Here is a 144,179-nt window from a genome sequence, read left to right on the forward strand (position 1 = left end):
GGACGGCTCCAACAGCATAATCCGAAGCATCACACATAAGCTCAAAAGGTAAACTCCAATCAGGTGGTTGGATGATTGGAGCAGAAGTCAGTAAATGCTTCAACTTATCAAAAACTTGCCGACACTCATCATTAAGGACAAAAGCAACATCTTTAGCTAGTAAATTGCATAAGGGTCGAGAAATTTTGCTAAAATCCTTAATGAATCTCCTGTAGAATCCCGCATGCCCTAAGAATGATCTAATCTCCTTAACCGTTCTAGGTGGAGGAAGACTAGAAATTAAATCAATCTTGGCTTTATCAACTTCAATGCCTTTACTTGAAATAACATGCTTGAGTACAATCCCTTTTTGAACCATAAAATGACACTTTTCCCAATTCAATACCAGGTTCATTTTTTCACATCTTTTCAAGACAAGAGATAGATGGTATAAACATTCATCAAATGAAGATCCAAAAATTGAAAAATCATCCATGAAAATCTCAAGGAAATGCTCAACCATGTCTGAAAAAATACTCATCATGCATCGTTGGAAGGTTGCAGGCGCATTACACAACCCAAATGGCATACGCCGATAGGCATATGTGCCAAAGGGACATGTAAATGTGGTTTTCTCTTGATCCTCGGGAGCAATGGGAATCTGATTATACCCGGAATACCCATCTAGGAAACAATAATAGCTGTGCCCTGCCAATCTCTCAAGCATCTGGTCTATGAAAGGAAGAGGAAAGTGATCCTTCCTTGTGACCAGGTTCAGTTTACGGTAATCAATACAAACTCGCCAACCCGTAGTCATGCGAGTCGGCACTACCTCATTATCCTTATTCTTTTTCACCGTAATCCCAGACTTTTTAGGAACAACTTGAACTGAACTGACCCATGTGTTATCAGAAATGGAGTAAATGATACCAATATCTAATAATTTTAGCACCTCAGCTCAAACGACCTCTTTCATGTTAGGGTTAAGCCTCCTTTGCATTTCTCGCGATGTTTTTGCATTTTCTTCAAGATGAATACGATGCATACACACCGTGGGGCTTATTCCCTTTATGTCCGCTATTGTCCACCCAATAGCTGCCTTATGCTCTCTAAGAAATTAAGCAACTTACCCTCCTATTCTTTATCAAGGTTAGCAGCTATGATGACAGGCAGGGTTTCAGAAGATCCTAAAAATGCATACTTGAGAGTTTTAGGTAATTGTTTAAGGTCGACTTTGGGTAGTTTCTCAATAGACGAGACCAGTTTAGACTCAGAAGGTGGAAGAGGTTCCACTCTAGCTTTCCATTTTGTTGTATTCATTTCTCGATTAGAGTCAAGCAATGCATTGACTTCTTGGATGGAACTTTCTATGTCAAAATCTCTGCCAAAATGTACTAAGCAAGTCTCAAGAGCATTTTCGAAAACTTCAAGGAAAGAGTCATGCACTAGACTCTCAATCATGTTCACTTCAAATATATCATCCGAGTCTGACATTTGTTGTCCAGCATTGAAAACATTGAGTTTAATCTTCATGTTACCAAAAGATAGCTTCATAACTCCATTCCTGCAATTTATGATTGCATTGGATGTGGCCAAGAATGGACGTCCTAAGATAACTGGGATTTGACTTGTAGGATTCTGGACAAGCTGAGTATCTAGAACGATGAAATCCACTGGAAAATAAAACTTATCAATCTGGATTAGCACATCCTCAACAATACCACGGGGTACCTTGACAGATCTATCAGCTAGTTGGAGTGTTATTTTGGTTGATTTCAGCTCACCAAGTCCTAGCTGCTCATACACAGAATATGGTAACAAATTGACGCTCGCCCCTAAATCAAGCAATGTCTTCTCAATCTTATGATCTCCTATGACGCAAGAAATGGTAGGAGCTCCTGAATCCCTAAATTCAGGAGGGGTGTTGTGTTGAATCATGTAGCTGAGTTGCTCCGCAAGGAAGACCTTCTTATGAACATTCATCTTACGCTTTTGAGTGCATAAATCTTTAAGAAACTTAGCGTAAGTAGGAACTTGCTTGATAGCATCAAGTAACGGAATGTTGATTTGCACTTGCTTAAACATGTCCAATATCTCATTAAAGTTGTTTCCTTTCTTAACCAGTGCCAGACGTTGAGGAAAATGTGCTTTAGGCACATAAGATGGCACATGAGTGGTTCCTGGAGAGTCAGAGTGTTGTTAGACTTTGGATGCACTAGTATGTCTCTCCATTTCATTTTGATCTTCCGCATTGGACTTTGATTCTTCCCTAGGCATCTCTACTTTGTTCTCGATCTGTTTACCGGACCTAAGGGTAATGATTGATTTGGCTTGCTCATGATATTGTTCTTGGTTTGAATTAGAGCCAATCTCATACTGTCCTTTTGGATTTACCACAGGTTGACTAGAGAACTTGCCCTTCTCTCTCTCACTCAATGTGACAGCAAGTTGACCCAACTGTACTTCCAGCTTAGCAATGGATTGCACATTTGCATGTAAACTCTGCTGGTTAGCTAGTAAAGTATGTTGGGTGTCTTTTTGAAATTGAAGTGAACTCTACATAAAAATATTGAGTGTATCCTCAAGAGATGATTTCCTAGATTGTGGAGGTACTTGTTGATACTGTGAGAACTGCTGAGGTTGTTGACTGCCAACTTGGGAGTAAGGTTGCATAGGGGGATTTCCAGATGGTCCTCCTTGTTGTGGTCCTTTTGCCCAAGAGAAATTTGGATGTCTAGCCCATCCTGGATTGTAGGTGTTTGAGTAAGGATCATTCTCAGTTCTCCGAAAGGTGTTCATAGCATGTACTTGTTCAGAGAGAAATTCTGGAAATGCTGAACTAGATGGACACGACTGCGTAGGATGAGCGAGACTAGAACATATGGCACATGACTCGACTTGAGTTATTTGTGGAGGTCCATTGTTTAACATTAAAGCATCCACTTTCTTTGTCAGGCTATCAATTTTGGCAAAAAGATCTGGCGTGACTCCTACCTCATATATACCCCCTTTCTTCAGTGGTTGAGGACTTCTTTTACCTCTATTTGAATAGTCCTATTGCTGGGAGTTTTCACACAAGGTTTCAAAGAAATTCCAAGCTTCGACATCACTTTTGGTCATGAATGACCCTCCACTGGTGGCGTCAACCATGCGATGGTTTTGGGGTATCAGACCGTCATAGAAGTATTGAACCTGTTACCACTTTTCAAAACCATGGTGTGGACATTTAAGAAGTAAATCTTTCCCAACATTCATGAAAGTGGTCACCCTCTTTTTGTGTGAAATTCGTAATTTCTCTACGGAGACATTAGTTTTGTGAACCGGGAAGAACTTGTTTAAGAACTTCTTAGACAATTGGTCCCATGTAGTGATAGACCCAACTCCTAGGGAATTCAACCATGCTTTCGCCTTATCCTTCAAAGAAAAAGGAAAAAGGCGCAAACGGATCGAATCGTCTGAAAAGTTTTGGAACTTAAAGGTGGAGCAAATGTCTAAGAATTCTTTTACATGATGATATGGATCCTCCTTATCTAAACCATAAAAGGAGGGCAACAATTGTATGACCCCAGGCTTAAGTTCAAAGTGTGCTGCCGTGGTGGCAGGCAACACTATACATGAAGGCGCATTGAATTAGACAGGAGCTGAATAATCTCTAAGAGCTTTAGTTCCATTCTCTTCTGCCATTTCAAATAGGATGTTTCTAAATCTTCTACGAAAGGTTCTTTCTATTTCAGGATCGAAAGGTGCTAGTTCTATGTTCAGAGATCTACGTCCTAGCATAAACTATGTTATCAATATAAGAAAGAAAACTAAACTAAGATGCAACCTAAGATGAATAAAACTAAAAGAAAAAGTTATGAATTCCTAAAAACAAGAGAAAGCTATGTAAACGAGAATTGGAAGGAAGAACCCAGAAAAGGAGATGATGAATGTCTGAAGATTTGAGAGCTCCTCCTTTTGAAGACAATCTTATTTAGCAGCTTCCTTCCTCAATTCTTGTAGACATAACAGAAATAAATTGAATTTCCTAAAATAATGCTAGAAAAATCCTAAGCAACAGTTAATTTCTAAAAAAAAAAAAAGTTTCCAATCTTAGAAATAAAAAGCTAAGTTAGTTTCTAAAAAGGAAAAAAATTCTAAAACTAGAAAATAGAAAGTTACTTGAAAGAAGAATCAAAATCTAAAATTAGAAAATAGGAAATTTCTAAAAAAGAAAGCCTAGAAATAGAAAATTTCTAAAAAAAATAAAACCCAAATTCTAAAAATAGAAAATTTGGAAAGAGATTACCAAATTAGTAGTTTATGTCAGGTCCCTACAAAACAGGAAATAGGTTAGTTTCTAAAAAAAAAAATTAACCTAAAGTTAGTAAAAAACCTAAGACTATGAATTATGATAAGAGAGAATCCTAAATCCAATTGGACCGAAACAGTCCCCGGCAACGGCGCCAAAAACTTGATGTTTTATTTAAACCAACCTGATTTAAATGATTTTAAACTCGCAACTATACGAATCAGATGTAGATATGGTACGTATTACGAGATCGTTCCCACGAGGACTGATTGTCATAATTCAAAATTAAAGACTCTTCTTAACTAATCCAACAAATATTTGAGATAGTAATTGAGTCAACTAAACAAAAATCAATTGAAAAATAACCGAGAATAATGAGAAAAATTCAATCAAGGAGAAGACTATGACTTTCGAATCCACTTCTAATTATCATAAACCTTGTTCTACCTGTTGATTCTCCCTAATTCAGATTGATATCAAAAATAAATAAAGTGCACTCTATGTCCTTGGTCGGGCACACAGAATGTATAATTCCTTAAAGCATATGGATCACATCTTTCCATCCATGGTCAGGCATGGAGAGATGTAGATTTCTGTTGCTCTATAGGAACCTGTTCATGGTCAGACACAAGCACCTAGAATAATATTCCAAACAACATCCATAACTAGACTTTGGTTGAGCTCTTAGCATAGAGAAGTACGAAAATTCCAGTCAAGTACACTAGAGAAAGAAACAAATCAATCAAGTTAAGATTAAATCAACAAACAAGGATCATTCAAGTTGGAGGCTTCATCTCAGCCCTAACTAAGGAATTTAGCTATCCATATGATCAATTAGAAAGTAAGAAAAAATAACATTGATGAAATGAAAACATCTTTCTCTCTTTCTATTCTCTTTTTCTTCTCTTTTCTTCTCTTTTTCTTCTCTTTTCTTCTCTTTCTCTTCTCTGGATCTCTTCCCTGGCTCCCCTCCTCTCTTATCTACGTTTTGCATCTCTTTTTATAGCTACCGGAGTGGCTGGAATGGAGAAAATCGGATTTGGAAAGCTGTCGTATGCGCAGCGAAAGCCCTTTTCACAGCAAACTTCTGTACCTTCATAAGTCCCTTATTCTTTGTACTTTATCCGTAAAATCAACGTCTCCTGGGACGTTTTTGGCTGGTCTATATGATGGACGGATCAGATCTTCCATCTGATCAAAGATGGTGGGCTACAACCGCCCGGAAGTCTGCTTTTCGCGGACGTGCGTAAGCCTTCGCACGTCCGGCGCTGTGATGCTCGGTGGGCCCCACATAAGCGTTTTCGGGGAAATCCAAGCCATCCATTGGATGCACAATGAAATTTCAGTCAGATATGGATGGTTTTGAACATCCATTGACGCGACCCATAGAAGAAATTACAATAAAATCAATTTTGAACGTCACAGGACGGTCCACTTGTGGCCTTTGTATCTCACACGTGTGCACGTATGGGCACAAAATGTAAACATGGTTTTGTAGTTCTCGAATCCGTCTACACGATGAACGATTTGGATTAGACATACGTGCTATGGGTGGGGCCCACAGAGGTCCGTAAAAACGGTCTTTTCGTTCATCACGCGGCGCCAGAAATGAAAACTTCCGTTTTGAGAGGAAGAAGCGGGTCAGCGCCTGCTGACCCGCTTTAGTCGTCCGATGCTCATCGGGTCGTGTGTATACTATGTACACACGATGTATATATGGGGTCCACTGTGATGTTGTCGAGAAATCCAATCCGTCCATCCTATTGCTCATCTTATTTAAACTGTCTAAGTCAACTTTGAAGTATATCTAGATTGTAGGTGGGATTAAAATTGGAGATTAATGGGCTGATCTGTCCGTTGGCCCACTTCTCGAGATATCCAATGGTTGAAATTTAATATGTACGGTTTATTTATGGCCTCCAGGCCATGTATGAAGTTTCGAGTCAATCAGATGGCGAAAACCAAGTGATCTTGCATTTTGGACCATTTTCGGGCCTTTTTAACGTGAACGGCTTGATTTCCTCGAATCTCTGGCATGTAAATTCCTCAGTCTTAGTTCTCTGGAGTGCGTCCCTTGCTCTGGTGACTTTGGAGTGTCAAATTCATGCTTGTAGTACTCTTTTTCCATCAACGCTCCTGATTTTATCCTGCAACAAAAATATAATTAAAATACTCCGTTAAACATTATCATATACGTAAAATCAGGTAATAATTGGGGTCTGACATGTAATATTCGACCCTCATCAGTTACTAGATAAAGTGACGAGATTGCAGCATAAAGTGACGGGGTACAGTAGACAAAGTGACGAGATTGTAGCACAAAATAACAGGGTATAGTAGACAAAGTGACGATGTTGTAGTACAAAGTGATGGAGTTCAGTAGACAAAGTGGCAGGGTTGTAGTACAAAGTGACGGGGTTTAGTATGCAAAGCGACAGGGTTGCAGTACAAAGTAACGGGGTTCACTAGACAGTGACGAGGTTATAGTACAAAGTGACGAGGTTCAGTAGACAAAGTGATGGGGTTACAGTACAAAGTGACGGGGTTCAGTAGACAAAGTGACGAGGTTTGGATTGGATTCAATCGTAATAAATGGTGGGCGTGACTCTCTCCACTATTTTCTGTGGTGGGGTCCACTCGAGTTTTGGATCTGATTCATTCTTTGGCTCATGCCCTAAAATGATCTCTCTAAATGGTTGGACGGTATAGATACAAAACATACATAATAGTGGGACCCATATAAATAGGTGACATCACTTCAGTAGTGAGTCTCACTACTGAATATGGTGTTGAATCCTAAATGGAAACGAAAGTGGATTAGATACTCCCCCTACCACCAGCCCGGTGGTGGTGGTGGTGGGTGCTTTATGGGCCCCACCATGATGTATGTGTTTCATCCATTCCGTTAATCTATTTTTATATATAATTTTAGGGGTTGATCCCAAAAATGAGAGGGATATAAATCTCATATGGACCACACCACAGGAAAATAATGGTGATTGGATATCCATCATTAAAGTCCTCCTAAGGCCCACCATACAGTTTATTTGACATTCAATCTGTTGGTTTGGTCATAAAGACCTAAATGAAGGGGAAAAAATAAAGATCCGCTTGATCCAAAACTTTTATGGCCCCCAAAAAGTTTTTACTAGTCAACGTTCATTCAACACAACACTGTTTCATGTAATGCGGTCCACGTGAGATTGGGTTATACCTCATTTTTTGTCTCAGACCATAAAATGATCTAGAAAAATAGATGGACGGCATGGATGAAACACATACATCATGGTGGGCCCACATAGCACCGAGTGCCAGGGGAGTAGCCAATCCGTTTCCAATGGAAACCATGGACGCGAATTCACTGGGGAAAGCCTTTTGCATGAAGTTCCAGCGTTGGGATGTATGGTGGAGTCCACCGTGATGTTTATACGAATTCCAATCCATTCATCCATTTTTAGAGCTCATTTTAAGACATGTATCCAAAAATTAAGATGATCAAAAACTCAACTGGGCCATACAAGATGAAACAGTAGAGAAAGAAATTCCTACCGTTGAAACCTTCCTAGGCCTCTTGATGTTTATATGCCATCCAAACTATTTATAAGGTCATTTTTACTAGGATGAAGTGAAAACACCAAAATATTAGACCGATGCAAAACTTTCGTGGCCATATAAATATTTCAATGGTGGACACTAAATCCCCACTGTTTCCTCTCGTGTGGCCAATTTGAGTTTTGTATACACCTTAGTTTTGGTATGATGTCCTAAAATGATATCTAAAAATGGATGAACGGGTTAGATTTATCACAAATGTCGCATTGGGCCCATCCGGAATCCTTACGCAGGATCTTACTGAGTCTTATCGTACTGAGTAAACTCTGTTGGGCCCACTGTGAATTCATGTGGTTTATCCACGCCGTCCATCCATTTTTTCAGATCATTTTAGGAGTTGAGCCCAAAACTGAAGTATATCAAAAGCTCAAGTAGACCATACGAAAGGAAACGATGGAAGTATTGATTTTCACCATTGAAATGTTTCTAAGCCCTCAATGACGTTTATTTTTCATCTAAACTGTTCATAAGATCACAAAGACATGGATGAATAGAAAAAAACAAATATCCTCTTGATATAAAACTTCTGTGACCCCCAAAAACTTTTCAACGGTAGAATTCAATTCACACTGTTTCAGGTGGTGTGGTCCACTTGATCTTTGGATATGATTAATTTTTGTTGTAAAACCCTAAAATTAGATGATAAAAGAGATGGATGGAGTTGATACAATGCACGAATGATGGTGGGCTCCACAGACTTTACTCAACACGCTTACCATACTGAGTTACTCAGCACGCAAACCGCTTTCGTTTAACGTCTCCGTTATACTTTTTTTGAAATATAATTTTTTTAGTACATTTAAAAAATCTGATGATGTGGCACTTACAGTGGCATTGACCAATGAAAACGCTGGAGTCAGGGAGTTCCTGCCTCTGGGAAACAGTGGATCCGCACTCATTATTTACCTTCCCAATAACAGAGAAACACTTTTCTTTGTTTAAGGAAGCGGATTGCGTCCTTCCCGGCCCGGAGGATAATCCGTCTATGTAGGGCTTTGTGGGTCCCAGAGGATCCGCACTCATTATTTACCTTCCCAATAACAGAGAAACACTTTTCTTTGTTTAAGGAAGCAGATTGTGTCCTTCCCAGCCCGAAGGATAATCCGTCCATGTAGGGCTTTGTAGGGCCCACCATGATATATGCGTTTTATCTATGCCGTCCATCCTTTCTTCCATACCATTTTAGGATAAGAACTAAAAAATGAGGTAGATCCAAGGATCAACTAAACCACACAATTAGGATTGAAATCCCACCATTAAAAACTTCTTGTGAGTGGCAAAAGTTTTGAATCAAGCTGATATTTGTGTTTTTCCTTCATCCAGTTCTATGTAACCTTATAAACAGGTTGGATGGTAAATAAATATTACAATGGCTTTTTATGAAGTTTTCAACAATGAGTTTTATTATTCATGTTGTTTCATGTTTTGCGGTCCACCCAAAAATAAGACCTGCTTATCTATATATATATATATATATATATATATATATATATATATATATATATATATATATATATATATATATATATATATATATAGTTTTAAGACTTGGACTAGTTTCTTATGACTCATTCAAGTCAACTCAAACTTGGCTAGACCCAATCCGATTTGATATTGCGTTCCCTTTCTTCTCTTTCTCTACCCGCTGTCAGCAGCCCGCCCGCTTGGACCAGCACCACCAGTTTTCATTTCAACTCTGCAATAGTATGATTTCAATCTCTTGAGATCTATTTCTTGAGCGAGAAATCCAAGAAATCCAAGATAGGTTCATCTCAGATTTGTTAGAGCTTCAAGGAAATCCAATGATCTGATTGGCTAGAGCTCTTTACTTGGATTTCTGATCTATGTTCTGCTCTGTTTCTTTTTTAGTACTTGATTTCTGATGGTGGAAGAAGATCAAGAACAGATCGCTTCTTACAGGTTTCCTCATCCGATTCGAAGCTTTGTTTGGTTTTTTCATCGGGTTTTGCTTTGACTCTCTTAAGATTTTTGAATTTTTCATCAATGGAGGAGGATCAAGAACAGAATCCATTACTCTCTCACCCAACAAGCTCGAACTCGACTCGAGGTAAACTTAACTCGACTCGAACCACTAGCTCGACTCGAACTCGACTCGACAGCTTTGACAAACAAGCCAAGCTTTAATGTTAAGCTCGAGGCCGAGCTCGAGCTCGAACTCGAGTACAACATGGACAAGCCGAGCCAAGCTTGGCCCACCTCGACTCGACTTGGCTCGATGTCCACCTCTAAGTTTTAGACTTGTGTCCTGAAATATTATTATAAAATGGATGAACGGCGTGGTTAAATCCGCACGCCAAGTTGGGCTCCACATAACTCTTGTCTGAACGCATTAAGCATTGAATGTGCGGGGGTAAAGGGAGGCGGATTTCGTACTGAGTACCCTTGATATGCTGAGTAAACTATATGAAGTTCATCATAATTTATGTATTTTATCCACTCGGTCCATCAATTCTAACTTATAATTTTAGAGCTTGATCCCAAAGGTAAAGCATATCTAACACTCAAATGGACCATTGAAAAAGTGTGAAATGAGCTTTTACTATTGAAAATTTCTTGGGGACCATGAAAGTTGTTGAGTATAAAAATAGTTCAAGTCAGATAGGTTGACTTATGGAATGGACCAACTCTACATATCAGCACGAGCGATTCCTGGGTGATTCCTGAGCAATTTCTCTGACATTTTTTCAAGCGGTTCTTCTGGCATCTGACGCTTATTTTATCATGAATCCTTCATGGTGGACCAGAAAAGAGACAGTGTCATGCCCCAAACTCGGAAACCGGGCTCACAAAATTTTCGATCGCCGGATCTAGTGCCGACAGCCTCCGTAGTACCCCATTCTCGGCTCCCGGCACTTATACACCAGGTTCCGATCCTGGGATGCTATAAGGAGGATTTCAAATCATAAGTTTAATTGTAATGAGCATAACCAAAAGCATAACCCACGAACAATAAACACAAGAACACCACCACAAAATCCACTATGATAAAAAACTTTTGAGTAAAATGTGTCTGAAAGGGAAAAATACAAGATAGAGCGAATAACAAAACTCCAAAGGCTCGACCGTACACTCCTGCTGCTGCTATGCTACGGCTGAGACTTGGCGTCACCTGCACGCATCAATCGTGCATAAGCTTATAGAAAGCTTAGGGGGTGGTGTAAGTGTGTGCGCAATATAAGCGTGCTCAGGATGCAAGGTCAGAGAAATACGAGATCATGCTGATGATCACATGTATGCAATCAGCCATACCAAGGCCATGTTGTGCAAAACATGAATGCGATCGGCCACATCAAGGCCATGCGATGCAGAATGCAAGTCAAGCATGTCAATCCTCATCCACATATCAATGCAGCTCCTCACTAGAGCATCAAATCAGTGCGGTTCTCAGTATGGATAATCACCGGGGTCAAGTACACTCCACGCCAGCTTGCCGCCCCTATCCAAACGCACAACTAGGAGGGGGGAAGAAACCTCACTATCCGTCTGCCAATATCGGGCCCGGCTCGTCGATAGCGGACCGATTCCTCAAGCTGGTCAAACTCAACCTAGAAATTGTCCCCTCACTCAGGCGGGTAAGGTCACACCCCTTTCCAACCGACCACGACATAGTGGGAGACGCGGCCTACTGGTATACGGCCCTCGTGCGCTCGTGTATCCACTCGGTCTCGACGTTGGAGTCATCCTCTGGTACCATCGGATTTAGAAATTTTCATTCAGGGACATCTATGGCGCCCGTATGCTAGAACCAAATATTTCTGGTATCCAATCCTGCCATCCACGATGTGTCTGTGGAGGCTATGGCCCTGATGTCGCTAGGGCATACAGTAACTACAATCACACAAATGTAAGTACATGAGTCATACTATCAGTCATGCAACAGTCCTGCGTGTACCATGCACTTTATATGGGGCAACTCCGCCTATCAGGGAGCCCACAAACAGTCCACCCGAGGGCATATGCTATGATCGGTCACTCCTCATATCAGGCATACATATGATGCGTATGATTATGAATCATGGATCTATACTAAACATGTATAAAGAGATGGGCTCTGTGTATAACGGAGATGGGCCTAGATGGCCTACTTACCGCAAATATGGGCCTATCCGTGGGCCTTAGGGAGAGTTATAATGCAGACATTTAACCAACATTATCCATTCAATGTGGACGTCAAACCATCATTGCTCCCAAGGTATAGCCCACTACAAAACCAACTCATATACCATGGTGGAATTACACTACAATAGGCCTTATGTTTGTCCTATTGGGCCTTGACCCATGGGCCTCCGGTACATCAAATGGGCCTCATACATGGGTCTCGTATGTACATATCAAGGTGGGCCTCAATGACGGGCCACAAATGCATCAACATGGGCCTTGCATACATCACAGTGGGCCTCATAATATGGGCCCTATACAAATCAAGGTGGGCCTCAACAAGGACCACCAATACATCAAGATGGGCCTCAACAATGGGCCTTAAATTATATCCAAAATGGTTGGATAGTTAGATGAAACACATGCATCATGATGGAGCCCACTCTAATGGAGGGTATGGTTTACAATACATACATAAGTGGGTCCCATGTGGGGTCTACCATAATGTTTATTTCCCATCCAACCCATTGATAAGGTCATTCGGACCGGGGCCCACAGTAATGTTTATTTTCCAAGCAACCTAGGGCCCAACATAATGTTTATTTTCTAACCAATTGTTCATAAGGTCATGTGGACCAGGGTAGGGCCCACTGAAATGTTTATTTGCCACCAAACTGTTGGCTGGTCACGTGGGCAGGAGCCCACCGTGATATTCATATGTCGTCCAACCTGTTTATAAGGTCACTTGGTCCTGACGGTGGGTGTGGGGCCCACCGAAACGTGGTTCACAAATCCAACCCACCCATTATGTGGGTTCCATCTGGCTAACGGTCCAGACCAAGTTTCAGCAACATCCAAAACTCAGGTAGGCCCCACAAAATGATTTTATGTGTTTTAGGCATGTCTTCTCATGATTTTAGATGGTATGGCCCGCCTGAGTTCCGTTTACGGCTGATTTTTGGGGTGGACGGCTGGTCCGTGGGGACCCACCAAATGCATGGTTTTGATGTTCGAAACGCATCACGTGGGGCCCACAGCTGGGGCCGTGAGCCCCAGCCCGTCCGCCCGCTCGTCAGCCGCAGGCAGCGCCTGCTGCATACTGACAGCGGCAGCGCTGCTGCGTTGTTTTTTTTTTTGAAAAATGAAAATCCATGGTTTTTGGTAGGTGGGGCCCACCTCGGACGAATCCAACCCAACCAATGGTCCCTGTGGCTCGATACAATCCCATCGAGTCCAATATTGGGTGGTTTTTGATGTACAGGAGCATCAGGGAGTATATCAATGGTAGGGATACTGTTTCCTATACCATGGCCCGCCAGGAAACCAGATCAGTCTCATTTTTCGGCTCAACGCCTAAAATGATCTGAGGAAGAGGATGGACGGCTTGGATTAAATGTATACATCAAGGTGGGGCCTGCATGCGTGGCCCATCCCAAAAGCCCCTTTTTTTGGTTAGCTTGAAAGTACACACCCTGTAAGTACACACAATCCGTGTTAGCCACCCCAGCCCAGCGTCCAGAGACGCTGGGTCCCACATACACGTGGCCCACCTGCATGTATATACATATATATATATATATATATATATATATATAATATTATATATCATATATATCATATATAATATATAGAAGTAATGGTATATTGGGTCCATCTAAATAATGGATGGTGTGGATCATCACCTGTAATAGGGTGGGTCATACCGTCTGATGTTGGTGGACGGAGTAGATATAACACATTTTGGTGGGGTCCACACCATCACAATGGAAAGAGAGAAAGAGAGAGAGAGATAAGAGAGATGGCGATGGAGAGGAGGGACCTCACCATTATGGGCCCTCCATTGATACAACACATACATCAAGTGGGTCCCACAACAAGTGGCCCTTAAATTAAAAAGAACGGTAGATCACCCACCTTATCTTCCTTCTTCTTGGTCCCTTAGACTCCAATGCTCCTTAGCTTGCCTTTTGATGGAGGTTGATGGGAGATTGATGGTGTGGATGAGAGATGAGAGGGTTTAGATGGAAGATGAGAAGGTGGACCACACTTGTGGTTTGGGAGAGAGGGGTTGGACGTGTGAGGCTTGAGTTGCTTGGGAGATTTGAGAAATGAGAGAGTGAGAGGATGGGAGTGATATGGATGGGTGAGTGTGATGGGTGATGGGTTGGGTTGAAAATTTGTAAAAGTGGTATGGTTGTGGTTGAAATTTGGAAAAAGAGGAGTGGTGAGGTGGAAAGAGAGTAGACTTTTAAAAAAGTAAGGATGGGTTGATGTACTTGAGGTAAGGCTTGTACTTGACATTGATTGATGGGACATATCGTAAAGATTCCCTCGAGATTCGCAACATGCAGCATTTCTTCTGAATGAATGCAGGTCCACATCTCCTAACCTGGGTATCAGTTCGGTGCACAAGTCGCGGCATTGGAATCGCGGCGACAGTGCGGTCGCCAAGATAGAGGTTTCGGATTGAACCGACGTCAGTGTGCGGGACCTGGCTTAGGATCGTGCATAAATGTCAGTTATGGTGCGAAGGTTACCGGAATTCGACCGAAAGGACCGCGGAAGCTAACGGAAGGGTACGGACTAGGACACGGGTCTTATGGCTCTCCCTTCCAAATAAAAAATTTTGTCCTCAAAATTTACACAATCATTGCAACCAGACTTAACTCATGATAGAAGAGGAAACAATGCATCATCAATAAAATCGAAGACAACATACAGGATACAATACACAATCAATCATCAAAGAGATGGGGATAACGCTCTCGAATCTCAGCCTCATGCTCCCATGACTCCTCATCGACAGAATGGTGACCCCACTGAACCTTCATCAAGGGAATGACCTTGGTTCGGAGGACCTGCTCTTTCCGATCAAGGATACGTACTGGCTGCTCAATATAAGAAACGTTATCACGAACCTCCAACGGCTGCCAATCGATAATAGGAACTATGTCTGACCCACACTTCCTCAACATAAAGACGCGAAAAACATTGTGGATGCCAGACAACTGAGATGGTAAGGCAATCCTATAGGCCACAGCGCCAATGCGCTCAGTGATCTCGAAAGGTCCTATAAATCTCGGGGTAAGCTTGCCCTTTGCTCCAAATCGAACTACGCCCTTCATGGGCGAGACCTTGAGATACACGTGGTCCCCTATATCAAACTCCAAGGGACGATGCCGTCGATCAGCAAAACTCTTCTACCAGCTCTGAGCTATGCGCATCCTTTGCCTGATGATATCGATAACCTCTGACATCTCCTACACAAGCTCGGGACCTAGAAGACGCCACTCTCCAACCTCGGTCCAACAACTCGGAGATCTGCACAGTCAGCCATACAATGCCTCAAAAGGAGCCATGCCATTGGTTGCTTGATAGCTGTTGTTATATGCGAACTCAGCCAATCGCAGATGCTCATCCCAGCTACCCATGAAATCAATCACGCAGGCCCGAAGCATATCCTCAAGGATCTGGTTGACCCTCTCGGTCTGGCCATCGGTCTGCGGATGATACGCGGTGCTGAGCTGCAAATCAGTGCCCATAGCTCTCTAAAAGCTCCTCCAGAACTGAGATGTGAACCTTGGGTCTCGGTCAGAAACGATCGAGACTGGAACGCCGTGCAGTCTCACAATTTCCTCAATGAATAGCTTCGCAAGCCGGTCCAAAAGCCAAGTCGCATGAATTGCAAGAAAATGTGCCAACTTCGTCAGACGGTCCACGACAACTCAGATGACGTCATGACCGCGCTGAGTCCTCGGCAAACCCATAATAAAATCTGTAGATACGTGCTCTCACTTCCACATCGGGACACTCAACGGCTGTAATAGACCAGGGGGTCTCTGATGATCGGCCTTGACACGCTGGCATGTGTCATACTTGGCCATAAAACTGGCTATCTGGAGCTTCATCCCCACCCAAAAATATTGTCTCCTCATATTAGGGTACATCTTCGTCGAGCCAGGGTGGACAGAAAACACGATCGATGCGCCTCGGTCATAAGATCTCTGCGCAACTCAAGAATATCCAGGACACACAATCAGCCTCTGAAGCGAAGTCCACCATCAGAACCAATCTACTAATCTGTCTGACTCTCAGATGCTGCCTCTGCTCAATAATCCTGTAACGACTTATCTGTCTGCTGAGCCTTGATTACCTTTGCGACGAGAGAAGGTTGAATCGACAGGCTCGATAGCTGAACGATAGAAGACTGCAGACCAAAATCAAAGTCATACTCTGTTATATCTTCAAGCATCTTCCACTCCTGAATCATCAGATGTGCCACCAGGCCTCGTGGCTGACAGCTAAGGGCATCCGCCACCACGTTCACTTTGCCTGAGTGGTACTAAAGGTCAAAATCATAGTCTTTCAGAAGCTCCATCCAGCGTCTCTGTCTCATGTTCAGCTCGGACTGAGAAAATAGATACTTCAAGCTCTTGTGGTCAGAGAAGAGCTCGAACCTGACCCCATAGAGATAGTGTCTCCACACCTTCAGTGCGAAGACGACTGCTGCCAGCTTCAAATCGTGCGTGGGGTAGTTCAGCTCATGAACCTTGAGCTGATGAGACATAAATGCTACAAGTCTGCCGTGCTGCATCAGGACAACACCCAATCCAATACGCGAAGCATCAGTAAATACCACAAATCCATCACTCTCAGAGGGAAGAGTGAGGACAGGAGCGGACGTCAGACGGTCCTTCAACTCCATAAATGCTCGCTCACAGGCGTCACTCCAAATAAACTCTGCGCCCTTCCGAGTCAACATGGTCAACGGGGCTGTAATACGGGAGAAGCCCTCAATGAAACGCCGATAATATCTCGTTAAACCAAGGAAACTGCGGATCTCGGACGCAGTCGTGGGCTAACCCCACTGACGCACTGCCTCAACCTTCGAGGGGTCCACTGCGACACCCTCCCTCGTCACCACGTGACCGAGGAATCTCACCTCCTCCTGCCAGAACTCACACTTCTCCAGCTTCGCATATAGCTGGTGGGCACGAAGGGTCTGCAAGGCGATCTCCAGATGTTGCATATGGTCCTCACGGGTCCTCGAATATATCAGAATGTCGTCGATGAAAACTACAACAAACTGATCGTGATATGGACGAAAGACCTCGTTCATCAACTGCATCAAGACCGCAGGTGCATTGGTCAGTCCAAAGGACATGACCTGAAACTCAAAATGACCATAACGCATCCTAAAAGCCGTCTTCGAGACGTCCTCCTCTTGGACACAAATCTGATGATAACCAGAACGTAAGCCAATCTTCGAAAAGAACTGTGCACCCTGCAGCTGATTAAACAAATCGTCTATCCTCAGGAGCGGGTACTTGTTCTTAATTGTGACCCGGTTGAGCTCATGGTAATCCACACAGAGCCTCAACGAGCCATCCTTCTTCCTAATGAAGAGTACCAGCACTCCCCACGGAGAACTGCTCGGACGAATAAATCCCAACTCACACAACTCGTCCAACTGTCGCTCCAGCCCACGCAACTCCATCGGTGTCATACAGTACGGGGCCTTCGAGATAGGCGCGGTACCGGGCACAAGATCGATCTGAAACTCAATATGTCGGCGCAGCGGCAACCCCGGTATCTCCTAGAACACGTCGGGAAAGTCACAGACAACCGGCCACTGATCAATACAAATGACAACAGGCTCCTCAACGGCACAGGACATCAAGCAAGATAACGGCTCTCCTCGGGGCTCTGCAACGAATTGAAACTGCGGCAAGCCTGGTATGCAGAACATGACTGTCCTCGCAGAACAGTCCAAAATAGTGTGGTACTAGGCAAGCCAATTCATGCCCAAAATAACATCAAAATCTGTCATCGGCAACACAAATAAGTCAGCGGGTAAAAAGATATCACTGACCAGAATAGGGCAAAATGAACAGAAACGGCCCAATACTGTGGTCCTCCCCAAGGGCATCGATACAGTCAATTCCTCGCGAGCAGACTCTATCGGCAATCCAGTCGATCGGCAGAAATCTTCAGACATGAATGAGTGAGAAGCACCAAAATCAAATAATACTCAGGCGATGCATGAAGAGACAGGAAGTATACCCTCGATGACTCCTCCGGATGACTGCGAGTCCTACTGAGCCGCGTAGAATCTAGCCTGAGCTGGCTGGGGAGGCATCTGTCCCCTCGGAGGATGCTGCTGCTGCTGATGTCGCTGAGGCGCTTGAAACTGCTGCCTCTGCTGCTGGGGTCTCGGAGGCTAGTGTTGTTGCTGAGGGGGCCTCGGTGGTGGAATCTGCTGTCGCTGCTGTGGTACTCTCGGCTGCTGCTGTGGAGGCTGCTGCTGTGCTCTCGGTTGCTGCTGCTGAGGTTGGGGACACTCCCACCTATGGTGTCCTATCCCACCGCATCCATAGCAAGTGTCAGAAAGCTGTCTCTGCGGTGGTGTCGCTGGGGGTGCCGACGATGCCACTGGTGCTCTGGCAGGTGGGTGGCTCCTATACCTTTGCGGTCGTCGCTGCTGCTGCGCTACTGGAGGGGGCCTGCCTCTTCTGACCCCTCCTCTGATCTCTGTCGGCCTGCGTGCCGTCCCACTCTGTCTCATAAATCTGGGCCCTCCGCACTACCGCCTGAAATGTCAGGAGTTCATGCCCCAATCACATGACCTCGAAGACCGTAACGTAAACCGTTCTTGAAACGGCAGGCCTTCCACCCCTCATCATCAACCATATATGGCGCGAACCTCGATAGCGCCACGAAACGGGCCGCGTACTGTGCCACGGTCATGTCCCCCTGCACCAAAGTCTTGAACTCCAGTGCTCTCTGACGTCGAATATGGTCAGGGAAGTACTGCTCCTCGAATCGGTCGATAAAGTCCTCCCATGTCCAGACATAATCAGGTCCTGCGACGCAGGTAACGGAGGTCCATCAGTGCTCGGCCTCGCCCTGGAAAAGAAATACTGCTAACCGGACTCGCTACTCGGTCGTACATGACATGGTATCAAAAATCTTCTCCACATCGGAGCGCCATCTCTCAGCTGCTGTCGGATCTGGCTCACCCTGGAAACGCGGAGGATCAAGCTGTCTGAACTCACGAAGAAGGGCGCTCGCACGCTCTTGCTCGGCCTAGGCTGGAGAAACAACTGGGCGCCTGCCCTGCCCCTGAAGTGCAGCCGTCACAGCCTACAACATCTGTTGTAGCTGCGAGGCACTCACAGGCACGGTCGGGTCCACACCGGCCTCGGGTGGAGGAACGACATCCTCAGGCAGGAGAGCAAGGATCTCTGGTGGTGGAACGGGAGGTGCAGGTGGTAAAGCTGGAGTCTCGGGTGGTGGAGCGGGGTGCGCTCGGGTCACTCTCCTAGGCGGCGTGTCCTATAGGAAAGAACAATGACGCCAATCACCCTTAAGAATTGCACTCGGAACCTAATCGCCCTAAGCTCATAGCAAACATGTGATGTTGTTCTCGGTTATTCCCAAGTTATGCTCTGATATCAACTTCTTTCACGCCCCAAACTCGAAAACTGGGCTCACAAAATTCCTGATCGCCGGATCTGGCACCGACAGCCTCCATAGTACCCCATTCTCGGCTCCCGGCACTTATACACCAGGTTCCGATCCTAGGATACTACAAGGAGGATTTTAAATCATAAGTTTAATTGTAATGAGCATAACCAAAAGCATAACCCATGAACAATAAACACAAGAACACCACCACAAAATCCATTATGATCAAAAACTTTTAAGTATAATGCGTCTGAAATGGAAAAATACAAGATAGAGTGAATAACAAAACTCCAAAGGCTCGACCGTACACTCCTACTGCTGCTATGCTACGACTACGACCTGGCGTCACCTGCACGCATCAATCGTGCATAAGCTTATAGAAAGCTTAGGGGGTGGTGTAAGTGTGTGTGCAATATAAGCGTGCTCAGGATGCAAGGTCAGAGAAATGCGGGATCATGCTGATGATCACATGTATGCAATCAGCCATACCAAGGCCATGCAGTGCAAAACATGAATGCGATCGGCCACATCAAGGCCATGCAATGCAGAATGCAAGTCAAGCATGTCAATTCTCATCCACATCAATGCAGCTCCTCACTAGAGCATCAAATCAGTGCGGTTCTCAGTATGGATAATCACCGGGATCAAGTACACTCCACGCCAGCTTGTCGCCCCAATCCGGACGCACAACTGGAAGGGGGGAAGAGACCTTACTATCCGCCTGCCAATATCGGGCCTGGCTCGTCGATAGCGGACCAATTCCTCAAGCTGGTCAAACTCAACCTAGAAATTATCCCCTCACTCAGGCGAGTAAGGTCACACCCCTTTCCAACCGACCATGACATAGTGGGAGACGCGGCATACTGGTATACGGCCCTCGCGCGCTCGTGTATCCACTCGGTCTCGACGTTGGAGTCATCCTCTGGTACCATCGAGTTTAGAAATTTTTACCCAGGGACATCCATGGCGCCCATATGCTAGAACCAAATATTTCTGGTATCCAATCCTACCATCCACGATGTGTCTGTGGAGGCTATGGCCCTGATGTCGATAGGGCATACAGTAACTACAATCACACAAATGCAAGTACATGAGTCATACTACCAGTCATGCAAAAGTCCTACGTGTACCATGCACTTTATATGGGGCAACTCCGCTTATCAAGGAGCTCACAAACAGTCCGCTCGAGGGCATATGCTATGATCGGTCACTTCTCATATCAGGCATACATATGATGCGTATGATTATGAATCATGGATCTACACTAAACATGTATAAAGAGATGGGCTCTGTGTATAACGGAGATGGGCCTAGACGGCCTACTTACCGCAAATATGGGCCTATCCGTGGGCCTTAGGGAGAGTTATAATGCGGATATTTAACCAACATTATCCATTCAATGTGGACGTCAAACCATCATTGCTCCCAAGGTATAGCCTACTACAAAACCAACTCATATACCATGGTGGAATTACACTACAATAGGCCTTATGTTTGTCATATTGGGCCTTGACCCATGGGCCTCCGGTACATCAAATGGGCCTCATACATGGGTCTCGTATGTACATATCAAGGTGGGCCTCAATGATGGGCCACAAATGCATCAACATGGGCCTAGTCACATGGGCCTTGCATACATCACAGTGGGCCTCATAATATGGGCCCTATACAAATCAAGGTGGGCCTCAACAAGGACCACCAATACATCAAGATGGGCCTCAACAATGGGCCTTAAATTATCTCCAAAATGGTTGGACAGTTGGATGAAACACATGCATCATGATGGAGCCCACTCTAATGGAGGGTATGGTTTACAATACATACATAAGTGGATCCCATGTGGGGTCTACCATAATGTTTATTTCCCATCCAACCCATTGATAAGGTCATTCGGACCGGGGCCCACAATAATATTTATTTTCCAAGCAACCTAGGGCCCAACATAATGTTTATTTTCCAACCAACTGTTCATAAGGTCATGTGGACCAGGGTAGGGCCCACTGAAATGTTTATTTGCCACCAAACTGTTGGCTGGTCATGTGGGCAAGAGCCCACCATGATATTCATATGCCGTCCAACCTGTTTATAAGGTCACTTGGTCCTGGCGGTGGGTGTGGGGCCCACCGAAACGTGGTTCACAAATCCAGCCCACCCATTATGTGGGTCCCATCTGGCTGACGGTCCAAACCAAGTTTCAGCAACATCCAAAACTCAGGTAGGCCTCACAAAATGATTTTATGTGTTTTAGGCATGTCTTCTCATGATTTTAGATGGTATGGCCCGCCTGAGTTCCGTTTACGGCTGATTTTTGGGGTGGACGGCTGGTCCGTGGGGACCCACCAAATGCATGGTTTTGATGTTCGAAACGCATCACGTGGGGCCCACAGCTGGGGCCGTGAGCCCCAGCCCGTCTGCCCGCTCATCAGCCGCAGGCAGCGCCTGCTGCATACTGACAGCGGCAGCGCTTCTACGTTATTTTTTTTAAATGAAAATCCATGGTTTTTGGTAGGTGGGGCCCACCTCGGATGAATCCAACCCAGCCAATGGTCCCTGTGGCTCGATACAATCCCATCGAGTCCAATATTGGGTGGTTTTTAATGTACAGGAGCATCAGGGAGTATATCAATGGTAGGAATACTGTTTCCTATACCATGGCCCGCCAGGAAACCAGATCAGTCTCATTTTCGGCTCAACGCCTAAAATGATCTAAGGATGGACGGATTGGATTAAATGTATACATCAAGGTGGGGCCTGCATGCTTGGCCCATCCCAAAAGTCCCTTTTTTTGTTAGCTTGAAAGTACACACCCTGTAAGTACACACAATCCGTGTTAGCCACCCCAGCCCAGCGTCCAGAGACGCTAGACGCCTACAGCTTCATGGTGGGTCCCACATACACGTGGCCCACCTGCATGTATGTACATATATATATTATATATCATATATATCATATATAATATATAGAAGTAATGGTATATTGGGTCCATCTAAATAATGGATAGTGTGGATCATCACCTGTAATAGGGTGGGTCATACTGTCTGATGTTGGTGGACGGAGTAGATATAACACATTTTGGTGGGGTCCACACCATCACAATGGAAAGAGAGAAAGAGAGAGAGAGAGAGAGAGAGAGAGAGAGAGACAAGAGAGATGGCGATGGAGAGGAGGGACCCCGCCACTATGGGCCCTCCATTGATACAACACATACATCAAGTGGGTCCCACAACAAGTGGCCCTTAAATTAAAAAGAACGGTAGATCACCCACCTTATCTTCCTTCTTCTTGGTCCCTTAGACTCCAATGCTCCTTAGCTTGCCTTTTGATGGAGGTTGATGGGAGATTGATGGTGTGGATGAGAGATGAGAGGGTTTAGATGGAAGATGAGAAGGTGGACCACACTTGTGGTTTGGGAGAGAGGGGTTGGACGTGTGAGGCTTGAGTTGCTTGGGAGATTTGAGAAATGAGAGAGAGAATGAGAGGATGGGAGTGATATGGATGGGTGAGGTGTGATGGGTGATGGGTTGGGTTGAAAATTTGTAAAAGTGGTATGGTTGTGGTTGAAATTTGGAAAAAGAGGAGTGGTGAGGTGGAAAGAGAGTGGACTTTTAAAAAAGTAGGGATGGGTTGATGTACTTGAGGTAAGGCTTGTACTTGACATTGATTGATGGGACATATCGTAGAGATTTCCTCGAGATTCGTAACACGCGGCGTTTCTTCAGAATGAATGCAGGTCCACATCTCCTAGCCTGGGTATCGGTTCGGTGCGCAAGTCGCGGCGTTAGAACCGCGGCGACAGCGCGGTCGCCAAGATATAAGTTTTGGATTGAGTCGACGTCGGTGTGTAGGACCTGGCTTAGGATCGCGCGCAAACGTCGGTTATGGTGCAAAGATTGCCAGAATTCGACCGAAAGGACCGCGGAAGCTAACAGAACGGTATGGACTGGGATACGGGTCTTACAGACAGGATCCCCAAAGAGGAGGAATGGCAGACGATTCAGAATCGGCATCGCAGGGAGGAGGAAGCAGTTTATTCGTTGAAAACCTCCCATTCAACATTTCTAATGATGACCTTAAAAAGAGATTCAAGCAATTTGGGGCCATTACTGACATCTATATTCCAAGGTTTACATCATCAAGGGCAGGGGATTTGCCTTTGTTCGTTATCGTCGCCAGGTGGATGCCTTAATGGTGAAAGAAATATTGCACGACCGGTTTATGGGCAGACACAGAATGCAGATCAACCATGCTATCCAGAGAGTAGAGTCCAAGAAGCTCCCATCTAACAAATCGAAATCAAGAAAAGAAGTTGCTCGTGACAAAGTGGAAGCTCGGACCCTCCAACCCAAGGCCACGAATATGAACAGGAGCATTCAGCAGCAGAGTGAAGGGCATCAAAAAATCCTAAACCGGAACAAGCCCGCGACTTACGCAGATGCTCTGAACTCGCATACCCCACCTAACCCTCCATCCCCCTCCCATTTTAACATCCATCATTGTCCTGAAATGGATTTTTGACAAAGGTCAAACCTATCCAATGCATTGATAGGTGAAGTGAAAGGACCAAATGACGCCTCTTCTGCCATTACCGAAGCCCTTCGCTCATCCCCATTTCACAGCTCTTAGGTAGAAATCTATAGAATCTCGGCTACAGCTTACGCTCTTTGCTTCAATTTCAGGGAATGGGAACTTGCTTTCTTTAAGGCCAAAATCTTCCATCAAAGCATGTCATTGGAAAACACCAGAATATGGGATCTAGCGATGATGATTCCATGCAGGGGAATTTGGGTGCGCATGGAGGGCATTCCCATCCATGCATGGTGTCACTACAAGAAAGTAGCCCTTTAGCCTCAATTTTTTAGCCTCGGTTCAAAAAATTGAGGCTAAATGTGCTTTTTAGCCTTGGTTGTAAACGAACTGAGGTTAAAAGTTCATTTTTTTTGTCTCGGTTGGTGAGAAACTGAGGCCAAAAGTCTACCCTTTTGCCTCGATTAGTGGGAAACTGAGGCCAAAAGTCTTCCCTTTTGCCTCAGTTGGTGGGGAACTGAGGTCAAAAGTCTGCCCTTTTGCCTCGGTTGGTGAGCAATCGAGGCTAAAAGTTTGCCCTTTTACCTCGGTTGGTTAGAAACTGAGGCCAAATGTCTACCCTTTTGCCTTGGTTGGTGAGCAACTGAGGCGAAAAGTCTGCTCTTTTGCCTCGGTTGGTGAGCAACCAAGGCTAAAAGTCTGTCATTTTGCCTCGGTCGGTAAGCAACTGAGGCCAAAAGTCTGCCTTTTTTCCTCAGTTGGTGAGAAACTGAGGCCAAAAGTTTGCCCTTTTGCCTCAGTTGGTGAGCAACTGAGGCCAAAAGTCTCTACCAAATGTTAAATCAATCAATCAATGTACAAGTCAAGTACACATCCTATCACAAGTACAAGCAACCCATATCCTACCCATCTCTCTCTCATCCAAAGTCAACTCTCTCTCTCCACCCATCCCTTCCTTAAACCCATCACCCATCACTCCATCACCTTTTCATCCCATCACTTCTCTCTCTCCCATTTCTCTCTTCACTCCCAAGCAACTAAGAGACCCAACATCCAAGCTACTTCAAAGAGCTAGGTGTGCCTCACTTCTTACCCCCCACATCTCACCATCCAACCATCCAAATTTCATCATCCTCCATCAAAGAAGGAGCTTAGGAGATTGGCATTCAATGGAGTTAAAGAAGAAAGCCAGTAGGTGGGTGATCCACCATTGATTTCCATTTAAGGGCCCACTTATAATGGGACCCACTTTGATGTATGTGTTGTGATATAAGAGGGGCCCATAGTGGCGGGGTCCCTCCACTACTCTCTCTCTCTCTCTCTCTCGATGGGTGTCACCCACTTGATCCATTCCGTACAAGCCGTGTGGCCCCACCTAATGTATGCCTTTCATCCATGCCATCCAACCGTCCAGATGCTTTCGACGGTAGGGCCCCGATCTGTGTTCTACCCTTGCCGCCCATCTTAGACGCTAGGTGAAGGGAAAACACAAATATCAGCTTAATCCAAAGCTGAGGTGGGCCACATGTGTGGACCCACCTTGATGTTGTGCTAGATCCACACCGTCCAAACCCCTGGATGGTGGGATCCTCTATTATGCATGTGTTTTAAATCCACACTATCCGTCCAGAGGGTTTGGACGTTGGTTCTTTTCAAAAAAATAATTAAAAAAATAATAATAATATAATTATATATATATGTATATGTATACATGGTGGGCCCCACGTGAGACCCACCTTCTTGAAGGCACATTGGCTGGTGCATCTCACACCAGCAGCGTGCTACTACATCTCATCAGCATGCATGGGGCCCACATGAGATATGTGTTAGATCCCAACCGTACATCTGTGGGGCCCCCTCATGATATATATGTTTTATCCCTACCGTCCAGATGGGCTAGATGGTGGGGCCCACTAGATGTATGTGTTTTATCTACACCATCCTTTTGTGGACAGTGATAGATGGGAGCCCACCACGAGGTATATCCAAACCGTCCGCCCATTTGGTGGGACAAGGGACCCACTGCACATGTGGGGGTGGGGCACACCTTGATGTATGTATTCTGTGCCCACACCGTCCATCTTTGGACTATGCTGTGGGGCTATGTCATGCCCCAAACTTGAAAACCGGGCTCACAAAATTCTCGATCGCCGGATCCAGTGCTGACAGCCTCCGTAGTACCCCATTCTCGGCTCCCAGTGCACATGCGCCAGATTCTGATCCTGGGATCCTACAAGGAGGATATTCAGTGTGATTTTTTTTGTATGGAACATAACCACAAGTTTACCCAAATCACAAAGGCAACATCATCATCACATATCTACTAATACAAATATTTGAATACAATGCTGAAAGGGAAATACATATGTCGAAGTCAAAACTCCAGAAGACCACTGCACGCTCCATGCTCGACATTGTTACAACCTAACGCCACTTGCACGCAGTGGGTGGTGAAAGTGTGTGTACAAGGTAAGTGCCAAGTAAGCAATATCAGAAATATTGGCAAGTTCATAAAAATCATACGAAGTCAAAGTAATACAAAAACATACTGATAGGCTCATAAATATAATCAGCATTATCCAGGCTATGCGATGCAAAAATATAATAAACCAATATCATATACTGAGGAAGCAATGTAGATCAGCTGTGCAATGTGGAGATAGTAAGCCAAATACTACATGCTGAGGATGCAATGCAATATGCGATACAAATGAAATGACCAAGATGGAGTGTGAAGTCGGGATAATAGTACGTAGTATCGTAGGATACGGGGTCCACCATAAAGGACTTCTATCCAAACCAGTCCCATACCTAAATTTGGATAGTCAGACTCAATGTGGTAAACCCCTGATCTCAAGTTAGTCGCGCGCCCAACCGAAATCCTGGTCATGCGAAGGTATACGCAACAAATAATTGCACACCACCAGCCTGAGTGGATAGTGAATGAATGAGTATGCAATTCCTGCTCAATAAGTCTACATATCAGTATGGTTCCTCTCTGAAAAATCACCGGGGTCTATTACACTCCAAACTAGGTTGCCGCCCCATCGCGCGTAACAAGGTGAGTGGAAGAGACCTCACTATCTGCCTGCCAATATCGGGCCCGGCTCATCGATAGCGGACCCATTCCACGAGCTGGTCAGACTCAGTCTAGCATTGCCCCCTCCTCTCGGGTAGGTAAGGCCGTACCCCCTTCCAACCGACCACGACATAGTGGGAGACGCGGCCTAATGGTATACGGCCCTCATGCGCTTATGCATCCACTCGGTCTAAACGTTGGAGCAACCTTTGGAACCAAGAGGGTTTAGGGACTTTCATCGAGGGATATCTATAGCACCCCATGTAGAATAGATTTCCGGTGTCCCATCTGACCATCCACGAAATACCTATGGAGGCTACGCCCCTGATGTTGCTAGAGCGTACAGTAATCACAACACACAATGCAAGATGCATGAGTCATACAATTCAGTCATGCATCAATCCTGCACATACCATGTACTCATGTGAGACAATCTCCGCCTATCAGGGAGTCTTATAACAGCATGCCTAATGTCATATGCAATGGTCAACCACATCTCATAACAAACATACAGATGATGCGTATGGGTATGTATCGTGATGCTATGCTGTCACATACTCATAATCTGTATCAATAATTAACACCGACAACCGGCATCGACAATCGGCCTCGACAATGTGGACATTTAACCAGCATTACCCCCAAGGAGTGGCCCATATAGAACCCCACATATAGTGGACTCATGGCCTCATAAAGGGCCTGATATACAACACCATGGGCCTCACTCAAGAGCTTAATACACATCACAATGGGCCTTTCACATGGGCCTAACATACATCACAATGGGCTCCATCGCCTGACCCTCAAATGCATCACAATGGGCCTCATCACATAGGCCTCGACAATCGGCCTTAGTAATCAAAATCGGCCTCGACAAACGAAATCAGCCTCAATACTCAACCTCGATAATCGGAATCAGCCTATATAATCAGCCTCAACCAATCAAAATCGGCCTCGATACTTAACCTCAACAAATCGGAATCGGTCTCAACAATCAGAATCAATCGATAATCAAAATCGGCAAATCGGTCATGTCAATTGGAATCGGCAATCGGTCATGACAATTGCAATCGATCGGTAATCAGAATCGGCAAATCAGTCACATCAATCGGAATCGGCAATCGATCACGACAATCGGAATCAATCGATAATCAGAATGGTAAATCGGTCACGTCAATTGGAATCGGCAATCGGTCACGATGAATGGAATCAATCGATAATCAAAATCGGTAAATCGGTCACGTCAATTGGAATCGGCAATCAGTCACGACAATCGGAATCAATCGATAATCAGAATGGTAAATCGGTCACGTCGATCGGAATCGACAATCGGTCACGACAATCGAAATTAATCGATAATCAGAATCAAAAAATCGGTCACATCAATTGGAATCGGCAATCGGTCACGACAATTGCAATCGATGGTAATCAGAATCGGCAAATCGGTCACATCAATTGAAATCGGCAATCGGTCATGACAAACATAATCGATCGATAATCAGAATCGGCAAATCGATCACATCAATCGGAACCGGCAATCGGTCACGATAAACGGAATCGGCAATCGGCACTGATAGTCTGGGTCGATAATTGGCACCGATAATCAGGGTCGATAATCGGCATCGGCCTCGATAATCGGCACCGATAATCAATAGATAAACAAAGCGGTGTCCATAGATGATCAGCTGATCAACCATAGTATAAAGATCGGCACTGAGCCGTGGTTATATCAAATCCGATAGCATAGAGTCATCCCTCTATAGCGAATGGGGCCCACTTATTTGGGTTAACCCACGAAGAGGATGGGCCTAACAAGGCCTAAGGGAAGGTCACAATGTGGACATTAAACCATCATTGCCCAACAATGTGGCCATCTAACCAACATTGCTCTTAAGGAGTGATCCACATGAGGGATTCATACACAACGCAGCGGCCACACATACATCACCTTGGGCCTCATTCATGGGCCTCACATACATCGCATTGGGTTTCATACAAGGCCCTCAAGTGTATCACAATGGGCCACGCCCACGGGACTCAAATATATCACAATGGGCCTCGCCCCTAGGCCTCAAATACCTTAGGTGGGCCACATCAATGGGCCTCATATACATAACAGGTGGGCCCTACTCATGGGCCTCATACACATCAAGTGACCTACATCAATGGGCCGCACCAATGGGCCTCTCATGAGCTTGGATCACATCTAAAATTATTTTAATAGTTGAAAGAGTAACATGTGTATCATTGTACACTATCATCCCATGGGGCACATGGCCCACTGACGATGATCAGCACTGTCCAAAGATTGTCCAGCACCGTCCAACACAATCTGGATGGTGTGGATATAACATATATATCCCGTGGGCCTCACTGATCTAGACAGATGGGCGGAATGAATATACAATAAATACATCAAGGTGTGGCCACAGAACTTGCTGACGTCCTGCATTGGGACCCATTGCCGAACGGTTTGGATTCAAATACATCTAGGTGGCCTTACTATCGCCAATTAAAGAAACTGTATAGCTGGTGTGAGATCCACCAGCCAAACCGTTCCTTATCAGGTGGGCCCCACGTGGGACCCACCACAATATAATATTAAATTATATAATATATCATGAGGGGTCCACCATTTATCAGGGCAGGACCCACAACATTCGGCAGGTGGAACTCCACCGTCTAGCAATCTGGATGGTGGCAATACAACATATACATCAGGAGGGGTGGCCCACCAGATATTTGAATCCTACACACTAATGGTGTGGATACACCACACATGCAGATGCGTGTCACGTCCAGACCCTAGACGGTCTGGATATAACATAAACATTACTGTGCAACCCACCGTCCAGCAACTGGACGGTGGAGATAAAACACATATATCATGGTGGGGTGATACAGGGCCTGGACGGTCCAGATTCAACCGCCATCAAGGTGGCCCCACTGATGAACGACGTGAATAAGGCACATACATCAGGGTGCCATCCCACTGTCCCAATCAAATGGACGGTGGGGATGGAGAACACGCTCATCAAGGTGGGTCCATATTTGATGAACGGACGATGTGGTGAAATATGCACAAACAAGGTGGGCCCCACCCCTCACACGTGCAGCACGTGTGGGGTGGGCCCACAGCTGCCCAAACTGATGGCAAGCACTAATAAAATACATAAATCACGGGGGGTTCACCCACCACCATCCAAACAAATGGACGGCTGAGATGAAACAGATGCATCTTAGGTGGTCCACCGTCCAGATGCTGGACACGTGGACAGAGCACATACATCATATCAGGGCCCCACCATCCCTTGCTGGACGGTGGTGGATGGCACGCACATGACAGGTGCGTCCAGCACCGATGGACGGTGTACGTATAACACCTACCTCATGTTGGGATCCACGGAACTCGCTAACACCTTCAGCACTGGCCACCGCCCAAACGAACGGTGTGGATTTAACGCATGCATCAAGGGGTCCCACCCCACACGTGTCACACGTGTGGGTGGTCCCATGTCATAGGAAAATGAATGGACGGTATGTATACAATACATACATCAGGGCAGCCCTATGGCCCTTGCTGCGTCAGGTCAGCAGCCTAGCTGCTGACCGTCCAATCAAATGGACGGCCCAGATGTGGCATACAGGTATGAGGTGGGTCCCACCCACCATACGTATCACACGTGTGGGTGAGCTACGTCCAGAACAAATGGATGGTTATGAATGTAACATATACATCATGCTGGCCCCACAGAAATGGATGGACGGACAGTTCTGGTACAACACATACATCGTGGAGGGGCCACCTAACTTGCTGACGTTAGGGACTTACTGACGTGCAATACAGCAGCTATGTAGCTGCGCAGTACACCAGCCATTCTACATCCACCGTCCAGCATATCTGGGCCGGGTGGATGCAACACATCATACAAGGTGGGCCCCACACGTTGCCATGGTGGGGTCCACGTCCAAATGGATGGACGGTTTTGGATATAACACATCAAATGGTGGGTACCCACCGTCCAGACCTACTGGACGGTGCAGGCAAGGCCCATTCATCATGGTTGGCCCCACAAAGCTTGTTGTCGTCAAGGGACAACAACAGTTGGTGGAGGAACTTTAGTCAACCCTCTTCCAACGTCCATTTGGATGGTGTGGATTAACTGACATCAAGGTGGGCCATCAAAAGAAGGAGAGAGAGAGACGGGCGATGAGGGACCCCGCTACTATGGGTCCCTCTAGTTTACAACACATATATCACATGGGTCCCATCACAAGCGGGCCCTCAAATAATCAAAAATTAAATCATAAATCACCCACCTTAGGATCTTCTTCTTCATTCTTCCACCAATGCGTTGTAGAGCTTCAAGGGAACAAGATTCAACGGTTGAGATCGATTTTAGAGGTTGGGATTGGGTGATAGGAAGGTGGGCCACACTACTCTCTCCCATGGAAGCCATGGACGTGAGTTGCTCCCATGGAGCTTGGGAGAAATGAGAGAGAGAGATGATGGGAGAGAAGTAATGGTGAGTGATGTAAGTAGGTACTTTCTTGTAAGAAAATGTTGACTTTTGGGGAGGGTGGTTGTACTTGGGGATGGGTGTGAGTGATGGTGAGTGATGGGAGTGTACTTGACATTTGATGTGATGGATTCTCTTGGGATTTGCAATGCGCGGCGTTTTCCTCGAACTGAACGTGGGCCCACATCTCCTGGCCCGGGTATCACCTCGGCGCGCGAGACACGACATCAGAACCGCGGTGACGGCGCGGTCGCACTGGTACAAGTCTCAAGTTGAGCCGACTTTAATATACGGGACATAACTGGCCAGTCGTGATGTATGTGGATATCCATGTCGTTCATCCATCAGGGTGCTACTGGACCATGCCATTCATCCATCAGGGTGCTGCTGGACGGGGCCCACGTGACATATGTCCTAATCCACACTATTCATCAAAGGGTGTTGCTGGACTGTGGGACGTAACAATGATGTATCTATTTTATCCTACCGTCCATCCGGATGGTGAGCTCATCTTAAGGCTTGAGATTAAAAACACAGATCTATTTATCAAGTGGACCACACTGCTAAAAATAGTGGGGGTTGAACATCTACCATTAAAACCCCTTTTAGGTGTGCAAAAGTTTTGGATCAGCATGAAATTTGTTTTTCCACTTAAATCAGGTCTTTGTGATCGTATGAATAGATCGTATGGAAAATAAACATTATGGTGGGCCCTGGTAATTTTAAGGATGGAAATCATTATCTCCACTGTTATTTGTGGTATGGTCCAGATGATCTTCCGATGTGATTCATTTTTTGGTAATACTCTAAAATGATATATTAAATAGATGAATGGTATATATGGTGCGGCCCATGTGATGGGGCCCACCTTGATGTATTTGTGGCCCATCCATGAGGCCCACCCTGACGTATTTGTGGCCCATCCATTAAGGCCCACCTTGATGTGATACATATTAGACCCATATGAGAGGCCCATTGTGATGTTTTATGGGCCCATGTATTGCGGCCCATTTGATGTATATGAGGCCCATGTATTGCGGCCCATTTGATGTATATGAGACCAATGTATTGCAGCCCATTTGATGTATATGAGGCCCATGTATTATGGCCCATTTGATGTATATGAGGCCCATATGATGAGGCCCAATGTGATGCATATGTGGCCCATGAGTGAGGCCCATCGTGATGTGTATTAGGCCCATGAGTGAGGTCCATGATGATGTATATTAGGCCCTTGTGTGAGGCCGTGGGCCCACTATACGTGTGGCTCTATATGGGCCACTCCTTGGGAGCAATGTTAGTTAAATGTCCACATTGATGGGCAATGATGGTTAAATGTCCACATTATGACATTCCCTTAGGCCTTGTTAGGCCTATTCTCATCATTCTCTTAGTGGGTTAACTTAAATCATTGGGCCCCATTGATGTTGCATGGTCCATCCTCGTTGTAAACTCCATGCTACCGGAATTGATATATATCCACGATCGAGGGCCGATCTTTATATCATGGTTTAGATCGGTTGTTAATCTATGGACCCTGCCTTACATATAGGCCGATTGTTGATGTCGATTATCGATGTCGGTTATCGACAATGATTACGAGTATGCTTAGCATATCATTATAATACATGCCCATACGCATCATCTGTATGCTTGATACGAGATGTGGTTGACCATTGCATATGCCATTGGGCAGGTTGTTATAAGACTCCCTGATAGAAGAAGATTGTCTCATATGAGCGCACAGTATACGCAGGATTGATGCATGACTGGATTGTTTGACTCGTGCATCTTACATTACGTGTTGTGATTACTATACGCCCTAGCGACATTAGGGCCGTAGCCTCCACAGGCATATCGTAGATGACAGGATTGGACACCAGAAATATTGTTATTAGCAATGGGGCGTCATAGATGTCCTTGGATGAAAATCACTAAACCTAACGGTACCGGAAGACTCTCCATCGTAGAGACCGAGTGGATACATGAGCGCACAAGGGCCGAATACCAGGAGGCCGCGTCTCCCACTGTATCATAGTCGGTTGGAAGGACGTGTGGCCTTACCCGCCGGAGGGTAGGAGGCATTACTAAGCTGAGTATGACTAGCCCATAAATGGGTCCGCTATCGACGTGTCGGATAGGTATTGGCAGGCTATTGGCCAGGCGGATAGTGAGGCTTCTTAAGCTCACTTGGACTACGCACCTAGGAAAGGGGCAGTGTCATTTAAAGTGTACTAAATCCTGGTGGTTATCCACTGAGAACTGTATTGATATATGATGCTCCAGAGATGAGCTGGATTGATATGTGGATTGGTATACTTGAGTTGCATCTTGCAGATGACATTGGCTATGTAGGCCTTGTATCGTATGACCGTGGTGTGACCGATAGCATTTATGTCTTGCATCGCATAGCCTTGGTACAGTTGATTGCATTCATGGACTCATCAGCATGATTCCGCATTACTCCAATATTGCATTTTGAGCATGCTCATATTGCGCACACACTTACACTACCCTCAAAGCTTTCTATAAGCTTATGCACGATTGATGCGTGCAGGTAACGTCAGGACGCAGTTGTAGCTTAGTAGGAGCAGGAGCGTACAGTTGAGCTTCAGGAGTTTCCGTTATTATTATCATTGTATTTCCCTTTATGCACATTGTACTTTAAAGTTTTTTATCATAGTGGATTTTGTGATAGTGTTTTGGTTATTGTTTGTGGGTTATGCTTATGGTTATGCTTGTTACGGAATAAATTCATGCTGAAAAATCCTCCTTGCAGGATCCCAAGATCGGAACCTGGTATATGGGTGTTGGGGGCCGAGAATAGGGTACTACAGAGGCTGTTGGCGCCAAATTCGGTGATCCGGAATTTTGTGAGCATGGTTTCCAAGTTTAGGGCGAGACATTTGTAGGTTGAATTCCACTCGTCGGCGGGACCCCGCGCTTGGACTTAATCATACTCAGCATGGATCTGGGCTCTCTCCCATCGGCCAGCAGTGGAGCCAGCCGAACAGGGGCCAGCCAGGACCGAGGCTCCCTCTCATAGGCCAGTAGCAGCGTCAACCGAACAGGGGCCAACAACAGTGTCAGCCAAACAGGGGTCAGCAGCCTCTCCCCATCCTTGATCGTGAGCCAGGTGCGGTGGAGGATTTGGACCATCTGTTCAACTTTAGCGATATTGCTAACATTGTCTGGAGTCATTTCAGTCGGCTCTTTGACATTCATTCCCCTCCCAATCAGACTATTCTTTAGCGAATTCATCATTGGACTTTTAAAGCCAATAAGAAAACTAGAATTTCCTTTTTCACTGGTCTCGCCCCTTGCATTATCATCTGGGAGATATGGAAAAGCAGATATAATGCTCGATTTGAAGGCCACGCAATGTCAGATTACCAGATCATTTTCAATCTTTCTCGCTGGCTGAGAGAAATTGGTTCCTCCATCCCTGTTCCAAACAGGAACTCTATGACAGACACCATCACCCTCCAGTCCCTAAGGATTCCTAATGTCAACTTTCCCCCTGCTGGTAAACACATTGTAGTCAGATGGACAAGACCCCCTCGGGGTTGGCTGAAATTGAACGTTGATGGCTCATCTAGGGGTAACCCAGGAGAAAGTGGAGGAGGGGGAGTTTGCAGGGACCATCACGGTAAAATCATTTTTGAGTTCCACAAAACTACAGCCACTCCACGAACATGGTTGCAGAGGCCCAAGTCATGTTAGATGGCATAACGATATGCTCCAAGCTAGGCCTCTCCAACATAATGGTGGAAACTAATTCTATGATCATTGCAAATGTGGTTGTCGAGTCTCACGCCCTCAGCTCTTGGAATATCTGGTAGAAGTTGGGAGCTATCCAACAATTTCGTCGGTCTCTCAACCTCACTTTTAACCATATCTTGTGAGAAGGGAACTCGGTGGCAGACACTTTGACTAGATTGGCTAGCGATGGATGCCCAAACAAGATGTTTGGATCTCGCCCCAACCTTCTTAGGCTAGTGCGGGGTGCTCTTGCCATGGATAATGCTAGCATTGGGGCCATTAGGTGCGCTTCATTGGGGCATTCCACTGGATTTTTTGTTATTTAGAGGTAATGGGGGCCTCTAAGTTCGGAGGACTCCTTTTTTCTTTTCGGGTGATTTTTTATGCAAATAAGGACTATATGATAGGGGTGGTCTGAATCCTTTTTCTGTTGGAACCCTCCTGAAAGGATATAAATGTTCATGAGTAATGAAATCTTCATGGCTTTTGTTTTTTTTTTTTTAAAAAAAAAAAAAACAGCACGGGCCCTCAAAATCCGAGCCAATAAGGGCCTCTACGTCCAAAAACAGGCTGACCTTCAATGAGGTCGGTACAACTGTAAGGACCATAAAAAAGAGTGCAATCATAAGGTCACTCATATGGCCAATTATCGACCAAACTGATAGGTCGATAATAGATCGGCCAAAACATAACCCGGGATCGATGCAATAGTTCGGTCATAGCTCGACTATAGCTCAGGAATAGCAGATTGCCCATTATGATCCATACATGAATTAAGCAATCTAGAAATATCTCCATCGGTCCGAAGATCTCTCCCAATATCTTAGGAAGATAAGATCAGATCCCAAGATCTTTAGGATTAAGAGATTGAGATAAAATCTCTGTATACGTCCCGGATCCAAACGGATCCCCTTCCAAATTAGCAGGAAGATTTCTCCGATGCCTGGATCCTATCCCTATAAATAAAGGTATTCCAAACCTTCAAAAGGTACGTACACTCATCCTAGTACTTGATCGGTGACTCTTTTCCAAGAGATCATCCATTTGATAGACCCAGTCCTGACTTAAGCATCGGAGGGTCCCCTGCACTAGCTAGGGTCTCCTTTGTCTCTTTTCTTGACATGTGCAGGTCCAGAATGGTCCACCAAGGGCGTTCTACTGGAAAACTGCATCAACAAAAGTTTTGGATCAAGCTTATATTTGTTTTTTCCTTTCATCCATGTATTTATGATCTTATGAACAAGTTGGATGACAAATAGACATCACTGTAATGCCTAGCAAGGTTTCAACGATAGAAATCATTATTCTCATTGTTTTTCGTGCGATATGATCCACTCGATCTTTAGATATGCTTCAATTTTGGGATCAACCCCTTAAATGAGCTGCAAAAATGGATAGACAATGTGGATAAACCATATACATTCACAATGGGCCTTACTAAGTTTACTCAGTAAGAGTGTACTAAACTCAGTACGCAATCCGATTTTGCGGCAGAGGCAATCCATTGGACACGAATTAACTACTGACATGTTGAGTAGCGAGACTCCTATAGAAGTGATGTCACCAAGTTCTGTGGGCCCCACATAATGTATGTGTTGTATCAACACCGTACATACATTTGGAGATATTATATTAGGGCATTATCCAAAGAATGAGGCAGATCCAAGGCTGGAGTAAACCTCACCACAGAAAATAGTGGGAAGAGTGACGCTCACCGTTGAAACTTTTCGAAGGTCCACCATGATGTTTATTTGAGATCCGACCTCTTCATGTGTTAACATAGACATGAAAGAAGGGAAAAAAATATCAGCTTGATCGAAAACTTTTATGGCCATTAGAACTTTTTATTGGTGGTTGTCACTCTCGCCACTGTTTTCTGTGGTGGGGTCCACTCCAGCCTTGGATTTGCCCCATTCTTTTGATAATGCCCTAAAATAATCTTTCCAAATGTGTGGACGGTGTTGATACAACACATACATCATGGTGGGGCCCAAAAAACTTGGTGACATCACTTCACTAGCGAGTCTCGCTACTCGACCTGTCAGTATCTAATCTGCGTCCCAATCCGCTACCCTTTGGTTAGAGGTGTACACAAGTTGATCTGAGCCGAGCTTTGCCCAGCTCGGCTTGACTCGGCCAGCTAAAGTCCTCGGCACAAGGTCGGCTCGGCTCGGCATTCGAGCTTGGATCAGCAACTTAGCTCGACTTGGTTAGCAGCTCGGTCCAGTTCTAGCCGAGTTCAAGTCTTCGAGCTAGTTTTGAGTTTGAGTTTTCGAGCCGAGTTTCGAGTTTGAGTTTCGAGTCGAGTTTGTGTTCTAGTTATATATTGAGTTTATTTTGAATTTGAATTTGATTATCAAATTCAAGTTTGAAGTTGAACAAAACAATAAAATGCATAATTTATGATTAAAAGCTTCGATAATTATATTGTTCACAAATTACAACTAATAACCTCCATCATAGGAGGAGTGCCTTCTTAGGACATAATTATAACTTCCCGCATCGTTATTTGATCAATTCAAACTACTATCTAATTTTTCATATACATATTGGTTCACCTGCTCTAAGTCAGAAGGCAAAGAGATGTTTCTTTCGTGCTCTTTTATACTTTAAACTAGAATTTTCAAACTTTCTTTATATGAAGATTTGTATGTAGTATCCAACGTCTTATAAAATTCACCGAGACGGCTGAGGAACTTGAATTTGTTACTCTTCTTCTTTTTCTTGCTCGTCATACTTGATCCTGCTTCAACATCATGTTATTTTTTAGGATATCACTGAGGTCTAAAAACCTCTTCCATACTGAGTTTTAAGGCGAGTTGGAATTGTTCTTCCTCCAAGGCTTTTAATATGACTTCCTCCTCTACATCTTTCGTGGAAGTTATTCGTGTACTAAATCCAGAAGGTTTGATGGAGTAAAAGGTTTTCTGTTCGAATATAAAAGGGCCTGAAAAGGAATTTGGACATCTTTAGAGACATTGGGGCATAGTTTTGCATCACCAGCTCGACATGACAAGAACAACCGAAACCGATTAGTCTTGTTCACAAACTTCACACCATACAAACTACACACAATCTTTGTTCTTCTAGACTTTGGTGGCGATTCGACTAGGGAAGCGTAGTCCCAAATGTTGGTCGATGGGTCAGATAACGACATATCTACACTCAATTTTTAATAAAGATATCAAAATGTTGATAAATAATTTGAACTTGATATAAGAACAAAATAAAAGCAATATGAATATATAAAAAATACAAGCAAATAAACAATAATGAGTAAATAAATATCAAAATCTTACAAACTCACATTCCACCACTTTTAAGTTTCAAGTTAAACAATATTACATAGCATTCAAGTTTCAACAAAAAAAGAAAATAATTGATAAATACATTCATATAGTTGTTGTTGCAGGTAGAGACTCGTCGTGAATCTCAATCTCTTCATCTTCCTCATCATTAATATCATCTCCTCCCCATATCGGACACAACCAATCTTCTGTACAAATTAATGCTTCAACTATTTTTTGATAAAAGTGAGCCTTAATACTTGCTCACAACCCTACTCCCCGTGCTGAATACGGATTTTGATGCCACTGTTGAAATTGGTATTGATAATATGTCCCGTGCTATCACAAATAATGCAGGGTATTTTAATTCACTGATCCTCATCTTCCACCATTCCAAAACATCAAAGTCAGATTGTATTATGATTGACTTATTCAGGTACAATTATAGCTCTGATTCCTTAGTCTGAACTCATATTCGGTCTTATGTCAAGTAAGACATATATTCATTTAGTACATCGTCATTATCAGGTATAAAAATATCTATATCTCTACATTCTTTAACACCTGCTATAGGTAAAGTAGTTGCATACGAACTATACAAATCTTCGAGTGCTTGACGAACCTTGATCGTCTCCATTGCCGCTCTTTCAGTGGAATAAATTTTCATGAAAATAAACTTGACCAAGCCCATATTACAAGGAGGATCAAGAGCAATTGCTAAGGACATCAACAAATGACACTCGTCCCAGTATTTTTTAAACTTCATTTGTATACCAATTATCATCTATCATATAAAATATGGACCCACACTATCATTTTTTTGTAGAGCATCCTTAATCTTCCAAAGAGACGGAAGAAACAGATTTGTAATTGGATACTTATTCTCGGAAAAAATATCCATGCAGTCATAAAAAACTTTGAGAAAGTTGTGAACTTATTTTGCTTTGGTCTAATCATCTGTGTTCGGTGACCAAGAATATGTTCTGTTACGTGCCACATATTTAGAAAATGTAAGCTGTAATTCCATTGTTGTATCTAACATTTCATAAGTCAAGTTCCAACGTGTACACACATCTAACTTCAATATTTTTTTAGATAGCATATTCAAACATTGGATGATGTCATTCCATACACTTAGTCTCGACGGCGACTCCCTTATATATTTCACACTTTTTCTTATGTTCTCTATAGTGTGGTCAATTGTTTTCAGCCAATCTTGTACAATCAAATTTAGAATATGGGCACAACATCTGACCTGAAATATTTTTCCATAAAAAAAGAAATTTTCGGTTGCCCTGAACCGGTTACATAAACATGAAATGATACTGTCATTTGCTAAAGTATTGTCTAAAGTTATTGCTGAAATTTTATTCTTAATACTCTTATCTTATAAACAACTGTACATGCAATTTGAAATAAGTAAACTAATATATGGAAGAGGAAGATTGCAAAAGTTCAAAATTCTTTTGCATAGTTTCTAATCTTTATCTATGTAGTGTGCAGTTAATGAAATGTATCATTTTCTTTGATGAAACGTCATCCATAAATCAGACGTTAAACTTATTCTGGATACTGAAGTCAAAATTTTTTTCAGTTTCATCTTCTCGTTTGTGTACATCTTCATGCACTCTCTCTGCATAGTGACACATGAGACATTTTCGGCTCGAGGGGTTAAGGAATTGACAGAAAGACCTAAACCTTTTACTTTCTATCATTATGAAAGGTTTTTATTCGAGAATCACTAATCTAGCATACCACTCTTTCAACTTTTCTTTATCGACACAATATGGACATTTGACGATGAAATAAATGCAAGAAATATATCTAAAGAGAAAAAAGGAGAAACGGAATCAGAACAGGTATATACATTTAAATTGGAATAAATAAAGACATTAAAATCTATTTAACCCTGAACTGTCCAAAAATGAGACATTTTAAAATTTTTCATGTCACTAAGAACACAATGTATTTGTCTGGCAACATAGAAATCCTCAAATAGGTAACTGATTATTTATCTTTATTCCTTACAATCTATCTAAAAAAATATACAACAAAACCAATCTCACAAATAGCAATCTAATAATAACATATACAAAACAACTTAACTAATTAACAAATTAATACACTACGCCAAAATCATGAATCGCAAAAATGGCTTGGTTTAACGACAGATTTAATCTGTCGCAGAGGGAAAATGTTCGTCGTTCACATCACTTCTCTAAATTCCTTAGGTAAAAAAGTCGCCGAATTTAGTGACGGACCAAAATCCGTCACTAAAATCAAATTTGCTCTGTCACAAATCTACGACGAATTAAATCCGTCGCAGATTTAGATTTTGCAACGGATTTCGATCTGTCACAAATTACCGCCAAAAATAAAACCCAACGACGGATTTTAGTTGCATTTGCGACGGATCGTGGTCCGTTGTAAAATGAATTTTCCCTAAAACTTTTGTTTTTTTTAAAATATGGTGGAAATTTCTATTTTATTGTAGTCCAAGAATTGTTTTTTAATAGAATTTTAGTGGTTTAATTGTACATATTTGTATCTAAGATTATTTTTTATCAATTAATTGAATGCAAAGAAATTTTCATTTATTTTTATATCAAATGAGTGGAAATTATTATTAACTTTTTTAAAAGAAAACTATTATTTAAATGATTTGTAATATCACATGAAAAAGAATATTGAGAAGTTTAAAAATTTTAACAATGTTTGAAAAAAATTGAGATTTTGAAAAAGAAAAACCTTGATTTAATAAAAATCTATTTTTTGAAAAAAAAAGTTTAATAATTAAAGTTGATAATTTTGAAAAAAAGAATTTGACTTCGAGAAAAAAAATGATATCCTGAAAAAGAAAATTATAAAGATAAAAAAATATGAAAATTTTGACAAGTTTGAAAAATGAAAATATTTTGAAAAAGAAAATAAGAGTTTGTATTTTGAAAAAAAATTTAAAAAAAAATTGAGAAGTTGAATAAGAATTGACAAGTTCATATATATATATATATATATATATATATATATATATTAGAAATGGAGAAGTTCAAAAGAATTGAAATTTTCAAGATAAAATAAGATTAAAAAATTGATACTTTAAAAAAAAAATTTGACATTTTAAAAAGGAAAATAAAGAAGTTGAAAATTTTTGTGATATTGAAAAATAATTGAAAATGTTTGAAATTGAAATTAAAAGAAAAAATTATCTATAAAAACATTGAGATTTAGAATATATATATATATATATATATATATATATATATATATATATAAATTTTGGGAAATTTTTTAAGATTTTGAAAAAAAAAATCAGAATTTATATTAAAATTTATTTATTTTTTGAAATGTTTGATAATAAAAATGATATTTTGTTAAAAGATTTGAAAGAAAAATATACATTTTTTTAAAAAAATTGATTTTTAAATGGAAATTGAGATTTATCTACCAAAAAAAAAGAAGCATTTTTTACTAAATTACTTGGCACATCCACTAATTGAACCTTTAACCGTTTATGTGCACAAAGATTCACTTGTGAAAAAAATAATAATAATAGCCCAAGTTTAATGAAGTGTAATTGGGACGTGCTAATTTTGATCTGAACAGTAACGTATGTTCGAAACGTACGTGCTACTTAGGATAGAGAACAAAAATCGGCTTAATGTGACTTGAAACAAGTCAGATCCATCCAAAACACTCTTTAAATGGGCATAATCAATTTGTCTATATCTAGATTGATTTTGGACAATCTGAACTGACCTTAAACTCAAATCTGACCATTGGATCGCAAGATATGGCCTATCATATAGTTGATCAATCTTGTCCACCCAATATCTTTCTCATCTAAAACCCGATCGTGGCGAGTGAATAGTTAAATCAAAGTTTGAATATATAAAAATTTGCATTTTCAAAAAATTGCGAAGTTTCAATAAATTGAGATTTTGAAAAAAAAAAATGAGATTTGAAATTGATAATGATTGAGAAAGATTCAGATTTTGAAAAAGAAAATGAGATTTAAAAAAATATGAGATTTTTGGCAAAAAAGAAAATGAGATTTAAAAAAATATGAGATTTTTGGCAAAAATTAGACATTTTGAAAATGAAAATTGGGATTTTTTTTTTTAATTGTGATTATTGGAAAAAAGTTCAAAATTTTGAAGAAAATTTGACAATGTTAATAATGAAGTGATTTTTAAAAAAATAATATGTATTTTGAAGATAATTAAAAATTTTGGTAAAAAATTGAGATTTTGCAAGAATAACTTATAATGATGAGATTGATCTAATTCTATGATAAAGCCATTCTAAAGTTGATCTGAACGTAATGGTCAATTGTATTCATAACATGCTAAATAGGATATACTACAAAATTAAGCCTATTACAACTTCAAACGAATCAGATTAGTCCAAAACACTTTTTAAATGAGAAATGAATAGTTTGTCAAGATCTTGATTAAATTTTGGAGAATCTGATCAGTTCAGATTGAAGAGTAAATAATTTCAAATGTTTAAATTAAATTTCACTCAAATTGTTGATCAATCTTATATGCCCAATATCTTTCTCATATATAGCCTGATCGGGGCGAGTAACTAGTCAAATTGAGGGTATTGATTAGTAAAATAAAGTGAATGGATCAAACATCTAAAATGGGCAAATATTTAGGTCGAAATTGTAACATAACTTACTGACCTCATGAAAACCTAAGAATTGATGTTAGTAAGTTTTGTGGGCCCCATCATGATGCGTGTCGAACATCAACACCTGTTCATTTGATGTGTCCCCTTTAGGTTATGAGATATCTCAAAAATCATCCGTATATGAAACTCAGGTGGGCCATACCATTTAAAACTATGTGAAGACATCCTAAAAAAATATAAAAGCACTTAGTGGGGCTCACATGAGTTTTGGATGCGGTTGAAACTTGGTCTGATCCTCATCCAATTGGGACACATATAATGAATGGGCTGGATCTATAAATCACATTTAGGTGGGCCCAATATATGATTATGAATGTTTTAAGGAAACCCCTCTTGACTATATTATGTGGTGTAACGCACCCATATCATGGATTGACTTTATTTTTAAGCTCCTAGCCCACCCAAGTTATGGATTGACTTTCTCCGTACCGTTCAACGCTTTTCTTAGATCATTTTAGGATATTAACCAAAAAAGGGGCGGGTCCAAGGCTTAAGTGGACTACAAAGTGGGGATTGAACGACTACCATTAAAAACTTCTTGGGAGCTAGAGAAATTTCAAATGAAGTTAATATCTATGTTTTCACTTCATCCATGTCTACATGACCTTATGAATAGGTGGGATGGTATAAAAACATCACCCTGGCCCTTAGAAAGGTTTCAAGGGTGGGTGTCATAATTACTGCAACTTCCTTTGGTCTGGTCCACCAGAGCCCCTTACATGCCTCATTTTTTAGCTCACACTTTAAAATGAACCGAGAAAAACGATGAACGGCATGGATAAAACACGGTGGCCCCACAGAGCCCTGCCCGGACTAATCTGTTCAGCTTGATATCATTTGGAAGGAAGCGGATTGCATAATGAGTTACTTAGTATACTTAACGTACTGAGTAAATTCTGTGGGTCCTACCGTCGTTCATGCATTTTATCCACTTGGTCCGTACATTTTAACAGATAAGTTGAGGTCTTTATCCCAAAAATGAAGTATATCTAAAGCTCAAATGGAACACACCATCGGAAAGAGTGTGAATTGAACATCTACCATTGCAAATTTCGTGGGGGTCACAGAAGTTTTAGATCAATTTGATATTTGTGTTTTCACTTCATCCGTGTCTTTGTGATATTATAAACAGGTTGGATGACAAATAAACATCACTGTGGGGCCATAGAAAGGTTTCAACGGTGGAAATCATTATTCCCACGGTTTCCTGTGGTATGGTTCACTTGAGCTTTAGATATACCTCAATTTTGGGCTCAACCAATAAAATTTTTTGAAAACACGGATGGACGGAGTGGATAAGGCAAATACATTCAGGATGGGCCCAACTGAGTTTACTCAGTACCATATGAGCGTACTGAGTAACAGTACGCAATCCGATTTCCATTTGGAACGTGGTTAGGGCCAGCGCCTGCTCTAACCACCCTGTCCGCCTCTCTCGCCCTCAGTCCCTTCTCTCTCCTCTCCGCCTTCCTACAGGTATCTCCCTCACTTCTCTTCCTGTCGATCTCTCTCCCTCTTCTTTCTCTCTTCCTTGCTCGATCTCTCTTCCCACTGTCTCTCTCTCTCTCTCTCTATCCCCATGGAAGATTCTGTTGCCGACCGCCCTACCCACGCACGCCATCTCACTCTCTCTGAATCTGTGGTTGAAGGCTCAAATCTCCAGGAACATTGAGGTATTTCACTCTCTCTCTCTCTCTTAATCTCTCCCAATCTCTCTCAATCTCAATGCTGATTGAGGGTTTTTCGGATTTTAGGGTGGAATGCCCATTTATGTGTTGTCCATTTAATATCAACTAATTTTGCTCATTTAATAATCTGATTTTGCCCATTTAATAATCTGTATTATCTCTTTAATAATTATTAAATGGCCGTCCATGGACTCCTTTGTAATGTTTGTATATACATGTGGCCACCCACGAAGAATGATGAACAGTTGCTATATATATATAATATCATGGTTAACGAATCTCTGTACAGTGATGGTGCCTATGGACTGCTCAGCCATGGGTTGCCAATTTGTCTGATGCGACTCCGACTCAATAGTGTCTGACCCAGTTCGGCACCATTGAGTTAGCATTAAAAATATGCCTGACTTGGGTGAATCGTGACTCAACTGAGGACTGGATGAATTGCTCGAGTCACCAAGTCTATCAATGTACATAATTGATCTTCATAAACTTCTCCCAACGGTGGAATTTCAAAAGATTTTGTGAAAATGCTCTCACGAGAATAGAAAAGCTTAGTACTTGCCAGGATTGCTTGATCATTGTGATTTATGAGATATGCTTCATCCACTCGTGCATACTATAAGGGTGGCAATGGACTGGGTTTGGGCCACTTAAGACCCACGCTTGACCTGAAATTTTTTTTTTTTAATCGGGTCCAAGTTCCATCTGTTCCAACTCAACCTGGCTTGAAAATTGATAAAATCCCTATTTTCCCTTAAATTTTCCTAATAGTCAAGTCAAATCGGGTGAGACCAAAATGACTTGAGCCTAAGCCTGACCTGAAAAGGCCATGCATGCAAGGTCCAAGTCTGGCCCACAGGCCTAGCTACTAGTTAAAGTCCGGCCCAAATTAGGGTCGTGTCGTGTTCATCCGTTTGGGCAGCTGCCTGGCCCATTGCCACCCTTACGTGTATGTGGGAGCCCAGCTACACACCATGTGCTTAAGTAGCACACGTTTAGAGATTCCATACATTCATCAGATGGCCACAGTCCATAGTGGGTACCACCCAATAGAAATGGCCAGGATCCAGAGTGTGTACAACCCAATATTTTTAAATATATATTTTTAATGAATTACGGTTTTTTAAGTTTTCGAGTCAACTTGCCTGAGTCTTCGAGTGAACTTGACTCGGCTGGATCATAATATCAATGGCCAGGATTAATAGAAATGGTCTGCATTCGTACTAAATAGTGCATTTGAACATAATTCACCTAGTGATCATGGCTCTATAATTCCTTATTTTTTAATTGAAGTGGACAACAAACTGCAGTTATATTATTCCTTTCTTTGTAATTGGGTAGGTGGACTGAAGCAAGAATTGTGCAGGACAGAATCAAATGGTTAAAAATAATTTATCAATGTGTTCTGCATTATGCTTTGTCCACAAAGAGGCCCATGATTTGGACAGTCTATATTGATCTAAACCTAAGTGGCATGTTTTTTGGATGGTCTGATATCTTTCACCAATAGTATAGCAAATTCACACCCCTTTTTCTTATTTAAGACATTTCAATTAGGTTGTTTCTTCATGGGTGCGTACAAGTTGGTCTTCCTCAACCAAAACCCATCATATGTTACACCATAAAAAGATCTTGATAGTCCATCTATTGGGCCTCACCAAAGGTGGGCCACAACCAAAACATCACATTTACTAGACGACTTATCAAACCAATAAACAGTATGATCTTGGCTGGTCAGGTTCGAGAAGGTAGGGTTTCTTGACTAGAATTGCTTGATCTTCCATCTTACGATTCTCAGAATTCTCCATGTAACAGTTTAACAATTCTATTTACAGCTGAGGAAGACAAGAAGTTTTTCGAGGAGAAGTTATCTACGAGTTCGAAAGCTTTTGACGATTTTCAGCTTCAAATGAATGCTCTTTTTGCAAAACTAGTCTGCCGAGAAAGATATCAGAAACAGTATGATCTTTCTGTGTTTGTGAAAATGGCATAAATAGACCCAATGGATGATTTTGAGAAGCTGAATCACTGACCCTTTTTTTTTTTTTTTTTTTTGTTGGTTTAGCGTTTTCTTCCTTTCTTAGGCAGTTCAATTTTTAAAAGATTGCTGCTTCAGTAAAGGTTTCTTTACATGCACTTTGCATAGAGACTCTATTATCAAACATTAGAAGCCACTGTTGAAGGAGATAAATCAGGCTTGCAAATTCTTAATTCCAAGTTACAAGAGGCACGTTTTGAGTTAAGCTTGAAAGAAGACATTTGCAAATGCTTGAAAGCCACTCAGGAAAATTTGGAGAAAGAAAAGATTGCTCTTCAGTCTAGCAATGAAGATTTTACACAAAAACTACTCGAATCTGGTCAAGAGATAAAGAATCTTGAAGATGTCATTAATGACTTGGCGGCAAAAATAGTTGAATTGGGTAAACATAGTGTGACTGCTTCGAAGAATGTGCTTCAGTTGACTTCTACCTATAACACTTGCTACAAGTTGGTTCAGCAAGTGAAGGACCTTGCTGCGAAGCATGCTCAAGAAAAGTTTGACATACTTCATGAGCAATTCTGCATGTTGCATCAGAAAATAGTAGCTTCCGAGCAGAAATTGAAGAACTAAAGAATAAGGTTACTGAGCTGCAGAAGGTCCATGAAATTGTGATGGTGCAACATGCTGAGGAATGCCGTCTAGCAGAAGACAAAATCTGGAGGTTGGAATCTGAAAAGAGAATCTTGTTTCAATAAAGAGCGAGTTAGAGATGTTGGTTACTAAGTTGGAGAAAGCTAAACTTATGTCAGAAGCCTCAAGCCTAACTGCTAATCAAATGGTTTGTCACTGATTTGCTGTTTGTTGCTACTGATTATGAACAGTGGAATGTTATATTCATGTTCTAAACCCATATTGTTGAACTTCCCAGCAAGATTTGTTTCTGAAAATTTCAACGTTAGAATCCGAGAATCAAGATATGCAAGAGAAGGTTCAAGTGACACGAGAAGGGAACGCGGACCAGATTGAAGCTCTCGAAAAAGAGATTGCAATACGAGACCAACATGTTGGTTCTCTGGAGAACCAAGTCATCCAGCTGCGTGAAATTGTAGATGAGAAGGAACGTCTCCATATGCATTTTGGGGAGAAACAGAAGCTGTTGGAGGAACAAAGAGCAGAGGTTTTTAAAAAAACTTTTTTCTTTTTCCTTTTTTGATTGACTGAATTTTTTCTCAACTGTTGGATCTGTCTTCAGATTCAGGCATCACTTGCTATGGCTGAAAACACACTAATAGAAGCAAGGAAACAATATGATTTGATGCTAGAAGGCAAGTTGGTGTTGATGAAGCATTTAAAGGAAATTTCTCAGTGGAATGATCAGGTACCATTTTTTCCATTTTCACCACATTTCATTTATGGCAAGTTTGTTTCAGTTGGGAACTGACTGAATTTGATTGGTCAATTAATGACATAAGACGGAAGTATGAGGTGGAGAAGCTAGAGATTGTTAATACTGAGAAAGAAAAGGTCTGCTCCATTTTTAAACTGCTCAGTTGATCTTCATGTACTTTGGATTATCATTCATTTTTTCTATATTATTTGAACCAATAGGCTGACAAACTTATCGGGGAAATGGAAAGAAAATATGATGAAAAAATTACAGAAAATAAAGAAGAAGCACGTCGATACTTATTGCATGTTCAGGAGGAACACGGTGCATTGGTAAGTAGTGAAGTCTAGTGTTCTAAATATAGCAGATCATACTTCATTATGCTAGACATTCTAAAAAATGCACCTGGATGTGTCGTTTGAAATTATTGCTCACTAGGCTTTGGACTCTGCAGGCACTACTTTCACCTCTTGGTTAGATGAATTGTCTATATTACTCCATGAGTAGTGTTCGTCATTCTTGATTTGGACTCTTCTATCCTGCATTTTACCAATGAGTCAACACAGTAATGTGGAGTTTTCCCACTGACCATGCACACATTGTAGACCTGCACAAGATATATATCTAAAATTTTTGATCTGGAGGTTGTAAACTCATCCGCTCAGAGTTGCTTGAGGCTTAATGATCTCGCTTGTTGCACATTTCAAGATAACCCGACTAAGGGGTAGAGTTTTCCTGCTCTCAATTCATGTGATATATATATATATATATCAACAGAGAAAAACACTACTTTTTAATTAGAAGTTACATGCAGGACTTATGAAAGAAACATGATTTTACAATGCATAATTACTATAGGACCAACATAATAGTCATGCATCTAGCAAAGAATGCCATTGGTTAGAAAACTTGAATCTATCTATTAGTTCGATGACATGGGAGTTGTAGGGGGGCCATTCTAAAAAATTCAAGAAGAAAATTGCCTAAGAAGCAAATGCATACAGAATACTATCAAAGAATTTAACATGTGCCTAATAAATGCAGAACTTATTTAGTGGAAGCTCTCAGGGAACTTAAAATGTCTAGATTGAGAAATTGCAGAAACTACAGATAGTACACACAAGAATCCACAAACAATTAGTTTTATCCTTGTTATACAGTTTTGCACTTCTGCTCCTTTTCTTTTCCTTCCTTTGGTATGTGTATTTTTTGCAGTGGTCATGCATGTGCCTAATAAATGCAGAACTTATTTAGTGGAAGCCCTCAGGGAACTTAAAATGTCTAGATTGAGAAATTGCAGAAACTACATATAGTACACACAAGAATCCACAAACAATTAGTTTTATCCTTGTCATACACTTTTGCTCCTTTTCTTTTCCTTCCTGTGGTCGTGTATTTTTTGCAGTGGTCATGCATGGGTAGGCAAACATGAAATGCTTGGTTTTTCATGCTTCTTGGTGGAAATTTTTATTTAATTTCTAGTCAGTTTGATTTGTTTATGACTATCAGGTGTAAGATTTTTTTATTTTATTTTTATTTTTATTTTATTTTTTTTTGACCAACCCAGAAAACAACAACAGACCAAGCAACCGACTGAATCCGTCGTTTATTTGGCAAATTCACGATTCTGACGTAATGACATCTACATCCATCTAACAAAAACAATATCACAAATTCACAATTCTCACAATTTAACAAATTAAAGGCAATTTAACTAAAAAAACAACTTAGCAAATATAAATTAACAAATTAACACTTACGGTTACAATTTCATCTATGATTTATCCAACAAACACAATCTCATAATTTAACAAATTAAAACTTACATATATCTAACAACAACAATTTAACTAAAACATAACTTAACTAATTAACAAATTAACAGGTACATCTATCTAACAAAAACAATATCACAATTCTCACATTTTAACAATTTATAAACAATTTAACTCAAAAACAACCTAGCAATTAATTATAAATTAACACTTACATCTAACAATCATCCAAACCAAATCATCTATACATTTACATCCATCCATAAATCTAACCATCCCATACATCTATCATCCATGACTATGATCCGTCTCCGGGTGTTCGAGTGGGCCACAGTCCACAGCCATTGGGCTAGTGCTCGGGTCACGGGTGGCGTCCGACTGTTTGACTGTACTAGAGCCACCAGTGGTCGAGGTTTGAGGTGTCTGACCGTCCAATTGGGCGATAGCCACCGTCTGACTGTACCAGACCACCCGGCCAGTGGTTGAGTGGGGTCCGCTAATCGGACAGACACTACTTGCTAGATAGACGCTGGAAAAATGGAGAGAGGAGAGGAGACTCACTTTCAGTTGCCGGTTGTCCGAACAGATGCTGGAATGAGAGTAATCGTCGGGCATTGGAGAACGGTGAGAAGTTTGGTTTGGATTTAGGCGAACGACCAAGAGGATTTAGGCGAACGGGTTAGGGTTGGGTGAAAGGGGGAGAGTCGACTCAAGATGATTTGGGCACTGGCCGCTGGGGTTAGGGTTGGGTGAACGGGTAAGGGTTTCTTCTTCTTCTTCTTCTTCTTTTTTTTTATAAAAAACCTATATATACTTGACTCAAAAATCAATCCGAGTCGAGTCGAGCTAGGTCCAGCTCGGACTTGACTCGAAATGTTCCTAGCTCATTAAAACTGGCTCGACTTGGCTCGAACATAGTTTCGATTCGAGTTGAGTCGAGCTTTTCCGAGTCGATCTAAACGAGCTAATGAGGTAACTCGACTCATGTACACTTCTACCTTTGGTACATAGTTTGCCTACTAACGACTCGCTACCGGAGGAAGCGGATTGTGTGGTAACTCACTACACTTAGCGTGCTGAGTAAACTCTGTGAGGTCCACCATGATTTATCTATTTTATCTGCTCCACTTATGAACAGGTTGGATGACAAATAAACATCACTGTGGGGCCTAGCAAGGTTTCAACAATGGAAATCATTATCCCCACTGTTTCTTGTGGTATGATCCACTTAATCTTTGGATATGCTTCAATTTTGGGCTAAACCCCTTAAATTAGATGGAAAAATGGATGGACGGCGTGGATAGACCACATAGATTCAAGGTGGGGCCAAATGAGTTTACTCAGTACGATAGGAGCGTACTGAGTTACATAGTACGCAATCCGATTTCCTATCGGAGGGTATTTTGCGGGCTTCGATATGATGTATGGATTTTATCCACGCCGTACATTTTTTTTCCAGATAATTTTAAGACGAGCCCAAAAACTATGCAGAACAAAATTTCAGGTGGACCACACTCTAGGAATAGTGTTGATTGAACGACCATCATTAGAAACTTCTTAGGGGTCACAAAAGTTTTGTATCAAGCTGATATTTGTTTTTACCTTCTGTCTTTTCTTTGTGACCTAATATGTTGGATGGCTAATAAATATTACAATAGGCCTTAGGAAGTTTTCCACGATAAGCGTTCAATCACCACTGTTTTCCTGTGGTGTAGTCCACTTGAGATCTGAATCTGCCTCATGTCTAGGTTCATGACATAAATTAATGACCCAAAATGGATGGATGGCATGGATAAACATATACCTCATTGTAGGGCCCACATAGAATAGAACCCTCCAGTAGCCTAGTGGCTACTAAGTGCAGTACGCAATCCACGTCCTTCCCTTGGTTTATAAACAATGAAAAAACATTAGAAAAAAATAGTAAAAAATAGGTTTTAGCAAAAGCCCACAAACAAAGCCCAAATAATGGTTGTTAATGCAGGTTTTTTTTTTTTTTTTCATGCATATATAGGGAACTATGTCATAGCTAGAGGTGGGCACAAGATGACTTGACTCAGCAGACTCATTCAGACTCGACTCGATCCGAACTGAGCGGGTGAGTCGATCCAAACTGAGTAGACTGTCCAATCTGAACTCAAACCAAGTCGAGTCCAGGTAACCCAATAACCTGGCTCAATTCAACCTGAAATCCAACTCGGTACTGACTTGACTCGATCCAACTCGGTCACACACACACACACAACCCAAATCAACAATTGCATATAGGTTTTGGGTTGTGATTTCAGCCTGTGGTTACCTGTTGCACCTGACCCAACTCGGTGCCGACTTGACTCGACTCGGTACCTATGACCAGGTCGGACTCAGTTCGGGCCAGACCCGGACTCCGATCGGGTCAGTCATGCTGGACTCGGTGCCAATTTTGGGTTAGGTCTATTTTAAAATCGGATCGAATCGGGTTAGCCCTAACTCGGTCAGACTTAACTCGATGCCAGTCACAGCCAAACAAGGTGTAATGTACCTCATGTGCGGGGTGGGTTTCCACTATTTTGGTTTGAGCATGAAAAAAAATCCATGAAAATCTTTTCACAATTGATCTGTGGGATCCACACACAACTTCACCCGACCTGGTCGTATGTACTGACTCGACCCGACTTAGTACCTGTGACCAGGTCAGACTCGGTCCAGATTAGTCTAGGCCAAACCCAGACTCCGATCGGGTCAAGCACGCTGGACTCGGTGTCGAGTTTGGGTCATGTCTATTTCAAAATCGGATCGAACCCGGTCTGCCTCGACTCGATGCCCAACTCTAGTCACGGCCAAACAAGGTGTAATGTACCTCACGTGCAGGGTGGGTTTCCACTGATTTGATTTGAGCATGAAAAAAATCCGCGAAAATCTTTTCACAGTTGATATGTGGGATCCACACACAACTTCATTCGGAAGCAGATTGGCTGGTGTACCACACACCACCGACCTGGCTGGTGTGAGTACATGTCGCACGAAGACGAGCGCTAATGCTCCTTGATCTCTAAGTTGTACGAACAATTCAAAGGAGATCAAAGTTACATGGGCCCCACATTTAGAGAGATCATTTTAGAGCATGGGCCCAAAAATGAGTCATATCTAAAACTCAAGCGGACCACACCACAAATAGCAGTGAGGATAATGATTCTCATTATGACAATATCCGTAGTGCTCACTATAACATTCGTTTTCCATTTAATCTGTTCATAAGGTCATATAGACCCGGATGAAGAGGAAAAACAAATACTATATTGATCCAAAATTTTTGTGACCCCTAAAAGGGTTTCAACGGTAGATGTTCATTCCCCACTGCAATTTCAAGTGTGGTCCACTTGCTCTTTGGATCCATCTCATTTTTCGGCTCAAGCCTTATGGGAAGCTCATCAAATGTACATATGGTTTGGATATAACACATACCTCATGATGGAACCCACGGAACTTGGTGACGCCAACACACCAGTCAAGTTGGTGGCGTGTGGTACACCAGCCAATCTGCTTCCACTTCATCTGGTCTTGTAGGGAAGTGGATTGGATGGTGTACCACACACCACCTACTTGGCTAGTGTGTTGAGGTCACCAAGTTCTGTGGGTCCCATCACAAGGTATGTGTTATATCCAAGCCGTCCATCCATTTGGTGAGCTCATCGTAAGGCTTGAGCTGAAAAATAAGACGGATCCAAAGATTAGGTGGACCATAGTGAAAAAACAATGGAGGATTGAAGGTTTAACATTACAACCTGTTTGGGAGTCACAGAAGTTTTGAATTAATATGATATTTGTTTTTCCTCTTCATTCAGGTCTGTGTGACGTTATGAACAGATTGGATGGAAAATAAACGTTATGGTGGCCCCTATGAATGTTTTGTCGATAAGAATTATTGTCCCATTGTTACTTTTAGCGTGGTCCACTTGAGCTTTGGATATGACTCATTTTTGGGCTTATGATCTAAAACGATCTCGCCAGATGGATGAACGGTGTGGATATAATAAATACATCATTGTGGGGACCATGTAACTTTGATCTCGTTTGAACCGTTCGTACAACTTGGAGCTCAAGGAGCATCGAAGCTGGTCTTTGCAAGACACGTAACCACACTAGCTAAGTCGGTGGTGTATGGTTAATATAGGGATGGACGTGATGAGGTCGATCATCATCTTCCTCAGGGATAACTACTCCAAATCCATGACGCTTCTCTGGACTCCTCATAGAGATTCCTCAAATCCACAAGGAGAGAGAGAAAATAGAAATAAATTGATTAATGATGAAAAACTAATTTACAATCCTTTAAATAGTGATATCAAACCTACGAAGAAGTTTCATAATCAAACTCTAACTCAAACTCCCTAAAAAACGTGACTTACTATATATAGAGTTCTACTAGACTTCTTGGTTTTCAACTAAAAATAGTAAGTGTCCAATTTGGCCAAACCATGTTATTCTCCTAATTTTTCTAAGTCCTTTTCATGTTGGGCACAACTCCTAAAGCTCAAAGGATCAAGAGTTATGATCGAACTAAAACTTACTATAAATAGTAAAAACGAAATTAAAATGGAATTTCGATTGTCGATCTAATGGAATCTTGCAAATTCGGTGTGGCCAACCCAACGTAGCAAGGTTGGGTGGCTAAAGTAGCTTCTCCTACCCCAAAATCATATATGGTACGTCGAATAACTCATTTAAGTTTGCGAGATATGCCTGCTTTAGGATTTTGACGGTCCTGATCACTTTTGCCTCTGATCGGGCCTTCCTTGGTCCATCTTGGACATTAAAGTGTCCGCGACCCGCTCTACATCAGTGGTACACCAACCAATCTGCTTTCGTCATGCAATGACTATACCCTACACCAGTTCCCTTGAGATCTACGAGTGTCACATCGAACCATCTCTCGAGGTGTATTTTGTCATGCTTAACAAGGTGCAATGTACGGGTGGGTTTCCAATGATTTGATCTAAGCATGGAAAAAATCCACCAAACTATTTTCTTAATTGATACGTGGGATTCACACATAAACTTCATCAGGCCGTACAATGACTATATCCTAGAGACAGGTTCCCTTGAGATCTCCAACCAATGTCACATCGAACTGTCTATCTAGGTGTAACATCCGAAATTTTCATGCTCGAGTACAGACTCGTGCCCGAGAATTCGGGGTGTTAATAATTTGAGGTTTTGGATGCTTCAAAATATTATTTCAATTTTCTTTTCATTTGGGTCACATCAAGTTACATTTATGAAGATAATCATTCATGAGAGTAAAATCAACCGGATTCATTATCTCATTAGATTAAAATAGTTCAACAAATTATCAAATGCTCTCTCAATGGGAGCTTATTACATTATTGAGTTTGCAGCGGAAATGTAAATAAATCTAAATCATGAAAACTTTATTCAATCAGTGTAATCCTCCATTAGGAGATGGTCCTCTAGGTCTTTAATTTGTACGTCAACTGCATCATTTGTATGGTTAGAGAGGGTCAACACCCTACTCATAGTGATTGTTATCCTTTAAGATTAACAATAATTCAAGAGATTCATAAAAGTAATGTAAGGGTTCTAATACGTCAAGTACTCTACCACTACGATGGGTATCAGCATGCGCAAGCAACCAACATGAGATGCATGCCTAACAAAGTACGTGTAGTTCATCACACTTAGTGATAATCACAATATGGAAAATAATTTAAAGTTATCCGACTCGTCCCGCATCCCATACTACGGAGATTCGTCGGCATGTCCAACGTTAACGTAGATTTACGTAGACATCCCAAGGCGGCACAACACATGGATCGGATGAATTATGTGACACAATTTGTTCATGGAGTGACTGTTTGCGACATCCAATCCTGGAAGTGATGTAACACGCATTGTGAATTATTTATATCGATTTGTGCACCATTACCCAAAATCCAGAGAATTATGCGTCGACCAAGGGAGTCGCCACTTAAACCACCTTACGTCCATGATGTTTATTCAATCGCTAGAAGTGGGATTTCAAACATAGTACTTGCGTGCAAGATAGTGATGTGGTGTTTTGAATTAAGTATTTAAAATTCGCGGTGAATTCAGATACTTAAAATCATACACTACACCAAAATTGTAATTTTGGTACGGATGCATATTTGGTTCAGGAACGGCTAAACGCCGTTCTAAATTTTAAATGGCTTCAAACCATGTCAAATGTAAAACAAATGTACCTCGCCAGGGACGGTCTCTCTCTCTCTCTCTCTCTCTCTCTCTCTCTCAAACCCTCCCCTCACGAACCCTTCTTCAATGGCTTCTGAGCAATTCATGTCGGTGTTAAATCTAGACAATGATAAATACCACAGACGTCGACAACACGAGAGCTGCACAAGAGTAGCAGCAGAAGTAGAGCGAGTGAAGAGAGAAGAGAAGCGATTCTCTCGTTGTATAATTCCTAAACCAAACCCTAGATTTTTCTCAGATCGCAAAAAAAGAAGAGAATCGTAAGAAATCTCTCCCATTTTTTTCCATATGTTCCTCTCGATCTCATGAAACTTATCTGCAATTTGCTATAAATGACCGGGTTTTTAAGTGAATCTGTCTACGGTCGAGGACAGAGAATGCGTGTTTTGTTTTTGTCGATTTTGATGGTTTCTATGTGTATTTTCTCTGATTTTTCTGTTGATCGAGTAGAGAGGAGTGTTTCTTTTGCTTGCATTTGCTTTGTTTGCGTATTCTTTCAGTATTCGGATGTAGATTGAGTGGTGTTTGCTTCTTTTCCTTCGTTTTTGTATGTATTTAGGGAGTTTTTGGTTTTGATTGTTCCTTCTTGGTTAATTTCTTTGATTTTTCTTTCAATCGAGTTGGGATGGCTTTATTTTCAGCTTGCTTTTGCATATGTTCTGTTATTTTGTAAGATTGACTGTGGTTTGAGTGATTTTTGCTTTCATTTTCTTCATTTTTTAAAAGAATCAGACAGGAAATCTGAACTTTTCAGTTTTGATCGCATGTTTTGTTTGTTTCCTTTGAGTTTTTTGTTTGTTACCCAGCCGAATGTAGTTTTTTTTCTTACCCATTGAATCTGATGCATTTTCATTTCGTTCCCTAAATGCTGCATTTGGATGTACTCCAAATTTGTGGGAAAAGAGGTGTTTGGGGTCACTCAGAAGAAACACATTCGACAAGATAGAGCTTTATCTGCCTTTTCTGCTCCCAACAATGTCTCATTTGTTGCTGCTTGAATCTGCAATGCATAAGATGTTAATTTGAAATGGGGCATTGTGCCCACCTTCCTAGGGTCATCCAAACACACCCTATATTGGTTTGATTCTATAATTTATTTGCTTTTCTCATTCTGGTCATTGTTCTTTTAAATCCACCTTGAGAAATTGTGTTTTTTTTTTTAAAAAAAATTATTATTATTCTTTTTATTCTTTTTTCTTTTCATCCTGATTTAGCTTCCTCTCACTTCTTCATGTATGCATCTTTCTCTTTCATTTCGTTTTAGTTGTTTTTTCTTTTATATCTGCAGAAGAATGAGTGTTTTTTTTTTTTCCTGCAATTCGAAGGAAAACTAGCAATTTTTGCTCACATTCTTCATTTTCCTTCTATTGCCATCAATCAACTGAAAAGTAGTACTTGCTGCTTTTCTTTTTCAACCTTTTGAGTGCAGCGATTTTTTATTTTTTATTTGGCCTCTCCTAGGGTCATTCAAACACACCCTATATTAGTTTGAATCTACAGTCTATTTGCTTTTCTCATTCTGGTCATTGTTCTTCTAAATCCACCTTGAGAAATAGTGTTTTTTTTTTTTTTTTTCTTTTCTTTTCTTTTCTTTTTCTTTTCATCCTTATTTTGCTTACTCTCACTTCTTCATGCATACATCTTCTCTTTCATTTAGTTTTAGTTGATTTCCTTTCATATCAGCAGTAGAATGAGTGACTAGTTTTAATATCCCTGCTTTATTATTATTTTTTTCGGCAATTGGAAAGGAAAAGTAGCACTTGTTGCTTTATTACTTCTTTTTCAACCTTTTGAATGCAGTGACATTTTTTCCCCTTTTTTGCCTCTACATTTAATGCATTCAAATGTGAAACCTGTGAATCTTGTGCTCTTGCATTCATTATTTCTAAGATGGATCATTTATTTTCATTTAAGCCCCAATGATGCTGGTTTTTGCTGTGGCTGGTTGCTCATTTTAGTTCTTGAGGTTTTATTTATCTGTTTCCTTATTCAGATCTGATGTCTTCTACCTAACTTGCAATTCTTTCTGCATGGTGTTTTATTGGTGTCGTGCTGTACTTTTTTTTTTTTTGGATATCATATGTTTGATTCATTTATTTGTCTGATAATTGCACTGCTAAATGAATCGTCCGTAATTAGCATTTACAAGGTCTTGAAAGCAATATATTGTTGGGAGGCTTATTGGATCAATTCTCAGGAAACTGTCCTTCCAGTGACCCCCCTTGCTGACTCTGAAACAGGGGTCCGGGATTGGTAGGACAGGTGTTCCCTCATAAACCATGTTTCATATTTGATTTTTACTATATCTCCAGGGGCAACTTCTGATGATTTTTCAAGTAATATGATTGCTTCATTATTATGATTTTGGAATTTTTTGCGAGTCCTTATAAATCCCGATGATCTTGTTATACATCCACTGCGGTATCATCCTTATAAGACAAGCTGAAGCCTTTCTTCAAGCAAACCCAATACCTGAGGCCATAAGTTGTAACATTTTACTTCCTAAGTTTTTTTTTTTTTTTTTTTTTTTGGTACCATGTGTTATGTTATTCAAATTTGGTACCATTTGAAATTTTAGAGGGGCTTGTCGACTTGCTCCCCATCAATGGTTCACTCCTTGCAGCACCTTTCATATGCATGTTGCCTAATTTTACATGCTTCTTTGGCAAATGCTCACCATCCACTTCATTTTGATGTTTGGTCGAATCTTTCCTTCTTTGTTTCTTTGGTGGATCTTTAGGAGAGGAGACATGTTCATTTCTAGCAATCACAAAAAGATCATACTTAAGACAATTAATAAAAAGTCATTTCTCATCTTTTGCCTGCAGAACTAATGGCGAAGGAAAGACATCATTTTTAAGTTGAATGATGAAGGTTGAAAAAGGTGAGCATGGAACTAGAAATTTTAAAATAACTATCAAACAAGTGCTTGGAGTACCATGGCTCAAACCATCACACTGTAGATAGGATATGGATTGCAGATACAATGTTATGTCATAACTTTACACAGTTCAATGGATAACATTTAATTGTTATTACATTTAAGAATGCAACCATAGAATTTGGCAGTTACCTAAACATTGATAACCTGCTGTGTGCTGAAATTATTTGCTGTTCGATTTATTATTTGCGTATTTATTTATTCATTCTCTCCATCGTCCTCCTCCTCCTCCTCCTCCTCCTCATCATCATCATCATCATCATCATCATCATCATATATATATATATCCTTTTGAATTCTTGAGTTTCAGAAATATGATTTTATTTTTCTCTTTTTTAAATTCTTGAATTTTGTAAATATGGTTTTCTTTATTCTTCTATTTTCTGATCTGTGCAAAATCTAGCCAATTGTTATTCTAGAGGAATTCTGGAGCTTTCGGATTAAGCAATTTGCTTGAGACAGAAAACTTGACATTCAGGGCCTACCTTTTGGTGTTATGAACTATTCATCTGGTGGGACTTGTGTGGATGAGAGATGCCAAACAGCTACTCCCTAACCAGATTGTCCCAACTGTCCACTCAGTTCTCTTTTATAAATCTGCCACTACTAATGGGATGGCTAGGATCATCCGATATGGGAGATATTAGGGTCTGGCCCATCCCATGATGGAGACCAACGGATGAACAACTTGGATTATGGAGCCATGGCCAGAGTTGTACCATTGTTGGGTCCAGAAACAAATGTCGGTTCTTTTGATCAAGCATCATGTAATGCCTTGTAATTCCATATCTGGGTTTTATAGGATCTAATTCACTTGAATTTGTAAAAGAATGATGATCGGGTGTGAAAACTATATGCCATTATTCTGCTTATGGTGGATCAGCCACCATCAATTCCCAAAAGAAGATTGCATTTCTACCGTGATTAGTTTTTCCTTTGGAAAAGCCAAAATCATTCTTTAAGGAAGAGAAGGGTTGGTGGGGGTACTTCAAAGAACTCAATTCCACTGTACTGAACCACTGACATTACAGTTGAATATGCTGGTGGGATGACTTCGCCTTCAACTTGCCATGAGTTTGTGAGTTGCAGCAGAAAACAAAACCCAAATGATCATATTATCAGTTTTCCCCATTTCCAATTTCCACCATGAAATTACAAAACTCCAGACATTTCAAGTACTAAAAACCCTGGGTTTTTTTTTTTTTTCTTTTCTTTTCTTTCTAGAAACCATGGTTAGATGGTTAGAAAACTAAGAGACTGTTCAGTTGGATTTTTTTTTTTCTCAGGTTAGTCAAAAGGTGACTGGAGTGGCTTCTGTAGATTATGACCAGATATAACAAAATAATTTATCCTGTATTTAGGATTTTCTTTTTTTTAACTTGATTTGTGATGTTGGAGGTGTTTAGGATTTGGTTTTTACCTGATTTGTGTGTGTTTCATTGGCGGCTGGCGGTGGGCCAAGATCTATGGTTGGATGACCATTTGATCTTGAATACTAGCCTAAAAATAAGATGAGTATTTTTCGAATCAAATCTTGACTGACTTCATTAAAAACTTATAAATTTTTTCTGTATGCATAAATCTTGACTGACTACAAATTTCGCAATATCCATGGTGAAAATTAAAATGGATCAGATCCTTTTTGTATTGCATTTTCCGGTGAAAATAGTTCATTCAAACTATATGATGGGGACATCATGCGCACACGCACGCCCCCCCTACGCACGTATGCAAGGAGGAGGGCCCTACCATCGATCTGGATCGATGACGGCGTCCAAGGGGGACCCCCTAGCTAGAGGACTGTGTTCTGGTTTCTTGGAGTGGACCCGATCATTATATAAATCCCACCATGGGATCTCATGATCGTGACCCACTATTCAAGATGATCTAGTACTTTGAGTTTTGGTTATTATTGTTGTTAGGAACGTCATGGACGGTTTAGATTGCTTTGATTAGTTATCATTTGTGATTACTTCATCTCTAAGTCATAGGATGTGCACATGGTGCGGCTTTTTGGGGTATAGGTCTTCTTATAAATAGGCGCCCCTTGTAGGTTTTTTTTTTTTCTCCTCATTGGTGATTTGAATAAAATTTCTGCGTTATCCTACTTTTCTTTGAGTTGTGAAAACCTAATTGGGTGTGAAACCCTCCCTTCTTCGAAGGGCTACTACCGTGGTGCGAAGCCATACCCATCCCAAACCGCTCTCATCTCCTACCATCCATATTCACTTTTTCCTACAGTCATCTAACCTTCAAATCCACTGTTATTTTGCTGCCAACCCTCCTCTATAGCAGATTTCTAGAATTTGGCCCTACAGGATGGCTGAAACTTCGGCAGAGCACCACGCATGGACTGGACGTCGGATCGGGCTGAAATTTGGTGGGTGTGTGGCCCAACCCTGGCCGACCAGACCCAAGGTGACATTTTTGGAGTTCGTGGGCCCCACACACATGCAGACAACCATCAACGCACGTGCATCAGGCCCTGCATGTTGTCCACATGTGCGAACTGGTTACATGTCTTCTCTCTCCTCTCTTTCACTCCTCTCTCACTTGATTTCCCTAACCCTAACCCTAGATTGTCCTAAATCCCCAATTTCTATTTATTTTTCTTCAACCCGAGGGTTTCCTGAATTGAACCTGTGAATCCCTTGGATTGGGAAAATATTTCTGTGTATGTGTGAATGAATTTACTCTCCTTTGAGTATTGTTTGGTCTATAATTTTAATTGTCCAGCCCTAGCATGTGTAGGCCTGGACCCGCATAGACTTGTCGAGTGCTTGATGTTATATCGGATGTGGAATTTTGTGTGATTGTTTCTGAACTAGTGTGATCTAAAGCTTAGAATCTCGCATATCATATTTAAATTTTCATGTCCTGCATCACTATATCCTCCAATTAGACACCGTTGATCCTCCCAATCCATGGTATAATTCCTAAGGCGTTAGAAGTTCAAATGACATTCAAGCTCTTATTTTCTTTTATTTACTTTTCTGAAATCCATGACATTTTCTTAAAGCTAAAGATTTCAGTTACGCATATTGGTAGGTCAAATGAGATGGCTGATATGTTGGCCAGAGCAGGCCATGGATCACCCATTTGTATTTGGGTTTGTTCCCCTTATTTTGATGTTTGCTCTTTATCATCAACAAAATTATGTTATGTTATGTTATGTTGGCCAGAGCTGGGCTGCTCTGTTATGTTGCTGCAGTTCGTCTCAGATTAGCCGCAAATGTGGATTATTCGAGACAGACTTTTTGACACCCTGGCTGCTTGACTTCTGTGCTTTCTGTATAATTGCATGTTATCATAGGTTTGCTGGCTCATACACACTTCCCTTCACACGTTGCATGCATCCTGACCTTGCAAGTGTAGGAAACATCCAGGGTTCTTGAGGTGCTTACCCCTACGAAGAGATGATCGGCCACAAATATATGTTGAATGTGAATCATTGACAACTCCTTTTAAATAATACATTCTTTTTGTAGGGCTGGACACAAACCAAGTCAGGAAAGCTTGATTAAATTGTATTGAAGAAGCTCAGCTGGGATTGGTTTGAATAGCAGTTCAAACCAAACTAATTCTTGGAGTCAAGATTATTTAAAAGAATTAAACCAAGACAGCTTGGCTGAGCTCGAAGCTCAGCATGATTCAGCTTGATTTGATTCGGGGTCATAGATTGTATGCCCACTGTTTCTGCAGTGTAACCCATTTAAGCCTTTGATATATCACATTTTTTTGTCTTAGTTCATACAATGGTATGGAAAAATGGATGGACGGTTTGGATCTGATACATACGTCATGATGAGGTCCATGAAAGTTCCACATGTCAACACTTGCGCATGGGCTGCATGATGGGGAGCAGATTAGGTGAGACCCAGGCTCACCCTAGACGTACGGTGCATCCCTACCGTGGGGCCCACCTTGATGTATGTATTCTGTATCCATCCATTTTTTCAGAAAATCATTGTGGTATTTTATAGTTATTTGCTACGAAATCACCTGGAAGAAAGAATCTTATAATTTTAGTGCAGAAACTTGTGCCAAGTATTCCTTACATATATCTTTCTCCATGGTGCTCCTACTTTGAAATTAGTAGTGAGACTAATTTTACAATGCAAATGCTATTTGTAGTTCTAATGTTTGCGGGCATGTCAGCAAAACCAAGGATTATATTGAGGATGCTTATTGGAATCCATTCTCAGCACCCAATTCTCTGTATGAAGTATGCTTTTCTAGGACCAAGGCTTCATGACACCCACAACCAATCAGCTAAAGTTCATTATTTTTTTAACATATGCTGCATCTATTGTTGATGAAAAATGATCTTCCTTGCTAGATCGAGAAAGGCCATTGCAACTTGCAAGAGCTTCAAGAAAAAAGGTATGTGCTTTGGTCTCACATCAATACTACCATTTCATTCAGCTATTTGTTTTTTTATTGGCATCAATGCTGCCATTTCATTCACTTATTGCTTAGAGCTTCTTCTTCTTCTTCTTCTTCTTCTTCTTCTTTTTTATTTTTTTATTTTTTTATTTTTTATTTTTATGTCAAGTTGATTTCTGGCATGGTTAACCCATATTTAAAAATCAAAATCAACAGGGAATTCTACTGGGTAGATTCAATAGAATTCAATATAAAAAAAAATTAAAAATAGGACAAGTTGGATTTTTTATTTATTTATAGTAATTGCATAAATGCACTGATTTTGTTAATCCCAATTCTCAAATCTCAGTTGTATTAATTAACTCAGTTGTGGAGGATCTCTTACAGGTTAGGATGCAACTAAAGGTTATTCAGGTGGACCCAACTATGTATGTTATTCAGTAATCTGGCTGTCTGTCCAAACATTATTCAGTACTTTGTATTTGTAGGTAGGCAAGGTTGGTGCACCCGGATAAAAATCCTGGAGATCCAAAGGCAGCTCACAATTCAGGTAATAGTCTGTTGGGCCTGATTGAGACTAGATGTTGCTTTCTTTTGTTTTTTGTTCATTGACTTTCACATAACAGGCCTGTGCTCTATTTCCAGTTGGGCATGTCCTCTTGCATTTTCTTTTTGGCAATATTACAATTCTCTATTGTATTATTTTCAGATTACCCTTTTTGGGTTGGTTGATAAATTGAAGTTCTTCTGAACTAGTTGATTTGAAAATTTCAGGCTGTAATATCTGTGTTATGATCTGTTACAAACACACATTTTCCTATCAGGTTTTTGCGGCTTCTCATTGAAAAACTGTGCCTACATGCCTATTACTTGGTAGATTTTGATAAATTGAAGTCTACATTCTGTAAAGTAGACTTCTTTTTATTTATTTATTTATTTTTGGTGGGGTGCATGTAGTTCAAGTGGTCAGGATTGATCCTAGGGTGATTTGGATTGGAAGTTTTGGACAGCTTTTGAATACCCATTTGGGGGCTGGAATTCAATTCTCCAAAAATTGCATTTTCTTGGATCTTGATTGGTTCAAAAACAGTTTTCTTTTAACAGGATACGGTGCTCTTAATTTGGGTTCTTTTTACAGTTTTTTCCCTAATGATTTCGGTTAATTAGACCATGGTAAGCTCTCTGAAGTACCTGATACGTGTGAATTCGCAGCGGAAATAAGATAGATAACTCCTACAAAACCAAAATACAACAGATAGTTGATATGCTAAACAACTAAATTTTTTAATAAGAACAGGAGATAATCGATGAGGGATGCTTTTGCCTTCAAGTTGCAAACAATCAGAAATTGTAAACTGGACAGCACTGAGCAGTTTAGCTGTGTCATTCACTTACCTTTGAGTTTCAGGGAAGATGAAAAAGAGACAGGTGGAATGGTAAGTAAATGAACAGACTTAAGTTATTTGGTTCAGCTCCTATCTGAAAATAGCTTATGTATAGTAAGTACATTATAAATTTTATTTTGGATAAAGATATTTTCTGTTTTTGGGTTTCTTGGTTGTTTGGATTCTGTAGTATAGCTGGAACGTCGGTTGAGTTGTGAATGAACTGGAGGAAAGGGCTTTTCATTGGATCTTTTGATTAATATTTGGGTTCTGACAGGGGTGTCAGATCCCCCAGTGTCGGTCACTGCCAAACCAATCGATTCATCTGTTCCAAGAAGCTCCCGATCCCTTCCGAAGGCTCCATCTTCTCAAACCACTTCTAGAGCATCAGATTCTGCAATTCCTGTTACACCATCGAAAGGTAGTGCTTCTTCTTCGTCTCATCATCATCACCAACTATTATTACTATTACTGCTGCTGCTGCTGCTGCTGCTGCTGTTGCTACTACTGTTGTTTTTTGGTTTTACTAGCGTGGCTCAGTTTGTTTTTGAAATGTGGATCAGTAATGGTTTATGTGTGAAACTTTTCTTCATATCACAATTGATATTCCTTTGTATTCTAGCTGCAGGAAACAGTCTGTTCTTGCTTTTGTCAATTGTCCACCTTTTAGTTCATGCACTATCATAATTTTTTTATTTTTTTAAATTTTTAAATTTTTATTTTTTTATTATTTTATTTTATAGGTTACACTGATTTTTCTCTACCCTGGTCTTGCCACAGGAGATGCGCCTAGAGCATTTCCTCTTCAGTTTGGGACCATAAGTCCAGGGTTCATGAATGGGATGCAGCTATTTATTGATCATATCTATTTGTGCATCAGACAGTCATTTATGATTGCTTATTGTTCTATGAGGTTCTTGCCTTTTAATTCAATTAGTTGGAAAAATGCTGTGTGGTTGTAGATTCCTGCTGGGACTAGCTCGGGGCAGATGCCATGGAGCCCTGAGTTTTGATCTAGGTCAAGGCGTCCACAAATCAGGTCGCCAATCAGCAGATGCTTGTTACTGATGAATGTTTTGTTTTTCCTTCATGGATAGGCCGAACCGGACACTGACGAGGTTTTTGCTCAAGTGACTTTACTTCCTGAAGAAAAGGTCTGTTGCTCTTTTTTCTTGTTTTGTGAGGCTTCAATTTTCTGGATCTAAATGCAGATGAACTTTATGAATTTGGTGGTTTGTGGCAGCAAGATGAGACTACTTTCGAGAAGGAGCCAACTCCTGCTCCACCCCAGCGCCCTCTTGTGCATTCTTTCTGTAAGACGCTGACTGCTTCTGATACAAGCACCCATGGTGGATTTTCCGTATTGAGACAGCATGCTGACAAGTGCCTCCCACCCTTGGTCAGGGTTCTTCCTTTCCTGCTGTTCTTCACAGCAGTGGCTTAAAAGTTTACCTTATTTTGCCATTTGTTTCTGTTTATCAGGACATGGGCCGTCAACCGCCTACTCAGGAGTTGGCAGCCAAGGATTTTGCACGGGACGGAGTGGTGTTTCCGCCACATTTTTCGCGGTAATCACTGGTTCATCAACAGTGCATGCTATTTCAAATTTCAAGCTAATAATCATGGGATAAAAAAGCTGAATCATTCTCCAAAGTTTTGAATTGTTTCCCTCTTTCAAATTTCAAGGTTGAATGTGCTGATATTTTATCAGATCGGAGTCGGGATTCTTTAAATTCGCTGAGTTCTGTGAGTGTGGGCTGAAATAGAATTGGCACATCTTTGGGGAGTAAAATGAACAGTGCATGCTCAATGTGCTGTTCTTCATTATTAGTTTTAAGTTGCTATGAATGGCTTTACTAATTATAAGCACAATGTTTTAGCTTTGGTTTTATTTGAAGTTATTATATTTTTTGTTGTAGGTCAATGATAATAATGTTGTTGATGATTTATATTGCTATGAATGCCAGGTCAACCACGGAGCACCTGCTTCAAAGCGGCTGGGGTGTCTTTGTAACTTCCAAACGGCTCGTTGCAGGGGATGCATTTTTTTTTCTCGGGTTTGATATCTTGATTAACACTTTGCAATTTTGAGGCTTTTAATTGCTTTTGTGTTGGATTACCAACTGATTTGCAACTTGCAGAGGTGAAAATGGCGAATTTCATGTTGGAGTGAGGCGTGCTATGAGACAGCAAACTAATGTTCCGTCCTCGGTCATATCCAGTCACAGCATTCACCTTGATGTCCTTGCTACATCATGGCATGCTGTTTCATCAGAAACCATGTTTACTGTCTATTACAAACCCAGGTGCGTTGTCGGTGCTTTATTGCATCTTATGGGCATTTGCTACAATTGTCAGTTATATCTGGAGATGAATGAATTAATTCAATGCGATCATATAATTGGACAGATTTGTATGTCTTGGATCTCCGGTATTTGCTGTATCCAATGCTGAATATTTGTAGACCTATCCAATGTGATCAAAATGGTAGTCCTATCCATTTTGCACAATACAAATGCAAACAGAATGTAATCAAATTCCTTTCAAGTGGGATATCCATTGCTTGACAAATTAGCGGGACTGTCCAAATCATCTGACCATGAAGCCAAATATCCATGGTCAGATGACCAGCACCAGTTATCTATTTTAATGCGTGGAATTGGATTTGGAGATGATTTCTGTAGATGGCTTAAGACTTTGAAATTTGTTTGGAGAAGTCTCCTAGTTCTCATTATTATGATCACTAGTTGTACAGGATATCCTAGTTCTCATTATTATGATCACCAGTTCTTGTACAACCTTTTAGCCTAACATCTCATTTAGAGGCCTCCAGTATATATATATATATAATGTTTGTTTTTTTCTGTATATTGAAATTTTATGGTTTTCTAGTATTTTAGTTAATTTCTTTGATACTTACCCAAAATTTTAAGTATCATTGTATGGTCCTTTATCTTTAAGGTAGTTGTTAAGATGTCTTTCTTGACTTTCAAATTGCATTTGCAGGTTATAGCATTTTTGTACAGTACTGCCATGCGAGGTATTGATTTAGGATTAAGAACTGCACCTATAGTTGCACCTGTAAATGTGTTGTACAACTGGTGGCATGAGTTCAAAAAGTGGAGACCTGGGGAATTAAAGCGTCTCCAAATCTTTATGCTAGAAGATGTTCCTAGGTTTGAATCTGCTTCATACTCCTCATCAGAAAGCCACTTCCCATTTTGCTGACAGTGATTGTTTGTATGTGGTGACTTGTGACCTCCAATTTTCTCATAGGTTTTTTTGTTTCAGTATGCTGCAAATTCATTTCCTGATTAACACAAAATTTTCAACACCTACTGATGTAGCAACTGATGATATGCAGACACATATAACATTGAAACAGCATACCACTTAATTCCACAAGTTGTAGCTATTGCTATTTTCAAATTTTAAGCACTATATACATTGAAAAACTAACATTGAATCATGAGGAAATGGAAAACTACAAACTTCATCAATTACTTTGCTCTAATTTCTAAAATTGTAGAATGTGCTGCTACTATTTTAGTGGCTTTTGTTCGAAGTTGCATGGTTTAAAATGGTTCCAAAATAAGAAAAAATACCGTTCCCAAAAATTCAAAATGGGACTGGAAATTGAAATTTTGTGACGGTTTCAGGAACGGTTGAGAACCGTTCCTAATTTTTTGTGACCCCCAATTAGGAACGGTTTTTAACCGTTCCTAAAGAGGGATTTTGCTACTATCTCCTAAGACGGGTGTAATCATTTCAGTTTAAAATTGTAAAGTTATAGGAAAATAATCGTCGCTTAAATTCATAAAAATCATGCATAATTAACATTATGCCTCGACCATAGTTTTTAAAGGTTAAATAATTGATGGTGATAAATTAAATATTTATAGGGAGGATTTATAGTAACCTAAAAGCATGTAAAGGAACAAAATAAATTAAATCATCTTAGATTGATGTAAGCTTGAAGGAATCTCTCACCTTAATGTCGTTTCTTTCTTGAGCATAGGGATGCATTGGAGGATTGAATCCTTAATCTAATATTTACAATTTTTGGATAGTTAAATTTGGTTCGAGCTAACTGGTTTTTAACTTGATCTTAAATCAAGATTATTGGAGAAAGAGGGAGAGAAAGAAGTATCGGAGGGGGGGAGACTACGTCATGGGCCTACCTTGGATCTCAACTTGCCACTCGGCGAGTCGCTAACTCGAGCAGCAGCTGGCCTCTTGGCTGCCTTCTCTACCTCTTGTTGCTGCCGAAAGTTGACAAGATTTCTCTCTTTCTTTCGCTCTCTCTATTTCCCTTATCTCGTTTCTTCCTCTCTCTCTCTTTCCTTCTCTATGGTGTGCTGCCCAGCGTTGGGCGTGATGGATTTATACCAACCTGGAACCTCCAGAACGTTCCTGCGTATGTTGTACGCGGAGCATTTCCTTGCGCGAACAGGTTGCGCAGACTTCGTGCGGGGAATCCGTTTGAATTGTGCTTTGTCTTCTCCCTTGCTTTCTTTTTGGTTGAAGTTGGGTCGGTTTTGGATGGGTCTCAGGGGACTACAGTGATGTTTATTTGTCATCCAATTACCTATTCATGAGATCACACAGACATGGATGAATGGAAAACACAAATATCAGCTTGTGGATATGCTTCATTTTTTAGTTCAATTCCTAAAATGATCTCGCCAAATGGATGAATGGCATAGCTATAATAAATATATCATTGTGGAGCTTTGCAACTTCATCTCCTTTGAACCATTCGTACTAGGAGCTCTAGCAGTGTCAGCGGTCTTATTGGCACATACCCACACCAGCACGGTCAGTGGGGTGTGGTAAACTAGCCAATCCCTAGACAGGGATTTAGATTTATTTATTTATTACCTTAGGGCCTATCGTGGTGGATGGAATCTAAACAGAATGAATTTTACATATAAAGCATGGTGGACCCCACTTACTTGGTTATATCATGATCTATCTACACTAGGTGTTGCAGATTATTGCACCCCACACTAGCCTATCATGCCCAACGAATGACTCTGACCTGCGCAGATACTTTTGTACTAAAATCTATCTAATGAATGGCCAAGATCCAGCATGGCTGACACTATGCTATTTTGAGGGTCATCTTTCAAATTTCAAATTGTAAATTACTAGTACGCATTAAATTCCCTTTGTGTTGCTCTAATGTATTGGCCCGTCAAAGGCCTCCCAGAAAAAATTATGGGAAACTTCCTACACCGAGCTTGTACATGCAAAACTCATGTAGCGCATTGATATGATATCCATGGCTATGGATGGACGATGCCCAAAAAATATTTCAAATTGAATTATCCAACCATTGAAACTTTACCTTTTTCAAAATATTCTATTAAATCTTTGCCTTTTTCCATGTTCTGTTTGATTTATCCAGCACATTGATATGATATCCATGGCTATGGATGTTCGATGCCCAAAAAATATCTCAAATTGAAATATCCCACCATTGAATCTTTAGCCTTTTTCGAATTATCCTATTAAATCTTTAGCCTTTTTCCATGTTCTGTTTGATTTATCCAGCGCATTGACGTGATATCCATGGCTATGTATGGACGATGCCCCAAAATTATCTCAAATTGAAATATCCTACCATTGAATCTTTAGCTTTTTCGAAATATCCTATTAAATCTTTAGACTTTTTCCATTGAACATGGATTGTGGTTCCATATGTTCCTAATCACGTATTTCTCAACTAGGATAGATAAGAGTAGAGCAAATTGAAGGATATTTTTGGCACCTCGTATCATGAATGGCACAGGGAAACGGATTGACACACCATCAGTAAAATACCGCTTGTTGCGTAAAATCTTGCTTGGTCCTATCTACTCGTACCATCTGACAATGTATTTAATGTAGCAGTGCTGAAAATGTCAGTGATAATGTGATAAATCATGAGTAAAGTTAGATTTTTCGGTAGTGGATTGGCCGGTGTACCACACACCACCAATGTGGATGGTGTGTTGTAGTCACCAAGTTCTGTGGGTCCCATCATGAGGTATGAGTTATATCCTAACTGTCACTCCACTTGGTGAGCTAGTCATGATGCTTGGGCCCAAAAATAACACAGATCCAAAAATCAAGTGGCACACTGTAAAAATCAGTGGAGGATTGAATGCCTGCCATTGAAACCATTTTGGGGGTTAAAGGAATTTTGGATTATAATGATACTTTTTTGTCTTCATCCATATCTGTGTGACCTTATGAACAGATTGGATGGAAAGTTAACCTTATGGTGGGCCTTGTGAATGTTTTAACGGTGAGAATCATTGTCTCCACTGCTATTTGTGGTGTGGTCCACTTGAGCCTTAGAAATTACTCATTTTTGGCATCAAGTTCTAAAATGATCTTGCCAAATGAATGAACGGTGAAGATATTATAAATACATCATTGTGAGGCCATGTAACTTTGATCTCCTTTGAATGGTTTGTACAACTCGGAGCTCGAGGAGAGTCAGCAATGGCCTGTGGGGGACGCGGATTTCCTGCGAAAGCCCACCATAAGCTGAAACCTAGAGGCGCCCACCATGATACTTGTGAGAAATACACCCTATCAACCCATTTTTTGAGATCATTTAGGACTTGATGCCAAGAGTGAGCTGTATCCAAGAGTGAGCTGTATCATATATATATATATATATATTACCATCTCGAGTGAGCCAAAAACGTTAGGATTGAACATCTACAGTTGAAATTTTCGTTGGCCACATAAGTTTTGAGTCAGGTTAGTATTTGTGTTAACATTCATCTCATTATGAAGAGCGTTATAAACAGAATGGATGGCATGTAAATATCAATGTCGACCCAGGGAAGTTTTAACCATAGGATTTTCCTTGCCCCACATTTTCCTTTAATGCGGCTCACTTGAGTTTTGGATCCTTCTCAGTTTTAGTCCCAAGTACTAAAATGAGCTCATAAAATGGATGAACCACATATATTTCTTACAAACATCACAATTGGCCCCACTTAGGTTTTCACGGAAGGAACTCTCTGGAAAGGCTTTTGCAGTCCGGATTTACTGCAAAAGCCTTTTGCAATAAGTTCCCACGCAATGATGGTGGGTGAAGCGCACTGCAATGCATGTTAGAAATCCACCTTGTTCATCCAATTTTAGAGCTTAATTTAGGATGTGTGATCGAAAATTAGGTCTATCCAACACTCAAGTGGGCCACATGAAAGGAAACATTAGATATTTAGTAAGAACCATTGAAGCATTCTTATGGCCACAAAAGTTCTGTACCAAGCTATATTTTTGGTGTTTTCACTCCATCCCATTAGGAATGACACCGTAAACAACTTGGATAGCATATAAACATCAAAGTGGAGCATAGGGAGGTTTCAATTGTAGGAATTTCTTCCCTAATTTTCCATCTCATGTGACCCACTTGAGTTTGTTTCCACCTCAACGTATGAACGGAATGGATCTCCAAATTGCATTGCAGTGGCTCGCACCCACCATCCTTGCGAAGGAACTTCCTTCGAAAGCCGTTAGCAGGAAATCCGCGTGCTCGTCTTCGCATGACACGTGCCACACCAGCTAGGGTGCTGGTGTATGGTACACCAGTCAATTCGCTTCCAGATTTTTCTACTTATGTCAAGCACAAGAGCCAGATTCCCAAACCGTCCGCCCACTTTGCGAGCTCTATCCAAGTATTGAACCAAGAAATAAGATGATATAAAAATTAAGTGGACCGCACCGTAAAAAGCAATGGGGGATTGAACACTTACCATTGAAACCCTTCTGGGTGTCACAAAAATTTTGGATCACTATGATAATTGTTTTTTGTCTCTTCATCTTGGTACTATTTGTGGTGTTGTCCACTTGAGTTTTTTTTTTTTTTTTTAAAGAAAGGTGGACTCTTGTGTTGAGGGTCAAATATTGTATATTAGACCCCAGTGATTGCCTGAATTTACGAACATGCTACTGTTTAACACCCTATTTTAATTGTGTTTGTGTTGCAAGGTGTATTTACGAGCTTGGACTGAAATAGGGTGCTAAAGGCATGGATTTAACGATCTAAAGATATCAAGGCAGGGGACGGACCCCAAGAGACCAAGATCAATGAATTTACACATCAGAGATCCGAGAAAACCGAGAAACTGAAGCTTAAGTGGCCTGAAAAGTGTCCTGAATGCAAGATCTCAGGGTTTTCACAATCCGTTCAGCTCAAGACTCTATATGTGGCCTGAGGACCATAAATGAACCATACAAGTCAAATTTCAGCCATTGGATCCCTCTGGAAGCGGCCTAACGGATAGATCAGCCCATAAATCAATGATTTGGGGCCCACCTGATATTTGAAAATGCTTTAATTTTGTTCTCAACGCCTTAAATGGAGTAACACATCAAATGGACGGAGCGGATGTCTCACGAACATCACAGTGGACCCCGCATGTACAGCGCGTGTACATGGGGTACACGTGCCCGCGCTGCACTGGACAGTCAGCCCGGTCAAAGCCGGGCTGACTCGCACCTTCTTCTTCATGGAGACAGCGTCCAACGCTGTCCAACTTTTTTTTGGCTAGTGGGCCCCACACATCATCCAAATGGATGATCAGATCTGTCCATTGCGTCCATAGGGGGGAAAAAACCCTCGCCTAGGTGATCTTTTGGTCCCATGCACGTGTACGCGCGTGAATCTTCAGAAAACGCAGGTTGGACGGCAAAGAAGAAAACTACGTGGGCCACACCGAAATCAATTCAATATTTCCATTCACAGATGGTTTTTTGTCGTGAATGTAATAAACGGAGCGGATTTCTCTTTTGATAAAGATCAGGGGTCCACCAAACATCACAGCGTAGGTGTACGGCCTGTTTCTAGCGTCTGTGTAACGGACGGACTCTGTCCGTCTTGCGAAAGTTAGTGGGCCCCATACATCGCCTGTACGACTGATCCAAGCCGTCCATCTTATAGAGAGCCTCGAATACTTCAAAAGCATGCTGATACTTTTCACCCATACGTACATACGTGTGCGATGCAGAGGCCACAAGCAGACTGCCCTGCAATGTTCAAAAGTAGTTTTATTGTGATTTCTCCTCTGGGCCGCATCAACGAACATTCAAAACCATCCGTTTCTGACCAAAATTTCGTCCTAAATCTAATGGACGGGGTGGATATCTCCGAAAACACCTTTGTGGGGCCCACCGATCACGACAGCGCTGGACGTGCGAAAGGTTACGGACGTCCACAAAATCCAGTTTTCCAGGCGGTTGTGGCCCACCATCTTTGATCATATGGAAGATCTGAACTGTCCATTGTATAGGCCAACCAAAATACTTACAAGAGACGTTGATTTTACAGAAATAATGCAAGGAACGCGAGAGTCATGAAGCCCCGAACTTGGCTGTGAAAAGGCTTTCACTGCGCGTGCGATAGCTTTCCAAATCCGATTTCCACCACTCCAGCCACTCCAGCAGCTATAAAAAGAGTTCTAAAATGTGGAGAAGGGGATCCAAGCTTGGCTTGGGCTGGACGTGGAGCACAGAGACAGAAAGTGGAGTTGTTTTTATTTATTTATTTTTCTTTTTGTTTATGTTATTTTTGGAATTAGCCTAATCATGTGGCTAGGCTAAACCTCTTAGTTAGGGCTAAGAGGTGAAACTTGTAGCGTGGTTAGGATGGTTGCTTTGCTTTGATTCCTATTTATTGAATTTTCCTGGATTCTAGCTTGATTATTAAGAAATATTTTTATTTTTTAATGGTTTATTGTGACTCAAATTACAGTAGATCTGCAAAAGCTTTGAGTATGTTCTTTTCATTGTGAGATTGTGCACTTCGGAGGCCCTGTTGTCCACCATTGTCTCCTGAGCATGGTTGGGTGATGGAACCCTTCTTAACTTTTACAATTCTCTTATTATTGGCTGTGAGATTGGTAAATCGCTGTTGTTTGCCATCGTCTCCTGGGCATGGTTAGGTGACGGGATCACTTCCAAATCTTCACCAATCTTATCTATTAATGATTAGATGCATGAAAAGTTCAGAGATCTGACAAATCTCTTCTTACCAGTTGTGTTCTTGAATTAATGAAAGGTAGCTTCCCTTATCTCTACAAGTAGATACTCTGAATCCCTAGTTTCCTATCTCTAATTTCTCTTAAGTTTTAGATTAATCTCTCACCATTATTCATCACTTTATATTCGATTTAGATTTCATCTTAGGCTAGTTCTATTTCTACCTAGTTTCAGGTAACGTACAAGTATCAATCCCTTGGGATTCGACCTCGGTCTCACCAAGTTTATTACTACATCACAACCCTGCACTTGGGGAGTGAACAACTCTTGGCACTAGCATTATATTCAGATGAACGGATTATACAACCATTCGTGAAAGAAAGTTGGACTCTTGCCACTAGCATTATATTTAGATGAATGGATTATACAACCATTCGGGCAGGTCCTAGATTTGTAAAAAGATATCAGACCCCGCCTATCGTATACCCAAAGACCTAGACAAGGCTGAAGAGAAGGCAGACTGAGTGGAGTGCCCATGGGGATCAGCAGTAGCATTGGGATAGGAAGAGGAGGGCGATCATATTTGCCCACAAGAAGGCAACATTCGAAGGGCGGGAGGGGGGGCCAAGAAAGGTGGAATTAGCCCACACCCTTCCTAGTCTTGCAATGCCTGATTTGACCCACCCTTGCTTTATCTAGAACTATAAGCCCTTTAACATGCCTGGAAAGGGCAGGGGAGCTGAGGTAGAGCTTGTCTGCTATTGGCAATGTTGGCGAGGCCATCCACCACAGAATTTCCCTCCCAGAAGGTGTAGCTAGAGCTGGGCATCGGATTGAGTCAGATCGGATTCGGTCTGACTCAATTCGATCCGAAGTGTATTTGGAGTGATCTGAACCCGATTCGATCCGGGATCGAGTCCGGGACATAGGACCTGAACCGATCCGACATGCAGTTGGTCTGCCCCGAACCGAGTCCGACTCGGTCAAGGGAACCGGGTCGGATCGGATTGGATACTATTTGGTTCGACTTTTTAAACGGTGAAAATCATCATCCTCGCTACTATATTCGGTGTGTTCCATTTGAGCTTTAGATATATTCGTTTTTTTTTTCAAATGCTTTAAAATGATCACGAAAAATGGATAAACGGTATGGATATAATAAATACTTCATCGTGGGGCCCATGTGATGTTAATCTCATTTGAAATGAGCGGAAATGGATTGGCTACTCCCCCTACTACCCGCCCGGTAGCTGTGGTCGGTGCTCTGTGGGACCCAGCATGATGTTTGTTTTTAATTCACTCCATTCATCCATTTTTAAAAATCATTTTAGCACTTGACCCAAAATATGAGAGGGATATAAATCTCAGGTGGACCACACCACAGGAAAACAATAATGATTGGATATCCAAAATTAAAATCCTCCTGAGGCCTAATGTACTGTTTATTTGAAATCCAATCTGTTGATTAGGTCATAAACGTCCAGATGAATGGAAAAAATAAAGAATAGATTGATCCAAACCTTTTATGGCACCCAAAAGTTTTTTAATGGTTAACGCTCATTCAACGTTGTTTCCTATAATGTGTTCCACTTGAGATTTGGATAAACCTCAATTTTTGTCTATCACCATAAAATGATCTGGAAAAATAGATGGACGGCGTGGATGAAACACATTACATCATTTTGGGGCCCACAGACCGTCGTTCCCATTTGAGTCGATCGTACAACTCGGAGCTCGAGGTAGTACAGGAGGCAACTGCGTTGCGTGCTGTACACGGCATGTAGAGTGCCGTGCATGAAACCTGTATTGCTGCTGTGTTTATGTTAGCAACTGATCATGGGATATGTGTTATATCCAAACCATCCATCCATTTGGTGACCTCGTTTTAAGGCTTGAGACAAAAAATAAGGTAGATCTAACTATCAGTGGACCACACTGAAAAAAGCAGTGGGGATTGAACGTCTACCATTGAAAGCCTTTTTGGGGAACACCTCACAGAAGTTTTGGATCAATTTGAAATTTTTTTTGCCTCTTAATTTAGGTCTTTGTTACCTTAATGAACAGATTGGATGGAAAATAAACGTTATGGTGGGCCCTACGAATTGTTTAGCGGTGAAAATCATTATCTCCATTGCTATTTGTGGTGTGGTCCACATGATCTTTGGATATAATTCATTTTTTGGATAATGTTCTAAAATGATCTGTAAAAATAGATGAACGGTGTAGACATAATAAATACATCACTATGGGGCCCATATAACTTTGATCTCCTTTAAACCATTCGTACAACTCGGAGCTCGAGGGAGCGTCAGTGCTCGTCTTTGCTTGACTCCGCTATAACCTATAGCCTACATGGCTACATCAGCTATCCTATGCTACATAGCTGTGTATGGTAATGGTACTCCAGCAAACCTCTTCTTATCATACTAAGTAAACTCTGTTGGGGGCCACCGTGAATGCATGTGGTTTATCCACGCCGTCCATTCGATTTTCCAGATCATTTCAGTGGTTGAACCCAAAATGGATGCATATCCAAAGCTCTAAGTGGACCATACCACTGGAAAAAGTAAAATTACTGATATGAACCACCCGGATCGAGTCGGATAGGGTCGATCCGGATCCATTCGGATCGGGTCGGTCCGGATTGACCACAACCCGATTTTGATTCAAAAAAACGTCGGATCTGCATGGCCCTACCCGATCCACACTGATCCAGGCCGTCGGTTCGGTTCAGAACGGATCGGATCGGGTTGGATCCACCGGATCGGACCTGATATGCCCAGCTCTAGATTTAGCTACACAATGTAGCTAAATTAATCTAAGATTGAGGGACTGAGTGAGCTGATGGATGGTTTCTAGGTGATACCAAAGCTTCCAACGGCAGGAAAGGGAGTGGCGGGAGGCTGCTTCGAAGAGAACACGGAAGTCGGTTTTGACTATGATTGAAGATAGCCCCATATCCCTGTAGAACATGAGACCATCAACCATCGATCGGGCTTCCGCTATCATGTTAGAGACTTGGCTGTAGCTATTGTGGAAGGCAAAGATCAGATTCCCCAAGTAGAAAAACAAATTTCACATTGAGCCTTTGAAATGACTCATTTTTGGGAGAAAGTGATCTCTCCAAATGAATGAATGCTGTGGATATGATAAATACATCATTGTGGGGCCATGTAACTTTGGGTTATTTCTAAAGATTAGGTGGACCACACTACAAAAAATAGTAGGAAATTGAACGTCTACCATCGAAACCCTTTTGAGAGTCATATAAGTTTCGGATCAATGTGAAATTTATTTTTCCGCTTCATCCATGTATTTTTTTACCTTATTGACAGATTGGACAGAAAATAAACGTTATGGTGGGTGCTACAAAGTTTTAACTGGGAAAATCATTATCCTCGCTGCCATTTTTGGTGTGGTCCATTTGAGCTTTGGATATGATTCATTTTTTGTCTAATGCTCTAAAATGATCTTGAAAAATAGATGAACGGAATGGATATAATGGACAAATCATTGTGGGGACATGTAACTTTGATCACTTTGATCTCATTTGAACCGTTCGTACAAGTCGGAGCTCGAGGAGCATCGGCGCTCATGTTCACACGACACGTATCTACACCAACTATAGCTAGATATGTATCTACACCAGCTATAGCTGGATATGTGTCGATGTCGTGCGCGCCACTGCTCCTCAAGCTCCAACTTGTAGGAATGGCTCAAATGAGATCAAAGTTACATAGTCCAACAATGATGTATGTATTAAATCCATACCGTTCATCTATTTTTCGATATCATTTTAGAGCGTTAGACAAAAAATGAATCATATCCATAGCTCAAATGGACAACACCAAAAATAGCAGCGAGGATGATGATTTTCACCGTTAAAAATTTGTAGGGCCCACCATAATGTTTATTTTCCGTCCAACCTGTTAATAAGGTTAAAAATACATGGATGAAGCGGAAAAACAAATTTCATATTGATCCAAAACTTCTGCCCCCCAAAAGGTTTTCAGTGCTAGACGTTCAATCTCCCACTACTTTTTGCAGTGTGGTCCAATTGATCTCTAGATTAGTTTTATTATTCAGGTCAAGCCTTAAGATGAGCAAAATTGATGGATGGTTTAGATATAACACATATCTCATGATGGGACCCACATTAGTTATTGACGTCAATACACCAGCTATATAGCTGCTGTGTGGTACACCAGCCAATCCGCCGTTGTGGATTGGCTGGTGTACCACACACAAGCTATATAGCTGCCGTAGGTATGCATCGTGCAAAGATGAGCACTGACGCTCCTCGATCTCCAAGTTGTATGAACAGTTCAAAGGAGATCAAAGGTACATGGCCCGGCCCACGGTGATGTATTTATTATATCTACACCGTTCATCTATTTTTAGAGATCATTTTAGAGCATTATTTAAAAAATGAATCATATCCAAAGATCATATGGGCCATACCATAAATAGCAGCAAAGAACATGATTTTCATCGTTAAACAATTTTTAGGGCCCACCATAACGTTTATTTTATATCAAATCTGTTCACAAGGTCACAAATATCGGAATGAAAAGAAAAAACAAATTTCATATTGATCCAAAACTTCCATGACCCCAAAAAGGGTTTCAATGGTAGACATTCAATTCCCCCACTGATTTTTGCAGTGTGGTCCAATTGATAATTAGATCTGTCCTCTCAAGCCTTAAGACGCGCTGGCCAAATGGATGGAAAGTTTAGATATAGCACATAGCTCGTGATCAAACCCACAAAACTTGCTGGCGTTAATACAGCAGGTGTGAAGTACACCAGCCAATCCGCTACCACCTTGAACTGTTTGTACAAACCGGAGCTTCTTCTTCGCACGACACGTACCCACACCAGCTACGTTGGTGTGTGCACGCGGATTAGCTACTGTAGCGGGACTGGCTATTGAAGTGATGTCATCAAGTTATATGGGCCCTACCATAATGTATATGTTATATCCACACTGTCCATACATTTGGAGAGATCATTTCAGGATATGATAACAAAAAAACAGGCAGATCGAAGGCTGTATTGGAACCCACCATAGAAAACAGTGGGGAGAGTGCGACCACCGTTGAAACCTTTCGAAGGTCCACCGTAATGTTTATTTGAGATGGTCCACCGTAATGTTGTTTTTTTTTATCCAACCTGTTCATGTCTTAACGCATGTATGAAAGAAGGGAAAGCATAAATACCAGTTTGATCTGAAACTTTTGTGGCCCTTCGAAAATTTTAATGGTGGCGTCACTCTCCCCACTGTTTTCTGTGGTGGGGTCCTCTCAAGCTTTAGATCTGACTCATTCTTTGAATCATGTCCTAATATGGTCTCTCCGAATGTATGGAAGGTGTGGATACAAAACATACATTATGGTGGGCCCACAGAAATTAGTTACGTCATTTCAGTAGCAAGTCTCGCCACTCAACCTGTCAGTAGCTAATTCGCGTCCGTGGTGTATGTATCGTCATTGGTGGACGCGGATTGCGTCCTACCCCGCCGGGACGGTAATCTGGAAGGGCCACGTGGATAAAACACTTACATCACGGTGGCCTCAGTCATTAAACCGAATTAGATTGCAACAACGATGATTTCTCAACCTGTCAGTAGCTAATTCGCGTGCGTGGTGTGTGGTACAGCAGCCAATCCGCTTCCGGGGAGGTCCCCAGCAAAACTCAGCCTCAGCCTCCGCATATAGATAAGGTCCGGACCCTCTGTTAGCCAAAAGTCCTGCTTTTCTGTATCGTCATTGGTGGACGCGGATTGCGTCCTACGCGGCGGGGACGGTAATCTGGCAGGGCCACGTGGATAAAACACTTACATCACGGTGGCCTCAATCATTAAATCGATCGAATTAGATTGCAACAACTATGATTTCTCAACCTGTCAGTAGCTAATTCGCATCCGTGGTGTGTGGTACAGCAGCCAATCCGCTTCCGGGGAGGTCCCCAGCAAAACTCAGCCTCAGCCTCCACATATATATAAGGTCCGGACCCTCTGTTAGCCAAAAGTCCTGCTTTTCTGTATCGTCATTGGTGGACGCGGATTGAGTCCTACGCCGCGGGGACGGTAATCTGGCAGGGCCACGTGGATAAAACACTTACATCACGGTGGCCTCAATCATTAAATCGATCGAATTAGATTGCAACAACTATGATTTTCCTGTTTGACACAAACGGAGGATCCGTATTCATAGATATGATAAATAGATATCATTAGAAGGTAAGCGAAAAGGAAGAAAGCCAATCAATCATTCAATGGCTATCTTTCCATCTCTTCTCCTCTTGGTTGTAGCCATTGTTCTTCTAATCTTGGCTACTTTCAATGGAGGTCGAAGAAGGAATAAATCCAACCAACCACCTTCTCCATCCAAGCTTCCGATCATTGGTAACCTCCACCAGCTAGGTGGGCCTAGGTCCCTTCTGCACCGTACTCTGCAGTCGCTTTCCAACAAACACGGCCCGCTAATGCTCCTCCACATGGGGAACATTCCTACTCTTGTAGTTTCATCAGCAGAGATGGCTGAAGAGATCTTGAAAACCCATGATCTAGTTTTCGCAAGCCGGCCTTCGCCTTGTCCGAACGCAGCCAGGCAGCTTCTTTACGGCGGCACCGACTTGGCCTTTGCACCCTATGGGGAGTTCTGGAGGCAAGTAAGGAAAATCTGCGTCATCGAGCTTTTGAGTGGTAAGAGAGTGCAGTCACTCGCGTTTATTTGGGAAGAAGAAGTTGGGAGTATGATCGAGGAGATTAAAGGTTCAAGTTCGATCTCTACCGTTAATCTGACCGATATGCTTCTCTCCTTATCGAGCGGCATAATCTCAAGGGTTGCTTTAGGGAAGAAGTACATAGGAGGAGAGAATGGGAAGAATAGATTCATGGATCTAGCCAGGGAATCGGAAGTTCTCTTGGGATCTTTTAGCGTAGGAGATTATTTTCCATCGCTCGGATGGATCGATGTTCTGAGTGGCTTGGATGCTAGATTGAAGAGAGTTTCCAAAGGCATGGATGATTTTCTTGATCAAGTGATTGAGGACCATATCATTCGTAGGAATGTCAACAATGATATAAATGACGATGAGCATAAGGACCTCGTGGATGTCTTGCTCCACCTTCAAAAGGATACCAATGCCGACATCCATCTAACGAAAGATAATCTGAAAGCCATCATCTCGGTATCTCTCTCTCTCTCTCTCAACACAGATTATGGTATTCAATACAGGTAACAGTGGCCGTAATATGGGCTGTTAGGGACATTAAAAACTATACTAGCCCCATAACGGACCGTTCAAGGCCATTTCTAAAGTAGAGGTCAGGCCATTACAGCTTGTAACACATTAAGGTCCCACTGATACCATTATGGTAGGTAACTGCTTTTGAATACCATGGGACAGACACACATGTAGGTTTGTGCACACAAACACCTAATGATTAATGACTAGGTGGACCAGATTTTGTGGAGCAAACCTTTCCATGGCTCGCGCATGTGGTGAATGTTATGAAATCTGTATTTGATGTCTTACATCAAGCCAGATATACGTCTCGTCGATGCAATTGATAGATTGTTTGATGTTACCCCCGTTATATGGCATCGAACAATGCTCGATCTCATCCAGATTTTTCAAATTTTCTCTAATTGGTCGCTGGACTAACTGGGCATCTTTTCAATGCCATCGAATATGGCTCCGATGCAATCAAAGAAAATCGAATTTTCTAGTTTAGTCTTTGGGTAGTTTGGGTGTTAGTTCGATGCCATCGACATGGATTTGATGCCATCGAACGATAAGTTTTGATGATATCGTAGTGTGTTCGATGCCATCGAAATATTTGGTGCAGATTTACACAGAATTGCGATTTTGCAGGATTTGTTTCCAATTTCATTTGGGATTCCTTTTTGGCTTATATGTATGGATGTTAGCGGGATTGGGAGAGTATCCTAGGCTTGTACATCATGGTTTGATTTATTTCCTTATTGATGCAAGTGATGTGTTGGAGGTCTCATATTTAATGATTCATATATTTTATCGAAGACATAATGTACTCTGGGTAGTGACCCTCTAGATCGACATGTAATTCTATGGATTTTGGGTAGTGGTGCACAAATCGATATAAGTAATTCATAATGCGTATTACATCACTTTCGGGATTGGATGTCACAAATAGTCGTTTCATGAACAAATCGTGTCACGTAACTCATTTGATTCATGCGTTGTGCCGCCTCGAGTTGTTCATGTAAATCCACGGTAGCATTGGACATACTGGCGAATCTCTATAGTGTGAGAATGCGGGGCGAGTTGAATTTTCTATGAATTATATTCCACATTGTAATGATCATTAAGTATGATGGACTGCATACACTTTACTAGGCATGCATTCATATATATTGGTTGCGTATACCGATACCACTCATAGTGGTAGAGTACGAGACGTATCAGAATCCTTACATTACTTTTATAAATCTTGTGAATTATTATTAATCTTAGAGGATAACCATCACTATGAGTAGGCGTTAACCTTCTCCAACCATACAGATGTTGCATATAAATTACAGGTTGATGATACAGACGATAACCGTTCTGTGAAAGATATATTCGAATAGCGAAGAAGAATATCATATGATTTACTTTTATTTATTTTTTCACTGCTTACTTTAAGATAATGTAATAAGCTTCCATTAAGAGGGCATTAAAGAGTTAGTTAAACTTTTTTACTCTAATAGAATAAGAAATACAGTCAATTTTATTCTCCTGAATGGTTACCTTCGTGAATGTAACTAAATGTGATCTATTAAAAAAAAGGTGTGATTTTTTTTCTTTACACACGCACACACACCGCCACACACTCACGCATAGTGGGATTTCACCACCTATGGATGCTCGAACCCTTGACTGAGTGTTAAAACTCCTAAGAGTCTACCACTGGAACAAGAGTAAGGATCCCTGCAAGGTGTAATTTTAAATCATCCAACTTTACATTATTAATACCCAAAATTCTTGGGCATGAGTATATATTCAGGCTAAGAAAACTTAGGCGGGGAGAATTCAGGATGTTACATGAAGGTACTTTTTGATAATTGTTTGATTCTAAGTTTTAAGAATTCTAAGTTAGATAATGCGAGCATTGTATATATGGTAAATAATTTAAATTATCTTTTAAATTTGAAAAACATGTATGTAAGAGAGTGCTTGATTATGTGCACTCTGACATTCAGGGGCCATCACCAGAGGTTTTCGTTGGAGGGTCATAATGGTTTGTTTGATTCATTCATGGCTACTCTTAGAAAGTTTGAGTTTACTTCATGAAACATAAATTCTAAGTTTTCACCACATTCAGACAATAGAAGTCAATGGTGAAAAAACCATCAAGGCAAAAAATAAAAGTTTTAAGGACTAACAATGGTGGTGAATTTACTTCTATTGAGTTTAATGAATATTGTAAATTAGATGAAGGGGTCATTATTCACAAAAAAGTGTGCCACACGCTTGAACAAAATAGTCTAGTTGAGCAGATGAATTAGACTCTCTCAGAGAGGGCCCGATGCATGTTACATAATACTGGGTTAGGCAAGGACCTATGGACTAGGGTTATCAATACGACTTGCTATTTGGTGAACTAGTCCCCTTCTACAGAAATCGATTGTAAGATTCTAGAGGAAGTATGGAGTGGTCATAATGATGACTACTCAGATTTACGCATATTTAATTGTGAGACTTACTCTTATGTACCGTCAATTAAGAGAGATAAGCTAGACAATAGATCCAAAAATTAGTACATCTTTGTTGGCTATGGTGTTGGTGTGAAGGGTTATAGGTTATATGACAAGGTCGCATAGAAAATCATCACTAGCTGGGATGTCATATTCGACGAAAGCTCCCTATTCCGCAAGAATAGCCATGAAGAGCAAAAGGAACTAGAAAGGTTGGTCATATACGTTCAGATTGACACAGGTGAAACTGAGGTAGAGATAGATGTGCAAATAGAGGTACAAGAAGAGGTGGAACAGCCGCCTAGGAGAAATCCGTCGCGAGATCACAGGTTACCGGCAAGATAGGACAATTCTAATACCGTATATGCCCTCATTACAGATGAGAGGGACCCGTTTACTATTCAGGAAGCTCTTGATGAGCCTAATGCAAAAAAGTCAAAGACAACTATAGACAATGAGATAGACTCTTTGCACAAGAACAACACATGGGAGCCAGTGGAGCTTCCGGTGGGACGAAAAGCAATCGGATGCAAGTGGTTATTTAAAAGAAAACATGATAGATACAAAGTGAGGTTGATAGCGAAGGATTATGCTAAGAGAGAAAGAATTGACTTTATAGAGATATTCGTGCCACTAGTTAAGTAGGTGTCTATCAGGTTCGTGTTGGCACTGATTGCCTAATATGATCTTAAGCTGGAACAAATGGACATGGAGACTACATTCCTGGATGGGGAATTGTCAGAATAGATCTATATGAAGTAACCAGTGGGCTACAAAATTAAAGGGGCAGATAACAAGGTTTGAAGGTTAACGAGGTCATTGGTGGCTGGTGCGAAAGTTCTTGAAGGTGTCTAGCGATATGTTTGCCCTCCAACTTCCGTCGCACAGTTCGGTCGTTGAAAGGCTTTCCGCTTGGTAGCAAGCATTTCTTCCCAGAGGTATTACGTCCTATCTTCATTGCATCACCCATGCCTTATTGTCTGGAAAAACTGGAGAGCTAGGAATTCAGTAAAGTTCGATGGCACCTGGCCTAATGTCGTCGTAGTGGTCGAGCGGATCCAGTAGCTACTGGCCAAAATCAATAGGGGGCTTCCCACTCCCAACCCCAACAGGATGATTTAGTGCTTGATCTTCCATAACCTGGGGATTGCAGCCTTGTCCCCCCTGCAAAGAAATTCCAGATCATGAAATGGGCCAGGCCAGGTATGGGATGGTTTAAAATTAATGTTGATGGCTTCGCTTTTGGCAACCTAAGGCCGTCTGGGGGTGGTGGGATTTGCAAAAATTCTTCGGAAAATTTCCTCTTTGCTTTTTCCTTGGGATATGAGGAGGGAACCAACAACAGGGCTGAGCTCCAGGTGTTGCACGATGGTATGGCTAACTGTGTATCCTTTGGGTTCGCACAGGTGGTGATAGAATCTGATTCCCAATTTGTGGTGGATGCCTTCACGGGTACGTCAAATCCAGTGTGGAAATGGAGGTATTGGCTGACCAGGATTAAGGGCCTTAAAGGGAAGGGGATCTTCGCTATATCCCTCATCCTGAGAGAAGGAAACAGGCCGACAGACGAGTTGGCTAGAGATGGTGTGGGTAGTCAAGGTAAGACATTCTTTAGGAAGGCAAATGACTTACTCATTCGTATTAGGGGCTTGTATCTATTAGATAAGGTGGGTTTGGGGGTGATTAGAGAGTCTTAATGGAGCCTCTTGTCGCCGCCCGGGTGCGTTCCTATATATGGATATGATAGGTGGCTCGGATGTTTTTTGTTATCAGGGGGCCGCTTGAATTTTATGTTTGATTTTTCTCTGAATATATATAGAGATCATTTAAAAAAAAAAAATGTTAATGAGGTTGTTGTACGGCCTGAAAGGGTCTCCTATGCAGTGGTATAAAAAATTTGATTATTTCATGTTGAGTTTAAAATTTACTAAGAGTAAATAAGATTATTGTGTCTATTAGAAGACATTGATTGATGACAAGTTTATCATCATCATATTGTATGTTGTTGATATATTGATCGCCAGTCATGACATGTTTGAAATCGATGCACTAAAGACTCATCTATCAGGGACATTCGAGACGAAATATATGGGGGCTGTAAAGAGGGTTCTCGGCATAGATATTCATAGAGACATAAAAAGTAGGCTTTGGTTTTCCTAAGCAGAATACCTTGAAAAGGTGTTCATCAAATATGAGATGGACAAGACAAAGCCAGTTAACGTTTCCCACGTGACTCACTTCAAGCTTTCCTCAGAACAATGTCCTAACTCAAATGAGAAAAAGCAGGCTATGACTCATGTGCCTTATTCGAATGTTGTGGGCAGTTTAATGTATATCATGGTCTGTATGAGATCAGATATTTCATAGGAACTCGGTGTTGTAAGTAGATGCATGTCAAACCCTAATAAACAACATTGGGAAGCGGTGAAATAGCTACTTCGATATATTTGAGATACAAAAGACTACGTTTTAACTTTTGAGAAGACAGAGGCAAAGTTGGTTGGGTATGTGGATTTAGATTACGTAGGTAGTATGGATTCTAGAAAGTTTACTTCAGGTTACTCATTTGTATTAGTGGGTAGAGTAATTAGTTGGATGTCAAAGTTTCAGTCTGTGGTTACTCTTTCCACGGCTAAAGCAGATTATATGGGAGTGATGGAGGTGTTTAAGAAAGGTGTTTAGTTGAGAGGTATGATAAATTAGTTGAGAATTCAACAAGAGGCCGTACCGGTTAATTGTGATAGCGAGAGCGCTATCAATTTGGCTACAAATTTTGTTTATCACTCACATACTAAACATATTGATGTTCGTCACCATTTATCTAATAGGTTTTAGAAGGAGGAGGCATAACTCTGAAGAGTATTCACACCAGTGTGAATCCGGCAGACATGCTCACTAAGGTAGTTTCTACAGAGAAGTTGAAGTTCTGTGCGACTTCTCTAAGCTTAATGATGACGTAAAAGGAGGACAGATTGTGCACGAGAAGCGTTGATGGAGCGATGATAAAAGGCAAAGATAAGAGAAGAGAACAAGCAGCTACACGTTTAGTGATTGAAGACATGGTGAAAGTTGTTGTATTTGATGTCTTAAATCAAGTTAGATACAGGTCCTGTCGATGTAATTGACAGGCTGTTCGATGTCACCCTTGATGGCATTGAATAGTGCTCAATCCCATCAAGATTTTTCAGATTTTCTCTAGTTGGTTGCTAGACTAATTGGGCATCTTCTCAATGCCATCGAAGATCTGTTCGATGGCATCAAACATGGCTCAACGCTATCAGAGAAAATTGAATTTTCTAGTTTAGTCTTTGGATAGTTTAGGTGTTAGTTCGATGCCATCGACATGGCTTCGATGCAATTAAAGGATAAGTTTCGATGACATCGAAGTGTGTTCAATGTCATCGAACTATTTGGCGCAGATTTATGCAGAACTGCCATTTTGTGGGATTTGTTTCCAATTTCGTTTGGGATGTCTTGTTGGCTTTTATATATGGATGTAAATGGGATTGAGAGAGTATCCTAGGGTTTTTAATTCATCAAGAGGGTTTCAAGGGTGTAGCAATGGTTGATTTGAGACTGTTCGAATTGAGTAAGCTCTTTCCTTTGTAATTTCTTCTTTCATAGTGATATATGTCGCTTTGTGTCGTGGTTTTTTTCTGTAAGGGTTTTTACACATTAAAATTATTGTGTCCTTTTCGTATTTAGTTGGTATAATTGGATTACTCTCCTAGATTTATCTTTATATGCTTATGCGGTCCCCCAACAAGATCTAGGTGGGTGTATATGCTGTAAGTAGGTCGAAATCTAGCGATATTAGCAAAGATAAGGAATATATATATATATATGAAAAATGGTACTATGAGGTCGACCTCAACGGAACTTCCCATGAGGTCGAGTTATGTGGGCCCCACTGTGATGTGTATCGAACATCAACACCGTGCATTTGATGGGTCCCCTTTAGGTTATTGGATATCCCAAAAATCAGCTGTATACGGAACTCAGGTGGGCCATACCATCTAAAACCATGTGAAAACATGCCTAAAATATATAAAAGTATTTGGTGGGGCCCACTTGAGTTTTGGATACGGGTGAAACTTTGTTTGACCCCTCATCTAAGTGGGACACATGCAATAGATGGTCTGGATTTGTGAACCACATCGTGGTGGGCCCAATAAAAGTTAATGAATATTTTAATGGGAGGATAACCCCTCTCAACAGTTGTATGTGGTGTGGCCCACTCAAGTTATAGATTGACTTGATTTTTAAGCTTGTAGCCCACCATGTAATGGTGCATCTAGCTAATGGGGTAGATGTTAGACACACTTCAGGGTGGGGACCATATAGTTTGACCTTATGGGAAGTTCCCATGAGGTCAACTTCACAGTACTATCATAAATGAGTTCTCAAAAGGTTCTCGAAAGAACTCGTGAAAACTGGTGCGCATCTCAGCATTATATATATATATAATGCTGAGATGCGCACCAGTTTTCACGAGTTCTTTCGAGAACCTTTTGAGAACTCATTTATGATGATATGAGCTCAAAATCTAGATTGTCCACTTGATAAAGCACACCATGAAAACCCTGAGGCCCAACTTTTACCTTGATCTAAAAATTTGGTGGGCCATGATGAAAGAGAGGAAAATCAAGGGAGGGAACTATTTTCTTTTTTCCATGGACCACCAGAGTTTTAGATTATGGTAAAAGTTGGGCTCTTAGGGTTTCATGGGGTGCTGAATCAGGTGGACGCTTCCAATTTTGGGCTAATATCCAAGAAAATGAGTTCTAAAAAGTTCTCATAAGAACTTGTGAGAATTGGTGCGCAGCTGAGCATTCGCCACACACAGACAAACCTGTGCATGTATGTGGGTGGAAAAAAAAAAGAAAAAAAAGGAAAAAAGAATAAAAGAAGTAAAGGAACCAAAGTAGCATCATGGTAATGCCAAACGCCCTCAAAATTCGGGACCTTTAAAACATTTCTAGGGATAGCCCCAACAACTTCTCAAAAAAAAAAAAAAAAAAAAGAATAAAATTGCCCATGAATACCTTTTCTATTGTGCCTAGCATCTGATGACGAGATATATTTAGATGGGGTAAACATTGTAGGGCTCATTATGGTATTTTTGAGAAATTCTGACCATTCACATGTTTTGCCAAATCATTTTATGACATCTTAAAAATAAGGTAGATCTAAAGCTCACATGGGCAATGTAACAGAAATAGTGGAGATCATATGCCCATGATTGAAAATAGTGGAGATCATACGCCCATGATTGAAACATCTATTGGATTGCTGACGCAGGGATGAACGTGATGAGGACGATCACCGTCTTCCTCAAGGATAACTACTCCGAATCCACGGAGCTTCTATGGACTCCTCACAGAGACTTCTCGAATCCACGAGGAAAGAAAGCAAGAAAATAGAAATAAATTCTAATAAATTCGAAATTGATTAATTGATCAATAAAAACGAGTTCACAACCCTTTAAATAGGGCTACCAAGCAATGGGAAAGAAATTAGAAGCAAACTACAACTCAAACTCTTAGAATCCGCGACTTACTATAAATAGTAAACTTACTATTTATAGACGGTCGTGATGTCTACTAGTGCGCAAGGTTTTCGGCCAAAAATAGTAAGTGTCCTATTTGGCTTCACCAAACCGTTCTCCTAATTATTCTAAGCTCTTTTCACATTGGGCAACTCCTAAAGCCCGACGGATGAAGAGTTACAATCAAACTAAAACTTACTATTTATAGTAAAAATGAAATTAAAACAGGGAAACGACCATCAATCCAGGGGTTTTTCGCATTTCCGCCAACCCGACGTAGCGGGTTGGTTGGCTTCAGAGCTCGCTCTACCCCAAAATCATATATTTTACGCCGATAACTCATTCGGATTGCAAGATACGCCCGATTTAAGGTTCGATGGTCTGGATCATCTTCGTCTCCGACCGCCTTTTTCGATCCATCTTGGCCATGTAATTGTCTGCAACCCGCTCTACATCGTCTCCTCCACTTCAAAAGAACTCGTCCTCGAGTTCTCGTCATGCTCGGGTTCATGATACTCGGTTAGGTCCGTGACATTGAAAGTCTGTGAGATTGCCATATCATCTGGAAGATCAACAATATAAGCGTTATCATTAATCTTTCGGATGATTGGGACGGGTCCAATCTTCTTATTTTTCAACTTGTTGTACGTCCCGGTCGCTTTGCGCAGATGGACCATAACGTGGTCGCCCACCTCGAACACTTTTTGTCGCCGATGCTTGTCCGCTTGTTCCTTGTACTTCTCGTCGAGGCATGTAGCTTGGTCAGCACATCTGCATGGATGCCCATGATCTTGTCTACCATATGTTTTGCTGCAATGCTCGTCTGGGTGCTTGGGCAAAGAGACCAAGTCAAGTGTGTGGCGAGGCACTCGTCCGTATATAACTGGAATGGTGATCTCCCTGTTGAAACGGTTCATCATGTTGTTGAATGCAAACTCGGCTTGAGACAAGGCCAAATCCCACTGCGTCGGTTTTTCTCTGAAATACATCAAGGAGGTTTCCCAACGTGCGATTCACAACTTCATCAGTCTGTGGGTGGTAAGCACCACTGAATTGAAGTCGTGTATCGAATCGATTCCATAAAGTCCGCCAAAAGTGGCTAATGAACTTCGTGTCACAATCAGAAGTAATGGTCTTGGGGACCCCGTGTAGCCGAACGACCTCCCTGAAAAATAAATTCGCCACGTGTGTTGCATCGAGCGTCTTCTTGCATGGGATAAAGTGCGCCATCTTTGAGAAACGATCCACCACCACGAACACCGAATCCATGCCGCGTGGTTCGTGGGAGACCAAGCACGAAGTCCATTGATAAATCCTACCAAGGAAGTAACGGGTGTAGAGGCCCGTATTCGGAGATTCCCCTTGGAGGTCCGACAAACATGACAACGTTATGTACGGCTTTTCCCACATCACGTACTAATCGCGGCCAGTATTACCGCTCTTCCACAAGAGCTCGCGTCTTGTCTCGCCCACGTGTCCACCAAGGCCACCCCCATGCAGCTCCTGAATAATCTGCTCCCTGAGAGAACTTTGGGGGATGCACAATCGATTCCCTTTGAAGAGAAAATCGTCTCGCATATGCAGGTCTGGGGTGACCTTGACACTTCATCCAAGAACCTTTAAAGTCCTCATCCTCGACAACTCCTTGAGACAGTCGAGGCCGACTACCTCGTTGCTCATTGTAACTAGTAGTGATGCACGACGGCTAAATGCATCAGTCACATTGTTCTGCTACCTTGACTTGTGCTTCAGAACGAACGTGAATTCCTGTAAAAATGCAACCCATCTAGCATGCACACGATTCACGTTAGTCTGACTATTAATAAACTTTAATGCTTGATGGTCAGTGTACAAAACAAACTCTCTTTGAATCAGATAATGCCGCCAATATCATAATGCGTGAACAACTGCGTACAACTCAAGCTCATAAGTCGACCACTTCTTTCGAGCTTCGCTGAGCTTCTCGCTGTAGAAGGCTATCGGCCTGCCTTCCTGTGATAATACTCCTCCAATTTCGACGTATGAAGCGTCACACTCAACCTCAAACAATGATTTGTCGAAATTAGGAAGCACTAAGACCGGTGTTGTAGACTAACCCAATGCTTGATCTCATGAAAGCTCTTATCGGCTTTATCGGTCCACTGGAACGATCCTTTTTTCATGCAATCTGCTATAGCGCGACTATGGTGCTAAAATCTCGCACAAATCGATGATAGAAAGTCGCCAACCCATGAAAACTCCTCACCTCATGAATGTTTGTCGAGATCGGCCATTCCCTAATAGCTCGCACCTTTTCATCGTCCACACGAATGCCTGTGGACGTTACAACCAATCCTAGAAACAATATGTCAGTTAAAAACTACACTTCTTCAAGTTGAGGTACAACTTGTTAAGTTGTAGGACCTGTAGCACCTGCCTGAGATGTTTCCTGTGCTCCGCCTCATCCCGGCTATATATCAATATGTCATCAAAATATACTACCACAAATCGGCAGTGACGGTTTTAGAACTTGATTCATTAAACGCATAAAAGTACTTGTGCGTTCGATAGGCCGAAGGGCATGACCACCACTCATACAACCCTTCCTTGGTCTTGAATGCCGTTTTCCACTCATCACCGGTTCGAATCGAATCCGATGGTACCCGCTCCTTAGATCTAGTTTAGAGAACACCTTGGCCCCTTCTAACATATCGAGCATGTCGTCCCAACCGTGGTATTGGAAACCGATATTTGATGGTAATTTTGTTGATTGCTCAGCTGTCGACACACATGCGCCAGCTTCCATCTTTTTTGGCGTTAATAATGCTAGTACGGCACATGGGCTCATGCTCTCTCTCAAGAGACCCTTACGGATCAATTCCTCCACTTGCCCCGAAGTATCTCACACTCCTTCGGACTCATCCGATAATGAGGGCGATTGAGGGCTAGCCCAGGGACGAGGTCTATGTGATGTTGCATGTCCCTCATGGGGAATCGAGTAAATCCTCAGGCCCGACTTCTTTGAATTCGTTTAGAAAGCCTTAAACTTGGAGGGATGTTTGAGGTTCCTCTTCCTCGCCCTTTACTATTACGGTGTATACCTCGCCGGTTTCCTTCGATTCCTCCATGAAATCCCGAATGGTCAAGAGGGAACTCCCCTCCACTTTAGAGGCTTCATGGTGGTTCTCTGGTGCCATAGGGGCAAGTATTATTTTTCGACTATCCTTGACGAATACATAAACATTATCTTGTCCCTGATGGGTCGCGTCATCATCCGACTGCCAGGGTCGACCGAGTAACATATGACAAGCTTCCATATCGACCACGCCACAAAGTATTTGATCCTTATATTTTTGTCAATTAAAAATGAGATAGTGCATTGTTTGTTACCTTGGTCTCATTCACCTTTTTTATCCAGCCAATAGAGTATGGGGAAGGATGCTTCATCGTTGGTAGCCGCAATTTGTCCACCATTACTCTCGGAGACGATATTTTCGCTACTACCACTGCTATCATGATCACATCACAGACCTTTCCGTTGATGATGCACCGAGTACGAAATATATTGTGTTCTGTGGATGTAATTCTTTTCGTGGGGCATACGAATCGCCTCACAACTAGAAATTCGCCACGATCCTCTCCCGTCACTTCATCGCCACCCGTTTCTCAATGGTTTGTTCATGTTCATCAAAGCGATGGTCTTCTTCTCGGCCTCTTCAGTGCCCCCTTCGTTTATAGTCAAGTGCGCTGCGGGACGTTTAGGACAAGTGTTTGATAAGTGGCCTGGTTGGCCACAGCGATAACAATTGTTCGACATTTGCCGAGTATAAGGATTTGAAATCCTACTCGGAGCTGCTGTTGTGGGTGCTGCACGTTGAGATCTGGATGAGCCGCTCCCCGTATCACGATTTACGGTTATAGGAAGTTGAGGTACTGGATCTTTTCCTCATGGCAGCACTGCATCCTGCGTGGGACCCGTCATGGGGGTCGATTTGAAGGATATGGACGAGCAGGAGCTCTTGCAAGTTGTGTTTCGGCCCACCTGCCAATTGAATCGCTTCATCCACGGTCCCGATTGTACATCTGAACTTGGTCTTGAATTGTTGGCCGCAACCCACCTATAAATCGTGCCACCTTCTGGGACTCATTACAGATCGTTTCGTGTAGCCAACCGTTGAAATTCTTCTGTATAATCTGTGATAGTTCGATTTTCTTGTCTGCAATTTTGATATTTCTGGAATAATATCTGCTCATAATCACCGGGAGAAATCGAGATCGAAGAAGACGTCTCATCCGTGGCCATGATGAAATGGGCGCCTTGTTCGGCGGGCTCGTGAGAGTTGTAATTGTTCCCACCATGCGGAAGCACCCGATTTTAATTTAAATGCTACCAATTTTACCCTTTTATGATCTCGCACGTCCATGTAATCAAAATATCTCTACTTCGGTCTAGCCAATCGAGAAAATCTTCTATACGTAATAAACCGTTAAAACTAGGAAGTTCACCTTACCTCGATAGTCTCTTTCAAGGACGATCTAGATGATCACCTCCATGGATTGGTCGTCGAGCAAAACCCTCATTAAGGTCCTCGTCGCTAGAACTTGAATCATCTGGTGTAGCTCTACGGTTTGCCACTGGTAGTGCTCTACGAAAATCGGGATTGTGTCGTACAGCAACCATGGGTGGTGGAGCACCGCGTAGGGCTCGGGGCGGAAGTAGCGCATCCGCAAGACGGTCGAGAGTTGCCTGCAGCCCTTGCATGGTCAACTGACTCTCCCGGTGGAAAGCTTCCATTCTTTCCGAAAGATAACGAATCCCTGGATCATCGTCCACAGGATTTTGATTCATACCTTCGTTGTTTGCCATCGGCCCAAGGGAAATCCTCGCTCTGATACCAATTGACACAGGGATGAACGTGATGAGGACGATCACCGTCTTCCTCAAGGATAACTACTCCGAATCCACGGAGCTTCTCTGGACTCCTCACAGAGACTTCTCGAATCCACGAGGAAAGAAAGCAAGAAAATAGAAATAAATTCTAATAAATTCGAAATTGATTAATTGATCAATAAAAACGAGTTCACAACCCTTTAAATAGGGCTACCAAGCAATGAGAAAGAAATTAGAAGCAAACTACAACTCAAACTCTTAGAATCCGCGACTTACTATAAATAGTAAACTTACTATTTATAGACGGTCGTGATGTCTACTAGTGCGCAAGGTTTTCGGCCAAAAATAGTAAGTGTCCTATTTGGCTTCACCAAACCATTCTCCTAATTATTCTAAGCTCTTTTCACGTTGGGCGCAACTCCTAAAGCCCGACGGATGAAGAGTTACAATCAAACTAAAACTTACTATTTATAGTAAAAACGAAATTAAAACAGGGAAACGACCATCAATCCAGGGGTTTTTCGCAATTCCGGGCTGCGCAACCCGACGTAGCGGGTTGGTTGGCTTCAGTAGCTCGTTCTACCCCAAAATCATATATTTTACGTCAGATAACTCATTCCGGATTGCAAGATACGCCCGATTTAAGGTTCGATGGTCTGGATCACTTCTGTCGTCGACCGGGCCTTTTCTGATCCATCTTGGCCATGTAATTGTCTGCGACCCGCTCTACATCAATTGCAGAAGCTTTGGATGAGACCAATATTTTTATTCTTTCAGTTCATCCCCATGGAAAGGAGCTTATGAGCATTTGGGCCACTTTATGAACGGTTTTAAATGCATATAAATATCACAATGGAGCCTAAAAAGCTTTGAACGGTAGCCAACCCCTTTCCACTGTTTCCAATCGTGTGGCCCACTTGAGTCTCAGATTTAATTAATTTTTCGTATCATGCCTTAACATGATCTTCCAAAATGGATGGATGGAGTGAATTTCCCACAAATATCACGGTGGGCCCATCATAACTACTAGTGGCACTTGCTGCAGAAGGCTTTTGCTTGAATTTCGCATCAACGTGATAGGACATTATGCGGATTGGGTAGCAGGCCTAGCTAGAGACGAATGGTCCTGTGGGGCACACTATGATGTATTTATTTTATCCACATCGTCCATCCATTTTTATAAATCATTTTAGGGCATGAGCCAAAAAAATGAGGCATATCAAAGGCTAAAGTAGACCACACTACGAAAAGTAGTAAGATTGAAAACCTACCATTGAAAACCTTTTTGGGCCATAGAATTTTTAGATGTAACTTATTCTTTGGCCCATGATGTTAAATGAAATCTTGAATTCAATGGATGAAGTGGATTTAACATATATCCCATGGTGGGCCCCACAACCCTTAACACATGACAACCTAGACCCTTAACACATGATAACCTCGACGTTTAACACATGTCAATCATAACCTAGACCCTTAACACATGACAACCTCAACCCTTAGCACATGACAACCTCGATCTTTAACACATGCCAACCATGACCCAAACCCTTAACACGTGACAACCTCGATCCTTAGCACATGACAACCTTGACCTTTAACACATGACAACCATGACCCATACCCTGACAACCTCGACCCTTAATACATGATAACCATGATCCAAACCCGTAACACATGACAATCACAATGCATATCCTTAACACATGACAATTTTAACCTTTAACAAATGATATATGCTCATTATCTTTCAATGCAATGCATTGTAAAATCCAAATTGTATCTCATTCATTGTCTTCCAAATGATAACCACAACCGGTGGTGAATTTATCTCAATTGCTCACATTCCAAGGGAGTGTAATTATGTGGCTGAGAACTTGGCTCAAATGGGTAGCGCCAACCAACAGGACAGGGTCTTCACAAATCATTCTGATCTTCTATTCCTTTATAGAGGTCGGGACTAGGAGTGGTAAGGGTTAGTTATTCAGACCCGTCTAGCCGTATTTGAGGGCACAATAGGTTTCCCTTGCTCCTTTTTTTTTTTTTTTTTGTGAAAGGGCAGCTCGAATTGTAATTTTCTCTGTATAGTTCCCTTAAGAGATATATATATATATATATATATATATATATATATATCCTTTAAAAAAATGATAACCACAACCATTCATACAATCACTTCTCCCTACAGCAATAACCATGACCATCCCATCTCTATCCACGATCAAAAGTGGCTTTCATTTCAATGAAAATGCTATTTTACAAAAAAAATTCATTAAAAATATCTTCTATCTATCAATGGCTTTCATCTCTAAGAAAAGTGGTCGTTGAAGCAAAAACAACCCTCATTTTTAGGGTCGTAAAATTTGTTGGCATTGCCCATATGCCAAAGAAGTTAATGGCGGTGATCGTATGCCGAAAATGAGGTCAAATGGGTGATGGTGGGTCCGCGAAAGACATGCTTAAAAATGAAGACGGATAATCTTATGAAAATAACAAAGGAAGAAAAAGGTCCGTATCGCCGGTATCGCCGGTAGGCTCCAAGCAAGGGCAATTTCATCGTAATTTTTTTGAAAAAAAGCTTCATGAGGCTAGCTAGGGCATTTTTTAAAGATCTCGATTTTTGGGACGTTTGGCTATACTACAACATTACTTCGGTCAAAATCCTTCCGGAAAAGAAAAACAGACAGACTTCTCCTTCTTACCCTTATGTGGACTTGCCTAAGTTTGTTTGACTCGACCGACTCAACTGAGTGAAGCATGGACTTGAGAAATCAAATTAGAGTCACACGCTGATCCTTGTGGACTTTTCCCAACCAGAGACCAGGATCGTGAATGGCATGGCTGACTGGGCTGCGTCAACTCAAATGGCGGCAAACTATGTACATGTGTACTTGCTCCATTTTCGTGCTCTCTACTTGTTTTTAATGGATGATTGATCTACTTTATCACTTACATGCTTTTTTCTTTCCTGTTTGTTTTTCTTTTATTCTCAGGACATGTTCTCTGCAGGAACCGACACCTCAGCAGTCACGTTGGAATGGGCTATGGCGGAACTCATGAGGAATCCACATGTGATGGAAAAAGCTCAAGCAGAGGTAAGAAGAGTGGTGGGAAGAAAAGCAAAGGTGGAAGAGGATAACCTTATCCAGATGGACTACTTGAAATTCATAATCAAGGAGACACTACGATTACACCCTCCAGGACCCTTATTAATTCCACATGAATCCACAACAAGCGTGACACTACAAGGCTACCATATCTCTGCAAAAACAAGGGTCCTGATCAATGTATGGGCCATTGGAAGGGACCCCAAATCATGGGAAAATGCTGATGAGTTTCTTCCCGAGAGATTTACCAACTATCCAATTAATTTCAAAGGTCGGGATTTTCAATTTTTACCATTTGGGGCTGGGAGGAGGATTTGCCCTGGAATGTCATTTGGCATTTTCACTCTGGAACTTGCTCTTGCCAACCTTCTCTATTGGTTTGATTGGGACTTGCCTGGTGGCGCAAAAAAGGAGGATATAGACATGAGTGAAGTTTCAGGTATTGTTGTCCACAAGAAATTTCCTCTTCATCTGGTTGCAAAATATCACTTTTCACCGTAAGTAATTAAATTGTACTGCTCTCTTAGAGGGAGATAGGGTTTTCTCTGCTCTATATTGCAAGAGAACTAGGTTAGCTCTCCCAAGCCTCTTCTTTGTTAGGACGTGGGTTGTTGCCATTTATCCTTTGCCTTATTTCTTTGCTTGGAATCTTTGCCAGTATATACTGCAATAAAATTATTATTTACCTTCCCAATAAGAGAGAGATGCTCTTTTTTGTTTAGGGAGCGGATTGCATCCTTCCCCGCCGGGAGGATAATCCGTCCACTTAGGGCTTTGTGGGGCCCACTGTGACGTATGGGTTTTATGTTTGCTGTCCATACAGTCTTCCCAAACCATTTTGGGATAAGAACCGGAAAATGAGGCAGATCCAAGGATGAAGTGGACCACACAATTGGAATTGAACTCCCACCATTAAATACTTATTGTGAGGGAGTAAAATCAAGTTGATATTTATGTTTTCCCTTTATCCAGGTCTTTGTAACCTTATAAATAGGTTAGATGGTAAATAAATATTATAGTGGCTCTGGAAAGTTTTCAACAGGGAGTTTTCATTATTTCTTCTGTTTCCTGTTTTAAGGTCCACTAGATCATTAGACTTGCTCAAGTTTTAGACTCGCACCCTAAAATGTTCCAATAAAATGGATGAACGGCGTGGATAAAAGCTATACATCAAGTTGGGCTCCACAGAGCTCTTGTTTGAACGCATTCAGCATTTAATGCGTCAGGTGTAGAGTCGGGCATATCTGACCCGATCCGGTGGATCTGACCCGATCAGACTATATCCGACTCAATTCGAATCGAACCGACGGCTTGAATTGGGCCGGATCGAGTAGGCCCACTCAAATCCGACCGTATATCGAGTCGAGTTCGGATCAGTGGTCAATCTGGACTGATCCAGAATCCGATCCGATTGGACCCGATCCGATTCGATTCGATCCGATCCGCACAATATTCATTTAACATTGTTTCTTATAATGTTGTCCACTTGAGATTAGAATATACCTCATTTTTTTTTAATACTATAAAATAATCTAGAAAAATAGATGGACAGCATGGATGAAATAAATATGTCATAGTAGACTCCACAGAGCACTAATTACCAGCGTGGCAGGGAAGTAACGAATCAGGCCACTCCTTTCAGGCAGCACATGGCTCGAGGTGCATTGAGCACTGAGCTTGCCAGGCTGCCAGGGGAGTAACGAATCGGTCCCAGTCAAGCTCACGGGAACTTTTCCCGAGGTCGAGCTGTGTGGGCCCCACCGTGAAGCGTGTCTAACATCAACACCATGCATTTGATGGGTTCCCTTTAATTTATGCGATATCTCAAAAATCAGCCTTATACAGAACTTAGGTGGGCCATACTATCTAAAATCATGTGAAGACATTCCTAAAATATATAAAATCACATGGTGGGGCCCACATAAAACTTGGATGCATCTGAAACTTGGTATAACCCGTCATTCAAGTGGGACACACATAATGGATGGCTTGGATTTATGAACCACACTCGGTGGACTCAAGAATAAATATTTTATTGGAGGGTAACTCATAACGTCACCCAATTTTGAACGAGAAGTGAACTGGGGGTGTACTGTGTCGTGCTTATGTACTGATGTACCTAAGTTATGTGGGTCCCATCATGAGGTATGCATTATATCCAAACCGTCCATTCATTTGGCGGGCTCGTCTTAAGGTGTTAGCCAAAAAATAAGACAGATATAAAGATCAAGTGGACCACACTGTAAAAAAAAATAGAAACTTCGATCTAAACCGTACCCAATCCGATCTGACTCTGTTTCCCTGACCGAGTCAGACTCGGTTCGGGTCATGCCAGTACTGCATCGGATCGGATCGAGCCCGCAGACCTGCATCGGATCGGATTATGTATTGAAAGTCTCGGGTCGACTCGATCTGTACCAATCCAGTCCGACCGACTTGATGCCCACCTCAGGCGGGAGGAGGAGCCAATCCTTTTCCTTTTGCCACGCGGTTTGCCTACCACGACTCGCTAATGGAGGGTATTTTGTAGCCCCAATATGATGTATGCCTTTTATCCACGCCGTACATCCATTTTTCCGATCATTTAAGGGCATGAGCTCAAAAATGATGCAAATCAAAATTTCAGGTGGACCACACTACAGGAAACAGGGGTGATTGAAGGACCATTGTTAAAAAATTCTTTAGGGTCACAAAAGTTTTGGATCAAGCTGATATTCTTTTTCCTTCCATTCAGATCTTTGTGACCTAATCAATTGATTGTATGACTAATAAATATTACAGTAGGCATTAGGAAGTTTTCAACCGTAAGCATTCAATCACCACTGTTTTCGTGTTGTGTGTTCAACTTGAGATATGAATCTGCCTCATGTTTAGGTTCATGACCTAAATTAACGACCCAAATAGGATGGACGGTATGTATATATATATATATATAGTAGAACCGTCCAGTAGCCACGTGGCTACTGAGTGCCAGTACGCAATCCCTGTCCTTCCCTTGGTTTATAAACAATGAAACAACATCAGAAAAAAAAAAGGTAAAAAAATAGGTTTAGCAAAATGCACAAACAAAGCCCAATAACAGTCGTTAATGTAGTTTTTTTTTTTTTTTTCTTCATGCATAGGGATCTCTGTCACACATGGAAGTGGGCATGGGATGACTCGACTAGGCACGCTCATTCAGTCCCTATTGGATCCGAACCGAGTGGGTGAGTCGATCCAAATTGAGTGGACTTTGTCTAATCTGAACTCAAACTGTGTCATGCTCAGGTCACCTAGTAACTCAACTCAACTTGACCTGAAATCCAACTCGGTACTGACTCCGCTCAATCCGAAATCAGACTTGTACACACATATGTAAACCCAAATCGGCAAGTGCATATAGGCTTTGGGTTGTGATTTCAGCCTGTGGTTACTTGTTGTATGTAACTCGACTCAGCACCTGTGACCAGGTTGAACTTAGTCTGGATTCGTCTAGGCTAAACTTGGACTTTGATCAGGTGAAGCATGCTGTACTCGGTGCCGAGTTAGGTTGAGTTCGGGTTAAGTCTGTTTTAAAATCCAATCGAATCGGGTCAACCTTAACTCGGTCCGACTCAACTCATGCCCAGCTCTAGCCAATCCTCACGGCCAAACAATGTGTAATGTTCCTCGCATGCAGGGTGGGTTTCCACTGATTTGATTTGAGCATGAAAAAAATCCACAAAAATCTTTTGGCAATTGATATGTGGGATCCACACAGCTTCATCGGGAAGTAGATTAGCTGGTGTACCACACAGCACGGGCCTGACTAGTGTGGGTACATGTCGTGTGAAGACGCTCCTCAAGCCCCAAGTTGTATGAACAATTCAAATGAGATCAAAGTTACATGGGTCCCACAATGATGAATTTATTATATCCACTGTTCATCCATTTGAAGAGATCATTTTAGAGCATGAACTAAAAAATGAGTCATATCCGAAACTCAAGTGGACCACAACACAAATAGTAGTGGGGACAATTATTCCGTAACATTTGTAGGGCCCACTATAATGTTTGTTTCCCATCTAACCTGTACATAAGGTAATACAAACCTAGATGAAGAGGAAAAACAAATATCATATTGATCTAAAACTTATGTGATCCCTAAAAGGGTTTCAACAGTAGACGTTCAATCCCTCACTGCTTTTTCCAGTGTGGTCCACTTGCTCTTTGGATCCATCTTATTTTTTGGCTCTAGCCTTATGAGAAGCTCATCAAATGGACAGACGGTTTTGGATATAACACATACCTCATGATGGGACCCACAGTACTTGGTGATGCCAACTCAAAAGTCAAGTCATATGGCTTACCTTTCCCACCGGTACAAAAACTTCAACACCAAAAATATTACAAAAGAAGCTGTATTAATAGAATACATTTCTACCTCCCTCTTTCATAAGAGAGTGCACTTCAAAAAAAAAAAAAAAAAAAAAAACATAAGGAAATTAGGATTCATAAACACCCGAAAATGCGTATGTCCGCAGGTACTCAAGGAGGGAGGTGGGCAGACGTAGGAGACTACTGACATGACATCTCCTGACTAACAGTGTAATGGGTTGATTTTTGTGTTGGGGTGTGCTCACACTAACTAATGCCAATCATTTACAACCCAGCTCGGTGGGGCCTACCACATTGTATATGTTAAATTTATTATGTCCATGCACTCAGGTGATGATGGTTATTTAGACCATGCATTTACAAGATAAGATCGGTTAGAAACTCATCCAGGTCACAAAAATGTGAGTAACGTAAAATTGCCCCCAAAACCACTAAGCTAACCAGGCACGGATTGCATGAGTGTCGGATCAGGGTGATATTTGTATATTCTCTTCTTCCTCCTAATTTACACCTGATTAATGGATTTGATGAAGGATACCATAATAACCTTGCACACAGGCCTATAGTTGGCATTTCATCCCCATTATTCCTAGCCATGGTCCATCTGAGGCCTGTGTGATCCTTATAAACGGGTAGATTTTACATATTCAACATGGTTGGCCTCACAAACTCAGTTGTATTAGGCACCACGTAAAGCAGGTGTTATAGAGGATTGTAGCCCACACTTACCCCTGCTCAATGAATGAATCCGATCTGACACTATTCTGTTTTGAGGAGCCAAATTGCGTCCTAACCCCGCCCATCTCTAGCCAGGATGGGCAGATCTGTGGGGTCCACCGTTTATCCCCGCCATCTATCTCTTTTCTCATATCATTTTAAGGTATGAGGCCAAAAATGAGGTAGATCTAACACTCAAGTGGACCACACCAAATAGTAATTTAATGCAATCCAAGATTATTATTTGGTCTGGTCTACTTGAGCGTTAGATCTGCCTCAAATGATTTCAGAAAGGTGATGGACAGGGTTGATAAACTGATACACAGATCTGACCATTCCCGGTTGGGTAGGACACAATCTGCTTCCTATTTTAAGGGTCATCTCTCAAATTATAAATTAATAGTACACATTTGATTCATGGGAACCTCCCTACCGTGCACTGAGTTTGTACATGCGGCCTTAAATTAATTATACGGATTATTAAAAAAAAAATTAATTCCATGATGGATTGAAGTTTAATGACACGTGTCCCATTTCTTTAAATGCCTATGTTAACCATCATACTCTTCCAGAGTATCAACTAATTCCCCTTTAATAATGGATGATTGGGCTTTTGATAGGACCTGGGCCAAAAATCGCACCTAACATGTCAGTGGGACGCGAGTTTTCCAGTAACCCAAAGGTCTAGGGCCACCATCATGTTAGTGTTAAATCAACGCAGAGGAACTATTTTGCCAGTTAATACTAGGATACGAGTAGATCCAAAACTCAAGTGGGCCATACCATAGGTAACAGTGGGGATTAGTACCATAACAAGACCTGTTTTTTTTTAAAGCAAAAGGCAATGCCATCGATCTATTAATATCACCAAAAACCTGTACAGCCCTTCGGACCTCCTCCCACAAAAATCTTGGGAGGCTGCCTATCATATACTCACATACAGACTAGACAAACGAGAAACGAGACACACAGGGGACACCAAGAGAGGGACGGCCAGGGAGACTAGAACCGCCCGCTCTCAAAGTCTCAGGTTTCCCAGGCTGGCCTATCTGGGACTAAGCAGCCCCTAATGCACCTTGGCAGCTCCGAGGTAGAGAGGTAAAGAGAGTTAGCGCATCCTTCAGAGGCTGCTCTGGCTAGCGCGTCTGCCACGACATTCCCTTCACGGTAGATATGCGAGAAGGAAAGGGCCATAACATGGCTGAAATGGTGGATGGTCCCCATATGATATGAAATGTTCCATGGACAATGGCTAGCAGGGTTGGTTGCAGCTTCCACAACGATCTTCGAGTCCGATTCAACTACGATGTTCGAGAGGCCTAGGCGGTTCCAAAGGATTATCCCATCCAACATGGCTTGAGCCTCCGCCGTCGTGTTTGTAGTGGTCCCATACCACCTGTGAAAAGCGAAAATGAAGCGGCCCTGGGAGTCTTTACAAACTCCCCCTCCGCTGCTATCACCTGGATTACCTCGAGAAGAGCTGTCAATATTCAGTTTGATCCACCCCAATGGGGGTGGCAGCCACTTGACAAGACGAGGTTTGTCGCTAGTTGTGACTCTGTCAGTCCGAAGGTGCAAAGTGTTGATTGAAGCTGACTCTGTAAAAGAAGGCGATATAGAGGTAAGCAACGAATTTCCAATTTCCCGCAACCAGCCTATGACCCTGGCAATAACCTGACGGGCCGACATTCTAATCCCATCGAAGCGTGAGGCGTTACGACTAATCCACAGCTCCCATGAAATGAGCGCAGGGGTCAACCCAAGCAAGTGCTTGAGGCGCGATGAAGAGGAGGCTTTCGAAGACCAAAAGGAGACTCACTGCTGAATAGTGTGGGATAGGATTAGAGGGACATCAAAAATACAGTGGAGGTGAGCCCAAACAGCAATGGCAACGGACCTCAGGCAGAACAAATGATACAGGTTCTTACCCCTGTTAGCTTGGATGCTGGCGACCTGACTCGGCAAGGGGATGTGGGCCTGATGGGAATCCGACTGGGACCAGGCAGAAGACTGTTGCGATTGAGAGGGTGATGGTGAATCCCGTAGGTAGGGAAGCACTACCTCGCTGGGACGACGACGGCCAATTAGCCCTGAGATGGCCTGATTAGCCAGATCTTGGTCCCTGAGGGCAGCCGGCTGCATGCTTGATGAAGCATGAATGGTATCCCCCACCTGCGCACCTGGACGGCTTCGCACCGAGGTCCCATCGACAGCGCTACAGCATTCGTACCGCGAGGCGAGACTCACCCAAGATCTTTTCTCTCAACAATTTGCACATAAAGGTATTCCAAAGGAAGATGCCAATTTTAGGTGGAAGGGCATTATTTCAGGCCCACCACGCCCACTCTGGCTTCTGTCTTCGCCGGCAAACCCCCTGCCAAGCAGACTTAACTAAGAAGTCAACCTGTGATGTAAGAGTCCGACTCAGCTTATCTCTCTTGCTGACAGCGGGGCTGGGCTGTCCCTCAACGACAAATAAATGTTGGAAGGATGTCACTGATTTCTTGCAGAGAAAATCTGGCTGATGGGGTAAAAAAATCCTTAACCGAGGCTTCCCTTAGATGATTCAGAATGGGGCCTTCCACCATACCTGCTAGGAAGCCTTCCCCGCTCAAGTTTTGGGTCCAGAAATTTGCACAACCCTCACCTAGAAGCCATTTCGAGTGAAGCATCGCAAACGGGAGCGTCTTCAGCACATCCTTCAAAATGGTCGAATTAGCAGCTGAGTTCGTGCCCCTAGAGTGGATGAGCTTGGTGATGTATTTAGACGACATGAGCCTCCCCCACAGAGATCTCCCTTCTAGAAAGTTTCTGCTCATTTTGGTCCTGAAACTTTCATAATGTCCTCCATACTTCTAAAGCCCATACCTCCCTCTTGCATAGGGAAACACATCTTCGACCATCTAATCTAGTGCTTCTTCTTCTTACCCTCCGCGTTCCCCCAAAAAAAAATTGGTCAGGCCTGATTCAAGCAACCTACACAGGGGCAGCAACAACATTTATCTTCTAGGCTTCCATGATAACCCTTTTCTCTCAGCCCTAAATAAGCTGTAAAAATGGTGGAGCAGCATGAATTTCACAAGGACATCAAGGTGGCCACCTCACTTTTTTTAATGGTCTTGGAAGGTATTCAATATGGAAGTGGATTGTTTTCTATGCTTATAGCATAGACGATTGGCCAGCTTGGAAGAATAGAAAAAGAAGCTCTTGGACCGATTAATCTTTTGACCCGAATTATTTTGATACTCGCTCACGAACTCGTTGATAGCTGATAACGAGGAGGATCTCCCATTAGCAAAAATCAGAGTATCATCTGCATAGAGCAGATGGGAAATGAGAGGACAACCCAATTTGAGCTTGAAAGGCTGACAGAGGCCCTGGTTGAACAGATTTTTGATGCCCTTACTGAAAACTTCTGAGGAAAGAATGAACAAGCTGGGGGAGATAGGATCTCCCTGCCTGAGCCCACGAGAGGATTTGAAGTAACCCTGAGCCTATCCATTAATGAGAATAGAAAACCAGCAGTTGCTTCAACAATTTTCCACCATGGCTACCCAGGTAGGCGAAAAACTAAGACGGAGGAGAACAAGCTTCAGAAAGTCCCAATTAACACGGTCATATGCTTTCTCCATGTCAAACTTAATGGCAATGTTACCCCTGTGGATTTTTCTGTTAATCTCCCTGAAATTTTCCCAGGCAAGTGCCACATTTTCCACAATTGCCCGGCCTTGGATGAAGGCTCCCTGTTCGGGGGAGATGAGTTTGGGGAGGACAGTAGCCAACCTGGCTGCAATTAACTTAGAAAAGATCTTGTAGCTACAGTTACATAAACTGATGGGCCTGAATTGATCAAAGGATATAGAGGTTGTAGACTTGGGAATGAGGCATATCTGGTTAGAGGTAAAGGCTCTAGGAATTTCACCCCCATTGAACATGAAAGTGGCAGCTCTATGTAAATCTGGACACACAATATCCCAACAGCCGGTGAAAAAAGCTCCCCCAAAACCATCAGGGCCCGGAGCAGCATCAGGCGGAATGGAGAAGACTACCTATCTTACTTCCTCAAGGGATGGAGGATGCATTAGGGACAGATTATCATCATCCGATAGGAGGTGCTGGATGAGATTTTCCACCATATTCGAGGTCTGGCAAGTCTCAGCTGAGAGTAATCGTGAGAGGAAAAGGACCACCTCAGCTTTGATTTTGTTCACTGTTATCCACATATTCCCTAGTCGAAGTATTGATTCTATTGATAGTCATCCGTCTACGTTTATCCATCACCGAGTCATGGAAAAACTTGGTATTTTTGTCCCCTTCCTGCAACCACTTGATTCTCGATTTCTATTTCCAAAAAAGCTCTTAGAGTAAGGCTAACCTGTAGTTCTCCTTAGCCACATTCAGCCTTTCTATACCAGCATCAGACATAGAGGAAAGGAGGGAAGCTTTAGCTCTAGCCATCTCATCCTCCGCTTTCAACACATTATTGTGCACATCACCGAAGGTAGACCTATTCCAATCTTTAAGGATCGTTTTCAAATGCTTCATCTTAATCAGAACTTTAAACATGGGGGCTACAGCCACTTCTATCTCCCAGGCTTCCTTGACAGCCCTTTTGAAGTCCTCGTGGGTGGTCCACATGCGTTGGTAGTGGAAGGGATGAGGGAAGTCCGTTGTGGCATCCTTGAAACTCATGAGTAATGAAGAATGATCAAAAAAAGCCCGCGTAAGTTGGTCAACTTTAAAGAATAGGAGGGAGCTCATCCACCTCGCATTGACGAGCATCTGATCAAGTCTGGCCCATCTTCACCCCCTACCAGATCTGTTGTTGCACCAAGTGAAGGTAGATCCAGAAAATCTTGCATCAATCAAACTAGAGTCATTTATGGCCTCCTGAAAATCACTCATCGACGCTGTGAATGAAGGGGTACCACCCAACCTCTTATCTAAGCACATAGTAAAGTTAAAATCCCCGTAGGCTAGCCATGGGCCATTGGCCATATTAGAAATCATTTTGAGCTCATCCCACAACACCTTTCTCTGCTCCTTATCACAGCTAGCATAAATGGCCGATATCATTAGTGGAGGATAGTTGCCACTCGATAACAATAACGTGATGCATTGCCTAGATGCATTGATTATTTGAACATGAATACCTTGATTGGTTAGGACCCAAATTCTTCCTGCTGTGGCTTCTTCCATTAAATGGAACCCGAACCCCAACTTCGCTGCCACGCGATCTCTCTTATTTTCTCTGATCATCGGTTCCTAGAGAATGAGAACTGCAACCTTATGCCTCTTGATCAACTGCCTCAGATGGCGGGTAGTTTAAGCATTACCTACCCCTCGCACGTTCTAAGAAAGAATGTTAAACATCTGAAACCCATCCATTTCTCTCGGCCCTTCTGCGAATGCTTCTTAATCTCTGACTCTTCCTTTTAATCGTAAAGGTAACTGGCCTGCCCTTTCTTTTGACCACCGCTGTTGGAATGACAGGGATAATTTCTGCTTTACTACCTAGTTCGGATGGTTCTGATTCGATGGATTCATCAGAAGCTACCCTCACATCAATATCAACCCACAAAGATATACCTCTATCATCAAAGGATGGACCATTTGGGATGGGCTGATCTGTTGGTTGAGGACAGGAGTTGCTAACTATGCTCCAACTGGGAGTGACTGTGCAAACCTCGAGCTGACCCTATTCTCTGTTAACTCGATGGATAATCTCAATTGCCGGCACCATAGGCTCCACTCGAGAAGTGGTGGGCTTTGATCGATTCTCCTTTGTTCTAAGGATCAAATTCTCCATTGTTATATGATATTGGGCCTGTCTGGCTGAGAGGAAGGGATTTGGAATTCTGCATCACCGACCCCTCCCTGAACAATTGTTGAACTCCAGATAACCAGCCCTCCCAATCATCCATGATATTTATATCAATATGGAGCCTGGAAAGATTCGAAGGCACGTTGGGTGGGAATGGAGTGGTGGAAGGTTGAGGGGAGTTAAGGAATGGGTTGGTGGATCTCAGAGGTTCAAAGGGGCTGGACATAAGTTCAGGGAGTTGACGAGGAGTAGCTTTGACTAGGGGCCTAAGGGTGGGCAGTTGACTGGGAGGGCTAACTGGGATAGAATGGTCCTGCAAATCTACCTGGTGACTTCCACTCTGAAGAAGATTAGGCCACTGATGGTGTGTGTGGTGTGTAAGTTAGTTAGGCATGAATAGAGGGTCAGAATTGAGATCCCCTGAATGTCTGAAATAGTAACATCATTAACTCCATGAAGTCGATCAGCTTATACATGGGATATAGGATGGGCTTGGGCAGGTCCAACATTAACAAAATTAGCTTTCAGCTAACTAGCCTAGGCCGATTACTCCTTCTGAGTAACCTGATTAATTACCTATGTCATGGGATGGTTCAGTGAGGTGTTTGATCGAGCAGCTGGAGGGCCTTCTCCCCTATTGCTAGCGTCCTGGATTAGTTGAACGGGAAATTGCTGCCTCCCAAAGGACCTCACGACCCATTGCTTAGTTCCTTCCTACTAGCCATCGTTACCCATTTCCATCACCTGATGAGGATCTAACATCACAAGGACCAAATGAAACCTTCCTTCCACCATAATGTTTAATTTCTTGCACGTACCAATGTCTTGAAGAGGCAAAATCTTGACCCTGGCATACCACCTATTTTGGCCCTTCAACGACAATGGATCAATTTCCAACACTTCCCCGACCTTTTTTGCTATTTGACCGATCGTTTGTTTGCACACGTGTTCAACGAGATCCCTTTAGTTTGGATCCAGATTCCTCTGCCTCGGACCTGCATAGCTGGACCCCAAGAACGAATGTTGGCCAGGCCCAATTTTCAGAGGAGCAGCTTGTCGCGTGAGACCGCCAGCATTGCTTCCCTGGTGAAGAACTTTAAAACAAACACCTTATCTGCAATCTGAAAAATCTCCATAGGGGAGGCATTAAACATGGAGGCCTCCATCCCTTTTGTGCAGGGATTGGGGGGTAATGGTTGCATCTAGAGATTCACCTACAAGCGCATAAGTGAATTCAGCTTTTCCTTTATCAGAAATCCATTTAGGGATGACGACATTGTGGTTGTTAGACGGAGGGGGTGATGGTAGAGAAGTAGCCTCTGTGAAGGATCGACTGTCAGTTCTGTAGTTACTGCTGGTTCTATTTTGGGCCACCATGACCCCGTCTACCAGAGGCCTGGAGAAAGCAAGATGGGAGTGGGAAGATTACCTGCGTAGCTGGTTTATGGATTTGTTTCCCCTTGTCCCCGCCGGTTTGGCCGTTGGAAGGGCGGTTGATTGCTTCACTGATCATCATGCACCGGCATCCCAGAAATCGGCTGTTGAGGAGGTCCAACGCCGTGCACGCATCCTCCCAACGTTTGAAAGTGACAAAGGCAAAGCCCTTACTTCTCCCGGAGGCTAGAAAGGAGGGAATGTAGATGTCAGCCAGGGCACCGAACTGCCCAAATCGTGCTTTGATGTCGTCAGTTGTTGAGGAGAATGGCACGTTTCCAACGAACAGGCGGCTTTCTCCCTGAGGGGTCTTGCGTCGCACCTCCTTCCATTCCCCTTTCTTACCTACGTTGTCACTCTCCGCCGGATCCCCATAGGACCCCCATTCTCCGCTCATACCATCTTTCTATCCATGCGTTTTTGCACGTTCTGAAAACACCCGTCATTAAAATCGTTCCTCGGTTTCAAATGTTTATATGTCATCACTCATGAGTTGATACCCACTTGGATGAACGGAAACACATATCAGCCTGATCAAAAAAGTTGTGTGGCCCAAGAAGGTATCCACGGGCATTCTATCCCACTGTTTCTTGTGATGTGACCCACTCGGGTCTTTAATCTACGGATATGTTTTGACTGGTGACCTGAACATCAGCCAGCTAGCTGGTGTCAATGCTTCGTGGGCCACACAACAATGTATGTGTTTTTTCCAAGTATCCATATTTCTAGCTGTTTTTAGGGCATGAACCTAAAAATAAGGCAGATCCAATGCTCTAGTTGACCATATAATAGAAAACAGTGGGGAGAATAGTGTCCACAGATGAAACTATCACAGGGCCCACAGTAAAGTTTAGTCGTCATCCAACCTGATGGTTGGTCACATAGACTTGAATGAAGGGAAAATACAAATTTCTGCTTGATTCAAAAATTTTGTAGCTCAAAGAAGTCAACGTAAGCATTCAACCACCATTATTTCTTGTGGTGTGGTCCACTTGAACTTCTGATTTGCATCATTTTTGCGCTCATGCCCTAAAATTAGCTGAAAATGGATGAACGGCATGCATAAAACACAAATATTATTGTGGGTCCTACAAAGCTTTGACACTACCAAAATAATTTAGGTGGGTGCCACAGAAAAGAAAAGGCACACCACCTATCATATGCCGGGCTCTCATCCAAACGTTAGCTGGAGAAGTTGACCGATGGAGAGCATTTCACCTGGACATCAAAGTGGGCCCTGTCCCACAATGGGGTAGAATGCATGCATGTTACACATCAACTCCTGTAGCCTCATCATTTATATGTACTGGTTGTCGGCATCAGTGTTGAACGGCACTTTGGTGAAGAACGTTGGATGGATCCCACCCAACAAGGTGCACCCAAAATTAGCACCCTTTCTTTGCCAAACGGTGGGCCCCACATTGGCAAAGAAATAATGAACGATTTAGAAAAGATTTAGTGGGCGGACGAATTATGTATGTTAAATCGTTTCCCACGTTAGGACCAGTTTGCTTGCTTTATTTTATTTTATTTTATTTTACTTTTACCAAAAAGACTTGAACGTGTTAATCCCCATTTACCCTATCCTGTCTTGAGACCCATGTGATGTACGTAGGGCTGTCTTAATTTTCCAAAAAAGCTCGCTCGACTCGGCTCGAGTCAGCTCGGATTGACTCAGCTTGAATGGTCGATTCGAGCCAAGCCAAGCTAATTATTTGAAGCTCGAGTTGAGTTCAAGCCAAGCTCGACCAGGGGGCATTTCAACTCGACTCGACTTGAACTCGACTCGACTCGAAGCTCGAACTCGAGCTCAACTCGGCTTGATTAATAAATATATTAAATATTATATTTTATATATATATATATATATATAAGTTTTAAGTTTAAACTTAAAAATAAAAAAATAAAAAACAAACCCTAGAGTCTCTACCCGACCGCACGCACCCCCTTCCCTTTCCCTTTATTCTCTTTCTCTGCCCACTGCTAGCCGCGCGCCTGCCCCGACCACCACCAGTTTTCATTTCAGCTCTACAATAGTATGATTTCAATCTCTTGAGATCTACTTCTTAGGTGAGAAACGCAAGAAATTCGAGATAGGTTCTTCTTAGATTTGTTAGAGTTTCAAGGAAATCCAATGATCTGATTGACTAGAGCTCTTTACTTAGATTTCTGATCTGTGTTCTGCTCTGTTTCTTTTCTAGTACTTGAATTTCTGCTGGTGGAAGAAGATCAAGAACAGATCGGTTCTTACAGGTTTCCTCATCCGATTCGAAGCTTTGTTTGGTTTTTTCATCGGGTTTTGCTTTGATTCTCTTAAGATTTTTGAATTTTTCATCAATGGAGGAGGATCAAGAACAAAATCCATTACTCTCTCACCCAACAAGCTCGAGCTCGATTCGAGGTAAACTCGACTCGACTCGAACCACTAGCTCGACTCGAACTCGACTCGACAACTTTGGCAAACAAGCCAAGCTTCAATGTTGAGCTCGAGGCTAAGCTCGAGCTCGAGCTCGAACTCGAGTACATCATGGACAAGCCAAGCCAAGCTTGGCCCACCTCGACTCGACTCGGCTCGATGCCCACCTCTAGATGAGCTGAGAGAAATTTACATATGGGTACGAGATTATATGTCCTGAAATGTTGGGATGTACCGAATAATGATGTAGATCCAAAACTTATCAGAAGGAAAAACAGAGGGGGAGGGAAATGCCTACCGTTGAGGCCTTCTGGAAGTCCTCCCTGATGTTTATATGTCATCAAAACCACTCGTAAGGTCATTTTCACTAAAAAGAAAACATTAGGGGCACGACTCAAAACTTCTATCGACTCACTGCTGTGTTGTCAGAAAAGATGTCTTAAATCCGTTTTGGCAAGCTCGACCGGTCGAGGGCCTGGCTTGACCGGTCGAGTGGGCCGCTAGACTACTTGAGCCCCGCTAAACTCAAAGTCCAGCAAGCTTGTATTTTGAGTGTCCGTGATGCTCGACCAGTCGAGGGGATGGCTTGACTGGTCGAGGGGGTCCCTCGACCAGTCGAGGCCTCGACTCGACTAGTCGAGGTTACACAGATCTAGTGTGGTCTGCGTAAATTTGAGGCGGTTTCTGGAGTTTTCTAGACTAGGTGCGTAAGTGGAGTTTTCTAAACTATAAATAAGGTTCCCTAAGGCTATTCTAAAGTATTCTAAGACTTTCTAAAGGAGTTCCTAAAAAATTCTTGGGTTATCAAAGGGTGTAGCAAGGGTGAGATTCGAGGTTGTTCGAATCGGATAAGTCCCCTCTCTTTGTAATTGATGCTTTCATAGTAGAATTCTATCGCTTTGTGCCGTGGTTTTTTCCCACAAGGGTTTTCCACGTTAAATCTGCGTGTTCTCTTGTGTGCTTGGTGCCATTGGATTGCTATCCTAGATCTAGATCTGTGTGATTCCGCAGGCCAAAATCCCAACAAGTGGTATCAGAGCAATCGTTGGGGCACAGATCTGAATCTGAGGGATTAGTAATAATGGGAAGTACTAGGTATGAGATTGAGAAGTACTCAGGGAAAAATAATTTTGAGTTATGGAAGATCAAGATGATGAGTTCCTTAATTAAGCAAGGCGAAGATGGTGCTCTTGAGGAGCGAAAGTCTACTATGACTGATGATGATTGGAATACTCTTGATAAGAAGGCTTTATCATCGATCCGTTTATGTCTCACGGATGAGGTTGTCTACAACATCATGAGGAAGAAAAGTGCGGTTAGGTTATGGGTGAAGTTAAAGGATGTTTATGCGAAAAAATTCTCTGAAAATCACCTACACTTGAAGCGTCAGTGGTATAACTTCAAGATGGCAGAGGGTGGAGATCTGGAGGCTCACATCAGCAACTTTAATAAATTGGTTTGCAAATTGCTGGATATGGAGGAAGTGATGAAAGATGAAGAACAAGCATGTATGTTGTTGAATTCTCTTCCGGCGTCTTATGAGTCATTCAAGGACACAATGTGTTCCACGAATAAAATTTTGAGTCTCGACGCCATTATCTCAGCCCTTCAAGGGAAGGCTATAAGAAAGCTTAATGTCGACATGAGAATATCTTCTGATGCACTGGTTACAAGGGGTATGAATTTTGAACAAGGTACATGTTCTTCAGGTTATAGATCCAAATCCAAGGGCAAGGGTAAGGGAAATGTAAAGTGCTGGAACTGTGGAAAGGAAGGACATGTGATGAATGATTGTGAAAATCCTAAATTGAAGAGGGAAGATTCTGAGGCTTCGTACAGGGAGGCCAATACTGCCACATTAGATGGATTGAGTAGATATGATAGTGATGTTTTGTCTGTCTTCGCTCAGACGACCATACGACGATCGTAAGGACGAGTGGATGCTAGACACGAGGACATCTTTTCACATGACTCCTCATCGGAGTTGGTTCACTAGCTACAGGGAGTGCGATGGTGGACAGGTATTTATGGGCAATGATAGTGCCTATAATGTTGTGGTTGTTGGTTCGGTGCGCATCAAGATGGTTGATGGGGTGGAGCGTACCTTGACTGATGTGAGGCACATTCCTGATTTGAAGAAGAATCTGATTTCTCTTGGTGTACTTGAGGCAGAAGGATGCAAGTACACATGTATTGATAGTGCTTTTAAGGTATTTAAGGGGGCACAGTAATCATGAAAGTGCGACGACTCGGTAACTTATATAGGTCGATCGGGAGCACTTCAAAAGGTGGAGTTGCATAATGGATTTCACCTCTACATGTATGTGGCATGTTGTGCATGGCCATATGAGCGGGCGGGCGGGAAGGCCGAGACGCGAAAAGGGATACAGAGCGGTGGAGTAGCCTCCTATTAGAAGAATCACACGGCATGATCGTAAGATATCGGCATGGTACATGGACAACTCCAATATCATAAGGGATTTATCTTCTATTCAGATGGCTCTAGGTGAGCCTGGTGCAGAGAAGTGAAAGGTGACTATGGGCGATGTGATGGATTTGTTGTACCAGATCGACATATGGAAGCGGGTGGATCTTCCAGTGGGCTGGAGAGCGATTGGATACAGGTGGATCTTTAGGAAGATACAACATAGATACAGGGCGAGGTTGGTAGCGAATGGTTATGCTCGAGAGAGAAGGGATCGACTTCTCGGAGATATTCATGTCTGACGGTATAACAAGTATCTATTAGATCCGTGATTAGCATTTGTTGGCCAATGTGATTTTGAGTTGGAAGGATGGATGTGGATTCTACACTTACAAAGGAAAGTGAAGAGTAGATCTACATGAAGCAACTAAATGGCTCGAAGCTAAAGGGGTTGAGAAAAAGTTTGCGAGAGGTCGTGGTATGACCTGTCACCTAGGCAATGGTTTGATTCTTTAATGGTGGGTTAGGTATTATATATTGATGACATGTAGATTGCCAATCATAACAAGTCTGAATCAATGTACCGAAGACTCGATTAAGTGGGACATTCGGGATGAAGGATCGAGAGGCTGCAAAGATGGTTCTCGGTGTTGAGACCGAAAGAGGAGTAGGCTTTGGTAATCACGGAGGAATACCTTATGTGTAGGTATTGATCACGGATGTGATGGGCCAGGTAAAGCCGGAAGCGTTCCCTATGCGTCTCTTCTTAAGTTTTCCTCAGGATATGTTCCAAAACAGATGAAGAAAAATAGGGATATCTTATGAGCCGTATTCGAATGCGGTTGGCGGTGTATGCCATGGTCTAGATTAGATCGTTATTTCACAAGCTATCGGTGTTGTGAGCAAGTACCCCAAGTAATATTGGGTAGCGGTGAGATGTAAGAAGACTATGTCTTTACTTTTAGGAAGACAGAACAAAGTTGGTTGGGTATGCGGATTTAGATTCGGCAAACATGCTCACCAAGATCGTTCCTTAAGAGAAGTTCAAGTTCTGTGCAACTTCTCTGGGCTTGACTATGACGTAAAAGGAAGACGGAGTGTGCATGGGAAGCTATGATGTGATGTAGAGATAAGAGAAGAGGTCAATGAGTTACATGATTGAAGATTGAAGACATGGTGGAAATTGTTATCAGAACAGATGTCTTAAATGTATTTTGGCAGGCTCGACCGGTCGAGTGGGCCGCTAGACTAGTCGAGGCCCGCTTGACTTAAAGTCCAGTGAACTTGTGTTTTGGGTGTCCGTGATGCTCGACTAGTTGAGGCCTCGTCTCGACTAGTCGAGGTTACGCAAATCCTGCGCAGACTGCATAAATTTGAGGCGATTTTTAGACTTTTCCAAACTAGGTACGTAAGTGGAGTTTCCTAAACTTTAAATAGGGGTCCCTAGGGCTATTCAAAAGTATTCTAAGGCTTTTTAAAGGAGTTCCTAAAATGATTTTAGGGTTTTTAAAGGGTGTAGCAAGGGTGAGATTCGAGGTTGTTTGAATCGGGTAAGTCCTCTCTCTTTGTAATTTCTATTTTTATAGTGGAGATCTGTCGCTTTGTGCCTTGGTTTTTTCCCGCAAGGATTTTCCACATTAAATCTTTGTGTTCTCTTGTGTGTGGTTGGTGCTATTGGATTGCTATCATAAATCTAGATTTGTGTGATTCCGCAGCTCAAATCCCCAACACGCTGCTCCACTAGTGTTTGAATAGTAGAAGTTCACGGTTTACTATTTCCTGTCGTGTGGCCCCCTTGAACTTTGGATTTACTATATTTTTGTGCCCACCTCTAAAATGATGCGGTGAAACTGGTGGATAGGGTGAATTTCATAGAAACATCATAGTGGGCCCTAAGTGTTTGAATGGTGACTGTTTATTTTCAACTGTTTCATGCCGTGTGACCTGCTTGAGTTTTGAATCTGGCTTGTTTTTTTAACTCACTCCCTGTAATGATCCGGCAAACATGATGGACATGGTGAATTTTCTCAAAAACATAACAGTGGACCTGTGATAGTTTCAAAGGTAGGCGTTCAATACATAGTGTCCTGGCTTGTGGCCCACTTGAATTTTGGATCTAACTTTTTGGGTCCATCCCCTGAAATGATCTTGTGAAAATGATGAACAAGGTAGCTTTGTCAAAACCGTCATAGTGGCCCTGTGAGTTTTTCAATTGTGGGTTCAGGCACTCACTGTTTCAGTTGGAATGAAAAGCAGAAAGGGGCTTTAAACGTGAATATTGAGGGGGAGAGAGTGGTGTTTCAAATGTGGACATCAAAGAGAGAGAGAGAGAGAGAGAGAGAGAGAGAGAGAGAGAGAGAGAGAGAGAGGTGTTTCAAACATGGACATTAAAGAGAGGGAGATCAGAGAGGTGTTTCAACGTTAAAGAGAGACAGGTTTTCAAATGTGGATACTACCTCTTTGGTATTTGTCGGTAGGATGTTTGCTCTTCTTTTTGTTTGAGGCTGCTCCTGTATAGTTTACTTCTGGACTAGCTTTATATGATAGGTGCAGACCAGTTCTTTTTTGCCAGCCCACGTAAATGGATGTGTAGTCACCACTCTATCTCTGTAATAATACTATAGGTGGTTAGGGGTGTCCAGGAACCGGGCTAGCTCGGCTAGCTCGCTCGACTCGACTCGACTCGAAAAAGCTCGATTTGACTCAGTTTGAAGCTGAGTTCGAGCCGAGTCGAGCTGATTTTTTTAGCTTGAAAATGAGTTCGAGCATGCCCCAGCTCGACTCGTCTCGGATCGAATCCAGCTCAAATCGAACTTGAATCGAACTCAGATCAAACCAGTTCGGTAACTCGGTTACTTTGCCATTGGCGTTGCTCACCAACTGTTTGATAAAATGACTCAACGAAATGTGGCTGGTGGCAAGGAAGGTTTGTACATGAAACTAATACCTTTTTTCTCTCTCTTTTTATTTTTATTTTTATTTTTTATTTTTTTTATGTTACTTAGAAGGTGTTTGAGAAAATACCTGTAAAACCATTGTCTCTATTTGTAAAACAGTAGGGTTTTGAAGTTGCAGTTTAGGTGTTTGTGGAAATGCCTCAATGACAAACTCGGCTTGATCTTGGCCCAAGCTAGCCCGAGTTGCTGATCGAACCGAGCCGAGCTGGCCAGTTAGGCTCGAGGACCAAGTCGAGCCGAGTTCGAGCTGAGGTCAGCCAGTGTTTGAGCCAAGTAGAGCTGAGGCGAACTCGACTCGGTTCAACTCGATGTACACCCCTATAGGTGGTGTGCTCTCTTTTTCTTATATAAATGAACTTTTCACCATTTGTTGCCACATGATACACTTGAGTTTTGGATCTATCTTATTTTTTGGCCCACCCCCTAAATTTACATGGTGAAACTGGTAAATGAGATGGATTTTGCAGAAATTATCACGATGGACCCTGAATGTATAAACTGCGACAATTTATTCTACATTATTTGCTACTATGTGGCCCACTTAACTTTTGGATTGTCCTCTTTTTTTGCTCTTACACCTTAAAATGATCCGATGAACTTGATGGATGTTGTTGATTTTCTCACAAATATAACGGTGGACACTACGATAGTTTCAATGGTACTCAATGTTTCCTGATGTGTGGTCCCTTAAAGTTTTGGATCTGCTCACCTTGGGCCCACCCTGTAAAATGATCTAGTGAAATTGGTGTACTTGGTGGATTTGTCAAAATAATCAAGGCGTGATGTAGAGCAGGTCGCAGACACTTTCATGGCAAAGATGTATCTCGCAAACCGGGATGAGTTTTTCGACATGTTATATATGATTTTGGGGGTAGGAGAACCTACTTAAGTCAACAAACCTCGCTATGCTGGGTTGCGCATGCTGGTTTCGTGAAATTTTATCTGATCGATTGTCAAAAGTCCCATTTTATTTCATTTTTTACTATAAATAGTAAGTTTTAGTTAGAGTATAACTCTTAATCCTTTGAGTTATAGAAGTCATACCCACATTAAAAGGGCCTAGAAAACTTAGGAGAATAACATGGTTGGGCTAAATTGTACACTTACTATTTTTGGTCAAAATCCACAAAAATAGTAAGTCACATTTTTTGGGTGTTAGAGTTGGAGTTTCAGTCTAAAACTCCCTCCTAGGTTTGAGTTCATTATTTAAAGAGTTGTAATTTCATTTTTTTATCGTCAATCAAATTGTTTCAAATTTATTAGGAATTATTCTTGCTTTTATCCCTCCTAAATTTAAGGAAGCTATGTGAGGAGTCCAAAGAGCTCCATAGATTCAAAGTAATTATTACCTGAGGAAGACGGTGATTGACCTCATCATGTCCCTCCCTGTGACAAGAGGTATTAGACCGAGGACTCCCCTTGGGCTAATCGCAACTAACAATAGAAGGAACCAAAATCCTTTATATAGTGATTTAGGGATTCATTATCTATTAGAAAGAATGAAAGCTTTTCACAAGGATAGTCAGTTGACCATGCAAGGGCTACAGTCAACTCTTGACCGTATTTTGGATGCAGTAATTCCGCAGTAATTCCACCCCGAGCCCAAAGCGATGCTCTGCCACCCGTGATTGTTATTCATCACAATCACGTTCTCCATAGAGCGCTTTCAAAGGCAAATCGCAAGGCTATCCTAGATGAGCCGAGCTCCAGCGATGAGAACGTTGGTAGTGTCGTTGCTTGACAACTAGTCCATTGAGATGATCAATTAAATGGTGTTAAAAGAAACTATCAAGGTAAGGCCAAACTTTCTACTTTTAATGGCTTCTTGCATATAAAAGACTTTCTCATTTGGTTAGCCAAAGTAGAGCAGTATTTTGATTACATTGACGTGCCGGAAGGAAATAAAATAATGTTGGTGGTGTTCAAATTGAAATCTAGTCCTTCTGCATGGTGGGAGCAATTATAGCTCTCACATAACCGAGAGAACAATGGGTTTATCCGTTCATCGCTATGGATGCGACGTCTTCTTCGATCACGATTCCTCCCAGTGATTGCGAGTGTTGTTCTAACAATACCAAAATTTTTAGTAGGGGGATCAAACCATTACAAATTACACTGAAGAATTCCAACGGTTGGCAACGTGGAATGATTTGTCAGAGACTAAATTGCAGAACGTAGCATGGTTCGTAAGCGGTTTACAACCGACAATTCAAGACCGAGTTCAGATGCACCCAATTGGGACCTTGGATGAAGTGATTCAGTTGGTGGGTAGAATAGAAACACAACTTGTAAGAGTTCCTACTCCACCTTATCCTTTGAATCGGGCTCTCATAATGGGTCCCGCATAGGCTTCGACGTTAGCTAAAGGAAAGGAACTAGTAGGAGGGCGTCTTGAACCTCCTACAACTGCAAACCATGACATGAGGAGTGATTTATCTAAGCCTCAACGTGCAATTTTAAGGCGTGAGCTCAAAATTGAAACAGATCCAAATATTAAGTGAGACATCTAGGGCAAAATGAGGGGTCACTCGAGATCGGCAATACGACAGAGGGATAGGGCGCCATCTCACCGCCCATCCTTGATTTCGCATCCTTCCTCTTGCATCCCTTTCAAAGCAGCTCCTCCGATTTCAAATTTGAACTTCAGCCTCTTTGTAGGCAACTTACCATTTGACTGCTCTAAGGAAGACCTCTGAAATATCTTCAACAAATATGGCAGATTACTTGACGTATTCATATCGACATTCCAAGGATCACTAAAACCTAGGGGTTATGCTTTTGTGAGGTTCAAGTATGAACAAGATGCAATGGTGGTAAATGAGATTTTGGGTGAGAGACATATCAATGGGAGAGTGGTTTCGGTCAGATGGGTGAAAGTTAGAAACCCAAAACCCCAAGGTAGGAATTTGAGAACTCATCTGAATCATGCAGTAGCTTCAGAGCCAGGTCGATCTTATGTAGCAGTGGTATCTTTGCCTGTGCCGGTACAAGCTAATATGTAGGTCTCGTCTTCAGGGATTTCATCTATTGTAGACCCTAAAGCGGTGGAGAATCATCTACGTATGCTGAGTCTCGCCCTTGATGGGATTGCGTTAGATCCAGAAGTACAGATTGTTAGATTGACAGGCGTTATTCGGGCATCAAGTTTTAAATTTGCTGAAATCGAGGTTGTGAGGATCTCTCCCTTGAAATTTCTAATAACCTTTAAATCTAAAGTCGAGCTTGAGGACTTCATCAGTAAAGTCGACCTGCACAAGGAAATGGGGTTATTGTCACTAAACCCATGGTCTTCGGAAGAGTTTATAGGTGGAGAAGGCATTTGGATTAAGCTATTCGGAATCCTAGCCCAAGCCTGGATTGAGACTGTTATTCTCGATCTAGCTAGCTATTTTGGAAAGATCACTCAGATTGATTCCAATACCAGATTCAGATATTTGCAGGCGTTTGCCCGTATTAAGGTGATTCTGCGGCCCGGAGTAAACCTTGATTAGGTTTTGAGATTGATGGTGTTAGAGAAGTCTTACCCCATTTTTGCTGAGATGGAGCCCTTGTTTAGGTATGAAATCTTTACATCCATCAGATAGGCAACCAAAGAGAGCACCAAAGAGTGGTTAATCAGAAGATTTTAAGGTCTTACTAACCGCCCGCTAGATGTTTGTGGAAATGCTAGTAGGGTGGAAGGGGAAAAAGGAGATGTCCTGGTGTGTCCAGTTGAAGATAGTGATAAGTCTAATGGAGAGATACAACCTCGACCGCCTGACCCTCCCCCTCTTGCTGTTAGAATGAAGGTCATTACGGGAACATCATGTGCTTCGAAGGGGGATCCGCCCTCACACCCAATTAGGCAGCAAGACAGAAACCAGGTCAGTCAATTGCCAGGCCGCGCAATCCCGAATTCCAATCAGGTTAGATTATCTCAGGGTGAAGCAGATATGGTTTGTGGAATGCAGTCATATACTCTGCCCCAACCGATCTTAATTCCAATGGTGAGTCAACAGGAAATGACAACAGGATCATTAGATCAATATCCGCTGGAAACTCCTCGATGAATAAAGAAAAAGATTGGCACCATCAGGAGTGTCTAGTAGTAATAAACTCGGTAAGACTGAGGTCGAATCCACAGGGACTGAAACTTGTATGTTTCCTGAAACTAGGTAGAAATAGAACTAGCCTAAAATGTAATCAAAATCAAATGTAAATTGATGAATAATGGTGAGAGATTAATCTAAACTTAAACAATTCAGAGAAGGGAAGCTAGGGATTCAGAGGATCCACTTGTAGGGATCAGGGAGATCTTTTGCCTGCATCAAGAATCATGGAAATCAAACTAAACCTACTTGATCTAGTTTCAAGAGATGAAAGGTATATGAATTAGAATGGATTCCATCATCTAACCATGCCCAGGAGACAAAGTAAATAACAAGATTAAACTAATTACCAACCAATCAACAATGTATGGAGATCAGGAAGGGTACTGTCATCCTACCATCCCATGGAATAATGATGAACAACAGGGCTTCCTGACTTCATAAACATAAAAAGGGGAAAGAAATATTCAAAGTCATTACAAACCCATTGTAATTTCAGTCACAACAGGCCATTAAAGACTAAGAAAAATATTCCTTTAATAATCAACTAAATCAAATTCAGTTTATGAATTTTAAAGGCACAAAGTAGACTCTCCTATCTCGCTACAGGCTTCACCTCTTAGCCCTAGCTAAGGGGTTTAGCCACACATGAAAGGGGCTAAAATAAACAAATAAACAAGAGGAAAAGAAGAAAAAAATACAGCAAAAAGCTTAAAGTTAAGAGAAAGAAACTTCTCTTTCTCTTTCGTTCCAGCTTCAAGCTACCATCCTTCCAACCAAGCTCCCGTCCCAGCCTTCAGATCTCCCTCCAACCAAGCTCAGCTCACGTGCCACGTTACAGCAGAAAAAACAACTGCTTTTACTCCCTGTACTCTCTCCCGCTCCTTCACCTCCTTTAATGCTCCTCATGGAACTACTGTGGAGTCCTGAGAGGATTAGGCTGCGGAAGCTGGAGACTCCATGCACGCCCTTTGCTGCGAGATACCTCACGCAGTCAGGAGTTCGGCGTCTCCACTCTTCTTCTTCTTTGCTTTCTTTCCAGAAGGACAGCGTCCTCTGGGGGTGTTTTGACAGAACTACACGATCGCCCCTAAGAGCGCACAACCCACCGCGAAAGCCGGATGGCGTCCGGCTGTGAAACAGAGTGCGTTACGCACGTACGCTATCTGATGGTGGGGTCCACAGTAAGCTTCAAATGATCAATCTAAGCCGTCCACCGGATTTATCTCGATTTTTCGGTCAGAATGGGCTGGTTTTTGTCGAGTTTTGGTGTGGTCCACCGATGTTTCTCTTCCACCGTCTATCGTCCGTTTTAATGATAGAAAATGGATCTCCGGAGTCTTTTGAATTTTTATCCACCTAGGCCTGAGTGAGATTAGCGGTGTGAGTCTCATGAACGGTTCGGATCCTTCGAATAACTGCTGTGTGGGGCCCACTAACGAAAAACTGACGGACAGCGTAAAGACGCTATCCGTTCTTTCGCAGAAGAGAGAGGAAGACGGGTCGCAGTCGGGTTTGACCAGACCGGCTGATCCGGTGCAGCTCACGTGCTTGTGCACTATATGCACGTCCAACTCGTTTGGAGTCCATGATGATGGATCCCGAAAATCCGCTCCGTTCATCCATTTTGTCTCCTCAGATAATGGGTTGAGACCAAATTTTAAGCATATCCAGATCTCAGGTGGGCCCAAAATCAATGGTTTATGGGCTGATCTGAGCGTTGGGCCACTTGCAGAGGGATCCAATGGCTAAAATTTGACATGTACGGTTATTTTTTGGTCCTCAGGCCACGTATGGAGTTTCGAACTGATCAGATAGTGGGAACCCTATGATCTTGCATTCTGGACACTTTTCAGGCCACTTGAGCTTCAATTCCTCGATTTTCTTGGATCCCTGGCGTGCAAATCTGTCGATCTTGGTCTCCTAGGGTCCGTCGCTTACCTTGGTGACTTCAGACTGTTAAATCCATGCTTTTATTACCCTTTTTCAGTTCAGGCTCCTAAATACACCTTGCATCACAAACATGATCAAAATGGGCCGTTAAACCGTATTATGTTCATAAAATCAGGTAATAACTAGGGTCTGATGTGTAATATTCGACCCTCAATACAACCCCCAACCAGCATCTTGCTAGTCCCGAGCAAGGTATGCGAAAAATAAATTGAGAATTACAGGACAATTTCTACAAACTCAAGAGATTTATGAAAAACAATTCAGATACTCGAATTCTAAGATTCATGAATGTTGTCATTACTTTCTCCTGGAATCAAGCTCACGGTACTTCATAATCAAACTCAAATATTAATCCATTAATTAGAACGATTCTAAATATTGAGTTCCATGAGTGTATAGTGTAATCTCAGCTTAACATTATTAAAATTCATTTCTCTATTTCAGGATATCATTGGTAACCACAAGAGAATTCGTGATAACCAACACCTAAACCAAAGCTTGATTCATTCTTCCAGCTTTTGATGATTTTCACACTATGTCAACTTTTTTTTTAAAAGTACAGCCAAGGAGGAGAATCGAATCTACACCTATAGGGAGCAAACCTATGGTAAAGACCGGTCGCCAAAAAGTTTATGAATGTCAATCTTGAGGAATCAAACCTTCACCTGTAGGGAGCAAACCTATGGTGAAAACCATTCGCCCAATCTTTTCAATTTCTCAAGTTGGTTCTTTTAAGCTTAGTGATCACCAAATTAATCCTTCAATATCGAATGAAACCTTAATGTGTAAGCGAGATGTGACATGTAGAATTATGATTCAATCAATGTTTAAAATTTCTAATCATGGATTAATAGTTCTAACTTAACTGTGAAATCTAACAAATAGTTGAATCCAAGAGTCATAAATTCCAACATCACTTATCTTGTAATTCTAAATCCAAGATGGCCGTCAAAATCGCTTTGAATTCATACGAAATTCTAGAAAAATTTAAAAAATTTTCACAAGTTCTGCTCAAGACTAAGAAAATACTGATTAGGAAACCTAATCTCCCACCCCTAACATCAAATCTACATTGTCCTCAATGTAAAAGAAATAAGCATGCAATGCACATGGGACAACGGAAATATAAGAGGAGTGATGGAAAGATAGTACTTGGACGAAAGAATCAAGAGGTTTTCCAAAGATATCTACGTAAGAGCGGGTCAGCATAAGAGAGAAACCAACAAAAATAAAAATAAAAATAAAAATAGCACTAATGAAATCCTACCTACACCACTTTCGTAGGTACTCTCGATTGCATTTAGCATATGCAACAAGCCTTTAAACCCCTAGGTTGCCCCTAGTGGACGAGTTTGAGTCTCGTGAGGGTTTGCAGTAATGTTAACCACAAACATTGAACTAACTAACGAAATGAAATAAAGAGCTGGGTTGCCTCCCAGGAGCACTAAGTTTACCATCTTCAGCTAGACAAATAAGACAACTACCCTAGTCCTATGAAAATAGGAAACCTACCTATATCTCCATCAGACTAGGAGATCAATCCTGGTAAACAGGATCAGTTAGAGGCATGGACATGTCTTCTGAATCAAATTTCTCGACAAATGGTTTCAATCGATGTCCATTGACTTTAAACTCCTTGCTATTGTCGGGATCTCTAATCTCAACGGCCTCATGAGGAAAAACAGTAACAACAATGTAAGGGCCGGTCCAACGAGATCGAAGCTTACCCGGAAAGAGATGTAATCGAGAATTGTACAAAAGGACCTTCTGACCAGGTGTGAATGATTTTTACAAAATGTGTTGGTCATGAAATGCTTTCATCTTGTCCTCGTAAATTCTTGAATTATCATATGCATCATTAGGATTTCCTCAAGTTCATTCAATTGAAGCTTGCGTAGAGCGTTGTCAGATTGAAATTAAGATTTTTGATCGCCCAGACGCTTTATGTTCCAGCTCCACAGGCAAGTGACAAGCTTTCCCATAGACAAGTCTAAAGGGAGACATTCCAATAGGAGTTTTAAAGGCAGTTCGGTATGCCCATAAGGCATCGGTCAATCGGATTGACCAATCCTTACGATCGGGGTTAACCGTTTTCTCCAAAATGTGTTTAATTTTTCTATTAGAAATCTCGGCTTGCCCACTTGTCTGTGAGTGGTACGGGGTGCTCACCTTATGAGAAATACCGTATTTCTTCATTAAGCTCTCGAATGGTCTATAACAAAAGTGTGAGCCCCCATCACTAATGATGGCTCGAGGTGTTCCGAATCGAGAAAGGATATTTTCTTTTACAAATTTAATGACCGTGCGATGGTCATTTGTTCGACATGGAATTGCTTCAACCCATTTAGTGACATAATCCACGGCGAGCAAAATATCTGATTTCCAAATGATTGGGGAATGGTCCCATGAAATCGATGCCCCAGCAATCAAATGCTTGATGATGAGGATGGGATTCAAAGGCATCATATTTCGACGGGACAATACTCCCAATTTCTGACAACGCTCACAAGCTTTGCAAAACTCATGAGTGTCTCTAAACATAGTGGGCGATAAAAGCCACACTGCAGAATCTTGGCCGTGGTCTTTTTAGTAGAAAAGTGACCACCACAGCTTGAGAATGACAAAAGGAGATGACACTCTGACACATCTCCTTAGGATTTGGTCTGGGCAATATTTAAATAAATAAGGATCATCCTAGAAAAAGTTGCGCACCTCGGCGAAAAATTTCTTCTTATCTTGCGCAGTCGGTATGGCTCCTGTAGCAAGATAATTAGCAATATCAGCGAACTAAGGTGAATGGGAGACTCTGAACAGTTGTTCATCAGGGAACATGTCGTTGATATGGGTCGTCTCAAGGGAATCAGAGGTATTAAGGCGAGAAAGGTGATCGGCCACAACGTTTTCTACTTCCTTTTTATCTTTAATTTTCAAATCGAATTCTTGCAGTAGAAGAATCCATCGTATCAAACGGGGCTTAGAATCATTCTTAGAAAGAAGATACTTAAGTGCCGCATGATTTGTGTAGATAATAATCTTGGATCTGATCAAGTAGGACCTAAATTTGTCCAAAGCGAACACTACGGCTAAGAGTTCCTTTTCCGTAGTCGAGTAGTTTACATTTGTAGAATTTAAAGTTCTACTTGCGTAATGAATGATGTAGGGCATCTTATCTTTTCTCTGGCCTAGGACCGCCCCAAGAGCATAATCAGAAGCGTCGCACATAAGCTCAAAAGAAAGGTTCCAGTCGGGTGGCTGCATGATAGGTGTAGTGGTTAACGTGCCCTTAAGCTTGGTGAAAGCTTCCTGGCATTGCTCAATCCACTCGTACGGAGCATCCTTTTGAAGAAGAGTACATAAAGGGCGAGAGAAGAGACTAAAGTCCTTTATGAATCGCTTGTAAAATCTGCGTGTCTTAAGAAGGATCGCACGTCTCTGATGTTCTTGGGTGGAGGTAGGTTAGAGATAAGATCGATTTTTGCCTTATCTACCTCGATTCCCTTGGACGAGATGATATGCCCAAGGACAATTTCCTTCTGAACCATGAAATGACACTTCTCCCAATTAAGTAGCAAGTTATTTTCTTCACATCTTTTCAGCACACATTTATGACTTTCCAAGCACTTGCTGAAAGATGGACCATAAACTGAGAAATCATCCATGAAGACCTCTAGATATTGCCCCACCATATCGAAAAGATACTAAGCATACATCGCTGAAAGGTGGCAGGGGCATTACATAATCCGAATGGCATCCTTCGATAGGCAAAGGTGCCATAGAGACATGTAAATATGGTCTTTTTCTGGTCTTCAGGGGCTATCTCTATCTGGTTGTAGCCCGAATACCCGTCAAGGAAACTGTAATAGGAATGACCAGCTAACCTTTCCAGGATCTGATCAATGAATGGTAAAGGAAACTGGTCTTTCCTCGTGACGGTATTCAACTTCCTGTAGTTAATGCACATTCTTCAACCAGTAGTGACTCTAGTTGGCACGAGTTCATTATTAGCATTGGCTACGATGGTGATTCCGGACTTCTTAGGGACCACTTGAGTTGGACTCACCCATTAACTATCAGATATAGGGTATATAATACCCACGTCCAATAGTTTAAGAACCTCGACTTTAACCACTTCCTTCATGTTTGGATTTAGTCTACGTTGTGGTTGCCGAGCGGTTTTTGCATTATCCTCAAGATATATGCGGTGAGTACAAATCGAGGGATCGATTCCCTTGAGGTCCGCTATCATTCATCATAGGGCTCCTTTATGCTCAATGAGAGTAGATATGAGCATACTCTCCTGTTCTTTCTCTAGGTGGGCAGAGATCACCACCGGGTATATCTCATCTTGACCTAAATAAGCATATTTCAAATCAGAGGGCAAAAGTTTTAGGTCAAACTTCGGTGGCTTGAGGTTAGACGGTAGAGGCATTACATCGGTTTGTGGCAATTCTTCAAATTATGACCTCCACCGGTTAACTTCAAGTACCGGTGTAGTATCAAGTAAGGCGCACGTCTCCCTAATCATGTCATCATCAAAATCATGGGAGTGGGCCAGGCACGTCTCTAGAGAGTCAGAGGATAAGGTCGGAGGTGTCGTATCTTCCACGAAAGAGTCAATCATGTTAATGTCGTGAAAATCGTCATCATCCTCTAAGTTTCTGCCGTTATTGAAAAAGATGTTTGACTCCAATGTCATATTCCCAAAAGACATAGTCATGACACCATTCCTGCAATTGATAATTACGTTTGAAGTGGCAAGGAATGGGCGACCAAGAATGACGGGGATCTGAGTGCTCATGTTATTGATGGGTTCGGTGTCCAAGATGATAAAATCTACAGGGTAGTAAAATCTATTAACTTGGACCAACACATCTTCAATTATCCCTCTTGGTACACAAATAGAGCGATCGGCAAGTTGTAGTATGGTTAGGGTGGGTTTTAATTCACCTAAACCTAACTGTTTGTATACCGAGTAGGGAATCAGATTGACGCTCGCTCCTAAGTCGAGAAGTGCATGATCAATTCGATAGTCCCCGATTACACATGATATGGTTAGGCTACCAAGATCTTTGAGTTTCTACGGCATGTCTTGCTTCAGGATGACACTCACTTTCTCAGTCAAGAAGATTTTCTTTTGAATACTCTGCCGTCGTTGAGTCGTGCATAAGTCTTTCAGGAATTTGGCATATGAAGTTATCTATTTTGGACATTAAGTAGAGGAATGTTGACTTTCACTTGTTGCAACACCTCTAGGATATCCTGAGAGTTAGAGAGAGGTTTTGGTGCGACCAACCGTTGGGAAAATGGAGTAACTGGCTTTTCTAGAAGTTCCGGTTCTAATTTTTATAGGGCCTCACTAAATCCATCATTGTTGTCCTCTTCTAGTTCTTGAGGCTTTTTGGGCCTAACCGGAAGAGTTTTATCAATGATCTTTCCACTCTTAAGAGCGGTGATGGATTTAGCATGCCCCATCTGATTTGAAGAGCTGGGATCCTTAATCTCGTACTGCGGTTTAGGATTGGGGAGAGGTTGTGCAGGAAGCACCCCCTTTTCTATAACCGTCATACGAGAATCTATCTTTTGCATAAAATCTGTGATTCCTCGCATTGCTTGAGCCAGCTCTTGTATGGAATTTTGAACCGGTTCCTCTTGAGGTTTCACTTGATTTGAATTTTGATTGAAGAAACCTTGAGGGGTAGCCGTTTGTCCATTCCTCTAACTAAAGTTTGGATGATTTTTCCAACCAGGATTGTATGTATTAGAATTAGGTCCAGTAAAAGGTCTTTGATAGTTGTTTACGGCATTAGCTTGTTCATTCAACACTCCTCGAAAGGCGGGTATTGTAGGACAATTTTCAGTTGTATGAATGTTGCACTCACAGATGCCACAAACAATTTCATTAACCTTCTCCTTCTTTCCTTCCATGGCCTCAACTTTTCTTATGAGCGTAGTCACTTTACACTTGAGATCATCCTCTTCTTTCAAGAGATATAATCCACCTTTCTCCTTTAATTGAGTCCGCCTAGACGTGGTGTTCGACTTTGGGTAATAGTCCCATGATTGTATTTTTTCAGCAAGACTATCGAGGTAATCCCATACCTCGTCAACATCTTTATTAATGAACTCTCCATTACACATTGTCTCGACCATTTGGCGCATGGAAGATGTCAGTCCATCATAGAAAAAATTTGTAATGCGCCACGTTTCAAATCCATGTTGTGGGCATGAACTGACCAAATCTTTGAACCTTTCCCAACATTGGAAGAATGTTTCATCTTCCTTTTGGGCAAAGTTCATGATTGCTTTTCTGAGGGTAATCGTTTTATGATGTGGGAAGAATTTTTTTATGAATTTCCTCTGCATGTCGTTCCATGTGCTAATGGATCTAGGACGCAGTGAATGTAACCATGTCTTAGCTTTCTCTTTTAAGGAAAAAGGAAAGAGTTTCAGCCTAATTGTATCCTCAGATACATTAGGAAAACATAATGTAACCATAATCTCATCGAACTCTTTCAAATGTAAATATGGACTTTCTGATTCAAGTCCATGGAATTTGGGAAGGAGTTGGATAACTCCTGACTTGATGTCCATTTGTCCTGTGTTTTCAGAGAAAATCATGCATGAGGGCGTACTCACTCCCGCCGGTTGCAGATAATCTCGTAAAGTACGAGGCGGGGGTGCCTGTTGCACCTCATTCTCATCTTGGGTATCTTCTACCCTGGGTGGAAGTAGAGGAGGTTGGTCTTCAGCCATAACTTCAGTTAACTCAGGGGATTTCGAGCGGTGTCTAGTCCTGCAATGGATAGTCAACCCCTCAACCAATTCTCCTTCAGTCAAGAGATGTCGAGTGTTGTCACGGGCCCACTTGGGCATGAAACACTCACAGCCCTCAATTAAATTCAAAACCTAATCCTAAGAAAGGAAAAGAAAAGGAAAGAGAGGGAGAGTTGGAAAGAAATTACCAAATTGGAGTCCTAAGTTAAAACCTGCAAAATAAAACAAAATAAGTTATATTTTAAAAAGAGAAGAACAATCCTTTAAAAGAAAAATAGCAGTAAATTAATTTCTAAAAGAAGGAATTCCTAAAAGAAAGTGGAAAATTCTAAAAATAAATTAGGAAAGACCTAAACTAGAAAGTAAATTATTAAAAGAGAACTGAAAAATAGAAAGAAGGGAAGGAGCTTACCGAATTAGAAATTTCTATCTTAAAGGCCTACAAAATAGGAAGGTTAGTTTCTAAACAAAAATTCTAAAAATAAATTAGGAAACAAATTAGATTCTAAGAGAGTTAGAATTAGAAAGTTACTAGAGAACAAGAATAGAAGGTTAATCTCTAAAAGGGAAATAACTAACCTAGTTTCTAAAAACAAAAGAGGAAAGTTTCTAAAAATAAACTATTTCCTACAAATGGAGAAATACTAGAGTTAGAAAATTTCTAAGATTTAAACCTTAATTCTAAAAACAGAAAAAGTAGAGAAATTAGGAAGGAATTACCAATTTAAGAACTTATGTCAGGATCCTACAAAACAGGAAAACAGGTTAAGTTCTAAAAACAATAGAATAAAATAAAATAAAAACTTTTATCCTAAAGTAAGTAAAATCTTAATCCTAACCTAATTCTAAAACTAATTAAAGAAAATGAAACCGTCAGTCCCCAGCAATGGCGCCAAAAACTTGTTCACTTCCCAAGTATAAGATTATGATGTAGTAATAAACTCGGTAAGACTGAGGTCGAATCCACAGGGACTGAAACTTGTATGTTTCCTGAAACTAGGTAGAAATAGAACTAGCCTAAAATGTAATCAAAATCAAATGTAAATTGATGAATAATGGTGAGAGATTAATCTAAACTTAAACAATTCAGAGAAGGGAAGCTAGGGATTCAGAGGATCCACTTGTAGGGATCAGGGAGATCTTTTGCCTGCATCAAGAATCATGGAAATCAAACTAAACCTACTTGATCTAGTCTTCACAAGATGAAAGGTATATGAATTAGAATGGATTCCATCATCTAACCATGCCCAGGAGACAAAGTAAATAACAAGATTAAACTAATTACCAACCAATCAACAATGTATGGAGATCAGGAAGGGTACTGTCATCCTACCATCCCATGGAATAATGATGAACAACAGGGCTTCCTGACTTCATAAACATAAAAAGGGGAAAGAAATATTCAAAGTCATTACAAACCCATTGTAATTTCAGTCACAACAGGCCATTAAAGACTAAGAAAAATATTCCTTTAATAATCAACTAAATCAAATTCAGTTTATGAATTTTAAAGGCACAAAGTAGACTCTCCCATCTCGCTACAGGCTTCACCTCTTAGCCCTAGCTAAGAGGTTTAGCCACACATGAATGAGGCTAAAATAAACAAATAAACAAGAGGAAAAGAAGAAAAAAATACAGCAAAAAGCTTAAAGTTAAGAGAAAGAAACTTCTCTTTCTCTTTCGTTCCAACTTCAAGCTACCATCCTTCCAACCAAGCTCCTGACCTAGCCTTCATATCTCCCTCCAACCGAGCCCAGCTCACGTGCCACGTTACAGCAGAAAAAACAACTGCTTTTTGCTCCCTGTACTCTCTCACGCTCCAGATCCACTTTTTAATGCTCTTCCCGGAACTGTTGTGGAGTCCTAAAAGAATTAGGCTGCGGAAGCTGGAGACTCCATACACGCCCTCTGCTGCGAGATACCTCACGCAGTCAAGAATTCGGCGTCTCCACTCTTCTTCTTCTTTGCTTTCTTTCCAAAAGGACAGCGTCCTCTGGGGGTGTTTTGACAGAACTACATGATGAACGGTTCAGATCATCCGTCCGATCGCCCCCACGAGCGCACAACTCGCCGCGAAAGCCGGACGGCGTCCGGCTGCGAAATAGAGTGCGTTACGCACGTACGCTGTCTGATGGTGGGGTCCAAAGTAAGCTTCAAATGATCAATCCAAGCCGTCCACCGGATTTATCTCAATTTTTCGGTCAGAATGGGCTGGTTTTTGTCGAGTTTTGGTGTGGTCCACCGATGTTTCTCTTCCACCGTCTATCGTCCGTTTTAATGATAGAAAATGGATCTCCGGAGTCTTTTGAATTTTTATCCACCTAGGCCTGAGTGAGATTAGCGGTGTGAGTCTCATGAACGGTTCGGATCCTTCGAATAACTGCTGTGTGGGGCCCACTAACGAAAAACTGACGGACAGCGTAAAGACGCTATCCGTTCTTTCGCAGAAGAGAGAGGAAGACGGGTCGCAGTCGGGTTTGACCAGACCGGCTGATCCGGTGCAGCTCACGTGCTTGTACACTATTTGGAGTTCATGATGATGGATCCCGAAAATCCGCTCCGTTCATCAATTTTGTCTCCTCTGATAATGGGTTGAGACCAAATTTTAGGCATATCCAGATCTCAGGTGGGCCCAAAATCAATGGTTTATGGGCTGCTCTAAGCATTGGGCCACTTGCAGAGGGATCCAATGGCTAAAATTTGACATGTACGGTTATTTTTTAGTCCTTAGGCCACGTATGGAGTTTCGAACTGATCAGATGGTGGGAACCATATGATCTTGCATTCTGGACACTTTTCAGGCCACTTGAGCTTCAATTCCTCGATTTTCTTGGATCCCTGGTGTGCAAGTCAGTCAATTGCCAGGCCGCGCAGCCTGAATTCCAATCAGGTTAGATTATCTTAGGGTGAAGCAGATATGGTCTGTGGAATGCAGTCATATTCTCTGCCCCAACTGATCTTAATTCCAATGACGAGTCAACAGGAAATGACAATTCCTTACACGAATGGCCCAGTGCATCATGAGGTCAGGATCATTAGATCCATATCCGCCGGAAACTCCCCGATGAACAAAGAAAAAGACCAACACCATCAAGAGCATCTAACCAAGCTATGGTTAGTCTCCACATCACCTAGAGGAAAGGAGAACACCCCACCTCTGATCAGCCAAGGTTCAGCGAGCGACAGGTATGATGTTTGTGAGACCAGAGAAGGCAGAGCCGAACTACGATGTTGTAATAATTCTGCCCGGCAATTAGAATTTGCAGATAGGATGTTTGTGAAGGAGAGATCTAAACTTGAGGTAGACCTCTCACCATATTTCTCGACTGCAATCAGATCTGTTAACCAACCTAGTGTAGACCTGGACATTAATTTCAGTAGCCGTCAGGCCAGTTAGGGAGCTAATCAGGATCCCGAACCTGCTAATGATATGGGGGAAGAATTCAATTAGGACAAATAGAATCAGGAAATGGATGAACAAGGGCTACAAGAGGGAAAGAAGAATTATGATACGGAGAGAGCATCGAAAAAGTTGAGAAGACATAGAATCCTCTATGCCAAAGGAAACTGGGGTTCAAGATTATGCAAGCTAAAGAGAAGGGCCGTGAATATTGGATGTGTAATGGACGGATAAGATCATTGTGTGGAATGTCCAAGGAATAGGCAACCAACGGTTTATAAGGACTGCTAGAAGGATTATCAGGGATCATGATCCCTGGATTGTGGCACTTCTTGAACCTATGCTTGGTGATGAGAAGAGAGTTCGAACGGGCCTCTCGTTGGGTTTTCACTCTTCCTGCTCTGATTGTGAGGAGGGAGGAAAAATATGGATCTCTTTTAAGACCCTTATTTCTCTCTCGGTTTTATATAAATCTGACCAATGCTTATCAATTGTAGTATCCCTGCAGAATTTTTCATCCCCATTATATATAACCTTTGTCTATGCCAGGTGTGCTAGGATCTTGAGGAGATCTCTCTGGAATGACTTGGCTTCCCTATCTTCCTCGCATCAAGGTCCCTGGGCAGTTTTTGGGGACTTCAACGCTATTTTTGATGACTCGAAAAGAAGAAGCCGCAGGGCTATGGAAGAGCTTCCTCTGCTGAATTTGCTAATGCAATTAATTCCACGGGCCTCCTAGATGCAAGTTTTTCTGGCAATAGGTTTATTTGGAGCAATAATCAGGTGGGTGCTTCCCATGTTTGGGCGATTTGGTTAGACAAAAACGTGCACTAATTTTAGGATCTCTAGGGGAGTTTGGCAAGAACCATATCGAGGGTTCAGAGATGGTTTGTAACATCTCGTCCAAACCAGAACAATGTACTGGGGCGCCCATGTAGGATTTGAGGCAGGACCGTTCATTTAAACTACTCGTGGTGAGGTACCGCAGGTAAATTAATCAAAGATTAGCCCAACTAAGTAGACTAGACGGGTCACGATAGGACCTAGTGCGGGCCGCCGAGCCAGATGACCGTTTATACTTAGCAACAGCCCGTGCGGGCTATACCGCGACGCGGAAAGGCCAGAAAATTATAAAAATTTAGGAAAGCATAGACCTCACTGGGCTTGTAGACTATCGCGGACCACGGACCTAGTGGACACCCAGAATTGGAATCTGACACTTGCTAAATGCACCCCACCAATGCCAAAATTAGAATCTGACACTTGTAAATAAAATCGAGATACCAGATTTTTCAGCTGTCGAATCTCTTCTACATTTATGGTGAAGGCTTAATGTATTTTTCTACACCTGTCCACAAAATCTGAGACTTGATCGTGGCACTGTGACCGTTGATCGTAAATCGGACCCGTGCGACCAAACCCCATATCCGATCGTTCTCAAATTTTGCATGGCCCTTCATCGGGCCATGAAGCATCTACCCTATGAGTTTCAGGGCCATAGGGCTACCAGAACCATTCCAATCATCGGAATGGACCCCACAGGGCCATTTAAAGATCGGAATCGTATGATCAAACCCCATATTTGTTCATCCGTTTGTTCTTAAACTTTGTATGACCCCTTATCGGGCCATGAGACACCTACACGCCAAAATTTGGTGGTTAAGGGGGTGTTAAGGCCCCCCAACACTAATAGGAAGTCCTAGAGGGCCATTTTGGGAAGTTGTTGAAACTTAAGGCCAAAGGGCCCAAGTCTAGGGAATAAACCCTAGCTCCCTCCCTTATAACTTCCACCATCCTCCAAACAACCAAGCTCTCTCCCCCTTAACTTCCATCTCCAACAACCAAGCTCTCTCCCCCATAACTTCCATCTCCAACAACTAAGCTCTCTCTCTCATAACTTCCACCATTCTCCAACAACTAAGGAGAGTAAAGAGAGGAAGAGAGTGTGAAGGAAGAGCAAGGTGGACCCTAGATCGAGGTGGGGCCCAAGGAAATCAAATCTTGTGATTCCCTACCTCTCCTCTAAGAAAGAACTCTTCACCACAACCACACTAATCGTTCCGTTGATCGTCTAGGTAAGATCCTCCATCCCTTTTCTTGAAACCCTTATGTTGAGGAGGGATTTGCTTGAGATTCTAACATGCAAATGGTTGCTTTAGGGATTCCGGCCGTTCAACCCTAAAAGCCCTCATTCCTAGGTCATTTTCCAAGTCTCCAACAATCCATAGGTGCGGACTATTATCGTTAGGTGGCCTAGCACCAATTATAGTACGAGTCTAATGATTGTGATTGCTTTGATGATGTATTTGAAGGATCTAGAGAAACCCTAGGAATTATATGTTTGTTGAAATTATATGGAATTATATGTTTGGCTCATATAATGTTGTTCTTGCCTCTCACATGATTTTGTATATGGATGATTACATGCTCATGCCTTGTTTGATTTCCCCATATGGTGTTGCTTCATAGTACGTATGATTCCTTACTCTCGTGCATATGCTTCCTTAAGATGAGGAAGTGCTTAACTTCCTCACAAACCCACACAACTCACATGTACTTTGTTTCATGATAATGATAGCTTACTTGTTAAGAGTATCTGATTCATATGATTGAGATGCATGAAAATATGATATCGTTATGCTAGTTGACAACTTGGATAGTTGGCGTGTTATGGGCCATCATCACACCCTTGGGTTGGTCAGGAACATGAGGAGAGATGGTAGTCCTATTGGCAGGATTATGCTAGGGCTTGACCCATGGGTTTGGGCAGGTATGTATGGGTGACAGTAGTTCGACTGCATGTGTCCCTTGTGCCCGATGTCGCTCGTCACATGCTCGCCTGACTCGTGCAGTCTATCTTACTTATTGACCAACCTTATTTGTTAACCCTATTTGCTCACATATGTATAGAACCTAGAACACCCTACAAGCATTGTAGCCCATCGATAGTCAGATTGAAATTGATCCACCGCCTCGTAAGCGGGCATGGTGGAATGGGATCGTGTTCGAGCTGTCGGCCTATGTTGGGGTGACGCGCCTCTCGTAGTGACATGAGCGATCCCTTCTTCTCGGTACTCCCCATGTGCTTGAAGTCGGGGATGGAGAACCCAGACGGGATCAAGGATTGTGGGGTCTTGGCCTCACGTTGGGGGTCTTGGCCTCGCAACGAGTTGGGTATTGATACATAGGGTGTACTAGATTCCCCAACCTCTTGGATGAATGAACTTAACTAAGAACTCGGCTAACCGATCATATTACATCGCACTAGTTAGGGTAGCGACTTGGCATCGAGGTCGCTCCGAGGGAGTGTTAGTCATATGCGATCATTAGATGGAGTCGCTCGAGGAAGCGTTGTGGCGAGCGCATGCATTATATCATCCATCTTGCACATGCAATAATAAGAAAGTTAGTTTTTTATGAATGGTTGCTTTTCATTAAATTCATATTATAACTAATGCTTGTTACAACTTAAGACTAATAGCACCCACTGAGTTGATCACTCACTCCCACTCTGGGACGGTGTTCTAAAACACCAACCAGACTCTACTGTAACTGCAGGTGATGAGGAGTACGAGGAGCCTGACAGCGCAAGCTTAGACGAGGAGGACGAGCTGTCCTACTTTCAGTTGATGGGCGGCTCTCTATTGGCTTGACGGGCAGAGTTTAGATCGCTGAGTTATGGGCTCAGCCTTATTCTTCTTGGACATAACATTCTTTTTGTGATTTTATTAGGCGACGCCTTGTGCGACCCAGTTATATTCTTTTGGACCTGTATATATTGTTCTCTTTTCATTACAACAGATTAGTCGTGATTATGTTTAATGTTCCAAGTAATTCCACGCTGCACATTTCCATCTGATTAAACGCGAACTAATAAAAATTGGATATAAGTGATGTCCTGGAACTCGGGAGTCGAGCGTATGCACAACCCCCAATTTTTAGGGTGTTACATGGTTGAAGGCCTTGAGCCTCTTCCTTCCACCTGCAGAGGATAGGTCTCTCTCTAGCCAATTAGCCTTCCAAGCATTGGGTATTATCACGAAGCCCTCAAAGAGAAATGTCATCTTGATTCTGAAATGGTAAAACTTCCTGAGGGGTGGATTAAAGTGAATGTGGATGGGCCAACCTAGGGTAATATGGGGCCATTGAGTGGCAGGGGAGTGGGTAGAAGTTAGCTCAACAAGTTCCTCTTTGTGTTTTCTAGTGGGTATGATCTTGGCAGCTTAGAGTAGAGATAAAACCTAGTGTAAGGCCTTTCCCTGTGCATTGATCATGGGTTTACGAAGATAGTGGTGGAGAGTGATTCGAAAACCATCGAGGATATGCTTAGCAATGACAGGCCAATGAGTTAGATTCTCTCAAGAGGGGTCGAAGTTATCTTTACCTATGTGTCAATAGAGGTGAATAGCGGACGGCTTGGCTTGCTTGGGCAGCAAGTCTCAAATTAAGAGATCATTCCAGTGGCAGGGTGACCTCCCCAGAGCAGTCTACGGGAACCTCCTCCTTGACCGAGTGGGACTTGGGTGCTTCAGAGAGGGTTAATGCTCATCCTCTTAGCTTTCTCTTCCTTTTTATTTTACTGCTTTATGATAGGCTGCTCGAAGTAATTTTTTGTGTTTTCAAGCCGCTCAAATGTATCTTCAATGTATAGCCTTCTAGGGGTGTCAATGGAATTTCTGGTTTCTTAAAAAAATAACATTTTCTCTTAAGTCATGGGAGAAGATAAACATGGACATGTGAGGATGATGGAGATGGGAGTTAGTCCCTCCACATTGTGGGGCCCTTAACCCAACCATCATGACTCTATGGTGCAAGCTACCCATGCAGAACAGGATGTTGTCAAGGCACGTTAGGAGGCTGTTATGGCATCTAAGGGGGTTGTCGAGACATGTCACAACACTGTGCAACTTCAGGCGTCCTTCGATGCTTTGCTACAAAATATGGGTCAACAGTTTGGTAATCTTGTGGCAAGGATAATATACTACACACATGTAAAAACTTCATATTCCACCTTTCTTTTTTACTTAGAATTTTAACACTTATATTTTCTTATACTAATAATCAAATTAACATTGTTTATAAGATCCACCTAACGACACTCCTCGGAGACCTAATGATAGTGGTGATCATTCATTTTGAATCCCATATATCTCAAACCTTAAACCCATACACGCCTTTTATTAACGAACTACAATGACCTGATCTTATCACGATGATAGTTCTAATCATTTTAGTTCATTATCAGATATATAACTTGAAATCCAATTCATTCCATTTATCTTACTATTTGAATGAATGACAACATGAATGAGATAAATAAAATGCAGGATTTCCATACAAAAATGAACATTTTTAGTGTAGAGCTCAACTAATAGTTTTTTTACTACATGGTGGAGATATTCTTTTAGTGAATTGGATTTACCTCCTTTGGTAAGCCCAACCCACTAATAGACGATCTCTACAGTGCAATTAGAAATTTATTAGTTGAGCCCTACACCAAAATGTTCATTTTCACATGTATCTCACACAGATTACTGGTTTCTCTTTCTTCTACACATTCATAAATATATATATATATATATATATATATATATATATATATATATATATATATATATATATATATATAAAGAATCTATTGCAATTCACATTTAACGACGATGAACAAAAGTGATCAAAACCTACCATGATATAATAAGTATTTAGGTAGCTCTCTCGTTAGTTGGGAAGAGTTCCACAATTTTTTTAAAAAATGAAAATTAAATAAAATTAAAAGAAAATTAAAAAGAAGAAACTTCAATTCAATGTTTTTTCTTTATAAAAATACATCAATTGTTGTAAAAAAATAAAAATTAATAAAAAAAAAATCATACCAAACTTTATAATAGTGGAATATCAAATCTACCACTATAAGTTGTGAATAATGTGGCATATATAATTATTTAGGTAGCTCTCGTTGGTTGGGGAGAGTCCTATAAAAAAAAAAACTTCAATTCAATGTTTTTTCTTTATAAAAATACAGCAACTGTTGTAAAATAAATACATAAATCATACCATACTTTATAACTTATAACCTATACTACGCCAAAATAGCAAAAAAATGACGGTCCAAAACCGTCTCAAATGACCAAAAAGGACGGTCATGGACTGTCATATAGGCCATCAAATTTTGACGTGTCGTATTACTTAAAGGATGATTGAAAACCGTCATTCTTATTGACGAAAAAAGGACGGTCATGGACCATCCTTAAAAAAGACGGTCATGAACCGTCCTTATGAGCCTTCAAAGGACAGTCATGGACCGTCCTTTAAAGGCCCATAAGAGACGCCTTAAAAAGGACCGCTATGAACCGTCTCTTATGAGCCTTTAAAGGACGGTCATGGACCTTCCTTTAAAAGACGGTCATGAACCGTCCTTAAAAAGGACTGTCATGGACCGTCTCTTATGAGCCTTCAAAGGACGGTCATGGACCGTCCTTTTAAAGGACGGTCATGGACCGTCTTTAAAAAAGACTACTATGAACCGTCTCTTATGAGCCTTCAAAGGACATTTTCAAATATGAGACGGTCAATATAGACCTATTACAATATATTTCATCGTATTCTTCCTGATATACACCTATTATATAATATATTTCATTATATTCACATTCACATCCATCTAAACCCAAACTACGTAAATCCATCCAAACATAAACTACATCCATCTAAACACAAACAATCTTATCTACATTACATTCATCTACGCATAAATACATATAAGTTTAACATCATAAATAAAAAAAGAAAAAAAAAAATCATCAACAATTTTCTTTGTGTCTTTCATCTAATAAAAAAAATTCAACCAACAAAACATTATAATTTAGAATCATGAAGAATTGCAGAAACTTCTTCCAAAAAAGTGGGCACTTTTTAAAAATAAAACTGGTCATTAAAATATAACTAATGCAAGCAAATAATGTAAAAAAGTGTTTCAATTCAAGTTAATAGAAACAATAACAAAAATTAAAGCTTTGTAAAAAGGGGCATGTGTTAAAAGGGATACATTCTTGTTTGTTGCCATGTGATTGGGCTACAATTCAAGTTAATAGAAACAACAACAAAAATTAAAGCTTTGTAAAAAGGGGCATGTGTTAAAAGGGATACATTCTTGTTTGTTGCCATGTGATTGGGCTACATTATTACAGCATTCAGGTTCGGGTTCGGGATCGGGTTTAGGTTTGAGTTTTCAAGTTCAGGTTTTGGTTTAGGTTAAGGAGTTGAGATTAGAATTAGGTTTAGGTTTAGTTTTACGGATTTGAGAATACATTTTGGTTTTAAGTTTAGGTTTTGGTTTAGGTTTTAGGTTTAGGTTAAGGTTAGGTTATAGGTTATAAGTTAAGGTTATAGGTTATAGGTTAAGGTTTAGGTTTTAGGTTAAGGTTTAGGTTGAGGTTATAGGTTATTGTATATAGGTTATAGCTTTAGGGAATTGAGAATAGGTTATGGTTTAAGTTTAGGAAATCGGGTTCGGGTTCGGGATCGCGTTTTGGTTTGGGTTTTCAAGTTTAGGTTTAGGTTTAGGTTAGGGAGTTGAGATTAGGATTAGGTGTAGTTTTAGGTTTAAGGATTTGAGAATACATTTCGGTTTTAGGTTTAGGTTTAGGTTTTAGGCTTGGGTTTAGGTTATAAATGCAGGTTATAGGTTGAGGTTTAGGTTAGGTTATAGGTTATGGTTTAGGGAATTGATTATAGGTTAAGGTTTAGGTTTAGGAAATCGGGTTCAGGTTCGGGATCGGGTTTAGGTTTGGGTTTTCAAGTTTAGGTTTAAGTTTAGGTTAGGGAGTTGAGATTAGGATTAGGTGTAGGTTTAGGTTTAGGAATTTGAGAATACATTTAGGTTTTAGGTTTAAGTTTAGGTTTTAGGTTATAGGTTAAGGTTTAGGTTTTAGGTTTAGGTTAAGGTTAGGTTATAAGTTATAAGTTTAGGTTATAGCTTACAGGTTAAGGCTTTAGGTCATAGGTTTAGGTTAAGGTTTAGGTTTAGGTTTAGGTTAAGGTTTAGGTTTAGGTTATAAGCTATAGGTTTAGGGAATTAAGAATAAGTTAAGGTTTAGGTTTAGGAAATCGAGTTCGGGTTTGGGATCGGGTTTAGGTTTGGGTTTTCATGTTTAGGTTTAGGTTTAGGTTTGCGAGTTGTGGTTAGGATTAGGTGTTAGTTTAGGTTTAGGGATTTGAAAATACATTTAGGTTTTAGGTTTAGGTTTAGGTTATAGGTTTAATTTTAGGTTTAGGTTTAGGTTTAGGTTTAGGTTTAGGTTATAAGTTATAGGTTTAGGGAATTGAGAATATGTTAATGTTTAGGTTTAGAAAATTGGGTTCGGGATCGGGTTTAGGTTTGAGTTTTTAAGTTTAGGTTTAGGTTTAGGTTAGGGAGTTGAGATTAAGATTAGGTGTAGGTTTAGGTTTAGGAATTTGAGAATACATTTAAGTTTTAGATTTATGTTTAGGTTATAGGTTATAGGTTTAGGTTAAGGTATAGGTTTAGGTTATAAGTTATAGGTTTGGGGAATTAAGAACAAGTTAAGGTTTAGGTTTAGGAAATTGGGTTCGGGTTCGGGATCGGGTTTAGGTTTGGGTTTTCAAGTTTAGGTTTAGGTTTAGGTTAGGAAGTTGAGATTATGATTAGGTGTAGGATTAGGTTTTGGGATTTGAGAATACATTTAGGTTTTAGGTTTAGATTTAGGTTTAGGTTATAGGTTATAGGTTTAGGATTAGGTTAAGGTTTAGGGAATTGAGAATAGGTTAAGGTTTAGGTTTAGGAAATTGGGTACGGGTTTAGGTTTAGGTTTTCAAGTTTAGGTTTAAGTTTACATTAGGGAGTTGAGATTAGGATTAGGTGTAGGTTTAGGTTTAGGGATTCGAGAATACATTTAGGTTTTAGGTTTAGGTTTAGGTTATAGGTTATATGTTTAGATTTAGGTTTAGGTTAAGGTATAGGTATAGGTTATAAGCTATAGGTTTAGGGAATTGAGAATAGGTTAAGGTTTATGTTTAGGAAATCGGGTTCGGGTTTAGGTTTTGGTTTTCAAGTTTAGGTTTAGGTTTAGGCTAGGGAGTTGAGATTAGGATTAGGTGTAGGTTTAGGTGTAGGGATTTGAGAATACATTTAGGTTTTAGGTTTAGGTTTAGGTTATAGGTTTAGGTTACAGGTTTATGTTGCTATAGGTTTAGTGTATTGAGAATAGGTTAAGGTTTATGTTTCGGGTTTGGGATCGGGTTTAGGTTTGAGTTTTCAAGTTTAGGTTTAGGTTAGAGAGTTGAGATTAGGATTAAGTGTAAGTCTAGGTTTTGGGATTTGAAAATACATTTAGGTTCTAGGTCTAGGTTTAGGTTTAAGGTTTAGGTTTAGGTTTAGGTTATAAGCTATAGGTTTAGGGAATTGAGAATAGGTTAAGGTTTAGGTTTAGGAAATCGGGTTCGGGTTCGAGATCGGGTTTATGTTTGGGTTTT

At 41.7% G+C, this 144,179-nt stretch overlaps 3 protein-coding genes, 1 long non-coding RNA gene and 1 other non-coding gene across 7 annotated transcripts; all 5 read left to right on the top strand.

The window, feature by feature from the left end:
- The first annotated feature begins 47,081 nt into the window (after positions 1-47,081).
- LOC131219439 (synaptonemal complex protein ZEP1-like) lies at positions 47,082-49,044 on the top strand. The gene is made up of 3 exons (XM_058214572.1): positions 47,082-47,842; positions 47,933-48,181; positions 48,257-49,044. Exons 1-3 carry the CDS (start codon positions 47,774-47,776, stop codon positions 48,443-48,445), a joined length of 507 nt encoding a protein of 168 aa, XP_058070555.1. The 5' UTR covers positions 47,082-47,773; the 3' UTR covers positions 48,446-49,044.
- Positions 49,045-57,819: 8,775 nt separating this feature from the next.
- On the top strand, positions 57,820-66,058 carry LOC131219440 (uncharacterized). 2 transcript variants are annotated; one of them, XM_058214574.1, is made up of 4 exons: positions 57,820-59,281; positions 63,678-63,721; positions 65,387-65,530; positions 65,890-66,058. In XM_058214574.1, the coding sequence occupies exons 1-4, from the start codon at positions 59,263-59,265 to the stop codon at positions 65,929-65,931; spliced, it is 249 nt and encodes an 82-aa protein (XP_058070557.1). In that variant the 5' UTR covers positions 57,820-59,262; the 3' UTR covers positions 65,932-66,058. The 2 variants fall into 2 exon arrangements, with proteins under 2 accessions (XP_058070557.1, XP_058070556.1); XM_058214573.1 differs by lacking the exons at positions 57,820-59,281; positions 63,678-63,721 and adding an exon at positions 63,964-64,274.
- Positions 66,059-66,112: 54 nt separating this feature from the next.
- Positions 66,113-68,397, top strand: LOC131218461 (uncharacterized). 2 transcript variants are annotated; one of them, XR_009157749.1, is made up of 6 exons: positions 66,113-66,263; positions 66,353-66,508; positions 66,592-66,677; positions 66,796-67,166; positions 67,251-67,415; positions 68,116-68,397. It is a non-coding gene; the product is annotated as an uncharacterized LOC131218461 (long non-coding RNA). The 2 variants fall into 2 exon arrangements; XR_009157747.1 differs by having other exon boundaries at positions 66,592-67,166.
- A 12,896-nt stretch (positions 68,398-81,293) lies between these two features.
- LOC131219441 (cytochrome P450 71A1-like) lies at positions 81,294-99,064 on the top strand. Its single transcript, XM_058214575.1, has 2 exons — positions 81,294-82,287; positions 98,230-99,064. Exons 1-2 carry the CDS (start codon positions 81,370-81,372, stop codon positions 98,842-98,844), a joined length of 1,533 nt encoding a protein of 510 aa, XP_058070558.1. The 5' UTR covers positions 81,294-81,369; the 3' UTR covers positions 98,845-99,064.
- A 31,657-nt stretch (positions 99,065-130,721) lies between these two features.
- On the top strand, positions 130,722-130,828 carry LOC131219732 (small nucleolar RNA R71). Its single transcript, XR_009158378.1, has one exon. It is a non-coding gene; the product is annotated as a small nucleolar RNA R71 (small nucleolar RNA).
- The last annotated feature ends 13,351 nt before the right edge of the window (positions 130,829-144,179 follow it).

Source organism: Magnolia sinica, chromosome 11 (assembly GCF_029962835.1).
Source record: "Magnolia sinica isolate HGM2019 chromosome 11, MsV1, whole genome shotgun sequence".
NCBI lineage: Eukaryota > Viridiplantae > Streptophyta > Magnoliopsida > Magnoliales > Magnoliaceae > Magnolia > Magnolia sinica.

Bases quoted from the DNA above. Each gene is read 5' to 3' on its own strand.
- LOC131219439 (XM_058214572.1), top strand. From the start codon at position 47,774: ATGTTGGTTACTAAGTTGGAGAAAGCTAAACTTATGTCAGAAGCCTCA. The intron at 47,843-47,932 runs GTTTGTCACTGA...TGAACTTCCCAG, and splicing joins GCCTAACTGCTAATCAAATG to CAAGATTTGTTTCTGAAAAT. The intron at 48,182-48,256 runs GTTTTTAAAAAA...ATCTGTCTTCAG, and splicing joins TGGAGGAACAAAGAGCAGAG to ATTCAGGCATCACTTGCTAT.
- LOC131219440 (XM_058214573.1), top strand. From the start codon at position 64,155: ATGTTATTCAGTAATCTGGCTGTCTGTCCAAACATTATTCAGTACTTT. The intron at 64,275-65,386 runs GTAATAGTCTGT...GGGTTCTGACAG, and splicing joins AAAGGCAGCTCACAATTCAG to GGGTGTCAGATCCCCCAGTG. The intron at 65,531-65,889 runs GTAGTGCTTCTT...GTCTTGCCACAG, and splicing joins TCCTGTTACACCATCGAAAG to GAGATGCGCCTAGAGCATTT.
- LOC131219441 (XM_058214575.1), top strand. From the start codon at position 81,370: ATGGCTATCTTTCCATCTCTTCTCCTCTTGGTTGTAGCCATTGTTCTT. The intron at 82,288-98,229 runs GTATCTCTCTCT...TTTTATTCTCAG, and splicing joins ATCTGAAAGCCATCATCTCG to GACATGTTCTCTGCAGGAAC.